Here is a 144,179-nt window from a genome sequence, read left to right as displayed (position 1 = left end):
GATGTTGTTCCAGAACTGTGAAGGCTTTTTTAGATGTTGTTTGGCAAACTCTAATCTGGCCTTCTTGTTTTTGAGGCTCACCAATGGTTTACATCTTGTGGTGAACCCTCTGTATTCACTCTGATGAAGTCTTCTCTTGATTGTTGATTTTTACACACATACACCTACCTCCTGCAGAGTGTTCTTGATTTGGCCAACTGTTGTGAAGGGTGTTTTCTTCACTAGGGAAAGAATTCTTCGGTCATCCACAACAGTTGTTTTCCGTGGTCTTCCGGGTCTTTTGGTGTTGCTGAGCTCACCGGTGCGTTCTTTCTTTTTAAGAATGTTCCAAACAGTTGATTTGGTCACACCTAATGTTTTTTCTATCTCTCTGATGGGTTTGTTTTGATTTTTCAGCCTAATGATGGCTTGCTTCACTGATAGTGACAGCTCTTTGGATCTCATATTGAGAGTTGACAGCAACAGAATCCAAATGCAAATAGCACAATGTCAATGAACTCTGGACCTTTTATATGCTCCTTGTTAATGGGATAATGAGGGAATAACACACACCTGGCCATGGAACAGCTGAGCAGCCAATTGTCCCATTACTTTTGGTCCCTTAAAAAGTGGGAGGCACATACGTATACAAACTGTTGTAATTCCTACACCGTTCACCTGATTTTGATGTAAATACCCTCAAATTAAAGCTGAAAGTCTGCAGTTAAAGCACATCTTGTTTGTTTCATTTCAAATCCATTGTGGTGGTGTATAGAGCCAAAAAGATTAGAATTGTGTCGATGTCCCAATATTTATGGACCTGACTGTATATTAACATACTTTTCAGAAGGTCGACATTTCTATATTATAAATTCTTTATTCTAATATTTTGAGATACTGGATTTTTGATTTCCATGAGCTGTAAATCATCAAGATTACAACAAAAAAAGGCTTGAAATATTTAACTTTATGTGTAATTAATCTAGAATATATGAAAGTTGTATGAAAAAGTATGAACAACAATTTCCTTCGAGAGAAGACAAAGTCTTTCTAGCAAGTCGGCCATCTTTGGAATGCTCTCGGGAGGCTATTTCCAGTTATGCCAGTGCAGCTCCTATCTAATTGAATGGGAAAAGATCAAAATCTCCAAAATGGTTGGTCAAGATTTCGATCAAAGGACATATTTTTAATCAGCAGTAAAATCTGACAACATGGTATCATAAATTGTGCTTCTTTATCTCAGATTACATTTAAAAAAATAAAAAATTCTTGTCTTGTTCTGTATTGCTAATGTGCATACACTTTGTCAAGTTTATTGACAGGCGATGTCTGAATTTAAAAGGCGATTGGCTCTTTTACCAGTAAGGTGGTACTTCATTTTTACATCCATTGATCGTTGGCTGCTATTGGACATTGGGCATTCCAATTTCCCCCATTCATTTTAATAGAAGTGGCCCATCTCTGCTAAATAATCTCTGGTGAAGCCTGATTAAATCGCACAACTGAATTACACATTCGGCGCCGTCTCAGTGCTCTGGCTCAGTGGATCTACCTCTGGAGCATGCTGGTGTGTGTACTGCAGTGGTTCACGCAAAACCACGTTTCATTTTCCCTGTGAAAATGCACATGTCAGATATGAGAAGCATATTTACTGCTTATAAAGAACTAAATGCAACACGAATACAATAAACTTTGCTTCGGCTGCAGCCACCCACCAAAGTGAATGGTATGAGTGATGGGGATACACGCCACTGTAGATTTCTACACGCATTTGGTGGGTGTTAATTTCAAGTCCTGCAGAAATTTAAGCTTAGTGGTAGTTCTGTCTGGAAGACTTTTAATATAATTACACCATTCATTCAATTCAGGTCATTCATTGCTTGTCATTTCATTACAGTCATGAGAGTTTGGGCACAAAAAAATTATTTGTTCCAAAAGTTTCATAAATATACATGTCTTTGTCTTTAGGTTTTGGGATATTTATTAGTTTTATGGTTTGGTTTCAGCAGCAAGTCACCATCTTTATTGAGTTCTTTTTTTATGCTCATTGTTTTCACTCTCTGGCATGTGAGTGGACCACACAATAATGTTACATGCTATGCCTTCACTTTTCAAGCAACAATCGCTTCATATTTGGATTATACTGGACATTGTTTGGTTTTACTCACCTTGATGTTCATGCTCAGCGGCAATGTTTCATTTGACATGAGTGCTCTATGTAAACAGATATTAGTGGTATATACACCAGTCTGGTTGTCTTCATTATGTTAAGATGATGCTTCTTGTGTTTTGCTAGGCTCCTATCGCACATAAATCACAAAGATTTTCTTGATTTACTTCATCTGTTGCTGTGTGCCTTCTGACACCTAGTGGTAGGCTATTGAGCAACAACATCAAATATGGTGACAAATAGAGCTGTTGGAAAAAATCATTTTTGATACACTGAGGTGTGGAGATGGTGAATCTGCAGGAGATTACGTATACAGATCAGCCATCAGCATGGACATGAATGGAGTTCCCTGGTCCTTCAGGTTATCCTTCAGAACCCCCACCCTGGTGATAAGTTGAAACAACTCCTTTGCATTGGCTTTAGAAGTCACTGCTTTGGGATATCGGGTGGCATAAACACCAGGATGTATTCATGACCCCGGGCAGACTTAGGCATCAGCCCTACGATGTCCATACCAATACGATCGAAAGGCACCTCGATGATGGGCAGGGGAACGAAGGGGTTTGGTGGCGGTCGTTGTGGTGTGATGCGTTTACAGGTTTCGCACCATTGGCTGTACCTCTTTATATCACCATAGAGCCCCTTGGCCAACGGAACCGGTCACTAATCCTCTGTACCTTGTTCAGTGCACCCAAGTGTCCCGCCATTGGGTGGGAGTATGTGTGGCAGCTCTATGATTTTACAGGGGGAGTGTAAACTGAACCACAGATTTACACCTCTAACATGCTCGACTACGCCACCCCAGAGGCAACATTACCAGAGAATCGCCTTTCAGAATGAGTTAAAGCACACAGGTTCGGTTACGGCTGAGTCAGGATCAGAAACAGAGGCGTAGTACAAAAAATATAATTTTATTAACAAATATTGAACAGCATGTACCAATAGTCAAGTAAAATTAGGGATATCACACACACACACACACACACACACACACACACACACACACACGCACACACACACACACAGCTACACCTGCTCCAGGGCTGGGAACCACTTGCCTATCCTCAAGAAACCACGGCAACCACACGTGCACTCACACTGCACCCCAAATGTGAACCACCGCATGCGGAAGAGGAGACCGCCACCAACAGAGAGGAAGGCTCGTCCACACACACACACACACACACTTAGATCTGGGTCCCCGACCCCCTGGAGAGAGAGCAAAAATACCAGTTAAACATACACACGTATTTTCCTAAAACTTGGTCCTCCAAAGAAAAAAACATGCAATCATAATTCACAACTAAGTAAATGCACAAACTGGGTCAAAGCTAAATTACTTAATGAACAATTTAAAATACTGGATCAGCAGTATTTACCCAGACACAAACAAACTCAAATAACCCACGAGACAATAATAATAACAACAATAACACGACCGTGTTGACAGAAGAAAAGACAAAAAAAAAGAAAAATACACATTCAAGGCCAACCAAACTCAGGATGTTAAATAGACAGGGTCACAGAAATTGGCTAGCACAAATAATAAAGAAAATAGATGCACAAGAATGAATCAACCATTTCAATTGTACCAGATTTCATTCATGGACATCATAAAGAACCAGAAATAAAGAAATAAAAGGACACATTAAAACACAAAAAGACTTTCCATCTTGACATTGGCTAGTGAATGGTCAAACTGTTTCGTGGATTTGTGGAGGAAAGAAAGTTAGGTTGCCGAATCTGCGACACACCAGGCGGCCACCCCAGCAGACGTTTAAAAGTGTCCAGCTTCGGAACTCGCACGTAATATCGGCAAACGCCACACCACAGCACGCGAGCACTGATCACAGGCAAGGCGCCGTCGATCTGACGATCTACAGCACCCTGCTGAGTGAGATTCAGCACGCTTCGAGCGTCGTCATGCGAGGATGCATCCGCCAAATCCCAGACAATCAGAACAGCAACAAAGAAAGCAGCACTAAAGACAGAGAGCAGCCACAATCAGAAAGCCCACTGCAACGTCTTGCACTCGGTTTAAACTTGCGGTACACCGATGATTCAACTCAGAACACTAAAACATCTTATTGCAATGCACGTCGCTATACTGTGTCACCGGAGTCCTCAGTCCACACTGACAAAACACTTCCGTAACACGCCGGCAATGGATAACGTCACTCGTGACGATGAGACGCACATCCCAAAGACGCTACCGCGCTGCTTTTATAGTCCAACTAAATCATGCGAAATAGACCCGCCCTGTCATTATGCCAACGGCAATTACTAACAACGGCTACAATCTACCCCCCTATTGTCGTCGTCGTCCCGACGAGGATCCAACCTCCCAAATGTACCATCTGATGACAAATCTAACACCAAGGCCTAAATACGGCTCCGATGGAGTTGGATGCTGATGCAAGAGGACTACTAGCTCTTACCTCCCTTCCTACCGCTTGCGGCAAGTGATGCACATTAGGATGTCGTCCTGCCCCCATTCGTCTTGTTCTACGCAGGGTTACCTCAGGCTGGTCATCTGGACCTCCTTCGGTAGGTCCAGGTACCGGAACAGGACTCGTGCCACCATCACTGACCTCAACCTCTGCTGAATCAACTGTACCGGGAACATCTACCGGCCTCAAAGGAGACCTACTCAAAGCAACCCCCTGATCTACTGTGGGAACTTCTGATACCACATAAACCAGGTCTCCCTCTATTGGCTCCTCCGCCTCGATTGCTACCGCAACTGGCGATTCAACCTGAACCTCAGGGAGGTCGAGTGCCACCTCTCCCTGGGCTCTGGGTTTCAAAGATGAACGATGGACGTGCCGTATCTTCTCCCGATCCTGCTCTGGAGCTATCGTATACACAGATCCACCCACCGGTGGAGCCTTAACAACCCGATATAAGGTGGAACTCCACAGATCATGTATCTTATGACGACCCCGGACCCCGTGATCACGCAGGTAAACCAACTGACCTTCATACAACGGCAGTTCCTTGACCCGCCGATCATGTGTAACCTTACGCCGGTTTGCGGCCACCTGCAGCCTCTCTCGTGCACCCTCAAAAGCAACCCTTAAACGTGCCTGATGCTCCTCAACCCACTGATGTACTCCACCTGCAACTGGCTCTTGTGCTCTACCGAGCAAAAAGTCAATGGGCAACCTGGGCTCTTGCCCAAACATGAGAAAATATGGGGACTCTCCCGTGGCCTGATGCGGAGTAGTATTATAACAAAACAGAACTTGCAGTAAACAAGATGCCCAATCTCTCTTTCTCTCAGGGGACAAAGTTCGCAGCAAGTTGTGTAATGTTCGAATGAACCTCTCACATTGACCGTTGCCGGCCGGATGGTAGGGAGTGCTGCGAGACTTACTCACCTGATATAGACTACACAACTGCTGTATTAACTGAGATTCAAAGTTGCGGCCCTGGTCGGAATGAATCCGGCCAGGGACCCCAAATCTGAAAAACCACTCATTTACCAAAACACGGGCCACGGTCTCGGCCTGCTGGTACTTAGTGGGCACAGCCACAGTAAATTTACTGAACACGTCAGTCATCACCATCACATTCTCCTGTCCCGAACGAGATGGCTCCAAGATGGTGAAATCAATAGCCACAATCTCGTTCGGGCGGGAAGCCAACAGATGCCCCATGTAACTCCTTGCAATCGGTGCCACATCCTTGGCCAGTTGACACCGCTCACACTCTTGCACCCAACGAGCTACATCGGCCGACATACCGGGCCAGTAGCACCGCTGCCGCACCAGCTCGAGGGTGCGTTCCGTCCCCTGATGACCATGGTGTTGGTGCAACTGAACCAGCACTTCTGATTGCAGTGCCACCGGCAACACCAATTGAAATATTACCTCTCCTCCATCTGGACGGAAGATTTTATGATGTAGTAGACCTTCCCGCTCACTCAGTCGGTCCCATTGTCGAAGCAGCATCATGACAGGTTTAGCCAACTGTCGCCACTCTCTAGGCTCTGGACGTTGCTCTTGCTGCCAGAACCTCCTCACTTCCCCTATAACCGGGTCTGCCGCCTGCAAAGCAATAAGATCGGATACGGAACGGCTAGGCCACGCCTGTATAGCCCCCTGCGTTGCGGCCCCTCCTGACTCTAAAACCGCAACTCGCCTTAACAGCTCTGGAACGTCAGACCCCAAGGAGTAGCTACCTTTTCCTTCTGATCCAACCCCACATAACCGAGAAAGAGCGTCGGCATTCTGATTGGTCTTACCTGACCGGTAGTGAATCTCGAAATCGAATGCTGCTAACTCAGCGGCCCACCTTTGCTCGGTGGCCCCAAGCTTAGCTGTCGCCAGGTGACTAAGCGGGTTGTTATCCGTACGTACCAGGCACTTATGGCCGAGCAAATACTCCCTGAACTTCTCACCCATAGCCCACTTGAGGGCCAAAAACTCCAAACGCATGGAACTGTAAGTAGCGGAATTACGCTCAGGTGGCCTGAGGCTTCGGCTCGCATAAGCGACGGGTCTAACTTTACCATCAAATTCCTGCGAAAGTACTGCTCCCAGTCCCACGTGACTGGCATCGACCTCTAAGATAAAGGGCCGGATAAAATCCGCATAAGCCAACACTGGCGCTGTAGTAAGAACCTGTTTCAAAGCTTAGAACGCTTCCTCGCACTGCTCTGACCACACCGCGGTTATTTTCTGACCTCGCTTACTAGACTTACCTCCCGTTAACATAGCCACCACTTGGTGTAACGGGGCTGCCAACTTGGCAAACCCCTCTACGAAACGCCTGTAATAGCTGACAAAACCCAAAAACGTTCGAAGCTCTAACACGGTCGTAGGACGAGGCCACTGGGCTACAGCTTCAATCTTCTTTGGGTCGGTTGCCACCCCCCGAGAAGAAATCACATGACCTAAGTAACTCACTTCCTCTTGGAAGAACGCACATTTCTCCAACTTTACCTTAAGTCCCTCTGCTTTCAACTGACCCAACACTACCCCGAGTCGCTGGAGATGTTGCTGCACGGATGATGAGAATACGATAATGTCGTCGAGATATAACAAAACCGACTGATGCCTTTGGTCCCCAAAAAGTCGTTCCATCAAACGCTGGAACGTACTGGGCGCATTACATAGGCCAAACGGCATCCGATTCCATTCAAAGAGCCCGAATGGTGTACAAAAGGCAGTCTTCGGACGATCAAGCTCGGACACTGGAACCTGGTTGTAACCGCTGGTCAGGTCTAACGTAGAAAACCAACGGGCACCGGCTAAGGAGTCCAACGTTTCTTCAATCCGAGGTAACGGGAAAGCATCTTTGCGGGTCTTGGCGTTGAGTTGGCGGTAGTCAACACACATACGGAGGCTGCCGTCCTTTTTCCTAACTAATACGATTGGAGAGGCGTAGGGGCTGCAACTCTCCCGAATAATCTGTGCGTCGAGCAACTGACTAATATGCGTTTTTACCAGCTCATATTCTGATGGTGGAATACGCCTATACCGCTGTCGGACCGGAATATCGTCGCTAAGAGGGATCTCATGTGACAAAAGATTAGTACAACCTACATCTCCTTCATGGGTGGAAAACACATCTTGAAACTCCCGAAGTAACGATCTGACCTGCTCTCGTTCCGCTGCGGTTAATGCACCCAACTCAACAGATTCAATCTGTTCTGGTATTACTGTGGCGGAGACACTACATGATGCTGCCTGGGTGCTCGCTATAGGAACCTCCGTTAACCCGTCGGGTAGGTCCACCAAATACACCTCTCGCAGTGTACCTACTATAGTAGCGGGGTAAAGCACTACATCAACAGTCCCCACATTCACCACCGGTACATAAAAGGTACCCCCAGTTACTCGCACCAGCGACGAAAAGGCCAATAAGCCTGCAGGCAAGCCTATCTCTGGAGGCTCAAAAAGTACTGTACTACCTGTATACTGGGTAGAACACGTAGCTGCTACAAATTTGATAGTGCCGGCTGTAATACGACATGTACCACGTCCTCGTACTCTCACCTTACTGCCCTGTTCAGCAGTACGAATGACCCGTTGGCATTCTTGGAAGGCATGGATAATCGTAGCATCCTGCTTTACTGACGGTAGGGTATATAACATCGACCCATAGTGTCCGAAAAGGCCCTGGTAACAACGACTGAGCACATTCATTCCTAGAATACCCGGGGTATCGGAGTTACCCCCGGGGGGATCTCGGACCACTAGCACGCCGCATCCCTGGACAAGATTACCGCAGAGTTCAATATCCACCTCCCAGTAGCCAATATAGGGAATCTCCAGCCCATTAGCTGCTCTGAGCTGCAGCCAATGGCACGACTGTAAACGATCCTGGCCCCATGGTTCAAACCTAAGCCGAAAACAGCTCTCGGTAATGGTTGACACCATGGACCCAGTATCGATCAGACAAGGCACAGGAATTCCCCAACCTTAACAACTAAGTGTGGACATGAGGACACCAAATGGGACACAAGTTGCTTATCATTAAAAACACGCAAGCCACGAGTTTCCCCTACCGGACTGTGGCTTCGCAGCCCGGTGGGAATTAGTTTTCCGGCGGTTGAGTGCTGGACGCTGGCCTAAATCCACCAGAATCGGAAGCAAATGCCGGTGGCAAAGGGCGAGGGGGCTGTCGTTCACCATCACAATTTCGGGCAATATGACCGGATCGTTGGCATCTCCTACAAATTACGGTATTTGAACGAGGAGAGCGATCGCGTACGTGCACATTTTGATTACGGGACACAGCTCGAGTGAGTTGATCAATCTGACGTTGCTGCTGATGCAGCAATTCCCGCAGTTCAGCAAACTCACCCGACCGAACCCCATGATCCAAATCGGACCCTCCCCGAACACCATATTGAATGCCACTTATTAACGGTACCGATTGACTCCTACCCCTCGTACCACCCGGCATTCCCTCCCGTTCCCAGCGAATGGCCTCGGATCGCATATCCAACAACGTTACAGTGGGCTGTCGACGAACCAATTGTTTCAGTTCCCGACGGAGTGTATTATCAGACACATATTCAACAAATTGATCACGTACGACGATATCAGCATTGGGAATGGCGTGTGGAGCTTGACTTTTCACTTTATCCAACAAGCTCATCAGACCCAGGGAGAACTCTAGTAATGTTTCTCCCTCACGTTGCCGGCGAGAAAAGAAAGCCTCCAGCAACGCAACGTATGAATCCGCACACCCATACACTTCGCGAAGAGCAGAAATGATCTTGTCAGGATCACTCCTGTCCGCAAGAGAACGATACTTAATTTCGTCACGGGCCTCTCCTTCCAAATTATCATATATGAAGAAGGCCCGTTCGGTACGTGACATACTACGAGTGCACATGCATGCTTGGACCTCTTCGACCCACTCATCGATGTTAACACCAGTCCTACCATTAAATCTTGGACAGCGTCGTTCTCTTGGAACAAACACGAATCGTTCTGATGCACCGTCACTCCTATCAGCCAACTGAGGCGTAACCGGTTGTGTCGCACTAGTAGAGGCAGCGGCAGGCTCACGGGAATCAATCGAAACTCGCTCCTGCCGCAGCCTCTCATTATCTGCCCGTAATTGAGCCACTAAATCTTGCATTTCCCGCAGCTCATCCTCCATGATGAAACACAAAAAAAGAAATCACTTACCCAAACGGAATGACCAATAAAACAGCCACCACTGTTCTAAAGAGAGAGGAAAGAAAAAAAGAAAAAGGGAGAAGAAAACACCAATGTCTCAATCTCCTAACTAACAGCCGTATCCTGCCGACTACGCCAGATTGTGGCAGCTCTATGATTTTACAGGGGGAGTGTAAACTGAACCACAGATTTACACCTCTAACATGCTCGACTATGCCACCCCAGAGGCAACATTACCAGAGAATCGCCTTTCAGAATGAGTTAAAGCACACAGGTTCGGTTACGGCTGAGTCAGGATCAGAAACAGAGGCGTAGTACAAAAAATATAATTTTATTAACAAATATTGAACAGCATGTACAAATAGTCAAGTAAAATTAGGGATATCACACACACACACACACACACACACACACACACACACGCACACACACACACACAGCTACACCTGCTCCAGGGCTGGGAACCACTTGCCTATCCTCAAGAAACCACGGCAACCACACGTGCACTCACACTGCACCCCAAATGTGAACCACTGCACGCGGAAGAGGAGACCGCCACCAACAGAGAGGAAGGCTCGTCCACACACACACACACACTTAGATCTGGGTCCCCGACCCCCTGGAGAGAGAGCAAAAATACCAGTTAAACATACACACGTAATTTCCTAAAACTTGGTCCTCCAAAGAAAAAAACATGCAATCATAATTCACAACTAAGTAAATGCACAAACTGGGTCAAAGCTAAATTACTTAATGAACAATTTAAAATACTGGATCAGCAGTATTTACCCAGACACAAACAAACTCAAATAACCCACGAGACAATAATAATAACAACAATAACACGACCGTGTTGACAGAAGAAAAGACAAAAAAAAGAAAAATACACATTCAAGGCCAACCAAACTCAGGATGTTAAATAGACAGGGTCACAGAAATTGGGTAGCACAAATAATAAAGAAAATAGATGCACAAGAATGAATCAACCATTTCAATTGTACCAGATTTCATTCATGGACATCATAAAGAACCAGAAATAAAGAAATAAAAGGAAACATTAAAACACAAAAAGACTTTCCATCTTGACATTGGCTAGTGAATGGTCAAACCGTTTCGTGGATTTGTGGAGGAAAGAAAGTTAGGTTGCCGAATCTGCGACACACCAGGCGGCCACCCCAGCAGACGTTTAAAAGTGTCCAGCTTCGGAACTCGCACGTAATATCGGCAAACGCCACACCACAGCACGCGAGCACTGATCACAGGCAAGGCGCCATCGATCTGACGATCTACAGCACCCTGCTGAGTGAGATTCAGCACGCTTCGAGTGTCGTCATGCGAGGATGCATCCGCCAAATCCCAGACAATCAGAACAGCAACAAAGAAAGCAGCACTAACGACAGAGAGCAGCCACAATCAGAAAGCCCACTGCAACGTCTTGCACTCGGTTTAAACTTGCGGTACACCGATGATTCAACTCAGAACACTAAAACATCTTATTGCAACGCACGTCGCTATACTGTGTCACCGGAGTCCTCAGTCCACACTGACAAAACACTTCCGTAACACGCCGGCAATGGATAACGTCACTCGTGACGATGAGACGCACATCCCAAAGACGCTACCGCGCTGCTTTTATAGTCCAACTAAATCATGCGAAATAGACCCGCCCTGTCATTATGCCAACGGCAATTACTAACAACGGCTACATATGCTAACGTGACAATAGCCTCCATTTTTGACCAACTGCTTTTTTTCACCCCACCTGTTGGCCACAGAGTATAACATTTCTTGGTTTATGATAAAATGCGGGGAAGGGAGGGGTCCGTATTGTTGTGGAATTCCGTTGATGACTTTCACTTGGGCCCAACAGTGTTTCAGTCGGTCATCCTCTTATTGTTCCTTTACAAAGGACCCACCAAGTTGTACCTGCTGAAACAGTTCAGAAAACACTGTTAGGAGTTGAAACTTACCTTCCCGCTCACTGTCTGTGGCCAGCATCATCGGCAATGCTCTTCATGGTCTTTTGCACTGTGTTCGGGCCACTGGGGTTGCTGTAGAGGCAAGCAGGCAGTCGAACCCTGGCTAGTCTCGACCCAGCAGCAGAGGGACCAGAAGGTCAGGAAGTAGCCCCAGCTCTATCGCCCAGGACCCTGGATCAGCAAAACAACAGCTTTGGTAGAAGGGACACATCAGGTGTCTCTGTGGACACATGTTACCGGAATCTTGCTAGCTTTTGTTGACAACACCAGGATGGGCTGGGCAAGACTGATCTTGTCAGAGTCTAATACCGCCTGTACTCACCTTCTGTCAAATATCACTTCCCATATTGGAGCGTTTCGGGGTTTAGAGCAGTGTAGAGCACATCTAGTCATCCAAGCACATTAAGCTGTAGGATTCAAGTCCATATGGGCGACGCTGACGTATGCATGGCTGAACAACCTAAGACCTACTAAGGCACAAATCTGATGGGACTCTTGAGCTAGCCTGGTGGCTTACTCTGTATTTTTTACACTGGAGACTCCATCAGCCTTTTAGAAATCTCTCAGAATTAATTATGAACCTAGGGGATGTAGATGCTCACATTCTCTCGTGAGATGCTTTAACCTATAGTTGGCACACCTAGTGTAGAAATGTACTTTCATGCAGAATGTTTGTGAGATTAAATCACCATTTTCCTTCCATAGAAAATGAAGGTAGTCTCTTTTGGCTTCATAAATGTGAAACTGATGCGACATCCTTTAGATATCACACACCAGGGAAACAGGGAGTTATCTGAACCATAAAATTACAACAGTCAATTTCAAATTTTAGATGCTGGAGCCTGACAATGACAAATGGTTTATTATCAGGAAGGCAAGGTATCTGCTTGAAGGAAAGGGGCATTTCCAAATGACCGCCCTGTTCTTTCTGATGCATTCTCATAATTTGTTCAAGAACACAATGTCCTCTTGAGATACCACCTTAGCACTTTCGCTAGCAACTTTGAAATCAGATTCTATTACCTTGATGACTTCTGCAGCTGTTACAGGATAGACCTCTTTAATAGTTACTCTGTGACACTTTTTAATACCACTTTGTGACTCTTGGTGTGTCAATGAGTGACCTACAGTGCTCTATTCAAGATCTGTACAAACAGCATAGGGTTTATTGTCTGACCCAAGGATCTTTTCTCTTGGTGTTTTACTCTTGAGTCTCAATCAGTACTATCATATCTTGATTATTCCCATGGGCAGCAGCCAAGTCTGGTAGCTTGCTGACAAGTTTTCACAGTAATTCAGAATTCAATCCCTTTCAAATAAAGCATGGCTTCCTTAAATGCAGTTCTTCAGCGTCTTTTGTTTGGTTTCTGGATCAAAGTTTTCATTTTAAATTGAGTCTTTCTCTGAAACCTCTCTGTATAGTGAATGGCTGGCCAAAAAGACATCAAGTCCTTTCCATATATCTTTGTAGGCTTCCTCATCATTTCTGTAAAAGATGACTTCAAGGGTCTTTCAAGCTGGACCACTGACATGCTACTTTAAATAAAGCAAATTATCTGCTGAAGAAATGTGCTTTCAGTCAATGAATGATTGGAATGAAGCTTTCATTCAATTAAATGAATGGGGTCACTATAGAAGGCTGCTGGCTCTGGCATTGGATGTCTGTTCAGTGCTATACTATCTTGAACAGCTTGGGTGAAGGACAAATCTGCTTGAGGAGGTGGAGACAGGTATGGTATGGGGTGAGCAAATGATGAGGGACTTTTTTTATGGTAAACTTTCCCTTTGTCAAGTTTATTTTAATGTCTACCTTGGCAAATAATAACACTATAGAACTGTAAGTGTACGTAAATATTTACAGACACGCAATTCAAATTGTCAGTGCTTTGAATTTTAGATAATTAACATGGTTACAGATCCAATGAAAACATGTGCAGCAATGAAATGCTCAGGAAGCAATGAAGGTTGAGTAATTACATATTGTATTTACATTATTACATGCAATTTACTGTAAGAAGTGCCATTTTTCCATTTGCAAATTATATAATCAGCATACTTGCATAGATTCTCGGGGGTTGAATGACATAACGGTGAATAACCGTTATCCTTGGCCATTGTTGTCCTCTGCCTTCGAACTTTTGCAGGGAGTGTCCGTCTTTACGAAGTTGGACCTACGCAATGCTTATCACCTGGTCCACCCAAGGAACCAGGTCTCTCTTCCCTCCATCAAAGACATTTACAAAAAACACTGTATCCGCAAAGCAACCAGCATTGTGGACGACCCCACACACCCCTCACACAAACTCTTTACCCTCCTCCCATCTGGCAAGAGGTACCGAAGCATTCGGGCCCTCACGGCCAGACTGTGTAACAGCTTCTTCCCCCAAGCCATCAGACTTCTCAATACTCAGAGACTGGTTTGACACACACGTGTCCTGAGTTGCACTTTAATAACTGTCACTTTATAACTGTCTGCTACCTCAATAACTGCTATGTGCATAGAACATTATCTCATAGTATGTTATGTTTACATTTTTAGAAACTGTCATCTTTTTGCACTACTGAGTACTGGTCGGCGCTGCACTGTCTACTGTCCTGTTCATTGTCAGTAATTTGTTGTACTGTCCTGTACTTTTTGCACATGTTTGCACGTGCACTTTGTATAGGTATATATAGGTAGTTTATATAGGTATTTTATTTCGTTGTGTAGTCTCATGTGGTCCTATGTTGGTCCTTTGTTGTTTTTATGTAGCACCATGGTCCTGGAGGAACGTTGTCTCGTTTTGCTGTGTACTGTACTAACTGTATATGGTTGAAACGACAATAAAAACCACTTGACTTGACCACTTGACTTGAATGAGTGGAAGATGGCCTTTATCACCCATAGGGGGCACTCTAAATTTTTGGTCATGCCTTATGGATTGGTCATTGCCCCCCGCCATATTCCAGGGGCTCATGAATGAGGTGCTTAGAGTCATGGTTGATCACTTTGTTTTTGTTTATCTTGACGATATTCTGATCTTATCCCAGAATATCCAGGACCATGTGCAACACGTCAGGCAGGTGCTTAAGAGACTGTTAGTGAATCGGCTGTTTATCAAAGTGGAGAAGTGCACTTTTCATGCAGTTGGTTCCGTTCTTGGAGTTCGACGTTTCGCCCGAGGGAATGCCTTTGGACACTGCCAAAGTAAAAGCTGTCTCCAAATGGCCAACCCCAGATTCTCACAAGGCATTGAAGAAGTTTATGGGGTTTGGCAACTTTATTCAGAGGTTCATTAGGAATTATAGCCAACTCACAATGCCCTTGACGGAACTCACCTCCACACGCACAGACTTTTGCTCTTCTCCGAGGGCTGAAGCTGTGTTTTTCTAACTGAAAGTCTAGTTTTCTACCTCATCCATTTTAATTAACCCGACCTTGCAAGTCAGTTTGTGGTGGAGGTAGATATGTCCGAGATCAGTGTCGGAGCGGTCCTCTCAATGTACTCTCTCCTGGATGGAAAGATGCATCAGTGTGCATTCTTTTCACACCGCTTAACACAGGCAGAACGGAATTATTATGTTGGTAATCGAGAATTGCTGGCTGTCCAGTTGGCCTTGGGTGAGTGTCGTCATTGGTTAGAGGGTTCGGGGATACCTTTCGTGGTTTGGACTGATCACACAAACCTAGAGTACATCCTTCGTGCAAAACGTCTTAACTCCAGACAGCCTCCATGGGCATTGTTTTTCACACGTTTTAATTTCACCCTTTCATATCGTCCAGACTCCAAAAACATCAAGCCCAACTCCTTATCTCGATGTTTAGAAATCGAGACCTCCACCACCCCTGTGGATACCATCTTCCCCACCCCTCGAGTGGTGGGCATGGCATCCTGGGAGGTGGAGGCTAAAGTTCGCACTGCGCTACGAAACATTGTACCTTGCCACAAGCCCAGTGGGCAAGTTATTTGTTCCGTGATCAGTTCGAACACACGTCCTACAGTGGGGTCACTCATCCAACGTCGCTTGCCACCCAGGGGTGACTTGCACCCAGATGCTCATTAGACAGCATTTCTGATGGCCATCATTTGCGAGGAATGTTCGGCAGTTCATCGTCACTTGTACAGTTTGTGCAATGAATAAGACCTCCTGTAATCCCCCAGCCGGGCTCCTCCAACCGCTGTCTGTTCCTTCGAGACCATGGTCGCACATTGCCACGGAATTTGTAAGTGGTCTCCACCTCCCATGGCAACACAGTTGTTTTGTTCTCGAAGGTGGCTCATTTCATTCCCCTCAGCGAGGGGGACAGCTGCAGTGGTCATTAATCAAGTCTTCTGCATTCATGGCCTCCCGGTCAACGTGGTTTCTGACAGAGGCCCCCAATTTGTGCCACGTTTTTGAGAAGAGTTCTGTAGATTGAGTTTATTCTCTGGGTTTCACCCCCAGACAAATGGGCAAGTGTACATAAGGTAAGACAAAACTCATGTACATAATATTCACAGCCTTTGCTCAATAATTTGTTGAAGCACGTTTTGCACCAATTACAGCCTCAAGTCTATTTGTGTATGATGCTACAAGCTTGGCACACCTATTTTTGGGCAGTTTCTCCCATTCTTCTTTGCTGGACATCTCAAGCTCCATCAGGCTGGATGGGGAGCATCAGTGCACAGCCATTTTCAGATCTCTCCAGAGATGTTCAATTGGGTTCAAGTCTGGGCTCTGGCTGGGCTACTCAAGGACATTCACAGAGTTGTCCTATAGCCACTCCTCTGTTATCTTGTCTGTGTGCTTATGGTCGTTGTCCTGTTGGAAGATGAACCTTCACCCCAGTCTGAGGTCCAGAGTGCTCTGAAGCAGGTTTTCATCAAGGATGTCTCTGTACATTGCAGGATTCATCTTTCAGCCAGGTGATGAGCGGTGCCTGGTTTCCTCCAGAGAATTTTGTTTCTCATGGTCTGAGAGTCCTTCAGCTGCCTTTTGGCAAACTCCAGGTGGGCTGTCATGTGCCTTTTACTGTGGAGTGGCTTCTGTCTGGCCAATCTACCATACAGGCCTGATTGGTGGATTGGTTGTTCTTCTGGAAGGTTCTCCTCTGACAGAGCTCCAGCATTTCTCTGTGGAAAGAGTGACCATCGGGTTCTTGGTCACCTCCCTGACTAAGGCCCTTCTCCCCTTATCACTCAGTTTGGCCGGGTGGCCAGCTCTAGGAAGAGTCCTGGTTGTTCCAAACTTCCATTTATGGATGATGGAGGCCACTGTGCTCATTGGGACCTTCAATGCTGCAGACATTTTTCTGTACCCTTCCCTAGATCTATGCCTTGATATAATCCTGTCCCCAGAGGTCTACAGAAAATTTCTTGGACTTCATGGCTTGGTTTGTGCTCTGACATGCACTGATAACTGTGATACCTTATATACATAGGTGTGTGCCTTTCCAAATCATGTCCAATCAACTGAATTTACCACAGGTGGACACTAATCAAGCTGTAGAAACATCTCAAGGATGATCAGTGGAAACAGGATGCACCTGAGCTCAATTTTGAGTGTCATGGCAAGTGCTGTGAATACTTTCACATGTCACAGTCTGTCTCCCTCATGTTTTATCTGGGACTCTTATTTTGAAGTTTTCTCCTGTACATCTTCCATAGTACACTGCCCTCATAACTTCCAGCTGTTCCTCATCATCCTCACATGTCTTCCTCATTAGTTCCTTTGTTTATAAATACCTTCAAGTTTTGTTCATTGATTGTCAGTCCTTGAAGTATTACGTTGTGTTGTGATTTTGTGATGTTAGCTATATATATTGTTCCACTCCTGCATTTGTTCCACTCCAGCGTTTACTATAAATATATATTGAAAAGTATCAACTCCTGTGTCTCCTCTCTTCCTCTCCAAGTACCCAACGTTACAGTACTCAAAAAATAGCATAACATTTTTAAACTACATAAAAGAAAAAATTCTGGGAATACGATTTAATTGCAGTAACATGAGTATTTGTCATTTGTTACTTTACACCCCTGCCCATAATTTTGTTGCCAATGTCTTATAACATCTACACTAACTTTTTTTGTTAAAAAATAAGAAAATGTTATTAAAGAGAGAGTGAAACAAAAATCCATCTTCCAAACTGTCTTGCGACCCAAATACACTTTGATAAACCTATAATATTTATTTATAATTTAGAGCTGTAGGGACAGATTTCACAAGAAATTGCATACATTCGTCATTCTCCCATGCGTGTTGTCATATCCGTACACAGATAAATGATGAAAAATGGCCTGGGGGAAGTTAGAAAAAAGAAGTTTTCTAGAAAACTAAAAATGGTTAGAAAATATATAGATGAAAAGTAAATTGGACATGGTTCCGAAGCTATGAGCAAAACTGTAAATGTGCTTATAACAGTGCCAATTAGGGGCAGGCACATATCATTTGGCTTGTTTAAAAAATGGGTGGAATTTGGGACCATGTGGTTTGAGATATCTGAACCTTACAGTTTCTGACGCCTAGATCCTTCTATGGAAGAAAAAAAAATTGTGTATAATATAAAAAAAAAACATTATATATACACAATAGGCTTCACTGCTTCTATCACTAATAAAGCTATCAAACTCAGTAGAAGTAGGCTAGATTGTGAAACTTTGTGATTGTGAAGCAAAAGTAAAAGCGGTTACCAAGATAAAGCATGTAGTTTCGGCTGGCCATAAAAAACATGGTGACCCCCAAAATGTAACTGCTTTTATTAGGCTTCTAATAGGATAAGATCTCAAAAGAACTAGCCGTTTAAATTAGAAAAAAAAAAATAATGCACTATTAAGGGTTAAAAACTAGCATGGCTGCAGTATCAAGAAAGTCTCATTTGACCGAAGAAATGGAGGAAAAATTAGTGGAACATTGGTAGGAGCACCAGTGCCTATTTGATGTTTCATCTGAACTGTAGCACAACCGGGTGGAGAAAGAGAAGAGTTGGAGAGAAATTGATAATTCTTTTGGACAGTCAGGTAAGGACTTTTTCATATTGTAGCCAATAAAATATATGATGCCTTTAGGCGATTTAAAACATGCACATCATATTCTGAAATGCATAACATATGATCATGCATTTGTTTTCGTATCTTGTATCACTTCTCACATGTACTCTGTTATGAAATGTAATTTGGAGTCTAGGCAGAGTCGTCTGGGATTCGTCAATAGTAAAAAGTTTTATAATGTGTTCACAATTTCTGTATGCAGCCAAATGAAGATGTTCCAAAGCAAACACAAAATGGTCTTCTTAAGTATTAAATGCTCATTTGTGGATCAAGTGACATGCATTCATTCACTGATGTCTATTTGTGTTGATTCTGTTTGATTCATTTGAATTTTGTGACTTTGTTTAGCTGAATGACACACAAACAACTACAAATGGATAGGCCCTAAATGTATTAATAAATGTGTACATATCTATCCATTAATTAAGAAATGTCTTAACAAATGTGTATTTCAACCCTCAAAAAAATGCATTTCAATTTGTATCTGTGAAATTGTATTAAATGTATTGGAATTTGTACAAATAGAGGCAGATTTGTGAATGAAAGTGTTCCTTTTTGTACAAACACATCACAATTTGTGTGTGCAACCAAAGGGAGATGTTCCAAATCAAACACAAAATGTTATTGTGAAGCATTGAATGTGCATTTGTGGAACAAGAGATACACACGCATTCATTGACATCGATTTGTGTGGATTCCCTTTGATTAATTTGAATTGTAAGATTTTTTTGTCTGCTGGTTTTGCCTTGCACGATCCAAACGTAGCTTTGTGTGAGCAAAGTAACCACCACTAGATGGCAGTCTCATTTTACAGAAATGCCAATAGGCGGAGCATAGTTTATTCAATGAGCATGCGCTCCGGACTTCCAGGAAACAGATATCAAACTGACATCAGAAGAAAGGACATAACCAAGGATAATATAATATTTTAAAAGGCAAAATATGCCTTTTGTATAAAACATTTTGTTTGTTCTGTTTGGTTCGAAATAATTTAATTAAAAAGTCAGCAGTGTGCCAGTATTTTTCTCCCATTTTTCTACTCGTTTATACACACAAAAAATGTAATAGAACATTATAGCTAAAGCTCTGTGGCATTTTGCTTTAGGTTACCCGTCCTCATTCTATGTTGTCATGTCAGTTGTCTGACTGGGACTGATAGATACTTGCCTCTAGCCAGAGGGAGAGCAATCTGGACGGATTTTAAATAATAACTACACAAAAACCTGTTTAAAATGTTACACAATGAAACAAGGTTGCTGCTATGAAGCTTTGCATGGGATGATGTAAGTGCAAAAACGTAAGAAAAAAGTTTAATTCATGAATATTTCAAATGTCATAATTGTTTGTGCATCATGTGTAAACCCAGTGCCCATCCTCCCTTTAGTATATGCAAACTACGAAGGTTGCGAAGGGCCCCCGATCTGCCAGGGGGCCCCCATGTTGTCAAAGATGTTTACAGAAGCCCAGGTAATGATGCATAATGTAGAAGTAGACATGGCTATGCCTTGAAGTGACTACCGTCTGTTGGTAGAAAAATGCCAGGAATGTTAAATGAGACAGGATGGAGGTAGGCCTAAGTTTTTGGAATGATTTCCAATGATGTTTTTAATTAAACTGTTCAACGAGTATTTTAAGACAGTACACACATTATAGGATAATTTTCTGTAAGTCTGCTTTTGAAATGTGTGTATTGTGAAAAACATTTCCTGTTCCACATGTAATCTTGAATCCCTGAGATGAAGGGAATGAGACATTTCTATGGGGAAATACTTTCCTCGACGCCCTAGTTGAAACCCTTGTTCAATAACTCGGACCGACACAAATTTTTGGAAGGACTATTCCTTTAATATATTTTGCCCATTAATATACAGTATTCCTCTCTTAAACTTGAGAACACAATGAACAGTAACACTCTTCGTGATCAGAGATAAAGACAAAAGGAATACAATTTAATTTCATTATCATAATAAAAAAGGCACAGACTGCTGAAATCTCATTTATTATTTCCTTGGAAATCAGCAATGATCAACACTTTGAACACAACATAATGCAATCATCCTAATTACAACAATAAACAAGCAAGGCATCAAAGCAAAAGCATAAGACATTATTTCAGGGGGAAATTAAAATATAAATAATCAGAACATTTTGAAATGATTATTTTATTATTAATTATTCCAGCCAAAATTGCCATGGTAATCATAATGACTACAGCAAACAAACAAATACAAAACAGAATATAATTTAAAAACGAAGTGCTAAGAATGACTGCAGCAGAGGCGTCGTCATGGTTTTGGTTGTATTGTAATCCCTGGTGTAGAGCAAGAGGGCAGACAGTGATGGCATGTCACTGGATGAAGACTACGTGTGGAGACTATACGTCGTCTATAGAAGCAAACAGCAGAGAATGAGAGAAATTAAAAACATTTAATTATCTCTGGTATGATTACCTCAGCACATGATTTCTTACCAGGGAAAACCCTCCTTGAATTCAGTGAACTTGTGGCGGACCATGAAGGTGGCTAGAGCATCAGCTACCTGCATAAAAAATGGAGGAAGCCAATGCAGCTGAAAGACTATAGCAGAAGACTTCCAAAGAAATGTTAATGAGGACTCAACAAAGGTGTCATACCCATTTTGATTTTTGAACCAAGTAAATCTTAAATGCCACTTCCAAAATCATTATTTGTTTTCAGTGAAAATTTGGTCAGTCCAATAGTCATGCCTTCCGCAGATAAGTTTGCCTGAACTTTGTCATTTCTGTGAACTCTCATTGCTCAAAACCTTTATGACTTCTTTCCTGAGGACCATAGAGTTAATACTAAAATGTCAAAGATGCTGTTTTCCATATAACAAAGTTACATGGTGATAACTGTCTGTCAAATTCAGCTGTAAATTTGCTTGATTTAAAGAAAAAAGTTGAAGTAATTGGTCAGGATTTAAAAATTAAGGTCTGCTTAATTGATTGCCAAAAATCTACCTCTAGACTAACAGGTCTTACACATACAGTATAATATAAACTACTACATTGTTAAGGACTGCCACTGGTGCCCCTCCAAAACATAGAGAATAATGCCTCTAGGACTGTAGTACAAATACTCAAAAGCTTGTTAAAAAACAGACATACTTTTTCCGGGGCATCTTCATGAACAGCATGGCCACATTGTGGAAGAACCTGCATCTGGAACTTTCCTATTACAAAGACCAGAGACATGAGGAACATACGGTCATAGGAATATAACTTTTTCTGTATTATCATTGCTAGCCTGAGGGTTAAGTAATAACCCAGGCCTTACCCTGCATTTGCCCAATGGTAAGATCTTTATCAAGCCTGTCAACACCTATGGGAGACACACAAATTAAAAAGGTCTTTGATCTGCCATTGAGCAAGTCTTGATTGTGACATGTGTAAATTCTGCGCCACTAGTGTCAACAAAAAGTATTATAACCCAAACAGGTTTTCCCACCCCAAACTCATGCCACTGGTTAAGCTAATGTTGTTATGTCGGGCCCAGGTGGGTCACTCAAACACGCAGATGCAGTTTTGTTTGGCGCCACTAGTGGAGACAATTGCATACTTCAGTTTAGATAAAAGCCAGGCCACTTACCAGCCAGCAGGAGGAGCTTTGGCACAGTGCAGGTGAGAAAGAGTGAAGACAGTCCTTTAAACCAGCCTTCCCAATACTTCTCTGTCTTTGAGAGCTCAATCCGCCAGGTGTACAGACTTTCTTTCTTTAACTGCATGTACAAAACAAAATGTGATGTTTCTGTCAAGGTTAACATTAGGAAAGTCACTGAAAACTGAATTGTGAGTAGACGTACAACAAATAAGGGACAATGTACAATTAGCCAGCCATTATAGCTCAATTAACCCTAAAAGGGTGATCAGTGGTTAAACAGACATTAACGAAAAATATCTGACCAAAGAATGTCTCGATTGGCCAATCAGAATCAAGTTTTCCAGAGTTGTGTAAAAAAAACAGGGATGTGCATGGTTACCATTTGTAATAATCAATTAACCGCAAGGTATATGCGCTCTGCCCAGGCAGGTTCACATTTCCGTGAGGCAGTGAATGGAAGCATTTTCAGATGAGTTAAAACAGGCATTACACTGCTGCGGTTAATTAGCCTCTTAGCAGAGCTTTGATTTTTTTTTTTTTTAATGGTTTAAAACAAACGCATGTTTGAACATTTAACAGTCTCTAACCAACCCTGTACTTGAAAAACTGATCCAAACCCAGCTGGAAAATGACAGCGTTTTATTTAAATGCAAGGTTTTTGTTCAAGTTGAAAAAAATAAAAATATATGTAGATTACTTCTTGGTCATCTTCTTTCTTCCTTTTGTGGTTGGATTCGCCTCCATCCTCCTCTTCTTCTTCTTCTTCTTCTTCTTCTTCAATAATTCCTTCACTGATGCCCTTGGAAACCCCTGGACTACTTAAGGGCTCCTCACATCTAAAATGTTAAACACCTCTGATCAATGGTATGCAATTGAACAATGCAAAATATATATTATATAATATTTATATATACTGTATATATGCATATACAGTATTTATAAATATTCAGACCCCTTCATTTTTTCACATTTTATTATGATGCAGCCTTATGCTAAAATAATTTTTGATAACTTTACAAATTAAAACGAAAACTCTGAAATATCACATTTACATATATATTCAGACTCTGAACTCAGTATTAAGTGGAGTCACCTTTGGCAGCGATTAAAGCCTAAAGTCTTTTTGGGTTTGATGCGACACGCTTTGTAAACCTGGATTTGGGGATTTTCAGCCATTCTTATCTACATATCCACTCAAGTTTTGTCAGGTCAGATGGTGACCATTGGTGGACAGCCATTTTCAGGTCTCTCCAGAGATGTTCGATTGGGTTCAAGTCCGGGCTCTGGCTGGGCTACTTAGGTACATAAACAGAGTTGTCCCATGCCACCCTTATGTTGTCTTAGCTGTGTGTTTAGGGTCATTGTCCTGTTGGAAGGTGAACCTTCAGCCCAGTCTGAGATCCTGAGTGCTCAGGACCAGGTTTTTATTAAGGATATCTCTGTATTTTGCTGAGGGTTCAGCTCTCCTTCAACCCTGTCCAGTCCCCCAGTCCCTGCCACTGAAAAGCAGCCCCACATCATGATGCTACCACCACCATGCTTCACCGTTGGGATGGTATTGCGCAGGTGATGAGCGGTGCCTGGTTTCCTCCAGATATGACACTTGGAATTGAGGCCAAACGTTTCATCAGACCATCTTGTTCTTGGTCACCTCTCTTATCAAGGCCCTTCTCCCTCTATTGCAAAGTTTGGCCTGGCAGACTGCTCTAGGAAGAGTCCTGTTTTTTCCAAACTTCTTCCATTTAAGGATTATGGAGGCCACTGTGCTCTTGGGAAACTTCAATGCAGCCAAAAAAAATTTGTAGCCTCGACACAATCCTGTCTCTGAGATCTGCAGACAGTTCCTTTGACCTCATGGCTTGGTTTTTGCTCTGAAATGGATTTTCAGCTGTGAGACCTTATATAGACAGGTTTCCAAATCATGTCCAGTCAATTGAATTTTCCACAGGTGGGCTCCACTCAAAGCGTAGAAACATCACAAAGATGATCAAGAAAAATGGAATGCACCGGAGCTAAATTTGTGTTAAAAAAGTGTCATGGCAAAGGATCTGAATACTTTAAAAAATTTTACAAATTTGCAAAGTTATAAAAAAATCTGGTTTTTGCCTTTTCATTATGGGGTATGGAGTGTAAACTGATGTGAAAAGAAATATTGAAAGCATTTTAGCATAAGGCTGCTACATAACAAATTGTGTAACAATTAAGGGGTCTGCATACTTTATGAATGCCCAGTGTATGCGTGTATATATATGTATATATAAAACGTCCTTCAGTTAATGTTCACATCAACCATCAGAATGGGGATAAAATGTGATCTCAGTGATATGGACCGTGGCATGATTGTTTGTGCTAGATTGGCTGGTTTGAGTATTTCTGTATACATCATGCCGGGGGCTCCTGAGAGAACGAGGGAGGAATGTGACAGGGCGGAGGGTGGGGCCGGGTCGTGATTCCACGCGCCCGGCCCCTAATCAGGCTAATCAAGCCTCAGAGAGGGATAAAGGCCGACTGGAAGCTGCCGTGCAACAGAGAGAGAGAGAGAGAGAGAGAGAGAGAGAGAGAGACAGCTGCCCGACACCTTTGTGTGTTTGTCTTTTTATTTTCTTCATTAGACTATTATTTATATCATCAAGCCGGTTCTCACCTCCTTTCCATTAATCCCTTTATAGAGTGATTTTGTAAATTATATTCAAAGCACTACAACTACATATTATATGATGTTTTTCCTTGTGAATTTTATAGTTTTATTTTTTAAATGTAGGTAATTTCAAAAAAGATGATTGCAACACGCTCAAAAAAGTTCAGACAATCGATTGTTTACAACTGTGAAACATCACAATTTTGTCTAATAACAACTTTTTGTTTTTATTAGCAATTTTCATACTGTCCCAACTTTTTTGAAACTTATATATGTATATATACACACACACACATTCAAACTGTATAAAAAAATAGCCTGTTTACCACAAAACACTAAAGAAGATGATGGATGGTCTGATGGATTTTTCTTTTCTGTTATTGTATACATATTAACATGTAGGACACTTAAGATACATTTTCCTTCAATTATCTAGTATGAACAACAATGTACAGTTTACTTGGTTTAAATATGCAAACCGAAGTGATAAAAGATACTAATTCTCTCTCTTTCTCTCATATATATATATATATATATATATATATATATAACACACACACACACACACACACACACACACACACACACACACACACACACACACACACACACACACACACACACACACACACACACACACAGAGAGAGAGAGAGAGAAAATGTACAGTATATAACAGAAAAATACTTTAAATTGCCTATATCCTAGGCCATTACTAGGAAAGACTTACTTTTTCACCTGTCCAACCATGGACACCCGTGCAGATTCAACATTCCTGATCTGTCCACTTTTCACACTGGTAATACACAAAACACAGTTATCAATTTTAAAGTAATAAAAGACATGTTGGCACCACTGATGCACAGTATATATTCTTTTGATTAAAGTCAGATTTACCTGCCAGTATCTATTTTGTTTTTATTATATATTTTTTCAACAAATACAAATATCTATCCATTCATCCATCCACCTATCTATTCCCTCTAAATAACTAAATGTGCTTGCTGATAATATTTTATTTTTAACAATATACTCATAACTGCATACCTCCATTCTATGGCACTCTCCACAGATTTAAAAGTTTTTGGTCGACTCCTCAGAAAGTTCTGCATGCTATTCAAGGCGTCCATGGCTGTACCTGAAGAATACAGCATTAATCAGAAAGCAAGAAAATTTGTGACAAAACATGCAGTACTGTGGTTTTATGACTTGTCAATAAAGCTTTTTTCTTGTGTGAACTATTTAACATTTCAACTTGTTTTTGCTGTGCTGAGCATGTTGCACTTACCTTCCACTACATCAATTACACAAAGACCGAGCAGTGATGGCACGTGATTGGCTGCAGTGGTGTGAACTGCTATTGCTCCGCCCATACTGTGACCAATAATCATGATAGGTGGTGGGTTTTCACTATAAAGTGCCTCCACCACTTTTCCAATATCCCTGGAGAGTAAGTAAAATCCGTAAATTAGATTATGCAAATATCTTATTTGTAAAGACCCTTTGATGAATATGTACTTACTTGGCCATTGTCTCAGCAGAGAGATCATCAGGGTTCTTGACTTTAGTGTCACCTACATTTTATTTTAAAAATTTGATATTTTAATACTGGTCATTTAAATAATATATTCTGTGTTACTCATTGGTATGTTAGTGACCTGTGTCTAAAAGAGAGAAAACATTAATGTTCATAGTTTGTTATCTGCTAATTAACACCGACACAAATTATGAAGTAGAAAGATTTTAATACTCTCACCATGTCCTCTAAGATCCATAGCTACAACCCGGCAGTTAATCCTGCTGCATATAACAGACTGAAAATACAAACATCAGACTATCATGAATCACATCATGAACACAATCAGTGCACAGAATAAACAACCGTTTAAGCATCCATCCTTTTCATGTATGTATCAAATTTAAACTATATACAATTGTGTTTACAGAACAAATGATCCTTTGCTAAGTCCCGCCTTAAGAGTTTCTGACCGGTCTTAGTAACTATTGCCATCTGCCATTTCTCTGACATGTGGTTTTCCAATGAGAGCCTATGTGAGTAATGTGTGTTTGAGTAGTTTTAAACAGAATTTTATCGGAATGATCCCAAAAAAAATAAAACAAAGTTTGTTGCTGGTTCACTTGAAATAGTGATAGAAGGAACTCTGAGAGGATACACACAGTGTTTTTCTTTATTTTATTTTGTTTTAATCTTCAGAAGAGCACTACACAATGATGACTAAGACTTTACAGATATTATAGTTTCCTTTTCTGTAAAGCTGCTTTGAAAAGATGCATGTTGTGAAAAGCATTATACAAATAAAAATGACATGACTTGACATGCTATGGATTAAACTGTGTCAGCCCTCATTCCAAAATGAACATGTATAACATCAGTGAGGACACCTACATTTAGAGGACAATTTAAAGGTGCTTTCTATTTTCAAGTGACTGTTATAATCGTTTGCCTCAATTCTGATGAACAGTCTCCACAATTTTCAATCAAATTACTGTATAATTTAACAATTTATTTTACAAAAATATCAGATAAATATGCCTTGCAGTGTCACTCTGCATCAAGTCCAGGTAAAAATATTATCCATTATTATCCACATTTAGGATAATATTTTGCTAAAAAATCATGCTGTTCACAGCAATCTCCCATTCATTCCTATGGGGAGTTCAGTAGAGCTTGTCAGAGCGAGCAACCGTAACCAAGGAGGGTGGAGCTTAGCAAAGGGTCAATATGATTTCCAATTGTTTTTCATTTAAATCTGGAAATAAAGAGAAAGCTCAAGTGCAGCTCTCGTTAAAGCCCAAGAGGGAAATATACTCACTGAGCACTTTATTAAGAACAACATACAAATACTGGGTAAGGCCTCCATTTGCTCACAAAACAGCCTCAATTCATCATGGCATGGATTACACAAGATGTTGGAACATTGCTTTGAGATTCTGGTCCATGTTGTCATGATTGCATCATGCAATTTCTGCAGATTTGTTAGCTGCACATTCATGCTGCAAATCTCCTGTTCTACCACATCTCAAAAGTGTTCTATTGGATTCAGATCCAGTGACTGGGATGGCCACTGAAGATCAAAAAAACAAATTGTCATGTTCATGAAACCAGTTTGAGACAACTTTTGCTTTGCGACATAGTGCATTATCAAGCTGGAGATGGGTAAATTGTGACCATGAACGGATACAAATGGTCACCAACAATACTCAAACAGGCTGTGGCATTCAAGTGATGAATAATGGGCAAAAGTGTGCCAACAAAACATTCCCCATAGTATTAAACCACCGCCACCAGCCTGGACTGTTAACACACGGCAGGTTGGGTCCATGGATTCATGCTCTTGATGCCAAATTGCAACACTGCAGCCTCAGCTTTCTGTTCTTGGCTGGCAAAAGTGGGACCTGACATGGTCTTCTGCTATTGTGGCCCATTCACCTCAAGGTTCAACGTGTTGTGCATTCTGAGATGTTATTCTGCTCGTTACAATGGTACAGAGTTATCAGAGTTACCGTAGCCTTTCTGTTAGCTCAAACCAGACAGGCCATTCTCTGTTGACCTCTCTTATCAACAAGGTGTTTCCGTCCACAGAACTGCCACTCACTGGATGTTTTTTGTTCTGGGCACAATTCTGAGTAAATTCTAGAGACTGTTTTGTGTGAAAATCCCAGGAGATCAGCAGTTACAGAAATAGTCAAAACAGCCTGTCTGGCACCAACACTCATCCCACAGTCGAAATCACTGGCATCACATTTATCTCCATTTTGGTGGTTGACGTGAACATTAACTAAAGCTCCTGACCAATATCTACATGATTTATGCACTGGGCACCATTCTGCAATACTGCCACAAGATTGGCTGATTAGATAATAGCATGAATAAGTACATGTACACGTGTTGCTAATAAAGTGCTCAGTGAGTGTATCTAACAACAAGAAATTCCTGTGATCCTTCCTAAATTACACTTCTTTTTTTTTTCCTGATGATATAATTCAGTATTAGAAAAGAATGAAACATAAACAATTTTCACCAGTGTTCTCCCCACTTTTGGATTTTGGACCCCACTGTATGGCCAATCATTAAAGCAAGCTGTAATGTTGCCTCCATTCATAGCTGGATTGATTACTTTATAATCATTTGATCTTTGCAGAGATGCCAAATTTCAAAGAGAAATATTAAGTCCAAAGTTGTGAAGGGACGCAGTGGGGTATCATTATTATAGATATATGACACTCACAGTAAAAACTGCCCAAGAAAGTGCAGAGTGACCTCCTCCATGAAGCAGCAGCAGGACAGGACCATGAGAGCCACAGCTGTAAATTCTGAATGTGTACAGGGGAGTAAAGGAACATCTTACAGAATCAATCTACTGTATGTTTTAGTTGATTTTCTATTTATGAAAAAATGCAGTATTGTACAATGGCCCTAAAAAGTATTTGGACACTTAATTCACATCTATTTAATAAATTTAGAAATGTGTGAATGTGTGTCAAGCCACCTGACATTTATTTATAAGAAAATAGCACTAACACTCTTTTCAAACAATAATAATATTAAAAACAGAAGTTTGTTAGGTAAGACAAATGTATCTGGACACTTTTAGTCAAATGTTAGTGGAATATATCCATAGTTAAAGGGATAGTTCACCCAAAACAAAAACAATCTCTCATCATTTACTCACCCTCATTTCATCCCAGATGTGTATGACTATCTTCTGCTGAACACAAAGATTTTTAGAAACACATCTCAGCTCTTTTGGTCCATACAATGCAAGTGAATGATGAACAAAACTGTGAAGCTCCAAAAAGCACATAAAGCCAGCATAACCAGTACAAAGTGGTTTAATCCATGTCTTCTGATGATATCCAATTGATTTTGGGTGAGAACAGTATATAACTCCTTTTTCACTATAAATCTTGAGAGCAGTCTCCTTAGCGATCATGATTTCAAGCTCAATTACACATTCTAGTAACATTTAGTGCTCTGCACATGCGTCAAGCAGTAGGAAGTGTAATAGAGCTTGAAATCATAACTTCAATGGGAAGAAGTACAGTGAAAAAAAGGGTTATATTTTGATCTGTTCTCACCCAAAACAATTGGATCGCCTCAGAATACATGGATCAAACCACTGGTGTTATTCATATAACTTTTTTGCAACCTTTATATGCATTTTGGAGCTTCAAAGTTGTGGTCACCATTCACTTCCATTGTATGGACCAACAAAAGCTGCTCTTCTTAAAATCTTTGTTTGTATTCTGCAGAAGAAAATAAGTCATACACATCTGGGATCGCATGAGGGTGACTAAATGATGAGAGATTTTTTTTGTTTTGGGTGAACTATTCCTTTAATGTGATGAACAATACTAGTGGTTACTCTGCTAGGAAATTTGTGTGAACTTGAGGGAAACTGACTTCATACATTTACTAAAACAACCTTGGGACCAGCAGGTTAAAATTAATCGTAAAATTGGTTTGAAGCGTTTCTGAAGTTGAAGTTTTTCTAAGAAAAGCTCTTGGATAATTTGTTTGCAGATACCACTTGGTTTTATATATTTTGTCTATGCAAGGAAAGTAAAACATATGTGAATTGAGTGTCAAAAAATTATTTTCCAATCGTCTGCATAAGACACAAAAAAAGGATATGTCTTTGCTCTTGTCATTTTCTACCTCCACATCCTCCATAGTTTCAAAGTACTGACTCCAGAGCAGAGGGGTAAAATCTCGTTTTCTTCCTGGTCTGCACAGAGAGAACAAAATTCAGTGAACTTTTGTGTGTGTGTGTGTGTGTGTGTGTGTGTGTGTGTATTGTCCACCATTGTTGTAGTCTTCAGAATCAAGGACTAAAAATGTATATTTTCATTTCAGTTCTTTGAGCAGAAACAGTATATTTTTGTTCCGGCTCCAGTGTTCCACATCCTACTTTCCAAATTGTAATCGGTTAGAACAAAATCAAAGACTGGTTAATAGCATTCTTTTTAAAATTACAGTACCCTGTGATAAGGGTGGTGATATACAGTTGAAGACAGAAGTTTACATACTCTTAGTTTCACTTAAAGTCATTAAAACTAATTTTTTAACCAATCCACAGATTTAATATTAGCAAACTATAGTTTTGACAAGTCATTTAGGACATCTACTTTGTGTATGATATGAGTAATTTTTTCAACAATTGTTTACAGACAGATTGTTTCACTTTTAATTGACTATATTCCAATACCAGTAGGTCATAAGTTTACACACACCAAGTTAGTGCCTTTATGCAGCTTGTAAAATTCCAGAAAATGATGTCAAGCCTTTAGACAATTAGCCAATTATGTTCTGATAGGTGTACTGAATTGGAGGTGTCCCTGTGGATGTATTGAAGGCCTACCTTCAAACTCATTGCCTCTTTGCTTGACATCAAGGGAAAATTAAAAGAAATCAGCATAGACATCAGAAAAAAAAAATAGTGGACCTCCACAAGTCTGGTTCATCCTTGGGAGCAATTTCCAAATGCCAGAAGGTACCACGTTCATCTGTACAAACAATAGTACACAAGTATAAATACCATGGGACCACGCAGCCATCATACCACTCAGGAAGCAGACGCATTCTGTCTCCTAGAGATTAATGTAGTTTGGGGCGAAAAGTGCAAATCAATCCCAGAACAACAGCAAAGGACCTTGTGAAGATGCTGGAGGAAACAGGTACACAAGTATCTATAGGAATAATTTTACTGTGGATATATCGACATAACCTGAAAGGTTGCTCAGCATGGAAGAAGACACTGCTCCAAAACCACAATAAAAAAAAGCCAGACTACATTTTGTAAGTGCACATTGGGACACAGATCTTACTTTTTGGAGAAATGTCCTCTGGTCTAATGAAACAAAAACTGAACTGTTTGGCCATAATGACCATTGTTATGTTTGGAGGAAAACGGGTGAGGCTTGCAAGCAAAGGAACACAATCCCAACCGTGAAGCGTGGGAGTGGCAGCATCATGTTGTGGGGGTGCTTGGCTTCAGGAGGGACTGGTGCACTTCACAAAACATATGGCATCATGAGGAAGGAAAATGATGTGGATATATTGAAGCAACATCTCAAGACATCAGCCAGGAAGTTAAAGCTTTGTCACAAATGGGTCTTCCAAATGGACAATGACCCCAAGCATACCTCCAAATTTGTGGCAAAATGGCTTAAGGACAACAAAATCAAGGTATTGGAGTGGCCATCACAAAGCCCTGACCTCAATCCCATAGATAATTTGTTGGCAGAACTGAAAAAGTGTGTGTGAGCAAGGAGGCCTAAAATCCTGACTCAGTTACACCAGTTCTGTCTGGAGGAATGGGCCAAAATTCCAGCAACTTATTGTGAGATGTTTGCGGAAGGCTACCCAAAACTTTTGACCCAAGTTAAACAATTTCTATGCAATGCTGCCAAATACTAACAAAGTATGTAAATTTCTGACACACTGGGAATGTGATGAAAGAAATAAAAGCTGAAATAAATTATTCTTAAAATAAAGTAGTGACCCTAACGGACCGAAGACAGGGAATGTTTTCTACGATTAAAATGTCAGGAATTGTGAAAAACTGAATTTAAATATATTTGGCTAGGTGTAAACTTCTGACTTCAACTTTACCAATTGCAATGTTTCCTGATTTCCTGAAAACATGGCACCTGATTTGTGGAAAACAAGGGACTTGCATTATTAGCAAAATAAGCAATTAAATGTTTTCATAGCCATTAAAAAGAAGAACGAAGATACAGTTAAGTTCAGTCACACACACACAGTTTTCCGGACAGCATCACAACAATCTGTATGGATGTTTATCTGTTATCAGTTTGGCGAAGATGTTTACTTGCTATAATGCTAGGATATGTTGTCTGGTAGGGTTGTTGAAGCTAATATTGCTTGTCATGCATGATTTTATGCCCTGCTGCCACACGACTGATTAGATAATCGCATTGATGATTGCTGTTGCCAGATGGGCTGGTTTGAGTATTTCTGTAACTGCTGATCTCCTGGGATTTTCACACAATAATCTCTAGAATATACTCATAATGGTGCCAAAAACATCCAGTGAGCGGAAGTTCTGTCAATGGAAATGCCTTGTTGATGAGCGAGGTCAACAGGGAATGGCCGAATGGTTCGAACTGACAAAGTCTAAGGTAACTTAGATAACCGCTCTGTACAATTGTGGTGAGAAGAATATAATCTCTGATTGCTATTCTGAGATGCGGGTTGGCGATGTTATGGCGGCACGAAGGGGACCTACACAATATTAGGAAGGTGGTTTTAATATTGTGGCTGATCAATGTACAGTGCATCCTCAAAATTCTAGAAACAATACCCCATAATGACAACGTGAAAGAAGTTTGTTTGAAATCTTTGCAAATTTATTAAAAATAAAAAATGATCACATGTCCATAAAAATCACATGTACATAAGTATTCACAGCCTTTGCCATGACACTCAAAATTGAGTTCCGGTGCATCCTGTTTCCACTGATCATCCTTGAGATGTTTCTACAACTTGATTGGAGTCCACCTGTGGTAAATTCAGTTGATTGGACATGATTTGGAAAAGCACACACCTGTCTATATAAGGTCCCACAGTTAACAGTGCATGTCAGAGCACAAACCAAGCCATGAAGTCCAAGGAATTGTCTATAGATCTCCGAGACAGGATTGTATCGAGGCACAGAAAAATGTCTGCAGCATTGAAGGTCCCAATGAGCACAGTGGCCTCCATCATAAATGGAAATTTGAGCACCAGGACCCTTCCTAAAGCTGTCCGCCCGGCCAAACTGAGCAATAGGGGGAGAAGGGCCTTAGCCAGGGAGGTGACCAAGAATCCGATGGTCACTCTGACAGAGCTCAAGCGTTTCTCTGTGGAGAGAGGAGAACCTTCCAGAAGAACAACCATCTCTGCAGCACTCCACCAATCAGGCCTGTATGGTAGAGTGGCCAGACAGAAGCCACTCCTCAGTAAAAGGCACATGACAGCCCACCTGGAGTTTGCCAAAAGGCACCTAAAGGACTCTCGGACCATGAGAAACAAAATTCTCTGGTCTGATGAAACTAAAACATTGAACTCCTTGGCCTGAATGGCAAGAGTCATGTCTGGAGGAAACCAGGCACCACTCATCACTTGGCCAATACCATCCCTACAGTGAAGCATGGTGGTGGCAACATCATGCTGTGGGGAAGTTTTTAAGCAGCAGGAACTGGGAGACTAGTCAGTATTGAGGTAAAGATGAATGCAGCAATGTACAGAGACCTCCTTGATGAAAGACTTGAGGCTGTAATTGGTGCCAAAGGTGCTTCAACAAAGTATTGAGCAAAGGCTGTTAATGCTAATGTACATGTGATTTTTTTTTTTTTTGTATTTGCAAAGATTTCAAACAAACACCTTCCACGTTGTCATTATGGGGTATTGTTTGTAGAATTTTGAGGAAAATAATTAATTGAATCCATTTTTGAATAAGGCTGTAACATAACAAAATGTGGAAAAAGTGAAGCGCTGTAAATCAGAGGTTTAAAGTGCCAAATGATCCTAGGGGTCACTGTTTAATGGGCTGTCTGACCAAAGGTATCTCTAGAGCTCAGGTAACGTGTGTAATGTTTATTGAGAAGACATGCCTGCTCACGTCTTAATTGCGGTGGCTGCTGGATTAAACACAGGAGTGGACATCCATGGAGTATGAGACAGTTGGATCAGAGACGTTTACCAACGCTACCTAGGCAGGTTTGAAATTGTGAATTGCTTTAAACACGACAGAGACAGTTTTAATTCCGTGCAACATCACTATAAAGTCCAAGAAATACATGATGACAAACAGAGATCCCTGACTCTTCAATTCACGAATTTACATAGTGACAACAATCACCCACAGGACTGTTAAAATATCTTGAGTGCACTTAACTCCTTTTGATATTTCGAGGTTGCTAACACACATATACGATTAAAGTGTAAACTCACCCCATTCTTATTTTAGATCCCGACTGCTGCAAACCTGCCATTGGGGGTTTGGAGGCTAGCAGATTCAAATGCAACTGTTTCTCCATGGGAAGCAAAATCCTTTCAGTACGTAAAGCGTCTAGTACTCTTTTCACCATACGAGTCCTTGTCTATAAAGACAAAACTGTGCAGTTGTACACTTATCACATAAACGAGATCTCCGACTAGTTCGGCAGACAGGTACAAAAACCTATGATCACACAAGTTGTCTCCGCCCACCAAAGTTTCTTGACCAGAGTGCATTATGGGGCTTGAAGTCACGTCACTGATTTTTAATACTGACGCTCACGGCACTGCATATGAAAAGAACTACAACTAACAGAAAACACCAGTTTCGTTTCCTCATGCACGTAAACCAGCCTGAAAAACATGACGTAATGCATTTCAATACTATTTCTTATCAACATTTTATACCTACAAGTGCGAATTCTCAAAGATATATATATATATATTCCTCTTGGTTTGTTTTGTTCTGCTGTAAATGTTTTAAATGTTTTGTGTTGTTGAATAGAATATACACTACCGGTCAAAAGTTTTGAAACGCATATATATATATATATATACAATAATCACTTTTTGGAATAATAGTTAAGTCTTCAAAACTATGGAATAACAAATTAAACTATGGGAATTATGTTTTGACTAAACAAAATCCAAAATATATCAAAACTGTGTTATATTTTAGCATCTTCAAAGTAGTCACACTTTGCCTAGAATTTGTACTCTTGACATTTTCTCAACCAACTTCTTGAAGTATCACACTGGGATGCTTTTTAAACAGAACTGAAGGAGTTCCCATCTAAGTTGGGCACTTAATGGCTGCTTTTCTTTATTATTTGGTCGAAGTCATCAATTTCAAAAACTTTTATTTTTATTAAATTCTAGTTTTTTTAATGAAATATATGAATATTGTGGCACAATTATATTTTGTCTACAAAACTAATTTCAAACATTTAAGCACACACCTTCAGATCAAAACATTTTTAAGATCATGAGAAACCTTTCAGTCAAGTGTTTTAAAACTTTTGACCGGTAGTATATATATATATATATATACACACACACACTTACTACCGGTCAAAAGTTTTATAGAGAGACAGAATGAATTATCTTTTATCACTTTGGTTTGTATATTTAAACCATGTAAACTGTACATTGTTGTTCATTCTAGATACATATTAACACACCAATGACAGCAGAGCTGCCGTGCAAGGTGCTAGACTGACATTGGGAGCAACTTGGCATTCAGTGTCTTGCCCAAGGACACTTCGGCATGTGGAGTCGTGTGGACCGGAAATCGAACCACCTGCGATTAGTGGTCGACCAGCTCTACCACCTGAGCTGCCCCAATACGATTAAATTCAACCATATTTGAAAGACAAGCAGAAGAGAATGAACAAGATCTATGGAATCAATTCCATGCCACATATATTTGCAAAAATATAAAGTATTGCAAAATAAAATTAAGTTTTGCAAAAGAAAAAAAGTATTGAGCAAACAAAAAAATTGTTTTTAAACAAAAATTAAGTATCACAAACGTAAAATAAAGTATCCAGAGAAAAAAATAAAGTTTTACAAACAAAAATAAAGAATTGCAAAATATAAATAAAATATAGCAAAAACCAAGATATAATTAATTGCAAAAATCAATGACTGTTGTAAAAGAAACTAAAGAACTTTTATCCTTTTTTATCTCTGCAACAGGTTTTTAGGCATCAATGATTTTGCCACACATCATTTTTTTTACAATGCCTACTAATTATTTTGCAATGCTCCTTTTAATCTGCATTTCCATCACGTGTGAGCTCGTGATACCGTTTTGCCTTTGCGCTTCACTTTTCTGTGCGTTTCACTTTATGGTACTGTTTTGACGTGGGGGTGGAGTCAGGGGATTGGGGCGTGTACAACGGGCTCGGTGATGCCTCCCTAGAAGTTACGTCATTAGCTTGAGACACTGATCAAACATCATGGCTGAGCACAGGAATGCAGGTGGATCTCAGGTATATAAAGTTGATTGTTTAAGGAAACTCATTTTAAAATATTCAATGGGGTATACCCGTCAAGTGAATTTTTAAGACAACGGTTTAATTTTGAAGAAAATGCCTGTACTTTTTGTCAAATTGACAGAGACAACTGATCATCTTTTTTTTTCTTGTTTTTCTTCAAAGACTTTTTGGGAAAATATGTCTTATTGGTTGGAATCAAAGATTCACTCACTGCCCACTTTTGCTAAACAGGTTATGTTTGGAATGCTGTTGGACGAGAAAAGAAATGAATATCTTATTAATGTAATGTTGATACTGGGCAAATTTTTCATTCATAAGTCCAAATGTATGAAGACGAAACCTTATTTTTCTGTATTTAAAAGATAATTGATTTGTAATTTCTTTCCAGCGTTGGAATGTATGTAAAGTAAAAAGGCACAGAAATTGCCTGGAATAATAAGAGACCTTGAGCTCTTAAAAGAGGAATAAAGAGACACCTCTGTATTTGTATTTTATATATTTAATTTATTTATTTTATTTTTAACTGATATGTGCCTTGCTTAATACTCATTTACCTGTACTTACCAATGCCATTGTAGATGTACATTCTGTTTTTTGTTCTGTTCTTGGTGTTCAATAAAAAAAAACTAAAAAAAACACGTTTGCTTCAGATAAAGTAGTTAGAGATCAGTTAAAGCGGTGGATTTATTAGCCATACTCGCTAACGCGACTGAAATAGCCAGCATCTGCAGTTTTTTCTCTCTCAATTGATTGGACTATTGATTGATTCTTATGTTTACTTTATAGATTATAATTGTCTATACCATAGTATGTTGTCTTCTAAAAAAAAATGTAAACTCCATATTTAAAAATATATAAATAGATGTTACATTATCACTGTTAAAGGAGACAATAAATAGATTACAAATAAAAAGTTAAAGGGTAACTAAACCCTAAACCAACTTTTTTTAGTTAATGATCTGTAAGCATGGGGCTTTATTAGTACTGGTCATTGATTCAAGTAATTTTTTTGACATTTGTGTATGTGTTTTAATTCTACAATATATGGTGTAAAAACGTCTGAGTGCTGCCCTCTTCAGGTTGAACGGTGGCTACTGCAGTTGAATTTTCCTATTGGCTGTTTGCGGTACTTCGTGACGTAAGCGGTGACAGCTGACGTAAGCAGGTTCCAGCTCACCACGCCAGATTCATGTACATGTCGTCTTGCGACCGTTTGAGGAATAATTACATAGAGTCTGACAGCAGCTGTCAATTAATCCGTCACTACGAGTCTCAGGTGCCCCCCTCCGCACTCGGTTCGTTCCCTCTATCCCCGCCGGGGTCTGCCCACTTTTCCAGCATTTTCAAATATTTCTAGTGGGTGGAGTCAGACTCTGAGGAGGTGTTTAGTTACCCTTTAAACGATCGTAACAAATAAGCATCCCAGGAAACGATCTACAAACAATAAAAGAATATCACTTATAATGTTAATTGTGCAAAAGCAAAACAAATTTAACAGATTGATTCTTAAGAGTAGGTGCTGATAACCTGGATATATCCTGCTCTACACGAGGCAGAGAAACAGCAGGAGAAAGCTGCTGCTGTTGCTGCTGCTGACCCTGAGCTGCCTGAATAGTATATTCAGCTAATATATATATATATATATTAATCTGTAGTATTAAAGTTGTATTGTTAAAAAATAAAATAAAAAAATAAAAAAACTCATTTGGACGCTCAGGCGCCCCAAGGGGTGGGCGGCGCCCCTAGTATTTGCCTATTCCGCCTATGCCACGGGCCGGCCCTGTTTGTTACGATCGTTTAACTTTTTATTTGTAATCCATTTATTGTAACATTATCACTGTTAAAGGAGACATCTAAATATGGAGTTTACTTTTTTTTTTTTTTAGAAGACAACATACTATGGTATAGACAATTATAATCTATGAAGTAAACATAAGAATCAATCAATTGAGAGAGAAAAAACTGAAGATGCTGGCTATGTTAGCGAGTATGGCTAATAAATCCACCGCTTTAACTGATCTCTAACTTCTTTATCTGAAGCAAACGCAGTTAAAGCACATTTAATGCTAATTAAATAAAAAGAAACAATCAACTTTATATACCTGAGATCCACCTGCATGCCTGTGCTCAGCCATGATGTTTGATCAGTGTCTCAAGCTAATGACGTAACTTCCAGGGAGGCATCACCGAGCCCGTTGTACACGCCCCAATCCCCTGACTCCACCCCCACGTCAAAACAGTACCATAAAGTGAAACGCACAGAAAAGTGAAGCGCAAAGGCAAAACGGTATCACGAGCTCACACGTGATGGAAATGCAGATTAAAAGGAGCATTGCAAAATAATTAGTAGGCATTGCAAAGAAAAAGATGTGGCAAAAGCATTTCTGCCTAAAAATCTGTTGCAGAGATAAAAAAGGATAAAAGTTCTTTAGTTTCTTTTACAACAGTCATTGATTTTTGCAATTAATCATATCTTGGTTTTTGCTATATTTTATTTATATTTTGCAATTCTTTAATTTTGTTTGCAAAACTTTCTTTTTTTTTCTATCGATACTTTATTTTACGTTTGTGATACTTAATTTGTGTTTTTTAAAAAAAAAAAAGTTTTTTTGCTCAATACTTTTTTCTTTTGCAAAACTTTATTTGATTTTGCAATACTTTATATTTTTGCAAATATATGTGGCATGTAATTGATCCCAATCCACATTATAAAACTATATTTCAGGGTTTACATGGTCATAGTGCTCAGAACAAATCACTTTTTAAAATTGTAACTGTATAAAAAAAATAGGCTGTTTACCACAAAATACTAAAGATGATGATGATTTTCTGTTATTATATACATATTAACATTTAGGACACTAAGAGACATTTTCCATACATACAGTGCATCCGGAAAGTGTTCACAGCGCTTCACTTTTTCCACATTGTGTTACTTTAATGCCTTATTCCAAAATGGATTCAATTAATTATTTTCCCCAAAATCCTACAAACAATAACTCATAATGAAAATGTGAAAGAAGTTTGTTTCAAATCTTTGCAAATGTATTAAAAATTAAAAAAAAAGTCTCATGTACATAAGTATTCACAGCCTTTGCTCAATACTTTGTTGAAGCACCTTTGGCAACAATTACAGCCTCAAGTCTTTTTGTATATGATGCTACAGCTTGGCACATCTATTTTTGTGCAGTTTCTCCCATTCTTCTTTGCAGGACCTCTCAAGCTCCATCAGGTTGGATGGGGAGTGTCAGTGCACAGCCATTTTCAGATCTCTCCAGAGATGTTCAATCGGGTTCAAGTCTGGGCTCTGGCTGGGCCACTCAAGGACATTCACAGAGTTGTCCCGTAGCCACTCCTTTGTTATCTTGGCTGTGTGCTTAGGGTCGTTGTCCTGTTGGAAGATGAACCTTCGCCTCAGTCTGAGGTCAAGAGCGCTCTGGAGCAGGTTTTCATCAAGGATGTCTCTTTACATTGCTGAATTCATCTTTCCCTCGATCCTGACTAGTCTCCCAGTTCTTGCCAATGAAAAACATCCCCACAGCATGAAGCTGCCACCACCATGCTTCACTGTAGGGATGGTATTGGCCAGGTGATGAGTGGTGCCTGGTTTCCTCCAGACATGACGCTTGCCATTCAGGTCTTTTCAGTTCAATCTTTGTTTCGTCAGATCAGAGAATTTTGTTCTCATGATCTGAGAGTCCTTCAGGTGCCTTTTGGCAAACTCCAGGTGGGCTGTCATGTGCCTTTTACTGAGGAGTGGTTTCTGTCTGGCCATACCATACAGGCCTGATTGGTGGAGTGCTCCAGAGATGGTTGTTCTTCTGGAAGGATCTCCTCTCTCCACAGAGAAACGCTTGAGCTCTGTCAGAGTGACCATCGAGTTCTTGGTCACCTCCCTGACTAAGGCCCTTCTCCCCCGATCACTCAGTTTGGGCAGGTGGCCAGCTCTAGGAAGATTCCTGGTGGTTTCACACTTCCTCCATTTATGGATGATTGAGGTCACTGTGCTCACTGGGACCTTCAATGCTACAGAAATGTTCCTGTACCCTTCCCTAGATCTGTGCCTCGATACAATCCTGTCTCGGAGTTCTGCAGACAATTCCTTGGACTTCATGGCTTGGTTTGTGCTCTGACATGCACTGTTAACTGTGGGACCTTATATAGAGAGGTGTGTGCCTTTCCAAATCTTGTCCAATCAACAGAATTTACCACAGATGGACTCCAATCAAGTTGTAGAAACATCTCAAGGATGATCAGTGGAAACAGGAGCTCAATTTTGAGTGTCATGGCAAAGGCTGTGAATACTTATGTACATGTGATTTTATTTAATTTTTAATACATTTGCAAAGATTTCAAACAACCTTCTTTCACGGTGTCATTATGGGGTATTGTTTGTAGAATTTTGAGGAAAATAATAAATTGAATCAATTTTGGAACAAGGCTCTAACATAACAAAATGTGGAAAAAGTGAAGCACTCTGAATACTTTCTGCATGCACTGTAATTAAAGGAAAATATATCTTAGTGTCCTACATGTTAATATGTATATAATAACAGAAAATCATCATCATCTTTAGTATTTTGTGGTAAACAGCCTATTATTTTATACATTTAAAATTTTAAAAAGTGATTTGTTCTGAGCACTATGACCATGTAACCTGAAAGGTGTTGGCATGCTTAATGGCAGTTCCAAGTGTGATTGAAAATCATAAAGTAAATAAGTGTCCATTCTTATTGCTGTGCAATTCTTCTTTTGTTTTGACATTAAAAGAAGTCTGAGTAAAAAAAAATTATTTAGCATATACAATTTCACTTTACACACTGCACAATAATTGTGCATATGTTAACTCAAAGGTGTTGCTCTTCACTGGTTCAGAGAGGAGACAAAAAATGAGACTTGGTATTTTTTTTCCCTCAACTGCTTTAATAGATAATTATCACTCTCATTAACAGAAGTTGTTTTTCAGGGCAGGACCATAGGTAATATAATCACTGGTGAAATAAAATCAAATAAATAATTTAAATGAATCACCACTGTAATGATAAAAGTCATGAACCTAAGGGGCCTACATTCAGTCACTAGAAAAAAATGTCAACGCAAAAACAACATGAAGTAGGGAAACCTACTCTGAACCTAGTTTGTGCTAATCATAAAAAAATTAAACATTCAGTTAAAAAAAAACAACAAAAAAAAAAAAAAAACAATGAAAATTGCCACAGCAGGAACATTTTTCCCTTTTAAGACATATTTAGCTTCTGCTTCATTAGAAGAAGAGACCATCTGGTGCAATCCCAGAATGCAACACTGCCTTTAAAATCCCCATGAAGGACCATGAATCAGATCACACTCAAGCCACAAAAGAATGCAAAAACTTCAAACACAAAAGGCAAATAAAAATAAAAATAGAAGAATTAGTGGAACTACAGTAAAACAAAGAGCATTGTAAAATCAGAATCAAAAGAGCTATTGGTCTCTGCTGTTCTGTGTGACTCAAAAAAAGCAACAGCCCATCCTCAAAGGAAGGAGTCAGAACTAAGTAAGCCCTGATGCTTCACCACCCTCCAGGCCTTCAGTAACATCAGCAGTGTCCACTCACACACTGCACTAAAGCGCACCCTGGGGGCCCCATGCAAACTACATCAAACCACCACTGGCAAACAAACTAACGAAAATATGATCTCAGTGTAATTGCAAACACAAAAAGCAAATAGCCATGTCAAAAAAATGGGAAGTCTGTTAATTTTTGGACGTAAAGGGACAGTAGAAACAGTGCTTGGAGAGATATGTGCTTGTCCCCCCTCAGTGCATCAGAGGATGAGGGAGAAGTCTTCACATTCCGGCAGGACTTGGGAGGAGAGAGTGAAAGAGGAAGAGACATTACTTCTTCCATATGGTGTAAAACACCCACCTGATTCAGCATGTTAAAGAACAGTCCACTCATGTGAGAGATGCTATGTTGTGTTTATTGGATAAAACCCCTCAAAATTGTAATGGACAGGAGAAAAATTATTTAAAACAAAAGTTTACCCAAAAATGAAAAACCTCTCATAATTTACTCACCCTCATGCCATCCCAGATGTTTATGACTTTCTTTCTATTGCAGGACACAAACAAATATTTTTAAAGAATATTTCAGCTCTGCAGGTCCATTAAATTCAAGTCAACAGGGTCCAAAACTTTGAAGCTCAAAATCACATAAAATCAGCATTAAAGTAATCCATATAACTTCAGTGGTTAAATTCTTGTCGAGAAGTGATATGATAAATGAGGGTGAGAAACCGATACTTTGTTTAAGTCCTTTTTTACTATAAATTATCCTCCCTGTCCAGTAGGAAGCAATGTGTATGAAGAATGCAAATCGCCAAATGCAAAAGAACTCTTAGGACAGAAGAAAGAGCTTAGGTGGTTGAAAGTGGGGAGTTATTGTAAAAAAAAAAAAAAAAAAAAAAAGGGACTTAAATATTGATGTTTCTCATCCACACCCATCATATAGCTTTTGAAGATATGGATTTAACCAACAGAGTTGTATAGATTGATTTTATGCTACTTTAATGTACTTTTACAGCTTCAAAGTTTTGGAAACTGTTTACTTTCATTTTATGGACCTACAGAGCTGAGATATTCTTCTAAAAATCTTCATTTGAGTTCAGCAGATGAATGGAAGTCATACACATCTAGTATGGCATGATAGTGTGTAAATTATGAGAGAATTTTCACTTTTTGGGTGAACTATCCATTTAAAGTAAAATTTATGCATTGCTAAATGTGACCAAAATGATTCAAAGCACAGTAAATCATTTCTAAACAATGACAGTTTTTACCTTGTATTCCATCCATGATAGTTAGGTGTCGGTATAAGTCTGCATACATCTTGGACTTATACTGACATCTATCGGCTTAGATGAAATACCGGGAAAGAAATAGACTGGTGGCATTCAACTGATCACAATGTATAGTCAGGACATTAATAACGTGAATTGCTATTACAATTTTTTTTTTCAACTTAAAACTACTTCAAAGAGCAAAACAATTCTCCACATGCAGCAATGACAGCTTTGCAGATCCTTGGCATTCTAGCAGTCAGTTTATCCAGATACTCAGGTGACATTTCACCCCACGCTTCCTGCAGCACTTGCCATAGATGTGGCTGTCTTGTCAGGCACTTCTCACGCACCTTACAGTCTAACTGATCCCACAAAAGCTCAATGGGGTTATGATTCATAACACTCTTTTGCAATTATCTGTTGTCCAAAGTCTGTGTTTCTTTGCCCACTCTTTTCTTTTTCCATTTCAAAAGTGGCTTTTCTGTGCCATTCTTCTAATAAGGCCTGCACCCCTGAGTCTTCTCTTTACTGTTGTACATGAAACTGGTGTTGAGCAGGTAGAATTCAATGAAGCTGTCAGTTGAGGACATGTGAGGCATCTAATTCTCAAACTAGAGAATCTGATGTACTTATCCTCTTGATTTGTTGTACATCTGACCTTCCACATCTCCTCTGTCCTTGCACATCTCTTTAGTTGTCCTTTGTCTTTGAAGACTGTAGTGTACACCTTTGGAAAAAATCTTGGGAATTTTATTGCTTTCATTCCTCAAAACAATGATTGACTGATGAGTTTCTAGAGAAAACGGTTTCTTTTTTGCCATTTTTGGCCTTAAGACATGCCAGTCTATTGCATACTGTGTCAACTCAAAGACAAACAAAAGACAATGTTAAGCTTCATTTAACAAACCAAACAGCTTTCAACTGTGTTTGATATAATGGCGAGTGATTATCTAGAACCACAATAGAAATTTGGCATGATTACTCAAGGATAAGGTGTTGGAGTGATGGCTGCTGGAAATGGGGCTGGTCTAGATTTGATAAAAAATGACTTTCTTCAAATAGTAATGGTGCTGTTTTTTTACATCAGTAATGTCCTGACTAGACTTTGTGATCAGTTGAATGCCACTTTGGTGAATTAAAGTACCAATTTCCTTAAACAGTAAAATATGTACATTATTCCAAACTTGGCCGCCAGTGTAAACTTCTAATACAGGGGTGCCCACACTATTTTGTGTGATGATCTACTTTTAAATGACCAACTCAATAAGATCTACCAACTAAAAAAAACACAGTTTCATTTAAAAAAAGAAAATGCTTGTTGGGACTACTGCATGTATCCCTAAATGGAATTCATCTTCTAATTAATAAAAAAATATAACAATGTTCAATGTTGATATCATTCAGTTTTAAAACTAAACCCAAAACACCTACAGCACAATAGATTACAATAGCCAGGGCATTTACCTTATTCTGATGACGAGTAAATATTGACCAGGCGAGGTTTTGTTTATTCAGTTGCCATGACAACTAGGTTTGCGCATACGCGCCTTCCAAGGACTTCTGAGAACAGAGCGCGAAATTGCGATACTACTGCCCTGATTAGGCAAAACTGTCTGATTCCATTCAGTTTTGCCTAATCCGGGCAGGAGTATCATAAAAGCAGTATCAGTAGTGCAAGTCAGATAGAAACTAAAAGAAGGAAAGACATTATATTTATTTTTATAAAAATTTAACGAAAGTACATTTAAATTTTGTGGGATCTACCAGCATTGCCTTTGCGATCGATTGGTAGATCGCGATCGACGTATTGGGCACCCCTGTTCTAAGAGTTAATGCTAAACATAATAAACAATTGAAACAAACATCCCAAGACCAAATAATACATTCAACAAATTATGATTATAAACAGACATTGTTTGCTGGCACTTTAAGACCCCAGACAGAACTCTTTTAATGAGATCAGGTCCTGAAATTGATTGGCACATAAACAATTGCAGCTAACTTAATTTGAAAAGGATACAGCTCCATATATGAGGGCACACACACCACCTCTTTGGAAAAGTCCACTTTGCATGAAAGTCTCCCCAAAAGCTTCTCATATTCACTGAGTGCATCAGTCAGATTCACACAATTACCCTACAGGCAGAAAATAAATCATGATAACATATTCGTATTTAGAAAGAATGAAAACCAGGAAAACTTCAGAGCAACTTTCACTACAAGTCCCTCTCACCTGTGTGAAGTACTTCCCACCAGGTCGCAGAACTCTGATAGAAAGGTCAAGAATGAGCCTCAAGAATTCCCATGTTGAGTCTAAAGGAGAATTAAGATTGAATACATTTGATGTCATTTTTTTAAAAGTTGGGTCAAGGATCAGGTAGAAAGGTTTGAGCTGCATTCACTAACCCTCCTCAGGTGCTGTGGAAATAGGGACAGCGGTCAAGTCATTGATCACGTAATCAAACGTCCTCCCTTGTTCAGAAAACTTTTTAAGTACTGGAACACAGTCCTGTACCAAAATCTGAAGAAACAAAAGTGAATTTTTTGCTTCATCGTGAGAAACAGATATTAATTGTTAGCAATGCAATAATATCAGTTGCCCAGAGTTTTGAGTAATCTCCCCCAACTGATTACTTGGGACTTGTTTCAGAAGCAGGAAAAGGGGCCTCTTTGTCATTTCAGCATAAATAGAAATATGTTAAGCAACTGATAAACAGTTCTGACAGAGAGCAAAGACAGAACAAGTAAACATGAATTTGCATTCTAGTCTAAACTGGAGTGAAACTGACAAAACTTAAATAAAAGCTTGGCTTTTATGTTTAGGAACCAGGACTGACATTAACATGTGCTTTAACTGATCAAATGTCATGGAAAAGCCAATCAAATCCTTACCTCGTAACAATCTCCCTTCAAGTTATCTAAAACGTTCCCACATGTCTTCCTCATGTATTTCTGACATCCGTCAATCACCAGCTTGTCAATGTAAATGCTTAATAAAGGAACGCAACATTTTTTAATCACACTTAATTACAGCTGAATGAGAGGCACAAGGGAATACATATTAATTCATTTTGGTAACCAGTTGAGGTTACCACAAGACAGTTAAGTGATAGGGTTACAAAATAATGAGTTCTCATGTAAAGAAGATGAGCTCTCTAGGGTGAACTGACCCTTGGTTTACCCATTTAATGTTAATACTTAACATTAATCTTAATCTTGTATTTGGTCAAAATGCCTTTAGATACTTGACAATAATAAATAAATGCATTTTATGGTACTTGTATGAGACTTGTACTTGTAATGTCAGAGCATTTTGGGTGGTTACTAAAGCCCAAAGTATACATTGGTCAGACACGAGCACTGAGCGTCTGCGCAAAGGACATGTGACACAAATTTGTAATCAGCAGAGTGCTCAATCACGGAGCGCATAATCTGAATGCGCATGGAAATATTTGCACTAATTAGTGAGTACACAAGGTGGCAACACTCACCACTTAGCTGTTGCTGTCAAGAAGCAGCACTTGAAGATGATGTAATCACCACTAAAACAATAGAAGACGGAGGAGGAAATAACAACTGTGGATGTGTGTGAGGAGGTCAGGAGATACCTGCATTTGTATAACTCGAGTCTGAAGGAATATAAAGACATAACTATGGGTCTAAACTCCTGTAGACAAATAGTCCAGTATCTCAAAGCAATTGTGGCATGCATACGCCAACTGCCTGTGTATGCACGCACTGCTGTCAAATGAAGTATACTTTAAAAGGCTGGTGTTCAACTGTACGCATACGTAAGTGTTCACATCAAAACCGAAGGATTCTTTGGGCTTAAGGTATTGCTAGGTTATTACTAAATGGTTGCTTACTGACCCAAGTCAAAATTATATCACATTTTCACTACAAACGAAGGGTTTATTATATTTCAAATGTAAAAATAGTACCACCACTGACATCTGGGTGACACCAGAGAAAGTTTAGTAGAGACGGAGCACTGGTATTAAAAATGACTGGGGGAAATTTGGCATCAAGGCATGTAGAAAAGGAAGTCTCATCTTACAGGTAAAAGAGACAATACATTTTTAGAAACGGACATTGCCTGTCAAAATTTATGATAGCGCTGTTGTCAGATTTTAAAGCTGATTTTACAGTTTTTCTCAATCGCTTTGGCACAATCGTCGAATGACTATTAAACTTTGTCAAACTATATGACAAACTATATGAACATTAGGTAATTTGTTCACATGACTATAGTCATTTATAATTGCTTTGGCACAAAATGCATTGAGTAAGCCTTGCAGATCAAAACAGTTTGCATTAATTTGCTATTGAATGATATTACCCTCAAATGCAATTATACACGTTCAATGTATAAATCCCTAAATGCAAAATAGAACAACCAAAAATCACAATAACCTGTCACACACATATATTAGATACATAATAGTTATGTGGTATTGTTGTAATAGTTGTCAGATGGATAGACTTAGGCTAGATGGGGAACAATTCAATTTTCTCATAATTTAGACAACCAAAAGCAAATGCTGTCCAATTTAACTGACAGGTGAAACTCATAACCTATCAGTTCTCAAATACATTTAAACTGCAAGGTTAAGACTGAATTTTACAACTGTGGAATATGTAGCAGGCAGAAGACAGACAGGGGCAAGAGCCTGCTCTTGCAAGAGGAAGGGGCATTAGAGTGTGGGGTGGTATGGTGAGGGGGAGAGGAAAAGGGAGAGGGGGGCACAGAGAATGAGGAAGAGACAGATAAAGGCAAAGGCACAGAGAAATCTCAAACGAGATATGGGCAACAATTATAGACCATGTCATCAACCATGGCCTAAGTATGACAGAGGCTGGTCAGAGAGTGTAACCTAATCGGGGCCGGTCCACAGTGTCATCTATAGTCAAGACATTCAGGAGAGAAAACAGGTGTGTAATCAAATAATGTACTGCAATATTCCTTCACACTGGTATTCCAGTAAACTTAGCCAATGCATGTCTCAGAATTTATGTAGAATACATTGACTTTACTGTGCTGTATTTTCTGTCTATGATTGAGCGTATGCCACCACCACTGCTCAACAAGAACTTGAAATTTGCAATATGGTTGTAGCAAACAATGCTATTAAGACAAATAATATTCAAAGTGCAGTCATACAAGATGAAGGCATCTTTCAAAATGTCAACACCATCAGCATCTCCATAATTGATAGAGTGCTGAAGAGAAATCAGATTGCAATGAAGCAACTCTACTAGGTACCTTTTGAGAGGAATGGTGAGCGTGAAGGAGCTGAGGTACCAGAATGTACAGGTAAGAATTCATCATTTTACACTACACAGTGCAGTAATCTCCTTGTCTTTCAGTATTGACAAGTACAACCTTGTATATGCAGAATATGTTACACAATGTCAGATATGTTTAGCTGTATGATATACAATCTCTACTGTAAATTATTTCCTAAATTGCTTTACTATCTTGTATAGAGTGATGGAGCTGGAGGCTGATGAATCCCCACACATTTTTGTGTATGTTGATGAGGCAGGACTCAACTTAACCTTAATATTATTGGTCACCGAGCCACTGTTGATGTGCCAGGCCAGTGTGGAAGGAACATTCTAATGTGTGCTGCCATATGTGGGAATGGTGTACTCCACCACATTCCAATCATTGGGCCCTATAACACTTAACATCTCCTCAATTTCCTGGGAACTCTTTACAGGGATCGCATTCATGAGAATAAGAGGGGGTATATATATAACGTATGTTATAGTTTGGGATAACGTAAGTTTCCATTGTCCATATACAGTCAGAGAATGTTTTGTTGCCCACCCACGTTTTTTGATGGAATTTCTCCCACCATACTCCCCATTCCTAAATCCCATTGATGAGTTTTTCTTCATGGAAATTGAAGGTCTATGATCACCGTCCTCACAACCAGTTGTCCTTACTGGGTGCAATGGATGGTGGTTGTGAGAATATCACAGCAGATTGTTGTAGTGGTGGCTACATCATGCCAAAAGATTATTCTCTCGTTGCATTGCAATGACGATATCAGGTGTGATGTAGATGAAATGTTGTGGCCAGACAGAGGTTGATGAACTTGCAGTATATTTTATTTTTTCTTGCACATATTGTAGTTCCTGACAATTTGTTAAATGCTGTTGTGTGTGTGTGTGTGTGTGTGTGTATATATATAGATATATATATATTATTTTATTTTTTTCTGTAAAAGCTTTCTTTACGTATTTTCGGTTGGCTGTAAAGTGTGCACATATAATGAAACGTGTTTAAATAAATGTTAGTGTGTGTATGTGCCATGACATTTTGACATCAATACTATTCAGCTGCCTACATTTACAATGTTAGCAATTGGAAAATATTATATAGTGGGTAACTATCACACTTTCAGAATACACTGTCATTTGACAAGATGTCTTTGCATTTTGACTGTCTTTGTCTAAGCAAAAATAAAAGGAACCTTTTGTTTTGATGACAATGATATATTCATTGATGAATTTATTTACATTTGAAACATGAGTTAATTCTTCTGATTGAGTTGTCACCTTTTGCAGGTCACAGAGTAGTGTGCTGAATGTACCGTGTGATGTGAGAATTGTACATAGAGTTTTGACAATTGTACGTTTGTATCAGTAAATGTGCCAAATCGATTTAGAAAAACTGTAAAAATATTCTTAGATCGTAATCTTGACCAACCATTTCGAAGATTGAGGTCCTTCCCCATTCAGGAGCTGTACATATATGCCATTTGCTTACACTGAAAATAGCTGCTCAGCCTGCCCTTGAGCATTCCATAGATGGCCGCCGAGTGGACTGACTTGCCTTGAAAGGTCTTTGGTGGGGCTCTTTTCAGTTGAAATCCTACTATAAAAGCTTGTGTTCTGAGTAATAAACCTATGTCAAAGTTCATGTTTATAATCAAAAGGAAGACGGTGTATATTTACTGTTTTCTACCGGTCTTTTTTGACCCATCTGTTTCTCCAAAAACAAAGGATTAATGTGGGACTTAAACCTATTGAATCATGGTTAATAAGCTAGTTGCAGTCAAGTGTTAGCGTAAAGGATATCTCAACCATGGTGATCATCTTTGGTTTGAGCTTCACTGCTTCATGGAGAATTCCACCATCTCCTCCTCCCAGAATAAGTACCTCCTTCCCAGCATAGTGCTCTTTGCCACTGCCCATAATGGCCTGAGTGTAGGGCAAATCACTCTCTGCCAGATCTGACATGTGATCACACTAAATTATGACACACTCACAAAAAAAAACTTACTTCAGCATCAGAAAATAAAATGTAAGGACATAATAAAATGTGACCCTTTTAACTTACTGACATCCCCATTAAGGATGAGCATATTGCCAAACTGCTGTGAGTGCAAGATTTTGATGTTCTGGTAATCAGAATCCTTCTCGTACACAACTTCATCAATGTCATACTCCATGAGCCTGCCATCAGCAGTGGGCCAGTATCTGTCCACATCACTGCCTCGAATCAGCGCAGGGAGTCTGAGAGGATGCATTTATATACAGTAGTTAAATGTTTAATATCAAAGATGACAAGTGATTCAAAATTAAAATAATACTAGTTATGTTTTACCTCTTGATCCTTTGGACATTTCCATTCAGGAGAGCCTTGAATTTCTTCTCCAGTGCATTCAGTAGCTACAAAGTGAGCAAATAAATGACTGTCTTAATTTTATTGCCTTTTTTAATGGTGAAGAGTGAAACATTATGACTGTTTTCATCTCGCCATATTAAGCTGGACCAGGATAAATTACTTAACATTAAAACACACTTTTAATGAGAAAGCAAGCAAATTCTGAAACGTTTGAATCACACTTTATCTCCTGGTGTTTGTGTGGTTAGCACGTTGTGGTAGAATGGGTACCATCCATGGTGTCCAGACAAACGTTATTAAATGTAAATTTCATGCAAGCGCTAAAATCCATAAGGAGCACAGGATCATCAAGTTGCATATAGCAACTGAACACTACTCCCTTTTGATAATCAGAATTCAGACTTTTGGGTAATGAACTCTATGTTTCCAGCTTATCCTTGAAGAAAGTTGAAACAAAATGAGCTCATTACATAAGTATCTCTAACAATCCTGACAAAACCTACATTCTGTTAACTCACATTTTCCACTTGCGCTACATCATCCCCTTCCAGACACTGCAGGTCAAAGGTCACCAGACCATGAGTGTGCATTCGTAGTATGGCAAACCTAAAGCAAGGAAAAAACAGAAGTGCAATTAAAACCTCAAAACATCATCCAATTCACTGAAATCACACAAAAAAGATAAAACTGCAGTGAGATCTTTACAACAAAAATGCTGAGTTTTACAATGTAAAGTACAACCCCTTTTTTGTCCAACATTCATTAGTGCTTAAAGTTATATGAATTAGTGATAGACCTATATTTGGGCCAGGCTAATTAATCAGACAATATTTTGGCCATTATGAAATTACTGTCATTGGCCGAAAACTATCTATGTCTAGGTAGTTTACTATATATTAGTGCCTATTAACTACCTATTAACCAAGTTGGTCATTCTACCAAGTTTCCATTCCAAAAATCTACAAACAGAATTGTCAATGGATAGTGCAATTTTCATTAAATTAAAAAAATCCATATTGGTCTACCACTACTATGAATGACTTTAAGATCTCCAGGACTTTAAAGGGGACTACAGTTTAGACAGTCCAAGACAATGGACAATGGCACCTCCTCACGTTCCACTAAGTTGTGCTGGAACTGCAGGCTCCACTGGGACATGCGTTGTTGGTAGGCAGGCCGGAGCAAAAAAGTGGTTAAAAGCAGAGACTTTACTGAAAAGAGATACACTGTGTCCAGGTCAGCTTCATCCCAGCTTAAGCCTAAACAAAGACCTACCAGCTGTGTTTACAGCACGCCACACACAAAACAGGAAGTGAGGGCCAAAGCCTATAGATCAGATACACAAAGCCACTAAACTGACCCTGCGCTCATCTAAATGCCCCATTGTTGGACAGAGGATGAACTTAACTGGCCAATCAATGGTCAATCTAAAAAGCGTCTGAACACAGGAGCACACCTGGCGTTTTCAGTTGGGGGAACCGGGGGGTACGTTTGTGTGGTCAGGGATGGATGCAGTCATCAATATTGTATAACTCTAGTCAGAAAAATTCAACATTGTCCTTAACTGTTACAGGACAAAAATGAAAACACTCCATGGAACGTAACAATGGAATTGAAACCTCTCTTTTTTCCTCACTCATGAATAAATCACAAACAAATCCTATATAATCAACAGGGCAACTATGGTCACTCCTCCCTAAAACTTTTTTTTTAAATCCTGAATTTCCACATACTGTGGCATGTTGTAAAATCTTCCTGACAAGTCTCTGATCTTCTAACTACAATGACAGTGATTGTGTTTACATGCACAGAAATATTCCTTTATTAACCAGGTCAAGCTCTGATTATTTCTGTGTCATATAAACTCGATGAAACCAATATTCTGTTTTCTACTGTTCTAAAACCAAAAAAAAAAATGCAATCCAGACTGCTGGAGGAGAGAGAGAGAGGGAGAGGGAGAGGGAGAGAGAGAGAGAGAGAGAGAGAGAGAGAGAGAGAGAGAGAGAGAGAGAGAGACGCATGCAGCAGCGTTGATGTGTGTTATGTGTTATGCTGAAAAGCAAAGCTTTATGTGATGCTGAAAAGTGTGTTAATAAAAGACTTTGCCTCATCCTTCATGATGAGAACTAGAGACGTATCATAACACATCTGAATATTCCCTGTACTGGAATGCATTTATATCTGCAGGTGTAAACCAAAGCAATTCTCATAGCTTCATAAGACATGCAGTTAGGTCTGGGCGATATGGCCAAAATTGTTATCGCGATAATCTTTTTCATATTGTTCGATATCGATATTAATCACGATATACATTTACACATTGCACTTTCTTTTTTTTATTTCAAAGTTGATGGAAGAATAGAAGAAAAAATAAATTCTAAACAGTCAAAATAATCTCTACAAAACTGCACAGGGGGTCCAGAGACTTTTACAATCTTTTACTGTTTATCAATTGAAAATGAATGTTAAAAGATCATCTTTTTGTTCTGAAGCATAGTGACAGCAGTCCAGTATTTGTTGAAATATTTTTCCATTATAAATGAAATATTTTTTATATTTCTTTAGATTCAGATACACAAGTATGGGGTATAGAAGCCCTTGTGACTGTGGAATGATGCTGAATGTGGGTTCAGGGGTGTCCCGAGAGAAAATTTAGAAAACGTTTTTTTTTTTTAAATGTAAAAAACATTTGTATATTTTCATTAAAGTGAGAGACTAGTCTACCAACTAGTAATTTTAGTCTTTCCTTATCCATTCCAGACATCTAATTAATTTTCTCAAATTTAGAACAGAAATCGATTTGTTTATTCAATTTGTTTATTATTAAAGGCTCGTAACATGCTGATTATTAAAGATAAATTTAGAAGGGAAAAACGTTATTGTCTAAAATGTGCTTTGAAACCACTTTAACTCATACGGCACTTCATGTCTACACACATGCAAGGAAAAGAGGCAATGCGTGCGGAGCAGGACAGGGCAGAAATGATGCATGTTTAGTGCTAGAGAACAATATTCAAGATTACAGCGCAGAAAGATCAGAGCTGTTGTCCACATCACATTTGTTCTGTCGCGCTCTTCACTAGAGATGATGATCAGGCACAACCGTTGTCATGAAGTCTTGCTGTGCGGATGGAATCAATCCGGTGTCCAACGTAACCTAATTGTTAGCAAGGCAGCTAGCATTAGCAAGTTCATCCAGTCTGACCCTACGTTACCATTGGCGCGTTGTGTGTGAAGCTGAGAGCATTTTCAATTCATTCCTATGAAAGCCGAGTGTCATGCGGAGCAAGCTCTGGAGCAAGGTGTGGAGCAAGCTCTCTCCTAGCGCTGTGAGCGGCTTTGAGCGGATTTCGTCCACCCCAGTGGAAACACAGCCTGAGAAAGCCGAACTGCATGCGTTTTAGCGACTCGCAGTAAATATCTAACGGTAGATAGAATTCTTCACAAACTTTAAAAGAAATTAACATAATGTATCAATATACACTATTGCTTGTGTTCTGTTGTCAAGTACATGAATGAGAATTAATCTGTAGGTTTAATTTCTGTGAAGCATAACAAAAATACAGCTAAATAAATTGCCAGAGTCAATTCCGATAACTAAGGTGTTGGAAAAGTCAAGTAATTTTTATTTGTATAGTGCTTTTCACAACCCACATCGTTTAAAAGCAGCTTTACAGGAAATCATGTATTAACAAAAAAAGCCTTAAGAGTGATCATTGTATAGTTTGATTAAATATGATTGGAAATTTTGTATACAAATTTAATTAAATAATAATTGTATTTAGAACCCCAGTGTGCAAGCTGAATGCGACTGTGGCAAGGAACACAAAACTCCACAAGATGTTGGTTATTGGAGAAAAACAACCTTGGAAGAAACCAGAATCACTGTGGGGGCCAGTTCCCCTCTGGCTAACCAGCATGAATATAATGCCAATATTAATTATTTGTGTGCAGTGCAAGTCATGGTTTTAAATGTGTAAACTAAGTGTTAAAAAGGCCAGAAAAGGCTGATAACCAAAAAGTTGTAAGGCCAAACTTTTTTTAAATCGATATAAAGAATGTAAAGAAAAATTACAAACACAGAGGGTTCAAATAGTCTGAAAAGAATAATTGTGCAACCAAAATCCCACTAAAAACAGAACAACTAACATTTGGTGCATAATGCATGACTTTTAACTATAAGCAAGCCTGAAATGTACTTACTTATTTTGGGAATCTTATTTTTAAATATGAAGACTTGGCTCAGTTACAATGATCTATATATAAGTATTTACCAAATTAAGCTTTTTATAGCCTATATATTCACCAGATTAAAGATTTTTATACACTACCATTCAAAAGATTGGGTCACTAGCGTGAAATGTTTCTCATGATCTTAAAAACCTTTTGATTTGAAGGTGTATGCTTAAAAGTTTAAAATTAGTTTTGTAGACAAAAATATAAGTGCCACCATATTAATTTATTTAATTACAAAACAAAAATGTTGTAAAACATTATATAAAAAAATAAAATGGATGACTTGGACCGAATAATAAAGAAAAGCAGCCATTAAGTGCCCAACATACAGATGGGAACTTCAATACTGTTTAAAAAGCATCCCAGAGTGATTCCTCAAGAAGTTGGTTGTAAAAATGTCAAGACCAAATTCTAGGCAAAGTGTGGCCACTTTGAAGATGCTAAAATATAAGTTTTGATTTATTTTGGATTTTTTTTTAGTCACAACCTAATTCCCATATTTCCATTTCTATTATCCCATAGTTGTGATGACTACAATTATTCTAAAATGGGAAAAATAAATAAAAAAATTAAGAATGAATGAGTAAGTGTCCCTAAACTTTTGAACTGTAGTGTATATTTATACATACTGTTTTTTTAACCAGATTTTTTTTAACCAGATTTATTATTATTCACAAGATATGAAGTTAGAGACACAATGTACATGCTGTTGGGACATGTTTCCGTCTAGTCACATTTTTCTTTGCATGTCCTCGCTTTAATTTAAACAATTATCTAATCAAAATAATAAAATATGCATTGAAGTTAAGTTATAAATATGGATGAATGCTATCTATGATGATAGATTTAAGGCGTCTTTACACAGCCAAGTTAATCCTGCTCAGTGCCTGTTTGAAATTCTTAATTTCGTAAAGACGAAATGCAGCATAAAAGCCAGTCTAAATTAAGCCTGCTCTAACCCACCTCAGAGCAGCCTTAAACTGTTTTTTGTCATGATTGTGCTTACCTTTCATAATTTATTTACATATTTAAGGTATGATATAATATTTTCATTAATTTAATATTTCTCCATTTAAAATTTTCTATTTAAAACATTCATCTCATATAATGTATGCAATTGTAATTTCTGTGTAAATGCATTTAATATATACTATATTATATATATTATATACTGCTCTGAGCAGTATTAAACAGTCTGTGTAAATGCATCTAAATGCCAGTTTAAATGCAGCTTCTGTTCCACCTTGGCAGTGTAAAGATGGCTTTAGATATAGCAAATCCCCACAAGGTGTCTATAACTACGTTTCCATCCAAGGATTTTTTGCGAAAAGTTTTAGCGCATCAAAATAAAGCTGATGGAAACGCACATTATCGCTAAAATGTCACAACTGTCGACATAATATTTTTCTGTTTAACTCAAGCACATAAACTCTATGTCGATACATCAAATGTTGCGGAAACAGTTTTTGTCGATTGGCATTAATGCAAAAATGTAGTGTCACATGACAGAGTTTGCCCCAATCGTTAGCCTGTGTTAATCATGACGACAGTATTGAAAGCCAATTTATTGTATGTGATTATGGATTGATCTTTACAGCATATAGATCCGATCTGCAAACGTGACACTTCCAGGAGTGCCAACACAAATATCTCGTGCACGTTGAACAACGAATGGCCACTGTTTGCGATTAATTTAATCGCCGTATTCATCCGGTTATTTATTAAAGTTAATTTTCCACACCATTCAAAATAATAGACAGCAGTCACGGAATTAGCCAACGAAACATAAAACATTTAATTTCTGTGCACAAATATGTTTTAAATTAAGAATAAATACACAGTACTCAGTGAAAAGCTTGAGGTTTTTTTTTATTTTTATTATTATTGTTTAGTCTACTTTTGAAATAATGCCAGCAAAATCCCCTGTATTTAACTAAATAAATTGCCAAATGAAAAAAGCATTAAATAAAAAAATAAAAAAATTATTACCAAACGAAAAAATCATTTAATAAAAAAATATATATTTACCAAACTAAAAAAAAAATTATTAGACCTATATATGCCTTTTCTTTTCTCAAACTTAAATTAGCTTTACCCTGTTCTGTAGATGAATTAAAGTTGGATGAATGATGTTCTCAGAATGTTATGCACTTTTTTCAAGACTATAAACTATTAGAACAATTTTTCCAATGCTGAGTTCATTTTCAGAAAACGAGCTTTTGAACATTTTAAAACGTTTAAATATTTTAAATCTAACCCTCTTTACCTCAGATCGCATTTACTGCTGCTTCATAAAATATACATTTTTGAAGTTAAACTATATTTGAGATGATAATCAAGTTCAGTTGGTCGTTAAAAGTTGCTGGAGAAATATGCAAGACATAATGCATTTGTGATGGTGATGCTTTTGATTAGATGATTGTTCAAAATATTGAATATCAAGAATGTATCATATTTAAAACCTGATTGTGGAGTGGAGGGGGGCGGGGCCGGGCTAGAATGTCGCACGCCCGGTCCCGCCCCCCTCTGCTCCACACTGATATAACACCACATCATTTTTTTTCTTTAATAGCTGTGCACACCGCATATACGCATCAATTGATGGTCCTTATACTGAGACCGAAATTTTCCGCCTCTACTTGGTGCAGGTTGCCAGTTTGAACAGGGCCATGATGATCCACTTTCGGGTCGGAACCAGTGCCAACCTGCGATAGGTGCAACATCAGGACCAATATTACAGTCCCATCAGAAGGTCAACTGCTCCCTTTTAATTGCAATTCCTCATCTTCTGGTTGCTTTTATTTGTTAATTAAAATGACAGTAAACTGGCTAATTTTAATTAATTGTCTCAATACTTTCCCCAATTTACCAAAACTTTGGAGGAAAAATATTAGGGACATCTGGGAGGCGAATTAGCGATAAACACACATTTCTGAATGGAAACGGCTTCAGGGCAGATTTCTTTTGTGCTAAACCAAAACTTATGCGACAAAGTGTTTTTTTTTAGGCATGATTTCATCACGCACACCATTTTTATTGATAAAAGGCCATTTGAATGGAAACAAGCAGAAGGCGGAAAAGTCGCAATTTTATTTTCCACATTTTTACTTTAGCGCAAAAGGTGGATGAAACTAAGCTTATGACTGCTTTTATTTCACATCTTGAGGCCACTGTTATAATGTAGAAAAGAAGCCATTCCAATTGTAGAATCCTCCAGAGGAACAATAATAAAGAGTAAAACTATCGGCGTACATGTTTGCCAGTAACATATAATTCTAAAAAGCAACTATCAACACCGATTAATCGGTAAAACCGATACATCCGTCTACCTCTAATCTTCAGTACTTTTAGTAGAGAATACCAGGAAAATAACATCCAATAACATCCAATAACATCCTTAGTTTAATTGGAATATGCTGAGCAAATACTATGTTTACAAGTACATCTCAATAGCTGTAAAGCATGTAAACTACTTTATTTGTGTAATAAAAGGCTTAACTAGGATAGAAATCGATCAGAAAATAATGTGCACGTAAATGTGGGACACGAGGCAAAGGTGCTTACCTGCCATTCTTGCCAATGAAGGTGGCCAAATATCCATGTCCCTCCGATTCATGGACAGTCTCTGTCATTTCCTGCTCTTGAAATATAGACTGCAGGCCACACACAGTCACAGAAACATCAGCTAAACAGAGAGAGTGAAAACAGATGCATAAATCCTCAGCTTCAAAGGCCCCTAAAGAAGATTTCCCCTGGGAGACAGAATAAGTGTAGTCTGGGAGTGAAGGCAATCCCAACATCTGATTTTACTGCATACATCCCTGCTGGCTTGCAGGGTTAACTAAGTTACACTTTCTTGCTGTTTTCTATTCTCCTTAATCTAAACAATCAAGGGGTGAGTTGCATGCAACATGCCAATCTGCAGCAGTATGTATAACTATCTAATCTAAATCTAAAAGCAAGCACTTGAGCACAATTGCACACCATGACACTTTGCACCTGTCACATTGCTCACAAAACAGACACAGAATATCCAAGTATGATCGCTGCATGGGAGACTCATCGGCTTGCGATATTCTTAGCCAGCGAAAACAGAGGCACCACCGACCTTCCTTCCTCTATGGGTGTCAAGAGCATGAAAACATGCAGAAAAACACCTCTCTTACAAAATCGGTGGAATATGTGCATAGGACCATCTTAGTTACTAATAAGTACAACGGCTTTACGCGCTGCTCATTATTCCGCAGCCAGGTCTTTATTCACCTGCTGTCTAATTGTTTGTTTAGTGCAACCAGGGAACACAAGACAAAATGAGCTGAGACTCAGCGGCTAGTTCTTTACTAGTGCAATATGTGGCCAGAGCTTTATTCAAATACATGATAAAGAGCCGCCGCGAGCTCCAGAGAACAACCCACATTAGCCTCTGCTAACACCGCTATGCTACCCGACTGGAAGGTCATGTATCACAGCAAACGTCAGAAAGGGATCCACAAAACAAAGACGCTTTACGCTTGATTGCAATGACAGATGCATGCATGTCTCCTCTGCAACTTTCAGCAATGCAACACTGGGACTGCAGCCTCGGTGCTACCAGAGGGACGATAAATCGCTTACAGAGCAAATGCGAGGAGGCCCGTACAGTGTCTGCAATGCAACACGACCCCCCCCCCATTCATTTCAACGATATTTACCTGGCGCGCGGAGCTTGAAGTCAAGGGTATAATGAAGCACTGCCATGATGGGGTAAAGCCGTCTGCCATGCCTGGATGAGGCAGCCGGTGGTGAAACGGTGGAGAGTCTACGGTGACAGTGTGAGAGAGATCGGTCAAACTTGTGGTGGGAGGGAGGTGTGTTCTGTGCTCTCAGTCTGTCTGTCTCTCTGAAGCTCGGAAGTGGGTGGAGTGGCCCTGCAGCACCCGGCGGTCAGGTCCAACCCGGTAAAAGGAATGTTCCGAGTTCTAAACAAGTTAAGCTCAGTCGACAATATTCTTGAATCATATTTTATTGACCATGAAATAATTTCGAATCGTCCATCTTTTATTAAAAAACCCAGTGAGGCACTTAGGGTGCAATGGAAGTGAATGGGGCCAGTCCATAAATGTTAAAATATACAGTTTCAAAAGTATAGTCACATGAGACCTAAACATTATACACGTTAACATGATTTTAGTGTGATAAACACATATTATGTGATTAACACATACTTTTTATGTCTTGCAGTTATGCTTTTGAAACCGTGTGTATTTTAACATTTCTAGACTGGCCCCATTCGCTTCCATTGTATGTGCCTTTAAGTACCTTTGATTTTTGCCTCTTGTATCTTTTTGTTAAACAAGGGACAAGTCGAAACTATTTTCTTTGGTAATCAACCCTAGTCATTTATAGATGTAATGGGTGGGACATGTCCTCACCACTTTTTGCCTTTGGCAATTTGGTCTCCACCACTTTTTGAAATACAATGCTTCAGATATGTGTCAAATGCAAAGGAAACATCTCTAGTTCTTCAGCACAAGTGTCTATTTTGTGTGTGTGTGTTAAAACTAGTGGCAATCCTGCACTGGAATGTGCTCGTTGTGGCTCTTATCTATTCTTTCTATTCTATCTATTTATCTATCGATTTTATTGAGATTTAAATGAACAAAACCTACCTCTCTACCCTAAACCTTAACCTAACTGATAGTGCCATAAAAAGCAAATGTGACATGAAAAACACAATTTCTGAAGCAACCACTTCATTTTGTGCCGCTTCTGTGACGACTCACTTGCTCTTCAGGACTCGTAACCTAGTTCTTTGTATCACGAAACAAGTTTATGTAATGCAAGGTTTTGTAATGAAAATGTTAAAATTAGTCATCTGCTATAGTAAAAGTGTTTATATATGTCATAATATTGCATTGTGTGAGGAACAGGGTGAATAGTAAGTGTTTATGAACTGGGGATCTGCTGTTTTACTCGTGATTTGTGTGAAAGGGGATAAAAGGAATTGTTGTAGAGGCTCTAGTGTTCATTTCAGGAAATTGCTGTGTTATGTACAACAGGCCACATAAAATTAATTTAGCAAAAATGTAGTTATTGTAAAATTATTCTTTAACCAGGTTGCGAATGTCACTGGGGGAGAAATATGAGTCGTCTGAGACAGTAAAAAGGCGACTAACAAACCAATCAAATTGAACAACATCCTCTCTCACACAATCTCCCCTCTTGATTTCATTCAACTAGAAAAAAAGTAACTTTTTACTTTTTTATTTTTGGGCTAGATATTTGGACTTTTAATTGAGTAAAAATGTTTACTTAGTATGTATACTTTCACTTAAGTATAATTTCTGAGTACATTTTACACCCCTGCTTTGGAGTACCAATAACATGGTACATAAAGATGGTAGTCATTCAGTATCATATGGTTTTTACATAGTACGCCAAGGTGTGACATGCAGGTATTGACATGGACATATTCATCAATTTCAGGTATAAATATAGTACTATATCCAAAAAACCATGGTAGTACCATGGTACTTTTTGTAAAATATTTGTTAGTGGTTGATATTTACACGTGGTCCTTTCATTGCAAAACATTAGGGACCAATAATGGTCTTCTTTTTTTTTTTTATCCAGGGAAAGACTCCATTAAAAATAAATCACATTGCACTCAGACTCTAATTTATGGTACATTTTTGTTAGTGATTGACATTTACAAGTAGTATTTTTACTATAGATATTTACAAGTGATATTTTCATGTGGTCCTTTAATTGGGGGCAATAAGGGACCAATAATAATCTTTTTTTTCTTCTTTTTATCCAGGGGAAGACTAAATAAAATGTTGTGAAAAAAACTCAGACTCAATCCAAGCTTTTTAATTGCCAGCTGAACAAGACTAGATTCCTTATTTAGCACATTTGTGGGCATGTGCATTGTCTGTGCGATGTACAGTGCCAGAGCACAAGTGAGATCTAACGAATCACTGAATAAATGTAGGTCAAGAACAGCTTAGCTGTCATCATCCACATCTGTACATTAAGTACTGTTGTTCATCTGAAATAGCTTTAGGAATACTGAATATCAGACAGCTACAGATCAGAATATTGTGCAGTGATTCAAGATGCTACATAAATTTCTTCTAGAATATTAGATGCCTTTTGCTTTCACTTTAAAATCTTTTATATTATGTATTCTCATAAAATTCCATCAAATGGAATTGTGTCCTGTTTTACCAAATTAAATTAATAAAACATAAAAAATATATAGTTTTTATTTTGTTTAAGATTACTCCAATTTTATGGAATGTTGTTATGAAATTGTGTACATCTTAAAATAAGTTTATAAGTCATACTCATGATAAGATAGAATTATTTAGATATTTTAAAAGAATGTCAAAACATCACACAATTTATTGATAAAATTACTTTTTGAAGATACTAGAACACTGGTGCTTTCACATGAAAGTTTCAATTTGTTAAAGATCTTTTGGGAACACATTAAAAGGGTTTTACACTTCCAGTTATCTTAAGATAACAGAATTCAGCATACAAAACAATGTGCAAACATATCAATAAATATCATGCTTACAAAAATAGAAAGTGTTTAACTAATTAATTATTTTAGTTCAATATTATAGCAAGTACCTTGCTGCTCAACATAGAATTTTTCAAGAACTAGGGTGCAAACGGTCAGAATATTACAACATACATTATATACAACAAACCTATGATTTCAACATGCACCCACACACAGACACACAATCTGTCCTTCTCTCTGTCATAGTAACATTTACCATTGAAAAATGTTAGTTTCAATGAAGTTGAATTTAACACTCTCAGTTAAGACCATTAAAACATACATCACATACAGGAAATCTATTAACCAGACAATGGCCATGCAAATTATATAATAACAAAATAATGTCTAGATCAGTAGTTCTAATCTTTCCCTGTATTTTTTTTTTAAGTCATGAGACACTACATAGGCTAGAGTTCTTTAGAGTTCATTGGAAGTGCAGTTAATTGGCCCAGATGGAGGGCAAATTCAAGTCAGTAAGTCATTATTACAAACACAAATGTTTCAGCAGTTCAAAAAAGAATCTGTATGTATAAAATAATGCCAATATTAGCATGTGCAAGAACATAAATATAAGAGAGGGAAAATACAACAGACAGAAGTAAAGTGAGTGCAACCGGAGGAAAATCATGAATGTTGGAGCAAAAGAGAGAGAAGTATCCTTTATGAAAGAAGTGAAAGTTTGGTAAAAAGAGTTGTGTAACAGTTAATCTTTTTAGCAGATATGACTGAAAAAGCTGGTGCTGTGCTCTGCTGTGTTCTTTTGTAACTCTGGCTACACATCGCGATGAATGATCTTTGTCTCTGCCTCTTGAAGTGGGATGTCCTGTCAAAACATAACATGATGATTAATGATGTGTATTTAATTATGCAGCACGTCTATGATCATAAGACATCAATGACGCATCTCATCCACCCACACAAAGACAAGTTATTTGGTGTTCTATTTGTGTTTCCAACAACAACAACAACAAAAATGCTGGAAGAAATGAAAAGAAATACTTGAAAACTGCACCTTGAATGAGCTTTGTAGGATCCGCAGGCGGTGCAGTTTCTCATTCAATAATGGATCATTGCAGCGACGGACGAATGATCGCTTGTACTCTAAACGAGAAGAGGACCTGTGCTCATTGACTGGTGATAGACTAGTCCTCTCCAGAGCCCTGTACAAATCTACCAATGAGTCAGCCTGGTGCCTGCGCTCCAGCTCTGGACCTGTAGAGGGCATTGAAAAGTTATAAACAATGACACTGATTTGAAATCTGTGATTATCAAATACTATACAACTCAACAGACAAGAAATTAATCTGTCAACAGAGGAAACTAATCTGAACATAATCACGTCTTTTGAAAAATCCTTGCGGTATGAGAAAGTTTTAATTGATGTGAGAGCCTTAATGTCTATTTTTTTTTTTTTTTTTCATACGATGAAAGTAAATGGTGACTACCATTCTATCTAACATCTCCTTTTTTTTGTTCCACATGCCACTGAATGAAAGTCATGCCAGTTTGGAACAAAATGAGGATTAGTAAATTATGACAAAATGTGAAAATTTTTAATTGATCAAGATAAAAATGTTAAAAGCTGTAGAATACTGAATATTATGCAATTCCTCTAGCTGATCTCATTTCTTCAAACCATACTGAACCTGTCATAGGATAAAATTAGCAGGCACTGTACACTGATGTAATTACAGCATTAATGACCAGTAATAATATGCTTATGTATTGACCCCATTAGCTGTTTGCATGAAGGAGATAGCTTTAACTATACACTGGCAAGACTAACAGGAATCCCAAGCTGGAAGGAAGAAAGAAAGGAGGAAGACAGCGAGAGAGAATGGCCCTGAAGCCATATTCATCTTACTATATCCATGAGATGACATTTACATGGACTGAAGGGACTCCTTCTTGTGTGCTTTGGGTTAGTTTCTGAGAATTGGTAAATGTGTGTGTGTGTGTGGGGGGGGGAACAAAAAGGAGGGACGGAACAGGATCGACAGGGTAGAGAGCTGTCACAATAGATTATAAGGACTGCACCTAATATGAGACTGCTGAAGGTCTTAAGGGAGATGAGTATTCTGCAGAGATTTCCAACTACAGTGCATCTCAATCAACCAGAAACACATTCATCATTTGAGGCCACAATACAAACAGCTGGAGCGTTGAAGGAAAACACAGCATCCTCTCAGAGACATTTTGCAAAAATTAAATTCACTCATGATACCAACTGAAGCATAATACAATGGTGAACATACATAGATTTTGCCAGTTGGCTAACAAGCTGTCAAGCCATACTAAAAACTACATAAGCACAGGATGGTGATTCTCATTGTCATTCATTAGCTTCTGAAAGTTAGCCCCTGCAGGTAGATGCCATAGCTATTCTGCTAAAAAATGCATCTTTCTCATAGGCCTCAAAAGTTCAGTGTCAAATGTGCACTCGGTAACTTTTTGTTCATGTCATCTTGGGCTTACAATGCACCTAGTGGTGTGGATGCAGCATTATTAAAAATCAATAGTTTTCAGTTACAGATGCCACTGTAAAAATTCATTATTCATAATCAGCCATGATGAAATTAATCCAAAAGTGAAACTGTCCAATAAGAAGCCAGTTACTGAGATTAAGCGAGTAGTATTCAGATGGTCATGTGATTCTAAAATCCCCATGCAGAATAAAACAGCTTTTATAAGGTTACTGATATGACTAGAGTCCTCATCTCATGTGTGTGGTCATGATTTTATGCAATGTTTCACAGTTACAATTAATTTCTTTAAGAGTAAAACATTTTTAATGTGGGGAAAATACTGAGTGCACCTTTAAGGAAACAACTTTGAAACTATAGCTAACCAAGCTACAAGCTAGTCATATCTTAAAGTAGGTAAACAACGGTCAAGCTACTCTTTACAAAAAGTAGTTAGCCACACTACAAGCTACTTACAAGTAATTGCTAGATTTTTTTTTTTAAATAGATTATGTTATTTAGATTTAGATTAGATCTATAGATTATAGATTATGCAATCAGAGCAGACAGACATCTGGCACAAAAACAATGAACATATCATTTAGGGTGACATTAAACAATTAGAGAGGTGACATTAGATTGAACAAATATACAACATACATTTATACTAAATATAATATTTATACATTTAACAATGTTTACTAAATAAAACACTAAACATATATAAATTCTTACAAAATATAACTAATAAAACAAGCAAACAGCCTATTTTACATAGCTACGTCGAAAACATGGTGATAAACACGAGAGTGCGTTTTCTTGGCTGAATTGCTGCATATGTGTGCAGTAATGTGTAAAAAATGAGTTACACTGGTGCTTGTTAGAAAAAGTAGTTTGCTACTGGAAAATCTATGCTATTTTGAAAACAGCTGAGCTACTGTCAAGCTACTGAAAATGTAGTTAAGTTAGTAGCATGCTAACTTAAGTTAGTTACTCCTCAGCACTGCAAAAGTATCTGTCTATTCTGGCCAAATAAACATTTTGCAAGCAACAAATACAGTAAATAACAAATATTTCTTTATTTTAAAGATAATGTAATGGATTTCTATTTTCCCCTGTCTGCTGCCTTAAGGCGGGGGCACACTGTACAATTTATAATAGTCCTTTACGATTGTTGCTTGTCAGACTGTATGATCTGAATGCATTGATATCGCCATGGAGCACTGTGCGACATTATGTCAGACTGCACAATATACATTGTAGCCTACTGTGGTCCCAATCGATCAGTGAACGTGACTCACGTTACGGGAGTGTTGCGGAATAGAAACGAAATGGCGAAATTTGCCCACCACGGAAGAGCATATTTTTTCTCTCTCAGAAAGTCGGGACATCAGCATTTCCATTGCTCCAATACAACATTGATTTTGTGAAATAGGCCTATAAAAGACAGCTTGATCACAAATACAGAAAATTACAGATGGCGAGAATAAATGTGAGTGTGGGAGGTAGCCTAATAATGAGCTGCCACAAGCAAATATTCATTGTGGAAATAAAAAGACGAAAAATTACAAACTTATCCGTTCACATTGGAGGAAACAAAAAAGGTGGGTTACAGTTCGTCTTTCTCCTCTTTTAGATTAGTAACCTATAGGCCATGCAAAATTTTGAAAATTCATAAAAGCTGATAATATATCACGCTATCAAATTCCCTATGGATGATGCACAAAAATGACGTAGATTTCTATAATTGTATCGAACTGTATTTGCTGATTTGGATTAAAACGTCCCATAAATACTTCCCAGTATAAATTGTTCAATCTTTCTATTTTATTGTATTTATTTATTTATAAATAAAATCAGAGTGGTGTGATTCTTAACTAAAGACGTTTACAGATGTTTAAAATAAATTTATTAAAATTAAAATAGTAATTATAATAACTTTGTAAAGAAAATGCATGATAAATGTAAAGAAAAATAATGAGAAAATGCAATCATTTATTTATTTTTGTTTTGTAAGCTATTTATTTCATTCAGAGAATAATGCTTTCATATTGCTGACATGTTACACTTTTCTCCAAGTATTTTCTCATTTATTTATTAAAACATTTTATATAAAATGAAAAGAAGAAAAAGCATTGAAAGTGCTTGAGTAGAGTGATAACTGGGCACAAATGTTGCGATGGTGCAAACGCAGGGGAGGTTTCTTTCGGGTGCGAGAGAGGAGCAGCATATCTCATCCTGTCGTAATAGCAGTCACACTGTACAGCTACAATGCTAAATTTCAGACACTGCCAGTACTTCGTCGGAGGCTGGAGATCATCGCAAATGCTATTAATCGGCCGTCTGTGAACATGTCACACTGAACGTTGTAAGAGAGAGAAATCCTTTAGGATTCCCGAAATTTGTCTCAGACAGCAGAATCGTGGCCAAAATCGTACAGTGTGCACCCGCTTTTAGATGTCACAGTTCGGGATTGAAGCTAGTGAAGGGTTTGGGACAGCGCATGTTCTTGTGGTGGCATCAGCCAATCAGTGCTGACATGACATAATTTTCCTGCTGCAGTCACATGACAAATGTTTCTGGAACTAAGTGCCCATTAGCAAAGATGGCCGAGTACTTCTGGGGCAGCATGCACCAGCTGAGCAACTGCCATTGAGATGAATGGATAGTCCTCTTCAGTATTTATATAACTCCTTGAAAATGATTACTTTGAAATTATTAGCACATGCACAAATTAATTAAAAACATATATAAAATGATAAAAAATATTATGAAAAAAAAAACAAAAACATGCAATTCTATATGGACTTAACTTGCCTTTATCCACACTTTTGCCAACTTGTCCACAAACTTGCCGTTGCCTTCATATGAAACTCTACCCTCTTATGCATTATCAGTGCACTAACCTGTGTCTCTGGCATGAGCCCATCCCAGTTGGTAGCGCTGGGCATCTCCGTGTTCAGCTGCACTGGTGGCAGCCAGGATGGCATGAAGACCACTATCACGGGGCAAGGTAAAGCTGCGATGCTTGCTTCCTCCTCCAAGTCCCCGCCTCCTCCTCCTCCTCCTCCTCCTCCTCTTCCTACTCCTTCTCCTCCTCCTCCAGCTGTTATGGGCTTCTGGCTGGGTTGGGTGGGTGTGGAGGGAGGGACATAGTGTTCTGGTGGCAGCCCGTGCTGGGCAGGGAGAGTGGCCTGGCGCCGGAGCTCTACAGGCACAGCTCGATTGGAATCAATGAACACAGCATCGTCCAGTGGCAGTGTCTGCAGGAAATGGAGGCCAGAGCTGGTGAGGGGCGTCTCAATGAGGTCTTGCCACGAACGGCGTTGACTGGCAGACCTACGGCCCGGAGAGCTGGCACTGCTCACACTGCCCCCTTGTGTCTCAGAGTGGAATGCCTCCTGGGCAGAACGAGACTGGATGGTCTCTGTGGAGGAGGGGCGGATATGTTTGGACTCCTGGAATGGACTGGCCTGTAATATAAGTATAGGACCACATGTTATGCCCTGTTTACACAAAGGAAATGTATTGCTGGAAGTCAGTGTACTGTTGGCCACTAGTAGGCATTCCTACTGCTGAATGTACTAACTTTTTGGTGGGTTATGCAACTGGCGATAAATAACTGACCACTGAAATATGATCACAAATGACAAGCAATCAGTTAAGCAATCAGTTCTTGCAATGTAAGAGAAAATGTAAACTCAGTTGATATTGACCGGCTGACAGTAGATTATTCCACTTATCACACAGCTTCTTAAAAAACAATATAATTAAATTGACATGAAATATTGTTTTGAGTCCAAACAATGTCATTATGTGAGACGTAAGAGATAGCAGAGTCTCCAGAAACCATTTGTTTGTGTTAAAATTCTGCAAGGTATTTATACTGCAATCTGACTGCTCTATATCCTGCTTATTACTACATAAGTACTCACTAAATAAATAAATGGATATGAAATATTTATTTGAAGTTATTTTATAAGCATTCTTTATTTTTCTTTATTTTTTTCTCCCCAATTTGGAATGCCCAATTCCCAAAGCACTCTAAGACCTCGTGGTGGCATAGTGACCCACCCCAATCCGGATGGTGGAGGACAAATCTCAGTCGTCTCTGCGTCTGAGTCCGTCAATCCTTGCATCTTATCACATGGCTTGTTGAGCGTGTTACTGCAGAGACATAGTATGCGTGGAGGCTTCATGCTATTCTCCATGGCAACCATGCACAACTCACCATGCACCCCACCGAGAGCAAGAGCCACACATTATAGCGACCACGAGGAGGTTACCCCATGTGACTCTACTTTCCCCAGCAACCCGGCCAATTTGGTTGCTTTGGAGACCTGGCTGGAGTCACTCAGCATGCCCTGGATTTGAACTCACGACTCCAGGGGTGGTAGCCAGCGTCAATACTCGCTGAGCTACCCAGGCCCCCACTAGCTTACTTGATATTGAATTATTGTGGCAGATGAGTAGAGCATTGATTAGACTATACAAAAAGTGGCTGAGCTATTGTGAGGCTTGTTGAGGTGCACTGAATGCCCCTGCTAACGTGGCTCGAAAAAACAATTACATATTTCAAGCTGGAATTGCTCAGGAGGCATGATTAATTGGGTTATTTTTTACATTATTAATTGCACTAAATTAATGCTTTACATCGACAGGCCTAATGATTGTCAGTGCATTCCTGAAAAATCCTGACACGGTTCTCCACACATATTTTTTTTTAAATGATATTCCTGCATGTGGACACAGAGACAAATAATATAAAACAGTGAAATCGCTCACAGTTACATACAATTTTTCTCCATCTTCCCTAAGCTTTACTATAGTATCTCACAGGAGACTGATGATGGGTGCTCTTATGTTTTCACCCCAAATGTTAGACGTTGCATTGTGTCGCTGCTCATTCGCATGAGGTAAACTTTGCTTAACTTTGTCTCATTGCTGAACACGCCTACATCGCAACAGTCGCTGTCACTCAGTTTATTGGAAATCATCAACTCTCATTAAAAACGAATGGCTATGGTTGCTTTGTTGCAGCAGATCAGTGTACTGTATGTGTGAATGGCCCTTTTGATCTCTTTAGTAATTTTGCAATCAAGGAACCCAATTACAAAGAGAGACAGATAGGCAAAATGACAGATAAGACTTACAGAGGTAGCATGAGGATAAGTGTCATAGGGAGGTGGAGGGCTATCCTGTTTAGACATGTGATCAGCATCCTCATGGTCACTTTCGCTCCAGTAGTCTGAGGAAAAGACAGCAAATATGCATTTAACAGATGACGAGTCCAAGAATTCTGAAATTTGAAGGCCGCACACAAAATCAATTTGATGCTAGTGTGACGTGTAACCATAATGTGACCTCTTACTGTACTGAAGTAATTTTTTTGATTCTTGCTTACCAGCTTAATATGTATAGACAGCTATGTATATGTAAGCAATTTGTAGGTTGAATTCCCCGAATTGTAAACACTGTGGCTCTGTGGTTTGTTTGAGCATCCTGACCAGCCCAAAACAGCAACACTGACTCTACCATTGGTGTCTTTTTAGGCAGAACTATCTCATTGTCCAACCAATAACAGACAGAGGAGTATTCAGGAAACTTGTTTGAAACAATTATTATTTTTGCAGTGACACTGTTGACATTTCAGCTTTAAAGAGTCACACAAAAATAAAAAAGTCTGTCATCATATACTGACCATAATCTTGTTCCAAACCCATATGACTTTCTTCTGTGGAACACAAAATGAGATTTTAGGCAGAATGTTAGCCTCAGTCAACATTTACTTTCATAGTATGGAAAATGGAGCTGAATAGTGACTGAAACATTCTGCCTAACATCTAAATGGCACTTATATAGCGCCTTTCTTAACCTTAGAAGTTACCAAAGCGCTTTACACTGTGTCCCACTCACCCATTCACACACACATTCACTCTCACATTCACACACCATGCAAGGTGCTAGCCTGCCATTGGGAGATACTTGGGGTTCAGTGTCTTGCCCAAGGATACTTCGGCATGTTGGTGTGGTGTGGGCCGGGAATCGAACCGCCAACCCTGCGATTAGCAGCCGACAAACTGTACCACCTGAGTCACAGCTGCCCCTTTTACTTTTACTCATCTACTTTTATATTACATGGAAGAAGGAAAGTCATACAAGTTTGGAACAACATGAGGGTGAATAACTGAATAAGTGACAGAATTTTTGGGTGAACTATACAGATAAAATTACATGGCGAAAGCTGATCGGTTCTGTCAACTTGTTATCAGTTAGCGAATTGGCTCTCTCACATGTGATGTGTTAAGCCAATCGGCTTGCATGATGACAGCTGATAGGGCCTTTGTCATATAATCAGTTAGTCAATCAGCTTTCATACTCTCTCATAGTCTAACATTTCAATTGTTCAGTTTTGCAGATAAGCTGGTTTCATTGCAATGCTTGCACAGTATGGTCAGCTTTGGCCATGACACATATAAGGTTTTTTTTTTTTAACAAGGTAAGCCTTCGCCATCTTAGGTCATTAGTTTAAATGTATCCACACATAGCAAGGCTAAGTCACAAGTTAAATAAAGTGGCCATGCTGGCTCAGGCACACAGAGATTTATGTCAGTAGCGTTATGCCATTCTTCCAAGCTGGCCCAGCCACATGTAGCTAGCTAGTACACACTTAGTGTGCATGGCCCTTCAGAGCAGCAGCAGTACACAAGCCTTCAAGGTAGATCTCCATTGCTGTGGGGTTTGTGTTTTGTGTTATGCATTTGTGCAGATTCCCATCTTTGTAGTGGAATTGTATACATGTCTAATTAAGCAGCAGCATGTCCTACATGCTCGATGCAGCATGTCTTACATGCTCGATGCAGCATGTCTTACATGCTCGATGCAGCATGTCTTGTGTTTGTCTAATTGAACAGCAACAGCAGCATGTCCACTTTTTAACACAGTATGTCTATGTATGTTCTAGTAGTAGCACGTTTCCATACTTGTTCTGCAGAAGTAGAAAATCTAGTTTGCCAAGACAAAATCCTACAATTTTGTCATACCCATATTAACATGCTAAATCATTCCGACAGTTGCCATGACTGAAATTCTATTAATTTATACAATTTATTGCATGTTCTTGTCACAAGAACACTTTCAATTTGAACGGCCAACACACGCATCTAACATGTTTTACTTCATATACATATCTTTATAGGACTCGCCAGACCAGACCAGACCACACAACATCAGAGTGTGAGAATAACTGATCAGACAGGCTTAGCCAAGCATGAAGGCATCTCACCATGATCCTGTCGAATCCTCTTCTGCTCCGAGTGAGCTGTTGCCGCCATGTTCATTCGGCTGAGCCACCTGCAAGCATACATAGAAAAACAGCAGTTACCTGGGAAGCTCTTAAGACTACTGTAATGCCACATAAATTTGAAAGCGCCATTTGGGATGTTGCTGAAATTAGAACATTTGATTGGCACAGGTAACATTAAATGAGATTCAGGAGCATTGTGCTTGTATAATTTTTGAAGTACTGATAATGCTTGAGATTACACTATGAATCATGTTTTAATGGCAATTAAATAAAGGCATGTTTACATTTTTATAAAACATCATTAACATTTTTATTTTTGTCTTACCTATTCATATCATCCACGTTGTCTGCAGCAAAGTAGAAGCTCTTTATTTTAGGATGGCAAGCCTTAAAAGCACTGAAAACAAACAAAAGATGCAAACTGTGTCAAAATATGGTAACCTTGCATCTCTAAGCTACAAAAAAGGCAAACAAACCTTTGTAAATGGATTTCTAAATATTAGACTCAAAGTATTTTTTGCTGCTTGTTCAGTATAATTAATTAGAAGTAGCTAAGGCAACACCATTTTTAACTAGATACACAGAAATCCAGATAAATGGCTAATTTCCGTGAGAGTGCTAATTCTAGGCGCAATTTTCGTGCCAACACAAAGTGCAAATGGGCATTGGTGGTAGTGTTTGCGCTGTCTGTGGGTGTATATGCGCAAATTGTGGGTGTATTGTATGATAATGCTATTTTTCCGAGAAATAGGTCACTGCGCCAAGACGTTTAAATACCATGTCTGTTTTCAGCACAACGTCTAAATTCAGTTCCTACATTTGCAGTTTGGAGATTCCACCAGTAGGTGGTAATGAAGTTCAAGCCCAAACTCTGAAAATATTGTGGAACATTAAATTAAGTCCCTTACAATCACAGTCGTAGCCATTTTATGAAACTCTCTATAGGTCATGGTGTATTTTTCAATTATCAATATTGTTATGTTTATATTTACAATTGTATTTATTATCTAATGTGTATTGGTATGTTATTACCTGTTGTAAAATGTGCCAGTGAAAAAAGTTGTAGAGGATAAAAGGTTTGGATTTGATGTGATTTGTTTCTTATTTTGATTATACTTTGGTTTATACTAATTCATTGCATACAGTCCATTTACACTACCTACTTCTTATGAATGTGCTGTCTTTTTTATATCGCTGGTGCTTGACAGGAAATAAAATATATAATAAGATGCAGACAGTTCAATACCGGAGAAGAACCTCTGAATGAAATAGCACTTAACCCAGCCCATTAGCATGTTGCACAAGCGATTTAACCAAACCCACTTGTGCCTAGACTTAGCTCATGCTTGCATAAAAATAACAAAACTTAATGGCCATTCGCACTAACTTTGCAATTATGACTTATGGAATAGTGCTGTACTAACACTAGCACTCTTAAAATAGGGCCCAAAGACACACAGAAATATTGGAAATTCAATCAAGCATTTGTTTAAATCATCCACCCATATAGTGTATTTAATCAAGATAAGTTTCCATTTTTATTGTATCTACCATAGTAAGAACAAATAAAATAATTTAAATATATATAACAAGATTAGAAAATATCCACAATTATTTAAATAGTTGACATTTTTTTATTTAACATTAAATTGCATGGAAACATTATATTCAATAATTTAATTGGACAAATAGTTTTTTGAGTGTACTCACAACTTTTTGCGACATTCATTGGCTTGATCAATGTTGAACTCAGGCAGGCTGACAAAACCCTCTGCCTTCTCATCCTGAGAAAGAACAGTGGATTGGAAAACTGAGAAAGACTGATGTATTATGGGTAGGCAGGGTGTAAGCAACCAAATGGACCATTCTGTTTAAAGTGCTGCATACAGAAGAATGACCTCATTCCCTCACCTCTTCATTGGTGTACCAGTATAAGCAGGCATCTTTCAGCACAACCCAGTACTTCTTCCATTTCTGGGAGAAATAGCTTTTTGCATCCTTCTTCTTCCAAAGCCAGCCTTCACAATCACCATGGCCCAGGTCCCTGCAGGAGATCCGCCGCTTGCTGATGGAGGGCAGGGACCCAGCTGAAAAAAGAGAGAGAGAGAAAGAACCAGAGATGTCAGCATGGGTATTATAAATGAAAGGATAGGGGCAATAATAGCATCAAATCAGTGAAGAATGTTTTATTTACAGCCATATAATGACTGAAATGTCTGACATATTTTTTATTCTGTGCACAATTATAGTGGGGTCCAATGGAGACCACTTGTGAAAATGCTTCTATTTTGCATTCTTTTCTAATTAAATCCAAAGATTCTTAGTGAAATGCTGAATGAAATGTTTAATAAAAAAATTTGTATTTGGTATGTCAGCTGTTTAACAGTTTAAAAAAAAATAACTGTGAAGCACTTAAATGCACATAATTACCACGTCGAAGGAAAAACTTGTTATATAATCTTTATAAAAATGTTTTCTAGCAATATTTAATAGTTAACATCTCACCTCTTAACTTAACTTTCTTTGACCGGGAGTGCATTGATGATCGATCAAATGTCTGAAAGAGAATAAATAAATAATACATTTATTTGATTATTAATGATAAATAAAAGTTGGAAATAAATGTAATTTCATGCAGTCCCATAGTCCATACTTTTGACTGATTTATACATTGAGTTCTCCTCAGTAGACACAGTACACTCACAAGATAGACAGTAGAGGTTTCTGATGTGGGCGTGGCCAGGGACTCCTGTTGCAGCATATCCATCTGCAGGGCAGGGACAAGGGCATAGTGGGCGGGGCTACTACCTTTCTCACTCTTCCTTCTGCTACGCCTACTGCTGCGACTTCCTATGTGATACTCCTCTGGCCCCGCCTTTTCTTCACTCACATATCGCAGCAGGGAATTTTCTGTTAACAAAAGTGTGGTATTATAAAACTATGCATGTTAGAATATGGGACACAGCACATCTTCAATGTGTTTTCTTCAAAATTCTTGTTAAACAAAGGTTCAGATTTGATACTGCTTTCCTGAATAATGTAATGGTTAAAGTTGAAATCAAAGGGTTTATGATCAAAGAACAGGGCTGAAACATGTTGGGTTGTGTGACTAAAGAAAGCATTCTCTCTGCTCCCACTCCTTCAGCAACCAAGCCTGGTCTTAGCCAATCAGAACCCAGCATCTTGGCAAAACCTCTATGTTGGCGTTACCATGGCAATGGAAAACCAAAAAATCCCAAAATCTTAAACAAAGAGCCATGAAGATACTGCAGACAGATCTAAGCACAAACTGAGGTAAATATAATAGGGGATATGTGGGATCAACTAAGATCAGTGGCCAAAGATTTTAAAAATATGCCAATTAAGAGGTCAAGGCAAAAGTGATGAAATATGGTGATGAAGGGATGGTTCCAAATAGCCTATGGAAGAGAGATAAAAAAAAAAAACAACAGCCCCCTCTCTCTCTCTCCCACACACACAAACACGCACCTCTCCTGAGCTCTTTTTTCAGCTTGGCTGGGTCTTCATAGTCTCCAACCCAATTATACTCCACAGGCATGGAAATAGGCCTTAGCCGTCCTAGTACACAAACAGAGATATCTAATAAAAATCGAATTTCATATTACAGCAGTGTTTAATGCTTAACGGGTCATTGACAAATAAGGTTGTCCGAGGTGTTAGAAATCTTTTAAAAATCTATTTTAAAACACTTGCCTCAAGTTCTTAGAAATGTAATCTTTTGTGTCCAATTTGATTTCATGAATTTCTTAAAAACCTTTTTAGCATTTTCTAAATGCATTCTCTGCTGGCGTAACATGCCTAATAAATACATATTTTTCATCCTTTCATTCTCATTGACCTTTTTGCCTATGTATTTGCAATTGCTTTCCACTCATAATTAATCTACAAATGAATAGCAAAAAAACTAAAAGTTTATCCAATCAGAATTTATTCCTCGATGCTTACAAGCAAAGAGTGACAAATGTTTCACAAATCGCATGCCAGCACATGAGTCTGTGCTCCACCCTCTCAGGCCTTCAGAATTTCCACAGAATCCCTCAAGAGTGAAAATGAATGGCCAACTAAAGTCCGATTGTCAGATTCATCAGCCAATCAGATTGATTTATTTGTTCTTGGTGGGTGTGGTCTTTAGGATATGTCCCAGTAGAGGCCTTCTAGATGGCCTTGAGTAATGCAAGCAAGCGTTAAGTGATGTACGTAATTTGAAAGCGAAGAGCGCAAGATCTAGCTGACGAGTTGGCTGTCATTTCTTCGGCTATTGCCATTGAGAAAGAGATACTTATGGATTTAAAAACAAGAGATGTTCTGCATGATCATGCCACTGATTAATTAAACAGGAAAGGAGGACTGATTTTCACTTCAAGCAAATTGGTAAGTGCTTTTTGCATTGTTAAGTGTAAATTAGGCTGCTTGAGCATTCAGTGTCAGATAACGTTTTGAAAAGTAACCATGTACCCTGACGAAACAACATTTATTGCAAGCAAATTTAAATTGCAAATATTATTAGAGAGCTTTTTCCTGGTATTAGACCTCATTGGTTCTGGCTTTCGTGCATGGACGTGTTGTTAAAATGTCAGTTGGTATTATTTGTTGACTGCTCTGTATGATAGGCATACGGTGTCTTTTCCATTGTGAAACAGTGTTTCTTAATGGCATGAATCACACTGAAGGCCTAGACTTAAAATGCATTGGCCACAGAAAAAAAATTCAAACACATTTTTCAAGGTATTTTAAAAATATATATATATTTTAAAAAATACCTTGAAAAATGTGTTTGAATTTTTTTTAAATTAACAGTTAAGTTGTTTATGCTGTTTATGTATTTAAGGTGCAAGGAAAGTATTATAATACTTTTTACATATATATAATGCATATAATGCATTTTTACATATATATATATATATATATATATATATATATATATATATAATATATTAAGACATAAATGTCAATAAGGTTTCTCAGGGTTACACCACATGACCTGAACAAAATGTGCCCTTTTCATAAAAATGCCAAAATAAATATAAGATTTTTTTGAGATCTTCACTCTCAGTCTTGAGGGACTAAAGGTGCCCGCTCTGTTTTATGGGTTTTAACATAGGTTCAACATAAACAAGAAAATAGTTACCTATGGTTACACCACATGACTTTGATTTGGTGGACAAAAGTCTTTAAAAATATTAATCATATTTTAAAACTCAATTGTTTCACTGTTTATTTAAAAAACAAACAAACAAAAAAAACAATAAAAGATTATTCTGCACTAGTCATGCCAACACTGATTTGTTTCTAGAATTTCAGCTTTTAATGATTATTTGTTTTTTGTTTTTTACTGTCTCTGGACACCACGACATATTTTACTTTGAGCCTCAGACGCTATGCGTCAGGTTGTTCTTCGCCTCCATGTCGTGCATTTAAAATAATTTAATGCACACCTAGCCATGAATTATCCCACTTATACCATGGTCATCTGCCAGCACTGATTAGTTACAGCTGTCATAGATTTTTTTGCAGCACTAATAATAACTGGAAGAATAATAAAATAAAGGTAAAATTTATCTAAGGGCTGTTCAATCTAAAGCTCTGCCTGTTCTAAATCAGACACAGAAAAAAAGTTGTGTGACCACACACTTGGTCAAAACTGTGAATTTACATGCACAATCCACAAATAATAATATCCACAGAATGTAGAGAGGTTGACACTTCAGAGGAAATGTATTATTTAACGACGTTACAAACATGGTATTACTGTACGATAAGGGGAAAACCATTAAAAACTCTATGGAACCTGCAGATTTAGACTTCTTAGATATCGGTATGGTATTAAGCATGGCTGCATGATTGACTCTAATTCGCAACCACCTGCTGGCGATGCCAATCAGAAGATGGGGACACAACCCATGTTTTGTGGTGGTGTGTTAAGATCCAAGATTTTTGGTTGAGGGTTCAGAGTTTTATGTTTGATGTATTGGACACTCAAATTTCATTTTCCTCAGACTTTTAGGCAATGGGCGGTCATTAATATATGGAATAAATACATAAAATGTCGGCTGAAGCACCCTCATTTCAGAAGTGGTGCATAGAGATGGTCAGGGTAGCGGCATTCAAAGAAATGTCATATAGAAGGCAAGGAAACTTGAAGTTATTTAATAAAAAATGGGGCAGCTATTTGGTATATTTGGAAGGCTATATATATATATATATATATATATATATATATATATATATATATATAAAAATAAACAAAAATAAAAATACATTATATATATACATTATTATAATTTGTTTTTGTTTTTTTGTGTATTATCAAGTTGGACCACATGGATATTTTTTGAGGGTCAGGTTGGGTTGGGTTGGGGATTGGGAAGGCGAAAGGGAATAATGGGGGTTAAAAGTTGATTCTATGTATACATGTTTTCTTTTCTGAATCAATAAAAATGAATGAATTCACAGTTTGTCCTTGCATGGTTGCGCTTCACCGCAAAATGCTGCCTGCATTTTGTAAACAAACAGTGCTTCTCCTTCAGCATTTGAGTCAGAGATGTGTGAGCACGGGGGACTTTAGTGGCTATAGGTGGCACTTCAGCAGAGCAGCATATCATACACAACACATTACAGTATAAACAGACTTGCATCGCCTTGCCGGAAAGGGAAAGACACATTTAATAGGTCCTGATATCTTTCTCTCTCCCTCTGTGCAAATCAAACTGAATTCCATTATATTAGCTATGCTGGTGAAAGTGGTTAGGAAATGTTTTCAATTGCTATTGCTCACTCTGCTTTCTTTGTAATGTTTTGTTGCTATGGTTACAAACAGTGCATTCATATCGGTGATAAAAAACTGACATTCAACGGTTTGAACCGCACACATTCCACCAAATCAGAATTGAGTATTCGAACAGACCTTGGTATGATCAGAAAATATTCAAGTGTATCCATGGTGTAATGTTTTTCAAGTAAATGTTTTGTGTGAATTGCATTTATTATTTTTTTTTTTATATATAACTTAATAGTTCTGGACAAAATAAAATAAAAAACAATGTGCATCACTTCATTGACCCTTAGTGGTCATAAAATGCACCTGTTATCTCTGTTATTGTGTTTTGATTAATTTTGTGAAAAGAACCCACGCAAATCGTGAAAAGGGTTTTTCTATATATTGTTCGCTCACTGTCACACACATTTTTCTACTCAAATAACCAAAGTTTGGGCTGTTTCTATGAAGTATGCGTAATCAGTGCTATAAAAAAGTTGTTAAACTACACAAACATTTTTTATGAATGAAACCCTGAAAATTGTTCATGTTGTATCTGTACACTTTAGCAATATCTTACCTTCTGTTCTCTTTTTTTAAAGAAAGACAAAAGATTTCCTTTAACTGTTCTCTTGGCCATTTTTGAAAGTCTGCAAAATTGTAGAAAAAGTTTCATGTGAACACTAGAAAGGACAAGTCAATCCATCGCTAAACTCTGACATACCTGTTTGCCGCCATTTTCATAACCGGCGTCTTTTCGAAGTGGAGAGAGAGCTTGCGTGCTCAAGGTTGCAAGATTGCACAAATAAAATCCTAGACTGGCAGAATATTTATAAACTGTGCAAGTGTAAAGATCTGATTGGGGTATTTCACCACTTGAAATCTGGCAACCCCACACATGTCAAAATCTATTTTGTCTAGTTATTTAAAGTCTGTTATTCATCAAATGTAGAGAATTTGACATTTTACTTGCATGAATATTTCTAAGTAACACATGACACAGTTGATCTAAAGGGGATGGTAAGGAGGGATGTTGGCTTTACAACAGGTATGGTTTTTGGTCTTTCTTGCTACAAGGCATCCCCTCACATCCCCCCTCAAATCGAGCCCTGACTAAATCTCAATTTAACTTTTCTAAACTGCTTAACTGACCTAACTTCACTTTCATTATACGTACATTAGAGTTGTGTGGGGGTATGGTTTATGAAGCTCAATCTGCTTTCACTTCACAAATGAGATGCATTGTGGGATATGGAGCTGCCTGAAGCATACATCTGTGTAGACTCGCTCTCTCAATCAAAATCGAGAGGTTGAGTGTCTGTCAACAGAATTTCCCTCACTCACTTAACGAAGTGGAATGGATTCCCCCGAAGGGAAGTACTTAGGGGAGTTAGCCAGTGAATGCTAAAAGTGAAGTGAAAAGCAGCCTTTGTCTTTACACCTTTTGAGTAGGGCTGTCAATCGATTAAAAATATTAATTTTCGCGATTAATCACGTATACAAATATTTGCTGAGAAAGCCCCTCATAAAACAAGAATTCAATATATAATGATGAAAAATCATATATATATATATATATATATATATATATATATATATATATATATATATATATATATATATATATATAAAATACAAAAATATTCAGATAATTAAAATGCATTACATTCTTGTAGCAGAAGAGTTAATCATTGATAAGACCATTAAAAATATCGGCTTTAGAATACAATGTATTGTTTACTACCATATTATTGATCATAAGTCAATCATTGGCATACAGTTCACAGCAATCCATTTCACAAGTGAATTTGTCAATCAGTTCAAGATTTATTATGAGGGCTTGTTTAAGAACCCGTCAATGTACACCTGCGTCAGACTTTCTTTTTTTTTTTAGAAACAAGCCAAGGGTATACATAGTACACAATACTACAGATATATTTTACAATAATGCCAAGACATTATATTCATTACATAGTGCAATGCTTTTCAATGCTTTGGAGTTGTTGGAGGTACAAAGAGTATTTAAATAATATTTCAAGTCTTTACAAAAAAGTGTAAATAGGGGCTTTATAGACATAAATTTACACTTATGTATAAAAAAACTTGGCTAGAAAAATAAACAGATTAATCAGAAAATATTAACTTAAGTTATCAAAACTGTGAAAACCAAATAAAACGTCTTTATAAAGCAAAGAAAAACTAGTTAAAATAGAGCTACGTACAAACAAACAAAATTTTCTCAAAAATACTACAGCGTGGGTACATTCCCAAAAAAGGTGAGGGGTAGATTCATCTACAGCATTACAGAAGGAGCAAAGTTGATCTATTTCAGAGAGCATGTTTCTTAAATAAAGATTGACTGGGTAAAAACGGTGGAACAGTTTAAAGGACACCTCTGTAACCTTGTTGGTAATTAAATATTTGTGAGGTAAAGACCGTACGACCTGCGTCAGACATGCTTGTGTTACGTCTCGGGTGTGTTGCATCATAAAATGTTTAGGTCACTGTGTCAAGTTAAATATAGTTTAATACTCAATCTTTAAACACATTTTGAGATCTCTTAGTTCGCATTTGCACTCCTTCAGGTGTTTTGAACGCAAGAACGTAACGCATGTTTGTGTTGTGTGTCCACTGAAGGGTTGTGTGTTGCTCACACAGCTGAAATTTCACTTACTGCCCTCTGGAGTAAACAGGTGGTACTACAAGCTTGCATTTCTGAGGAAAGCTTTGAGATTAATTGAATTAATATTTTTAACGCGTTATTTTTTGTAAAATTAATCGCACGTTATTATTGCGTTACATCCACAGCCCTACTTTTGAGTCAGTTCTACAAATCAGATTATACTGTGCTCCATGCCTAAACACGTACCATACCTCACTTTACACTGAAGTCTGCCTGTAAAGTCCAAACATCATCATGTAAGATGTCCTTAAAAGCATGTACCATAAGTGGGAGTGCTGTCCCTGCGTACAGGTGGGGGGCCTTGATTCTGATCATACTCATAACAGTACAGGACCGCATCCTCGTCCAGCTGAGGGAAATGCCTCCGGCACTCCTGATCCAGGAAGGAGTTGGGTGACTCAGAACCCTTGGCGGCATACTGGCCATTGCCGGTCAAACTCCCCATGTCCTCTCTGCAATGGTAAAAGCAATCTTTTATTATCTCCTTCTACAACCTATAAAAGGACCAATAAATCTATTCTGGAGAGCTAAAGACTGTCTTAAAGATTAATTGGATTACAATGTATTATTAAGAAAGTAATCTCTAGTATTATGATGGAGATCAATGAACATGCTTTTTCATAATCAAGAAAGAGCAATAAACCACATACATTGTTTACTGAATGAAATTTTATTTAACGACTATGCATTTCTGTAAACCTACATCTTTTGGCACTTATATTGAATCCTAAAGTGATTTAACACTGATACACTATTTATTTGAGAAAGTGGTGTTAAAAATAGTAAGTGCATTGTTCTTATTTTGCGATTTATATATGTATGTATTACTGATCCTAATAAATTTATTGGACACTGGAGAGGAACCAGATTTTATTTACTCTTCAAAGCCAATTCTGTTTTTGTATTTGGCACATGGGGATCTATTTTCATGAGCATGCAAAGCAGAGCGCTACTCACTACGACCATGAGCAACGTCTTATCCGATTTTTGTGAGAGCATTATTCTAATTGCAATTTTTGTGCCAGCGCAAAGTGCAAGTGGGCGTGATTGTTTGTGCTATTGTGGGTGGATGTACAGTATGTTAATGAATTGGCTCAAAGCAAAATTTGCTATTTTCCTGAGAAATAGGTCATTGCGCTAAGACGTTTGAAAAACAACTATGTATAATTAATACATCTACATGCACAGCTAATCCAGGTACAAGAAAAACATTATTAGAGGTGAAAAGTAAATGTCTCAGTTGTTTCCAAGTCTTCACTGAATAATGTTTTAGATATGATGGATTAATACAGATATGATGCTGCTGGGTTTTGACAGATCTGTAATTAAATTTATACTTTTAGTTAATTAACTGGAAGCTTGTTATGATTTCTATGATGATAAATCAACCACACAGGAAAAAAGTTAATTGCTTACTTTCACTTATATAAGTGGATTTTTTTTCCAGAACAGGTTTCTTGAGATCTGGCAACACTGCAACTGGTATTTCACCCACCCCTTAGCGCAGATTACAGTCATTTTAAAAAGAACGTTAATAACCGTTCTTTTATTTTGTTCTAACTAGTAACCTTTTGGAAAGGAGGCTGCGGAAATTCTGAACTGGAATGAAAATATACAGCTTTAGCTCAGAACGAACCGAAATTAAATACATTTAGTCCCTTCTGCAGATACAACACTAACAGTTTGCTGCACAAATGACATGACAAACATCCCTCCAAAGTCCAATGTAATGGCCAAAATCTACATTGTAGAATTGTAAATGCAGTGTGTGTCTGTGGACACACTTGGTGTGTCCTCTTGCTTCAGTGATTGTTGTTTGTGTTTTTAGGTGTGTCTGTACCTGGGTGTGTATGGCTCGTCTGGGGGAGGGGGGATGAAGAGGTCCTGCAAAGCGCAGCTGTCCCGTCTGGATGGGGTGCTGAGGGTGCTGGAGGGCGTGGCCACACTGCTACTCGGGCTGAGGGGGATGATGGGCTAAAAGCGGAGGTGCAATTAGCCCACAAATATCAGTTGCACCTTGATAGGCAATTCTCAAAATGTGCCTTGGCAAAAGGGGTGGAAGTTATTCACTGTTCACTTTCATTAAGGCTAACACTCTGCATTCAGCAGATGTTTTAACAATGTTTAAAATTTAAAGTGAATGGGTATCTGCTCCCTTTAAAATGTTTATTTGATGTCTTTAAACAAAAATTATGGTTAAAATAAAATATGATGCTTTCCAGATATCTCTGCAATGTATGCATTCTTACTGGATTGTGAATAAATTCCAAAACTAAACATGCCTATAGTGTTGAACACATTCATTCTGACATGTTGAACTGTGGCGCTCACTTGAGTTCAAGGCTGACTTATGACATTTATAAATCCTGTTCACCCCTTTTCTGACCATCATCTCTTTTCATTGCTATACTATCATACAATTAAAATGGCAATATTTACAGTGTGTATATATATATATATATATATATATATATATATATATATATACATATATTAAATATATATATATATATTAAAATGTATTTTTTAAGCATCTAAAATGACATTCCACATTTTCCACCCAGTTCAAGTAAAGCTTCCAGATGTGCCTGGGCTTCCGTGGAGAAAGAGCGAAGATTGGGAAAGAAGGATAAGCGCCAGATTAGAGGTAAGAAAGATGAAAGAGAAAAAGGGAGGTTGGTGGGAGGGGAAAGAGAGGAGCAAAGATTTGTCATGCAATCTAATTGGTCAAAGCCCTGAGGTGGGGAAGAGAGCTCTTAATGCTACTAAAAAAAGACCATACACAGATTGGGGGACTCGGTGTATCATCAATTCACACAAGCCACTTAATCCTCCCATCAGTACCTGCAGGGCCAGGGGCTTCCATCTCATATTCTTGAGTAAGGCAGGGGCTGATGTGAGAGTGCTTTGGGGTCGTTTCTTCAGCATGAGGGTTACACCTGCAGGATTGCTACGTAAAGAGTTCACCAAGTTCTTCAACTGCCAGCCCACCTACAAAAGTCATGTGGACCATGTTCACCTCACTATAATAGTATTAGACATAATATCAAAGCATACAGGATTCCTTGTAGAGGAAGCTTATTAGTCATAATGCAAGCAATGTTCGCAGCTAGTGTTTAAAATTAGTGGGTGCAATGGATATAAACTCACCACTGTCTGATGATTGACTTGTATGACCTCATCACCGGCATGGATTTTCTTACAGCGGTCAGCTAGGGACTGAGAGAGAGAGAGAGAGACAGAGAGACAGAAAGAGTTATCCACTGCAGTACACGTGCCTAAACAAACACATACTCATTTCCTAAGATTACATGTACTACCAATGTCAAACCGCCGGCTGAATTGCCCATGTGTGCCGGACACTGTATTCAGATTGTATTGAAATATTGAAAATGACCACTCACTCCCTCTGTAGTGCCCGTAATGACATGTAGGCCATCATATGTCGACTTGATGTACATACCCTAGGGCAAGGAGAGAGATACTTTAGAGCCATTTCCTGAAAATATTGGACACACACAGAGAAAACACTGAAAGAAGCTTGCAGGCAGACGTGAGCACAAATCCTCATTGACACATAAAGAAGAGATAAGAGGGAAAAAATAGAGGAAGCGTGTGCAGTGTTTATTTTTATCTATCTCTTTATTCAGGCTATATTGAGTGTATACTGTGTATATACAGTATGTATACTTGGTAATATTCCTATGGTAGTTCTCATATGAATAGAACTACCAGAATTTATGATTAAATACAGATGGGATGAATTTGGCGAGACCGACAGACAGACAGATGTAATATGTACATGTAATAACATATATAATGTATATACAGTATAGTTGACTCAATGTACATTGCTCATGATCTTATGGACCTCTTGATCTAAAGGCACATGCCTAAATGCTTGAAATTACATTTGTAATATAAATTGTGCCTATGTTTGTATTACAAAGCTTACAAAATATCTATATTTTAAATTGGTTGAGTTGGATAACAGATGTGATGAGAAATCCAGGTTCCAGATACCCACCAGTCCATCGGTGGACCTAATATTGTCCAGCTGCACAACTTCCAGATGGGCAGCCTGGGACACCATGGGGTCCGAAGAGAGAGAAATGATGTGGTCACACACCCCTGATAGTGTCTTACACTACAGACAGAGAGAAAGTGGTAAACCCAGTGAGAGAATATTAGCAGCACAGCACACTGTTGTTCTTTAATATACTTTCATTTAAATCAATGCTCATACTGTTAGATGAGTACCTGTATTAAATGTATTAAAATGCAGATGTGCAAGTTTCACACAATCCACATTTATTTATTCAGAAGATTTTTCCATATCCAAAGCCAATTATCTGCGTTACTGCATACAGCATACTGAATCTGCATTTATTTACTGGCTTTTTCCAAATGCTTTTAATTGGACGGTTAGGTGCACATAACTGGCAATGTTTAAAAGCCTTGTTTTAGCACGGTTGAAGATTGACAACTGAGTAGGTGGTCCTTCACTGTTGTTTGAATCAGGACAGTTTAGCGTTTACACTGCAAATGCAATGTGGTCATGTGCATTATTGACTACCTCTGAATGTGGTTTAAGTGACCACTTGTCCATGTCCAATTGTTATAAATCACCTACACTGAAAAACAAATTGTCAGATAGCCAATTTTTTATTTTTTTTATCTGCTAAATTAACTGGTTTTATTCAAGACAAAATGTTCTATAATTAACTTGAAAGGTTAGGTTATTCCAGCAAAATAATTTTTTGGGGTTTAAAATAAATGGTTACCAATTATTTTAGTGTGAGATGAATGTTAATGCCATCTGTAAATGTCAGAGTCAAAGTAGAATGGAGCACTTTTATGTATGTATTAAAATGAATGGGAGAAATTGGAACACCCAATATGGCGGACGTAGAAAAGGAAGTCCCACCTTTCAAATTGTCACAGTCTGACCTGTCTATGCCTCTCCTGACTGTCTGTCTGTCTCATCTGAGTGTCGCATTTCTTGTGTTGGTTTTGTCTCTCACTACCTCTTGTGTCTTGCAGGTGCCACATGGAGAACACCAGCTCTGTTACCCAGACAACAGCTCATTCTCCAATTTTGGCACCTGCTCCCTATCAAATTAATCTGACAGATTGCAACCAGCCACTCAGGTTTTGTGCTGAGGAGCCGAGACAAGGTCCCGGCCATTTCAGTGGGTAGTTTAGTGTTGTGGCAGGAGGGACACAACATCTTGTTCCCTCCATCAGGGAACGGAGGTTATGAAAGTAACCAAGACGTTCCCTATCTGTCACTCACTTGATGTTGTGTCGATGTAGTGACACTAGGGGTCCCTATACGAAACACCACAACTAGCCGAACTGTGTTATGTGGACTGCCGGTGCAAGACGGGCAAGCTGTTGTGTTCCTCATAGCCAGCACACCTGGCTGTCACGTAACCTCCCCCGATGCACCTACTAGCGTCATACAGTCCCCGCACCTCTGGGACAAGTCATCTGCCCAAAAAATGGGGACAGGCTGCCCCAGCCCTGGTCTCTTCTTTTTTCTCCCCTCCAAAAAAATGGAAATCATTCAGCTGGGGGCCATAAGTGTCTTCGTCAGGGAGGTGTCCCTTCCCAAGTGGAAGACACCGCGGAGACCACACCTTACCAGAGGGGGAGGTAATTATGTGGAAATATGTTACATGGTCTTATTGAGTTTTGTCGGCAGTGTCGCATGTGGAGAAGATCCCATGGTATGTCCTATCCAGAGGGGAGGAGATCTACAAACATGCCGTCTGGTGACAGAGGGAACTTTGCCCAAGGAAGACACAGGTTTATCAACGGGGAAACCGTCTTGCAGATTACATATTACACAGGGTTGCATATAGGCAACCAGTGCATGTGGAGTACCTAACCCAGTACAGGGCCTATTTAGCACACGTTCTGGGCTGGCATTGAGCTTCTCCGTCAACTCACGTGCGGCTGGGAGGTAAAACGTGCACGTCTCCGCCTCCAGGAGGGGGAATGAGCCATACGCAAGTGGTACCGGGTGTTGTCAGTTGTCCCGCAAACTTACCTGTTTGTAACTGACAACACACTGGGCGAAACCGGTTCAACCCGGAGATTTTAGAACCTCACAAAGGCGTTGGGCCGCCACACTCCTTTAGAGTTTACTCATAGTCCCAAGGGGGGCAGCACACCCTGGGCGTTATATGCCAAAGTGATGGCGTCAATGACCCAGTGGGCAATCCTCTGTTTGGAGACAGCTCCCTTTCCGCTGTCCTCCAAAGCAGGCAAAGAGCTGCTCAGAGTGTCTAAAGCTCTGTGTGCGATCCAAATAGATACGTAAAGCACGCACCAGACACAGAACGTGAGGTCTGGGTGGGCCTGTGGGGTGCTACTAGGTCAACCTGCTCCTCGTCCTCCCTGACATGGTCTGTGCAAGTAGGCTCACTGGGGGGAAAGCATACTTGTGTAGCCCCCGGTGCCAGCTGTGTGCCAGCACATGTGTGCTGAGGGGAGCCTCGGTCAGGGTGTACCAGAGTGGGCAGTGAAGGGATTCCCGGGAAGCGAACAGGTCTACCTGCGCTTGACCGAATTTACTCCAAATCTGCTGGACCACCTGGGGGTGTTGTCACCTAGGATGTGAGTGGCTGGCAATGACTTGAGATGGCGGGGAGTTGCGGCATGCGACACGAGCGCACAGCACCTTGGCAGATGATGTATGCTACTGTTGTCGTGTTGTCCGTCCGGACCAACACGTGCTTGTCCTGGATCAATGGCTGAAGCCTTCGCAGGGTGAGCAATACTGCCAGTAACTCGAGGAGATCGGTCACCGAGCGCAGCTCCTGCATCAATCCCAGGTCAGAACTACCCTTGCGCAGTTCTCTCAGTGCCCTGGCTTGATGCACTTGCAGGAGAGCCATGGCGTGCCTTGGACAGGAGTCTTGGACGGTTCCGCCAAGTGGTGGCACCTCCTATCTTATCCACCTGGGGATTTGCCGAGTACCCTCTGGCAGACCCATCCTCGAGGATAGTGAGAGTGGAGGAGCTCAGAGATCGGGTCCGGGCAGTAAAAGGTGCAGCCAAGCCTTCGTGAGCTCCTCATGCACCTCCGGGAAGAAAGGGACTGGGGGCGGGGCACGGCTGTGAAACCAATCATCAAGCCACAAGGGTTCAGGACATGGCGGAGGGTTCTACTCCAGCCCGACACTCGCAGCCACCCGGGCAAGTGGTTGCGAGCCAGCACCTTTTATACCCGTATGTCCGGGGGTGTGGCGTGCAAATTCCACTCGCCAATTCCCATTGGCCTTTTGGCTCCCAAGATTGACCCTTAGTGTCACTTCATTCACATAACGTCGAGTGAGTGACAGATAGGGAACTTCTGATTTTATAAGAAATATTTACCGACCATTTTGGAGAATTCAGTCCTTCCCCATTTACATAAACAGGAGCAGAACTTTTATACCACTCATATGAAATACAGTAGCTGCCTGGGAGTGTTTCCAAGATGGTCACCAATTGGACTAACTTGCCTTGAAAGGGACCAGGTATAAATAGGGTCTAAGAGAGGCTCAGAGAGAGTTCAGAAAAGATTTGGGGCATGTCTCCATGCAGTAGCCACCGGGCTACAATATGCGAATCATGTCATTGCATGATCAATGTGACGATTCGTAAACCCCATCTGCGCTGAGACTGAGACTCGCCAGGACGTGCCATATTATGATGTAATCATGTGACCAGCATACTCTTTTAACATAATTCACAATGATACTGCTGTCTTCTGTGAATTGATCCATCAATCACGATTTTCTCTCAATCTGACTTTCTGGTGCTTATGACTAATTAGTGAAGGTAGTGTCTCTCTTTCTCCCTCTCTCTCACTGTCAATCTCACACCCTATACTGGTAATTATAGCAGAAAGCTAGCTGTGCCCTGACTGACACTGCAACATGGGAAAGATGAATTGAGGCTCCATAAATCAAAAGCAAGTGGTCTTTATTTCTCTCTCAATCTCTCGCTCTGTCTCACACATACACACACACTTTATCACTTTAATACAGATTCTATTTTTAAACAGAGGAGCTAAATAATGTAAGGAGTGTCATGTAAATGAATCAAGATGTTGTGTAAGAATATAAATGTAACTCTTACCACATGCAGTATCTTATTTTCGGTCTCATACACTGTGCCATCCTAAAACACAACATTAAATGAAAAAATTATATCCTAACAATTGTATTCTAATCCCAAAATCCTCTAATCACAACAACAATTTCATTACTACAAAATTACAGATAGCAAATGTAATTAATAAGAAGATATTATTGTGTTATACAATTCAGCAAAACCACATGAGCAAGAGTGCTGTTGATTCAGTCATGCTGATTAATAATAATATATTGTTTAATAGTAAATAATTAGACTAATCATATTGTTTTATACAACAGTTCTACCTGTACACCCAGCAGAAAGAAAAATCACAAATCTCTTTAATATCTCAAATGTTTCTCCAAGACAGAAATGAGGTTAGATTAACTTTTGCTTAAGTCTCCAGCTTCTCACATTTCTCTCCAGGGAAAACACTCTAACACTCTCACATTTGTCTCTAAAGTTTCAGGAGAGATCTCAACAACATCACACACTGTGCTTAGATTTTTAACCTTAGATAAAGACTCTGGTGCTTTTACATCACATTGTGATTGTTCCTGTAATAAGAGACTGCACCTGCTACATGACTTCTGACTTATTTCCTAGAACAAATTATCTGCCCTATGGACATAAACGGTATTGCTCTATTTTCTTACTCTATTTCAACAATAAAGCATAACTCTAGCCCTAATTCCTCATCCTTTCACTCTTTATATAGACATAAACTCTGAATTTGAGTGGTGGTGGCATAGAGGGCTAAAGCATAGAACTGGTAAGCAGAAGGTTGCCGGTTCGATTCCCACAGCCACCACCATTGTGTCCTTGAGCAAGGCACTTAACCCCAGTAGGTCTGGGCGGTTTTTCCAATTAATTTGAATTTGCGTTTTGACATGATTTATTATTAGTTTAAATCGAGAAATAGATTTAAATATATAAAATATATTGCAAACGCTAAAGTTAAATATATTGTAAACCTACCAAAGGATGAGTAAGGAAGAGATAGATAATTCATAGTGCTTGTCTTAATGCCCCTCCTGATCTGATCAGCTGCATGTGTGTGGCACACTCCAAATGAACGTGGCAGGTTAACAACACGGAAACGGATATAAAAGACAGCTGAATATTCCCAGTACGATTGAACACAGTGTGATTGCAGCTCAGCTTCGTCCATCATGCAGGTATACACCGGCTTTAGACCATAACTGGCCTCGGCATGCACGTTTATGACTGGTCTCCTTTCTTTTCTTTTTACCCATAAAAAAGCATTAGTCACGTGACAGTTATGGGCTCTTCATTTCAAATCATTGAGAGGCTACAGTATATATGGGAGAATCAATCATCCATTGCTCCTTTTGCCAAGATGATCCAGATAGATCGCTAATTATTACTTTGTTCACTGACGTGTTTCAAGTCTACTGCATCTATAGCCAACATTTGGCAAGCAATCATTTTGACTAACTGTACGAGTTGAGATATAATGCTAAATTATTTCATATTGCTGCGCTGCTCAACGTGAACGAGGGCATGTCTCTATCTGCAGGGGTTTATGAATATTGTTACGTTCCTGTGATTTCTGCCCCATGTTTTCTGTTTCACTCGTCACTGCTCACGTTCCATGTCACGTTTTCCTTGTTGTCCGGCCCGTGTTTCACTGTCTTTGTGTCAAAACTACATTTCCCATCTTTCCCGGCTCTCACTGCCAGCACAGTGTTATTGTCCGCACCTGTTCGTGATTTTGTTATCACCGTGTCCTGTCTATTTTAACCAGCTTGTTTTGTCGTTTGTTGAATGTTGATATGTTGTTCATGTTCGCTGCTCCTGCATCTTCTTGTTCGCTCGAGGTTCCCTTTTCTTTGTGGATGTTTTTGCCCCTCTATGTTCTCCCGTGTTTTCAGTTTCCTTTTCCCATTGTGGACCCCTTTATTTTGTTCCTGAGTTTGTATGGTTATTATTTGTTTGTTAATAAAAACAATATTATATTGCCGCGATTGGATCCGCACCTCCCATCTGCCTTCTCCTCCTTCCCACACAATCCGTAACAAATATATACACAAATTGTTTTTATATACAATGAGTACTTTCAATGTAAACTTGATCATTTCTAGATATTGATTTCTTGATAACTTTCTAGATAGACTTGGTTTAGATCAAATTAATTCCTACACTGGATAAGAATTATTTTGCAGTTTTCTTGTTCTATTATTTCTGAACATCTGGGTTTATTACATTTTAATTTATTTTACATTTACACTGTGTTGACAACTTCCCCCCTGTGGTGCATTTGTAAATTTTTCTTGCATACAGTTGTTTCCTATAATTAAAAGACCTTGGATTTCTCTAACCAGGTTGCCTTGCATTCTAATAGAAAACATATAATTTGAATCATGTTGGGGTACATTTAAAAGTTGAAAAAATAAATAAATAAATCGAATCATGAATGTGATAAAAATCGAGATTTAGTTTTTGTGCCATGTGGCCCAGCCCTAAACTCCAGGTTGCCCCGGGGGATTGCCCCTATTATAAGTGTACTGTAAGTCGCTTTGGATAAAACATCTGCCAAATGCCTAAATGTACATTTCTTGAAAGAGATTACAACAAGACAAAAAATAGATCTCCCATGTTTCTCACACCACATTCTAAGTTTTGACTAATTTTCTCTCAGAACTTTCTCATGCCTCATTAGTGTCCGCTTTTATTTCTCCTACAGAATTTTAGGAGAAACATCAGAGACACTGTTGATAATAAAATGAGAGATATCTGAGAACCACCACAAAGTCTCCTGAGCTAAGGAAAAGCAACCTCTGAGCAATGTATTTTTCCTCTGGGCAAGGAAGAAATTAATATTGAGTATATTACATTTTAGACACAATATGGCCAGTTGTTTTTCATATTCTTTCTCCGCCAACAAAAAAAGTAAAAAAGAGCTCAAATACGGATCAATTGTTGTGTGTTGCAGAGCAACATTACAGTGCTGTTATACTAAATATCAGCACTCTTGGCACCCTGTTTTTCCAGTCTAGCATTTGTAGCTTATTTACATTCCAATGCAATGTTTTGATTTTGATTCACATATATTCACATAAATTAAAATGTGAAAGTACCTGAACTTGCTCTGAAAATCATGTGAAGCATTATATAATGTTTGTTAATGACATAATAATGTAAGTTATTATTAAGTAGGCCCAGATACAAGATATAAGCACATTAGATATTTTCTTCTCTAATGGGTAAACAAGTTTTCATCATATCTCAGCTGGGAAGATGAGCTTTGCTTGTAGGATATGTGAAAAGCAGATTTGTTAGCTGACACAGAGTGTTGAGAGTTGAAACAGCTGAGGAGGAGATGAGTCATCCTCCCACCCTTAACCCGCTGCAAAGCTATTCCTCTTCCTCCTCTCATCTGCTCATTTCCTCCTCTCTCCATCATTCTGCTTAACTGTAGTCTGATTTACAGCCTGTGGGTGAGAAAGCTCAGGGAGCTTGACTGGCCACATCTATGATTAATATGAAACATATTGGGAATCTCCCTCAACGCTACACAACCTACACATCACGGCCTGACTCAAAGTACAGAGTCAATAAAACTTCAGCAAATACAGTACTGTTTGATTAAGAAAGTTTAACTTTAAACATAACTATTAGAACTATTATTAACCATTGCTTAAATCCACAAATTCTAGGAGTGGGGCCACACCACCCTCACCCAATGAGTATATAACAATAGATGATCAGAGGTTCTGTATTTATGACTTAATAGTACTGGGTTGCAAATTGTCATTCTTACCTAGATGCAGTATGAAATTAGCAAGCTTTGGCATTAAGACCTAATTCTACAGGTGTTTCTAATTCTTAGTTTCAAATGTTCTGAAACATTGGTTTCCAACACTTTTCTTCCATCAAGACAGTCTGTCCTCACCCTCAATGGCCCATGCAAGAGCAGCACTATTTCAATCCAGGACAGAAAATTGAGAAGGAGAAAAAACATCCATGGCCTCCTTCTAGAGAACCTTCTGGCCTAGAAACATTACCCTGCTTTCCAAGAACATCCTCGAAAAAGATACTTCAGTGACATCAGTGTGGGTACAACATACTGTGGAACGTAGAATAAGTCAAAGAGAACACTGGAACATTGCATCTAATATGTTGGAAATGTGATTTATCCAACATTTAGTTCCAACAAGTCCTCTAATCTGACAAGACAAATTGTGTTCCAAGAGTGCTGACATTTATTTAGAATAAAAGCACTGGACCGTTTCACTGTTTGTATCATGCTGCTTGTCTGTGTTCACGGCATTTCAGACAGGATGTCAGTCTGCGTGTTGCTCGGTGACACTCAATGGTTGATTCTGATTTGGCTTCATTTGGAACTATTCTCATTCGCAGAGCAAAAATATTCAAAATAACATGCCATGTTGTGTCCAAAATGTATGTTACCAAATATTTTCTTAAATGCAATAATGTTTGCTTATGTTAAGAATAAAATACATTACAAAGTGCTACTCACATCTGGATATTCTGTTCAGTTTTCATTCAGTACAACAGCACGATTGCAAGAGTGAGATTACTTAATTAAAAAACTGAGTGTAGTATGTAAAAGCTTTAGTGTTTGAGTGCATACCTGCTGAACTATTGTGGTTAACTCTAGACACAGCTGTATCACATTATTCCTGGTCATTGAGTAGTCTGCTACGGCAGCGAACGGAGACCTGATAAAGAAGTAACACCTGCCATTAACCATTAGATCACCTCTAAACACAACCACCTTTTGTGTCATACCCCTCTGCTGCAGGTGAACCGTGTCTAATTCAGGAAAAGGGAAGCATTCATGGTTAGGTATGAGAGCAAGAAGGAGGTGACCCAAGAAGGATGTGCAAAAGGAGGGAGGAGGAGAGTAACAAAAGCGGATAGAGATAATCAGAGCTGAAAGCGAGAGAAGAGAGCTGAGGAGAGAGAGGACTTTTTGGTTGGATGAACTAATTTACTGAGGCTCACGTGCACATGATAAAGCATGCAAAGATCACTGTATCTCTTTATTATCATGAGAATCCATTGTCTGTAATTTAGCTCAGCTACTGCATACTGTATGTGTTCATAAGAAATCAGTGTTTTTTAACAACCTCTCTTGGCAAATGAACCCCCACAGCCCCCTTAGCAAGGCAAGTAACTCATATTATGATGGATATCATTTAGCATTTTCATTTTCATAACCAAATAAAGCCTTACGAATAAACTACACTATTTTAAATTGACAAAATTTAGACAAAGAGTCTGTTTAGTTTTATACCTTTAAAAGAAAATGTATGTGTTAATTTGTTAAACATACAAAATTCATGACATTACTAATGATTATTACCAAATATTCTGTTAATAATTGTAAAATCTAATAACCAATTGATAGCCCTACTATTTTTAAATTAAAAGGTCTGTTTTATATGTATCGATACAGATTTTCTTTTTCTAGTCATTTCCTATTTCAATTCAATTTCATTTGATTGTAATTAATTGGGTATATTTCAGTTATAATGTATAAGATCAATTCTCTCCCAGCTAATGCTGTAAATTATACATGAATTCTTGGTACTTTTCAAAATAATAATTATAAAAATAATGAACAGGGTCCAAACTAACTAAACTTTAAAGTTAAAATACAGGATTGATCATGGGATTTTAAGAGTCAGTATACGGATTGTATACGGAAATGAAGATCGTGATTAGTCGAAAAATCACTATTTTAACCAAGCCCTTTTTATACGTTTAATAAAGCTAAATCTAAATCTTTCCAAGTGCCTCTTGGAACATGCTGAAGCACTGCATTTTTGCAGACTTTATAAATACCAACCTTGTCTTATAGAATGAATGTTACTCTATACACATTTTTGCAAACTGACTTTTACATGCTGCGAGTGGCGGCCCATGCATTTTAAGGTTTGGCCATCAGTGTGATTCATGCCATTAAGAAAACACTGTTTCAGAATGAATAAGACACTCTATGCCAATGGACATCATACATTATATTGCAGCCAAATAATAATCCCAATTGACATTTTTAAAACACGTCCACGCACGAAAACCAAAACCAAGAAGGTCTAATACCAGGAAAAACCTCTCTTAGAATATCTGCAATTTAAATTAGCTTGCAATAAATTTTGTTTCGTCAGGGTAAAAAGTTACTTTTCAAAACTTAAACTAACACTGAATGATCCAGCCAACCTAATTGACACTTAGAAAACTCCTGATGTTCCTATAACAATACAAAAAGCACTTACCAATTTACTTGTAGTGAAAATCAGCCCTCCTTTCCAGTTTACATCTCAGGTTTTTAAATCCATAAAGATTTCTTTCTCAATGGTGATGTGGCAGTGACAGGCGGCTCGTAAACATCTCGCACTCTTTGCTTTCAAATTACGTACATCACATAAAGCGTGATTGTGTCACTCAAGGCCAGGTAGAAGGCCTGGACTTGGACATATCCTAAAGACTACACCCAACAAGAACAAATAAATGAATCGGATTGGCTGATGAATCTGACAATCTACCAATTCACTGCACCGTTGAGGGATTCTGTAGAAATTATGAAGGCTTAACGGGGTGGTGCTCAGACTCACGCGTTGCTTCAGAAGCGCTCAGCTTTGGGCATGCGGTTTGTGAACCAGTCGTCACGCTTCGCTTTTAAGCATCAAGAAATAAATTCTGATTGGATAAACTATTCGTTGTTTGCTATTCGTTTTTAGATATATTTGGAGTGGAAAGTGATTTAAAATAAATGGGCAAAAAGGTGAATGACAAAGAAAGGATTAAAAAGATTTATTTATTCGAAATGTGAGGCTAGCAGAGAAGGCTTTGCTGGCCCTGAGAATTCACCACTGCATGCCGCTTTCTATGTTTCTCTGCAGTTTCCACTAGACACTAGAGGAGTGTTGGACCTTTAACTGGACGACCATCCAAAGATGCACAAAAGTTAGTGGCACTGAAGTGACACAAAATGATGTGGATGATTCAGTTAATATGTGTTTTCTTTTTTTTTCTTTTTTTGTATTTTAAAACACTGTCAATTAGGGTTAGCCATTGGTTAAGGGTAAGGATATCTATTTTGTTAAACTCTCATTTATTTTTTCAGACACTCTTGGTTAGATTTAGGGTAAAGTTCTAGGTTAGGGGGTAAGTTATATTTATTAAAACCTCCTTAAAACCTTATTAAAATTTACCTTAAAAAACCTTGTCTGATTACAACCTCATTTCGCTTAATTTTGGCGCCCCTTGCAGGACATTTCACTTGAAAACTGCAGCCAAACGTGTAATAAAAACGCTGCAATGCTCACGTAAATATCATGAGACCAGGCTGATAAATACATATATAGAGTATATATTCTATATTTCTTACACAGAAATCCTTTCATCTCTACTCAAGAAGGCATATGGGATCATTTATCATATTGAGTGTACTGAGGGCAAATATTTGCTTTGCCTTACTCCTGGCTCCCTATCTTACACTTTATAATGAGACTGTAAAAAATGTTGGCCGACCACACTTCTGCAGTCATCCTGTCTAGGGAGATTCTATGAAGGATAACCACTGGCCAGGATTAATCTATGGACACAGTGCAGCAGATTAATTGCTTGCTGGAATTATGACTTTGTGCAGTTAGGCAGGAGATTTAGCATACTGCACTAACGAGGAGGTGTGGCCGAGCACAAACTTCAGCAGATGGAGGAACACACTTAAGAGATAAATATTAAGTAGGCATGCTGGACACTTTCAGGGCCAACTCCTCAGAAACAAAAGAGACTTACGTAAACTCTTTACTCATCTTTTGTTTGTCAACTGATTGCTCATTAGTGTTACATAAGGGAATCGGCATGATCCTGTCATCTGTGGCCTCTCGTGTGACCTTACAGATGAGTTTTACACAATTGAGCCTTTTTAACATGAGACGTCATGTGATCGTACACATAAAGGAGTGGGATTACTGAGGCTGCTTTGATTGACCTGTGCATCATTGTAAATAGAGCTGTGGTAGTAAATATTAAGGATGGAAACCAGCAGGGACCTGGCAATACAATATTGTATTGATATCTGTGTCACGATACGATAATATTGCAATTCTTCATGTAGAATGTATTGTGATTCAAAACTGCAATCTTCATTGAACATTGGTGCTTTGTGCAAATAGTGTGAACTTCCTGCTTATTTATGGAGACGTAGACATAGCAAAGAGCAGTGATTCCCATCCGAGGGAACAGGTACAAAGGTATACAAAGAATGGGATTTTGATTTGTTGACCTTGTAAAACAAAATATATGAATTAACAGGGATTAGGGCTGGGTAAATATATAGATTTTTCAATAAACACGATTGATCTTTTAAAAGATTAAGTTAAGCAGTTTGGGTTGACTCATCCATCTAATATGTTCAAAGACAAGATCCACACAATCCATTTGTCATTGATAATGTCACTTAATATCCTTTCAGTTTTTTTATAGTCAGTTTTTTATCAAACATAACAAAGAGAAACATTTAATTGTAATAAAGAAGCCGCATGACTCTAGTTAATATACGTTCAACCATAACAAAATGTGGAACTGCCACTGATACAAATCAGAGGGAATTTCTGGTTTTTAGCATTTGTTCTACATATTAGTTTAAAGAGTATAAATTGTGCAAGGAAACAATTGACATGCAGGCCTAACAATATAAATATATGTTTATTGAGTTACATATAGTTAATATAGTGTCTACCAAAAGGATGAAAAACTATTGATTAAATAAAATTGGTAAAATTAATATTTTCCAATGTATCAAGTTAGAAGATTCCCTGCCCTGTACAATTAACAGCATTAGTCTGTTCTAATTGTGAATTTTATTGATAATTTGGCCATTTATTAAAAAAAAAAAAATGTATTTACGTATAAATAAAACTTTTTATCATATATATAATAAATATATATATATATATATTTATTAGGGCTGTCAATCGATTAAAAATGTTATTCAAATTAATTACATGATTAATTAATACTTAGAACTCCATCAAGTGTTTTGAACACAAGAATGTCACGAATGTCTGTTTTGTGCTGTCTGGTTGTTTTCTTCACTGTATAAACTGCGCATTGCCACACGGCTGAAATTTCAATTACTGCCCTCTGGAGTAAACATGTGGTACTACAAGCTTGCATTTCTCAGGAATCTTCCTTATTACAATCCGGGGCATGCGATTAATTGCGCTAATTTTTTGAACGCGTTATTTTTAATAAAACTAATCGCACTGAATTAACGTCTTAAAACGACAGCCCTAATATATAATATATATATATATATATATACACACACATTAAATGAAATTTAGCCTTTGGCACACATCTTTGGTTTTGTGTTGATGAAGGGGTACTTGAGCCTTACTGATGGTGCTGTGAGGAAACTTGTGGCAATAAGAGGTTAGGAAACACTGGCATAGAGCATATAGGCTTCTCATGTAGGTTAAAATGTGTATTAAGGAATAGAGTACCTCAGATTCAGTGTGTTTATCATAGAACAAAAACACATACAAGTAGTACTCTAGACACAAGCTTTATATTCTTAGCTTGTTCTGAGTTTACATTTTGGACGAATAGACATAATCACCTTTTCACTTGCTCTAAATCTCTTTAAGTAATCTCTTTTTTTTTTCCACAAAAATTTGTGACAAATGCATATGTGCACTGTATGCATATGTGTTTGTTACTCTTTGCAGGACTCACCTATCCAACCACGCCAGCAGGCTCTTGGCAGCCGCAATGAGGTCCACTACAGAGGTCAGGAAGTCATTAGGAAGTTTTCGTGTGGCTCTGCCATCATAGTGACCACCCCTCCGCCGACCCGTTATGAAGTTCTGCAGGTTCTTGGCTGATGCGTTCAGCTTATGGGTGAGCGTCTTCAGGTTCTCTGTCTCTAGTCCATAGTTCTGAATGATAAAGCAAAATAAAGGCCTGTTTCACGCATCTTGCTGTCACATTGACAACTTATCTCTTGTGTAACAGAGCTGTACCTCAATACAGAAAATACATTGATTTCTAAGTTACTAGATTGAGCATTTCCTTTCATAACCTCCAATAAATGGTTATCGGGAGTGGGCCATGGAGAATAATCACAAGTATGGATTACATTTATTTAGAAATCCAATTTACATGAGGATTGCATGGTGATTTAAACTAGAAAGTGCTTTTTGTGCACCTGTGGAACTTGCATCAAGCCAGACAGACACCTTTTTCAAACAATGGGAGTAGTTTAAAACTTTATTTTATGTTACTTCATAAAAGCATATATTGCAAAAGATTGTGTTGATGAATGCTTACTGTATATAGTGCTCAGGGGTGTAGTAAAGTAAGCAATTACAAATACTCACATAACTGTAATTAAAGCTCCACTATGTAAGATTTTTTGGTTAAAGATTAACACATTTCCATTGTTGATTAAGTACATAAACAATCAGTGTTCAAAACAATGTGCTTATCATATGCCGATTCAGTACGGTACGCCTAGAAAAATCATTTTTATTTTGAGCTGACTTCAATGATTTGTGTCGTTCCTCTTTGTGTCATGACGTCATGTCCGTAAACACAGAAAAGATGTACCAGATGTCACGTGTTCTGGCTGAGGACGCTGTTTATTTCCGTCAGTCCCAATCACACAGTTCAGGATGGCATCACTGCAGTCTGGATGGATGTTAATCTGTTTTCTGTTTTGCAAAGTTGTTTACCTGCTATAATGCTTGGAGTATGTTGTCTGGTATGGTTGTCATGCGTTTATGAATCGAACATTACCCATGTCAGTGGGGCCTGCAGCTGTATGACCGTACACAATGTTCATACCATGAGTACTCCAACAGACCTGAGAAATATTTACTCCCAGAATATTTAATCAATCATGAAGTGTGTCTCGTATTTCTGTTGGCTGTCTAAAAGAACTAGCAATGCCAAATTTGCGAATTAATAGTTCTTTTCAGTGAACGTTTTAAAGCGTTTAATTTTGCCAGTGTTTGCACGTTCAACTCAAGCAGCTCATGCGGAGAAAAGCCCAAAACACTGGATTAAATCTAATGGTTAATATATTGCAGTATAATTTTTTATCCTCAAATTTTTGTCAACAGTATGCTTTAACATAATCATTTAATAATCTTCATGACACACCTTTTTCGTCTCGTCTTCGTTAACGTTGACGAAATAAAAAAAACTTTTTGTCAACAGGAGGTTTCATAATTGATTTCATGAAGAGATTATTAATGTAAAAATAATCAGCAGTATCACAAGTTTCACCTCTTAAATTGATAATGCAATACAATACAAACATTAATAGCCAATAATTATGAATTATCATATTAAAATATACTGGTAACCAGTGTTGGATTAGGAGAGTCCTCTGTTCTCTATGTAAAAGCACATTGAGTGTAGAGTCAGAAAAAATAATTCATTCAAAATATGTAGAGTGTTGTTTAACTTCATCAAAGCAAGTAATATTTTATTTTTAAATGTTTTATTGTTTAACATAATAATATCAACATGAAATTAGCCCGTTATAATCAATAGACTCCGGCTCTGAATATCTCCCAGTCATATTCACACACAAGCAATGTCCAATCCCATGTACAGTATCACTAAAAAAGCTGAACAAATTCTGGATTCCAGGATTGGTTTTAGTTTGACAAAACTCATCAAACCCAATCAGGCTTCATTAGGGTTAAGTGGTATCAAGATGCTTTTTACCAACTTTCTTTATCTTTATTCAGAGGCTGTGTCTCATTTGGAAGGCTGCATGCTAGGTAGGACACATCCTTTGAAGGCTGCAGTATACTGCGCATCCTCCTTTAAACAAGCCTTGTTTAAACGAGTCGACCTTCATAGGACAAACGGAAATGGAACGTAACATGGTTGCTATGACAGCACCCCACTCTTAAACAAGCGCTTTGAGTGAGAAGGGAACAAAGTCCCTTTAGAAGGGAATGTATGAGGTACATTTGAGTTATAATGACGTAAAGAGAAAAGAAAATAGATTTTACAAGTGTACTTTTAGTCTAATATTTTTATTTTAATTATATATTAATATAATTATACATAATATATACTCCGCACCCATCTACTGAAGTACTTCAACTTGGGAATTAACATTCCTTGCGTTTGAACATTATATTTACAGGCAAATTGGCTTCATTTCTTTTAGGCATTTCCGTTGAAGCAAAGAATTGTGGATTGCGAGTGCCCACGAAGGATACACCTCATGCATCCTCCAAATTCCCGTGAAAGAAGATCTCATTCAAAGGCTGCATTTGAAGTGTCCTACTCGCTTTTATGAAACGAGACAGCCTTGATGACGTATGCGGCCGAAAAATGTGACCTCCATTCACATTTTTTTTGTGACCACCAACAAATGTAGGACGCAGCATTCCAAAGGAGACACAGCCAGAGTTTGATCCCGAATGAATGAAGTGAACAGCCAATAATGTGCAAGACAGCGCGAGTCACGTCTTGCGAGAGAGTCAGCGAGATCTAGTCGAGTGATTACATTTTTAAATTTTAAAGTCATTCGATTATTATTGATATTGTATTCATATCTTTGTCATGTCTAGATGTGTTTTTGTTCATGTTTTGTTTTCATGTCTTTTATTTTGAAATTCTAGTTCCTGTTTCATGTCATGTGGTTCCCTTGTCATGGGATTTTTAGTTTCCCTCCATGTTCACGTGTCTTGTTTTCATTGGTTTATAGTCTTATCAGTTCTAGTTTGTCATTGGTTTAAGGTTATTTGTCTTGTTATCTTGTTTATATTTCTGTCTGTTTATTGGTTTTCTTGTTATTGTTTTACCCAATGTCTGTGTATTTAAGCCCTCATGTTTGCCATTGTCTCTTGTCAAGTATTGTTAATGTAACCTTGTTTGTTTGTGAAGCCATAGTCAAGTTCATGTTCATGATTATGTTTATATTTCATGTTTGCAGTCAGGGTTTTTGGGATTCCACATTTGAAAAATAAAACTGCACTTGGGTTCTCACTACGTCATCATTTTCGTCATTATCAGCACCAGCGCTTCATTACAATCTTACTTAAAATTATATAATTATTTATGGTTTATTTAATCATACAGTACATATTTAATGGCCAGTGTGGGAAAATAATTGGGAACTAAAGTGTCTTTAAGCAAATGCAAGACTGACAAAATATATTTCTTGCAATAAATAATTATCATAAAAAGTGAATTTTGTTAATGTATAAAATTGTCTTGTTGAAGTGCACTTTAAATTGGAGTGAGAGATACTAGGGAAGTGACTGTCACTTTGCTCACAGCTGATTGGTCCAGAATCTGGATGAGATCTCTGATCGGGAACATAACCTACCCTGGTGCAGGTTAGATGATTAGTGTATGCTACTATGGCGAGGAACCACGATGAAAGCCTATCAACTTTACTGGTTTTGCGAATTCATAGTTAAACTAAGCTTAAACTTATCTAATTAGCTGCTTAATCCTGCTTTGTGACATAGGCCACATGGGTGTTCATTACATCGATCACGATAGCAAAACAACCACTGGTTGGATGATATAGATAAAATATAAAAGACTGACTTTTAATTTCCTGCCATCTTTAGCTGCGCGCTGTTTGATTGACAGGCAGCCATAATAACAGATTAGAGCATTCACATCGGAAGCGTCAGCAGCGTGTCAGAGTGTGAGCTACAGTGCAGCGGGGGTTTCGGCTCAGAGTCTATTTTTGCAGGATCGCTCGCGCTCAGTGCACTGTTGTGCACTGTTGATGGATAAAATGTATGTGATTTGACACAAAAAAAGTACCCAATGCACAGAATAAGCATATATTAGTAGTCTAGTGTGTACTGTACTGTATGAATTAGAACACATCTCAAAAACAAATGAAAAGAATAAAAGAAATCCCTGGAATTGTAACCATTTAAACCCATTATTAAACCTAATATTATAATTACAGATCTTAATCAGACGTATTGTTTTATCATTTAAAACTACAGTAAACTACAACATATGAGCCTGAAAATATGGGACAAAATAAATGTCTTTTATGTACTATTAACCATAGAACAGGTCTATAGGCTTCAGCAATACGCAATCATAGCCAAGTTTGCTTTCACTTGTAAACACATGAAGGTGACAGGCCATGACGTCAACAAATTCAGAACTTATCTCATTCATGTTCAACAATGGATGATACCAGACTTGATTGTGGAGGTGGAGAAACACAAAGTGCTCTATTGTTTACCTTTTAGAAGCAAATGTGGTCCTCCTCCTCATGTAAATAAGATTTCATGACGATCAAGTTTGTAATACAATGACCCACTCCTGATAACCATTTGATAAATTATGGTCTTTATTCAAATAAATACTCACCGAAGTAACATAGAAATCACATATTTTACTGAAACAACCATATTTTTCTGTGTAGAGCCACTGTTGTGATGCAAAAAAAAAAAACGCTTCCAGTGTGAAAGCCCTGTCGAGTCTGCAGCTGCAGTTCTGCTGTAGTTAAGCTGACCCTATGTTCACGTCTCGCTCAAGCTTGCAATGTGAAATGCCGATATGTTTGTGCGCTGTGCTTTACATGCGCATGTGTTCCATAAAAAGGCTATTAATCAAATAACAAGGAAACGAGAAAACCTCTCACTACAACTGAATAACTTAGCTTTAAAAGTATTTATTTAATATAATAAAACAGAGACATTTTTAATCATATTTTTTATTACTGTATATGGTTAGTTTTTTAATAATACCGACCCTGATGTAGAGAGTGTGTTAATTTGCATAATAAATTACCAGGAAAGTAGAAATTATAAAATAATTTATAATTATGCTTAGCCTTTATCAAGTTTTTTCTAATGCTTGATACAAAATATACATGTATCTACAGTAACTTTTTAGAGCAATACTTCAGGCAGATTAGTCCCACCAGTCACAAATACACTTGAGAAAATTGTGCATCATACATTATTGCAAACTAATTCTGGGCTTAAAAGATACAAGAACAAAATCAATTCGGAACACTGTATCTCAAAAGGGATTGTTCAACAAAAAATTTAAATGTTCTCATAATTTACTTGCCATTCCAGATGTGTATGACATTCTTTCTTAATCAGAACACAAATGAAGATATTTAGAAAATATTTCAGCTCTGTAGGTCCTCACAATGCAAGTGAATGGGTGTCAAAATTGACATGCTACAAAAAGCAAATAAAAGTAATTCATATGATTCCAGTGGATAAATCCATGACTTCAGAAGTGATATGATAGATGTGGGTGAGAAACAGATCAATATTGAAGTCAATTTTTGCTGAGCAAACTGAGCAAGAAGGAGAATTTATAGTAAAAATGGACTTAAATATTGATCACCCACACCAGCATATCACTTCTGCAGTAATGGATTTAACGCTGGAGTCACATGGATTAGGCTACTTGCTGACTTATGTGATTTCTGGAGTTTCCAAATTTTGGCACCCATTCACTTGCATTGTATGGACCAAAAGAGCTGAGAAATTCTTCTAAACATCTTTGTGTTCAGCAGATAAGAGAAAGACATACACATCCAGGATGGTAAATGATGAGAGAATTTTTATTTTTGGGTGAAATATTCCTTTAAAACCCATCGTAATTGCGATTTTAAATGGTGATCAGTGTATTAAAAATAACTTTTTAATCTTTTTATTTCTGTAATCACGTCACCCTTTAATTTTACTTTTTTGGAATCAGATTAATGTAGTGTTTATCACAGATAAGTGATGTATTTGAAAAGTTGGCAGTCAAAAATACCTATAAAATACCTATATTTTTTATTCTTTTTGGCAAACAAGGGAATGTAAATTATGGTATTTGAGCTACATTTTGAAATTGCATCATAAAGTGTTTATTGTAATGGGGCATAGCTTTTGCAACTCAGTACTCAATACTCACTACTCATGAGTACTTTTAAATGAGCTACTCTTTTACTCTTACTTGAGTAGTTTTTAGGACAGTTACTTTTACTCTTCTCACACAAATTTTTTTTGGGAAGTAACAGTACTTTTACTTGAGTTGATTTTTTCAGTACTCTTAAAAAGGAAAGGTCAGCGACATGTTTCCCTGACACAAAACTCAAAGTCTTTATGCCTTATAGCATTCCAAATAGAGCACTCACTTTTTCAGCTGTCTTGGTTCTAGAAATATTTTTCCCATTAATTTCATCATTAGGAGTTTTAGAAAATCCTTCTTAAAATAATTCAAAACCAAACCAACAAGCTTCGAGGTGAATCACAACATTAGAAACTTGAATTTGAATCAAAAGAGTAGAAAATCACACAAAAATACAAAGGTACAAGATCTTTCTTGAGGTAATTAAATTCAATTGATTTCTAAATCATGATTTCTAAAAAATTAAATAATAATTTCTCAAATATAAAAAAAAAAAAAAACTAAAAAAAGTTTAAATAACACAGACTGATGGCTTAAACAGAATCATATACCATCAATTAAAAACCTTGATACAGTATGTTATCGTTATAAATCAATTCTCCTATGGAAATAATTGAATGGGATTTTTACTTCCGGATACAGAATGTTGCACTCTATTGGACACTCAAAAGGTTCTATAATGGTTAGGATGCTGCCTAAGAAGGCAGGTGCCTCATTAGGCTGTAGGTAGCTCACAAGGGTTTGTAGCAAATGTATCTTCCTCAGTTCAGACAGTAGAAGACAAAAAATTCACATTTGAAAAAAAATTAATAATAAAAATAAAGCAAAATATGTCTTGATATATTGATATGTCAAACTGGGTGAAAATGGCACATGGGTAACCACCACAACTAAGACCACTTACAATATGCACAGCTCAGGGCTGGTATTGACTAGTTAGAGAGAGAAAAAAAAACATGGGGTTTCCTGCCTGCATTGATTACCAAAGCTAGTGTCAGAAACGCTTAAATTCAGTAAAGGCATCCATCAGATTATCCCCCTATCTCCCCTCTACCCCATTCCCCAGAGCAGTCATACCACACCACGGCTCTCCCAGAATGCTTTGCTGCACATAAAAAGCCAGAGGGGGTCTGTCATATAAGAGGAACAGCATGAGGGACAGATAAGTAATCATATTTAATGCAGCAGGACTCCATGTTGGACAAACCCAGAGAAGCATTGTGTGAGAGGCTTTCCGGCCCTAGCTGGGCTTAAGCACATGACATAACAAATTGTGGGAACAAAGAAGATGACTAAGGGGGGCTGGTTTGCAAGCGCACTGGCTAATGTTCTGTACAATCCCCCATTCACCCTCCTTTTCCTGCCCCTCTGTCATCCTCTCACAGCTACTTTGTTCATTCTCTCACACTTTTCCTTGCACTCCCTCGGCGCCTTTTTTCTCCTGTTTTAATTTGCTATCTTTCTCTCACCCGACTGCTGCCAGTTTTCTACCCACACATTCTTACACTGTCGCTCCACCTCTCTTTGCCTCCTTCTGCATCATCGTCCTTATTTCTCTGTCCCCCTATAGAACAGCCTGGAAACTGTGTGCAGGATGACAGTGGGGAAAATCCATAGGATTTTCAAGGATTTTAAATGTTTGTTTTGGATAAAATTAATTGCACATGATGCAGTTACAATAAACATACAGGCAGCATGGGAAAAACAAGTTAGGTACTTTGGGAATAAAGGTAATTTCTAGTAGTTGACAGACACAGGTTTTTGGTGGACAATGTCAATGCCAAAATCTAGAGAGGAGAATGGTACAATGCCAAAATCTAGAGAGGAGAATGGTACAATGGCCAATATAATGCCAATATCTTCATAACACAATTTTATTATGACAAATGAGATCAGCACAAAACTGCTGAAATCAATTTCACTTACAATATTTGACAAAAAAAAACATTCAAAATCTAAAATTGTGCAAAAATGGCCCATTAAAATGGCCGGAGCCTCATTTCCCAAACGCACTGTAAGCCTAAATAGATCGTAGAATCCATTTTACGATTCATCTTAGTTTTGTGGCCCGTTTCCCAAAAGCATCATAACTTAAGTAGTACTTGAAAACGCTTGTAGATTAACGAGTACTCTGGAGAACTCGTACAGCGCTAAGAGCATCGGAAGCACATAGACTTATGCAGACACCTGCAGGACAAACACGAAATTACACCTGATACAATTTAAATACCTACCTACACATCAAATATCTACACTTTATGCTAAAACTTTAATATCAGGATACCTATGTTTTATTTATTTTTATTTTAACAGACAAGTCTAATAATAATAATAATAATAATAATAATGAAATGGATAAAATAGATAGTCTATATAAATGGATGAATAGATTAATAAGTAAAAAAATAAGTTATTTGTGTGGACTAGTTGGACAAGTTGGTAGCAGCAAAGAGGTGACATGATTGATGCAGACAACTGTATAAATTAAAAAAAGAGAGAAGAAAAAAGTAAATAACTGCATGAAAATCGTCACTTTATTTTGGCTTATCATCCTTACCTCCACTTGCTATTTGACACCCAAAGGAGCTTTCGCCAGGACTACAAGTTGTGTCACACTGCACATGCAGCACTGCTGTACCGTTATCAATTTTGGGAGTAAAGAGAAGACCTCTGCTTTAATAATGAATGTCCCTAAAGCGCATCTTCTAAACGTCACCTTATTTTGCGCTGCGTGATAGCACGGTGAACCTCGTAATATTCAATGAAAGCTTGTAATTTAGCAGGATCATACACGGGGCCTCCGCTGTCTTCACTAATCCTGAAAGCTTTCATATCAAGAGAAATCTGAGAAAAAAATTAAATATTATACATGCACACCTGATTATGAAAGCAGATTGTGTAAAATAAATTTATCTTTAAACAATATGTAAATATGTAGTTCATTAGGTTGAATATTTAAGAACATATTTTTAAACAAATATTAGCAAGGTAATTTGCAAATTATTGTAAAGTTACACACAAATATAATAAAGTTACAATGACGAGCAGCACTATACATTCAAATTTCAGCACTGTTGCATGGACAGTGACTCTCTTAAGTAGAACTTAAAGTGCGTCCTCGCTCATTCGTGCTTAGTGCATTTTTGGGAAACGCACGTAAAAAAAGATCAAATGTTCGTAGAATCGCTCGTAGAAAATGCTCATAACCACTAAGAATAATTGTTATTGGGAAATGAGGCCCTGGCTGATTTAGAAAGACATCTATAATATGAGTGGCAGGTGGATGTAAGATGCAATGAACAAGAGAATGGATGCAATCAAAGACATGATCATTTGAACATACACACACAAAAAAGTGGTAACCTGCAATTGTTACCTCAAGGATCTATTTTTACTTGATTTAACCCATAAAAATACCGTTCAATGGTATGACATATTTTGTTAGGTTGATTTACTGATTAAATAACAATTTTGACTTGAGTAAAGCCAGTTAATTAGAAGCACATTTTAGGTTACCTGAGAAAATTGTAAAGAGCAAAAAGCTTAAAATGTGTCAATTTTAATTGTTAATATATCATTTAAATTATTATCAGTTATAAAAATATCTGCTATAAATGTCTGAAATTATGTTATTGAAAGCAAAGATACTCCCCAACAAGCTACTGAATAACTCACTCACCCAGTTAAGCAGTTATAATTTGTGTTTGGTGAGAACACGATGCACCTCTCTCTGTCTGTGTGTGTGTGTGTGTGTGTGTGTGTGTGTGTGTGTGTGTGTGTGTGTGTGTGTGTGTGTGTGTGTGTGTGTGTGTGTGTGCGTGCGTGTGGGTGGGTGGGATTGGGTGGATTACAAGGAAAATGTTTAGGTTACAAACTGGTAATTACAAGGGTATTATGCTATAAATATTTTTATGAGGACATTTCTAGTGTTCCCATAATTCAAATCGCTTAAAATACATACTAAACTATGTTTTTGTTTCATGTAAAAATGCAGAATGTTTTTTGTAAGGGTTAGGGGTAGGGTTAGTGTTAGTTTTAGGGGACATAATCTATATATTATGTCTATGGAGTGTCCTCATAAGGATAGCCGCACCAACGTGTGTGTGTGTGTGTGTGTGTGTGTGTGTGTGTGTGTGTGTGTGTGTGTGTGTGTGTGTGTGTGTGTGTGTGTCCATAATGTGCTCACCAATGCACAAAGCAAGTCCACTGCCTCCAGAATGAGTTCCTGGTGGCCAATTCGAGATACTCCCAGGTCCTCAAGCTCCTGATGGGTGATTCTCAACAGCTGTTCCCCACCCACCTTTTCCTGCTCAAAGTTCTTAATGTACTGCTGCAGACAGTCGTCCAAACCTTGAAAAGAGCATAACAAAACAGCAAACATGAAAACATTATTCAAGCCACTTAAGAATCTCCTTAATCCATTCTGGATCCTATGTTTTCATTTACAGCATGATTTTGGTCTGTGAGTTATAATCTGATTAAATATGACTAGACAAACAAAAAGCAGAGATTATGAGAAATAGAGTCCTGACATGGGAAATTGGGAGCTGTGACTGTGTGTTTTATGTGGCATCCATCAAAAGTGTGTGTGTGTACATATCCACACATGAATACAATACGCGCCCTTAGACAGTAGTGAGAGACTGTGAAAGTCTTGGCGCACAGATGTTTAAACAGGCCTCATTGTGTAAACAAGAAGAGACCCAGACACACATTCTTACACACACACACACTACTTTGAACAACTTCGAAATGCTTTACTGTCATGAACACACGTCAGCGGACTTCAAGCACTATTGTCACCAATAAGGGAAGAAGACCTGTTTTGGCAGGAGCTAGCCGTTGTCTGGGAAACATATGCCCCCTTCGTGTCCCCTACCCTTTATCTATACTGATCCTTTAAAACGTTGTTTTCTCCCACAGACTCAGCAAACACAAAAACATAATATTATACACTTTTAGAACAGACACAGCATGCTTAACTAAACCATTAGAAAAATATCTATTAAATTAATAAATAAATTCACTAATGCTGATAGGAAAGAAAATTGTGAACCTGTGGCCAGTCGATAACAAACATATAGTAGGAATCTAGGATTCAAAATCTGTATTTTAAACTTTTCTAAACAAAAATATGGAAAAAATTACAACAATGTTATAATATAAAATTAATAAGTTAGAATTTTAGACTCTTCATTTTGTCAATCAAATTTTATACAAAAGGTCATATTTTGTACAAGATCTTCAGGGTTCGCACAAACTTCCATGCCAGCTTCAGAGCATGCATATGAAATACTAAGAAATTCTGAAATTAATGTTAGTAATTGTTTTGTTTTTTTTACTTTTTACTGAAATGGTTACGCTGATAATATAATTTGTAATGGAAAAAAGGTATTAAATGAAAGAAATTTCATTAGTGGAATTTTGAATCCCAATGTATCTTTTCCTCTATCTATTCCTATAATTTTTCATTCTTCTCCACTTCCCTTAAACTCACAAACAGCACTTTCTTCCCCATGGGCTTTTGAACTGTGTTGTTCGCTTATCTGTGAACATTTCACAACAACAGACAAGGTTGTAGAGCATGTAAAATACCCTTTTTTCAAAATCTCTGATATTCATCTTCTTCTGTATCTAGCCGTTGTATAAATTTAATGGATCACGAAAAGAAAGTTAAGATACCAGCAAAATTCTAAATTGCTGAAAGCGAGCATTTCATGGCTTTGCATACAATATTGGGACTTAACAAATCCGCCTCTTTACTAGGCTGATGTAAACCCGTTCCAAATGAAGGAATCATCACGGTTTGTCACTCTATGTTGCTATAGAGATGGGCAGAGCATTTGAAGTAGAACCTCATTACCAAGACCAAAATAGCAGTGAATTGAGAAGATTATAAATGAGATTTACTGTATGTTCAAATAAACAAATAAATAAGTAAACAAACAAACAAACAACTAGCAATACAGCATACTTGTATCAATGGATTATTTACATGCCTTTGTGTGGCATTTGTACTGTAATGCAAATGCAAATGAAACATGGAATATTATTATTACAATTCTAAAGACTGTGGTTCAGAGCCCTGAGTAACAGTGGTTTGAGAACTGAATAGAAATATTTTACCTGAGACAAATTCACCAAGTTACCGGCAAAATGAAAATTCTGTCTTTATTTACTCAAACCCGTATGACTTTCTGTGGAACATGAAAGGAGATGTTAGGCAGAATGCCTCAGTCACTATTCGGTTTCATTGTATGGAGAAGTGGTAGCATTCTTCAAAATTGTTGTGAGAATTTGCATCATTTGTTGAACTAACCCTTTAAACTATTGGATAGTTTACTCAGAAAGGTCAGGCATGTGTTCAGAAACACTTACACAATAATTAGAGTTTGCAACATAAAACTAAGTGTCTGTCTAATAGTTAAACTAATCCCTGTAGTGAGCAGTGCTCTTCCTGCGGCTGACAGAGACAGACCAGCTCACACAGCGCCAGTATACACAAACAGTAAACTCATTGATAGGAGGACATTAATCTGCTGTTAATTGCAGCCACTGTGGCTAAGTTGTGTTAAATGCTACAAAGAAGAGCACAGAACATTCATCTGGGACCATTCATCTCTGTCAAGCAAGGCAGGTGGTCAGCCAACAGCTACAAAAAAGAAAGATGTAGAAAGGGGAAATGTGTTTAGGAAAGAGTGAGTGATGAGTGAAAGTTGTACCGAAGAAGAAAATCTGATCTTATCTTTACAGTGAGTCAACTAAAGCAGCTTAGAGGCTGGAACATTTCAGATGTGTCCTCAAATCTAAACTGTCTTGAATCTATGAATTGCCAACTGGTTTGCACTAGAAGAAAGAGGGATTGGCACTTCAGAAATCTCTAAGCAATGAATTTGTGCTTGAGGTTCATAGGTTATGAACATGTCACAGATAAAACTAACAACACTTTATTGATGCTCAAGAAATAGTTCACACAAAATGACAATTCTGGCTGTGTTGTTCCAAACCTGTGTGCTGTCATCTTTTTTGTGGAGCACAACAGAAAGTAAACATGTTGCTACTTAATGTCCTAGTACCCTGACATTGACCCCATTTTTTTATTTCTTTAATACATTTTTGTCCTTTTGTAGGCTTTTAATGACAGAGTTAATGGAGAGGAGACAGGAAATGGCAGGGGAGAAGAGTGAGAATGGAATCAGGAAAGGACCTCACAAGCCAGGATTCGAACTCGGGTCACCCGCGATGCATTAACACCACATGTCATGAGCACAGCCAGCTAGGCTACGGCTCTGACGACATTGACCCCATTTTGTGTTACTGACAAGTGGCATCTCCTATCAGACATTTCTGCATAAGTTCTTTTGCATTGTTTTACCTTTTCCTGTGGCACGACTTACTTTATAGCATGTTGCGTCAGCAGCATAACAGACCCGGGTTCTCATCCTGTGTTGAAACCAGGAAGCATTTACATTCACATAATCAATGACAAATCAAAGGTTCAGTTTTTCCCTCTCAGATCAGCCTGATTTCACAATGAAATCAGAAAGAGTCGGTTTGATTTTTTGGTTTAATCTTTTTTACGAAAATCTGTATATGCTTACCAAATGTAAAACATTGCCCCAAGTGGCCAAAGCGGTAAGTGTTGTAGGGCATATAGGCTTGTTTAAGCTCAATTTAAGACCAGGGGAGGTCGCCAAAAGCTAGTTGTGAAGCAAATTCCTTTCAGCTGTACAGGATGCAATACTGTTACGATCCCTGGTTGTCTGCCCCGTGTTTTCCGTGTCACCGTCACCACGTTTCCCGGTCTTCATCACTATGTCATTGTTCGAACCTGTTTGTCATTTGTATAATCATGTGTCTGTGTATTTAAGCCCTGTTTGTTCCTCCATTACCCTGTCGTACGTTGTTCCCACTGTTTTGATGTTCCCATGTTCCGATGGTTGCTCTGCTGCCTGTCTTGCCCTGTTTATCGTGGCGTGTTATTCCAGTCCGTGTTCCTTCGTTGTTTTCATGTTTTAGTTTCAGTTTGCCCATCGTGGTTGTTTAATTTGTGCATGTCTGTTTATTTCCACCGTTGTTCAATTAAAACCTCCTTGTCTGCCTCCTCCTGCAATCATTACAGAACGAACGACAGCCCACCATGGATCTAGCGGTTCTACGAGCCAACTGTCAGCTGCTCAGTTTAATGCAGGAAAACCGTCAGGTAGAGGACCACGTTCACGATTTCCTGGAACTAGCGAGTGCCACAGACTTTCCGGACTCCTGCTTGGTGGGTTTCTTCCGGGCCAATCTGAATAGTGCGCTCAAGGAGCAGTTGCCACCGGCGACGCACGGCTGGACGCTCCACGATTACATTGAGGAGACTCTGCTGGCATGTGCCTCGCCGTTCACTGTGGGCATCGTCGAGGAGAACCCTGCCTCTCCTCCCACAGTGGTAACCCTCCATTCGCCCATGGTTTGTCCCTTCACGCCTGCCTTGGTCAAAGAGCCAGTGCTGCCAGCTTCGCCCGCCCAGAGGAGGAGGAGAAGAAAGGCTTTCGCTCCCCAGTTCACGCCTGCCACGGTCAGCAAGCCAGCGCCTACGCCTGCTACGGTCAGCGAGCCAGTGCCTGCAGCCTCGACCGTCCGCGAGCCAGCGCCTGCAGCCTCGACCGTCCCTGAGCCTGAGCCTGAGCCAGCGCCTGTAGCCTCGTACGTCAGTGAGCCAGCGCCTGTAGCCTCGACCGTCCCAGAGCCAGCGCCTGTAGCCTCGACCGTCCCAGAGCCAGCGCCTGTAGCCCCGACCGTCCCAGAGCCAGCGCCTGCAGCCTCGACTGTCCCAGAGCCAGCGCCTGTAGCCTCGACTGTCCCAGAGCCAGCACCTGTAGCCTCGACTGTCCCAGAGCCAGCGCCAGCAGCCATGACCGTCCAAGAGCCAGCGTATCCCGAGCCTCCCAGGGCTCCGCCACTCGAGCCTCCCAGGGCTCCGCCACTCGAGCCTCCCAGGGCTCCGCCTCTCGAGCCTCCCAGGGCTCCGCCTCTCGAGCCTCCCAGGGCTCCGCCTCTCGAGCCTTCCACGGCTCCGCTTCTAGAGCCTCCTACGGCGCCACCTCCCTCGGCTCTGCCTCCAGAGCCTTCCAGGCCTCCGCCTCTAGAGCCTCCTACGGAGCCACCTCCCTCGGCTCCGCCTCCAGAGCCTTCCAGGCCTTCGCCTCTAGAACCTCCTATGGCGCCACCTCCATCGGCTCCGCCTCCAGAGCCTTCCAGGTCTCCGCCTCTAGAGCCTCCTACGGCGCCACCTCCCTCGGCTCCACCTCCAGAACCTTCCAGGCCTCTGCCTCCAGAGCCTCCCTCAGCTCCGCCTCTTGAGCCTCCCATGGCTGTCCTGTGGCCGCTTCCCAGGACTCCTGAACCTGTCCCTGTCCCTTGGACTGCCTTCTTGCCCTCTGTGCCCCCTTGGACTGCCGTCTGCCCTCTGTGCCCCCTTGGACTGCCTGGTTTCCCTGTGTGTTCTCCGTGGTCTGCCAGTCCCCCCCTCATTCCTTGGACGATTTTGGTTTAGTTTTTTTGTGTATGTTTTGTTTTGGTGAGGATCGTCTGGAATCCGATCCTTTGAGGGGGGGTTATGTTACGATCCCTGGTTGTCTGCCCCGTGTTTTCCATGTCACCGTCACCACGTTTCCTGGTCTTCATCACTATGTCATTGTTCGCACCTGTTTGTCATTTGTATAATCATGTGTCTGTGTATTTAAGCTCTGTTTGTTCCTCCATTACCCTGTCGTTCGTTGTTCCCACTGTTTTGATGTTCCCATGTTCCGATGTTTGCTCTGCTGTCTGTCTTGCCCTGTTTATCGTGCCGTGTTAATCCAGTCCGTGTTCCTTCATTGTTTTCATATTTGAGTTTCAGTTTGCCCATCGTGGTTGTTTCATTTGTGCATGTCTGTTTATTTCCACCATTGTTCAATTAAAACCCGCACGTAGATCCATACTCCTCGTCTGCCTCCTCCTGCAATCATTACAAATACAGTGAAGAGGAATGCATATTTTATGGACTCTAAACCCCAAACTAAACCTTACAATTAGTGGAGTAAAGATAACCGTGATTATTGTGCACAATACCAATTACATTTTGATGCCCAAATGAGGGAATTTTTTGTGAATATATAAATGCCATCAAAGGAGCGTTCATTCAGTTGAACTCCGAGTGTCACTGAGCCACATTGCAGATGTCAACCAGAGCAGCTCCAGTCTGGAAGATGCTCTAATGCACACGCCAACGAGCACAATTTTGCAATGCTCAACATAATGGAAATGCTTCAAATGGCACAGTGTACAGTAACCTGATTTAAAAAAGAAAACATAAGTGATAAATAAGTAAAATGATTATCGACGATACACCGCTATTATAATTTATGTTATTTGTATGTGGCATTTTGTAGGAATTCTAATATCTGCCTGATGTTTGAACACTGCTGCTCACAGCTACTGTGTTATTATTATAGTTATTTTTGTAGTGTCTGTCAACAATCTGCGCTACAGACTGTGCCTGGTCAATATGTGTGAAATCCTCTCTAACTGTTCAGCTTTATAACAATAAAAATAGATTTTCAAAACATCCATTTAATTAAGGCTATATATTATTTTCTTTTTGTGCAGTTTTGTTGGATTTATTGCTATTTTTCTACTGAATGCTCATGGCACCACTCAGAGGGGGGCTTCGGAGTCACAGTTAGCATTGGGGGCTGGGGGTGGACATGAAGCATTGAGGGAAGGTCACAAGATTTTTCTGCGATGGAGGGCTGCTGTATGGCCCTCAGAGGCATCACCTGGGGGCATCATCACCACTGAGCTGTATGCTAATGTTAGAGCTGCAACATGGTAATCATGTATATGATAATGCTATAAAAATGTGATTGTGGGAACAAAAAACATCATGTGTTTATACAGCTTTACTAAAAAATATTAGAAATTGGAATAGTGACCAAGAAATCATGGTGCATAGTTTCACATCTAGACAGCAACTTGACTGCCCCAATCTCATTCTGCCTCTCTTTCCACAATGATTTCCCATAATGTCTTTACTAGGCACTACCGCCAAAAAATGGCAGAACCCAAAAATAAACAATATATAGTTTTTCCTGACTTATAATAATTTTATCAAATAGTTACAACACTGTAATGTGCATTTGACTAATCATACTCACCTTTTGTACATTTTGATCTTTTCCTGCTAGAATATTGGCAAGTATAAGAATGGTTGTAGGGGTGCAGTGACTTAAAACAGAGTTTTTTTTTTTTTTCTTAGCACACTGTAAACCCTATCTTTGTCCCCTTTGGTCAAGTTCAACACTGTTAACTTTATTTCAATTCACCCTGTGCATGTGCAACTGAAGTACAGATGTATTTGCATTACAGTGTCATAGACATAGGCATAGAATCTGTTGTAATCTTTTTTAACTGAGATGTGTTATTATGTGACCTATATGATGATTTTTGTCCATTCAATTAAACATATTAAGTAGAAACAACAACATTCAAATTTTATTTAAGCATACTTCTAGATACATTAACTTAATTCTTATCTTAACTTATAAGTTAATTCTATATTAAGTGAAGTTTTGGAGATGTCATTACTCAATTCAATTGTGGGAACAAGTTTATTCAATCAATTGAGAACAGTCAACTTAATAGGGTTTTCAGTGCATATGCATGACTCTGGTATGTTTGGCAGGGCAGGGTGGCACTAACAGTTGCTGCTGACCACATTTCTCTCATACCCTTAACAGCATCCATCTATAATCTAAAATAAAAACCTAGCCCTCAGCAACACTCTTTCCATGCACTTTGTACCTTGAGAACACACTCAGACGAGCTAAAGGATGTCAAACATGCAACCCACACCAAAGAAACAAAGCAAAATACCTTTTTCCTACCCACTAGTAGGCATGGCTGAAATGCCAGGACATGTACATTTTGGCTGCAACTTGGTCTAATGAAAATTACTGTGGGGTAATTTTGTGCAAAATTATTACACATATCATGGCAATTCCAAATCGAAATGTCCACTGTGTGGAATTAAAAGCTCCCAAACAGAAGAGGTTTTAAGGTTAATGCTCTATTGAGTTTTAAATCAACAAATTTTACCCTAAAACTTACAACTAAAACCTAACTGATAGTGTCAGTGGGGTGAAAGATGGAAAGAATCTAGGGGCCCACAAGTCAAATCATTTTTAGCGCCTTTCACAACACACATTGTTTCAAAGCAGCTGTACAGAAAATCATGCATTAACAGAAAATGAAACTGTAATATCAATAATGTCATAGATTCATCATTGACAACAAATTTTATACTGTATTTTTTAATAGGAAAGGGGCCCAGAGCAATATAGAGTCAGGGGGTCTGAATAACTTGCTATGGTCCTGGTCATAAGAGCAAATGAGGGATGAAAAACAAAAATAGCTTAAGCAACCATGTCATTTTACTGGTGTTTCTATGACACTTTCAACTCCCATGATGACGACTCGCATGCTCTTCAGGACTCAAACCCCAGCAAGTGCATGCAACATTCTATCGGTTGAGATAACGCGCAACATAATCACACTTGAATATGCTTGTAAATTTAAATGTATCGCCTTAAAGGTCATACACAATAGTAAATGTGTTTTGACATCATAAGATAGCATTGTGTGAGGAACAGGGTGAAAAGAATGTGTTTATGAACTGATAATCTGCCGTTTTACTTGTGATTTGTGTCAATGAAAGTGAATGAAAGTCATTGTAGTAGCGCCTCTAGTGTTCATTTCACCAGGAAAGTGTCACAATACATACAACAAGCCACGTAAAAAATATATTTTCTAAAATGTTGGTATATAACAACATGATTCTATGCTGCTGACAGAAGTAAACATAATGCAGAATTAAATCTAGAGAACATTTAAAGGGTGTTCTGGGGAGATTTTTATATTTCAAGTGCATAATCCTGAGAAACACATAAGCAGTCCAAGTCAAAATATATGTGCCATTTTGTGTGGCTCAGTGTGGGTACGGGAAGCATCTATGCAGGCTGCCCATATACTGTGTACATGCTGAGTAAATCTGAAAAAATTGCTATAAACTGTTCTATAATTACACAATGATTGTGTACTTGAACGTGAAGTACATTATTACATGCCAAAGATCAGCCTTACTCTAATACACATACACATTAACACATGTTATCTTCTGTTCTTCAGTGTGTTTGAGCAGCTGACGGAGCAGCTTGCAGAGTTTTTTCCCCACACCTAACAGACAGATGTCGATAAAATTCCCCAGCTTCTTAGAGCCAGAGCTTTAGCCATGTCAAGAAAATGACTGTCTACATAACACTCAAATTGTTCTATGCCCCTTATTAGAGGTTAACTTAAAGAGTAAACAACATACTATATACTTGTGATCATGCTTTTACCCATGAATGTGAAAACAACGTACTGTAAGAAACCCTCTCTGGCATTCCCTTGAGGAGAAACACTGACTCGCTAACATTAATATCCTTTATGATTTTCTGCCGTTTTTCCTGCAAGTCTTCCGACACTGCCTTTTCTTGTTCCATCTCGCTTACCCTTTAGATTTCATCAAATAAGGTTGTTTAAGCAAATTTAAACAGTTAAATTAATTCACCTCTCTAGGTAAATGCCAACATGTGTAAATATATATATAGTGTGACTGTAAATCTCTAGGCATAATGCACATCAGCCATGTGCCTGCATATAAGCAACAGAGGCATGAATAAATGAATAACGCATTAAAGCGCACAGCCAGTTTGTTATCCACCTTATTTATCCACTCAGACACATCACACGCCTCTGACACAAACAAAACTCAAGCCAAGACATCCACAAGACAGGATAACACGTGCAGTTCACATTGTTGTAAATTTAATGAAGCTGATTTCTGTAGAAATGCACACCTGCACTTATTTTCTCACACAAGTAGGTTTCACATTGAATAAAGAAAACAAATAAATGTATTTTAACAGGGAGGAATGAGATGCTGATCTGCCTTTTTGGAAAACATGATTACTTAAAGGGATAGTTTACCCAAAAATGAAAATTCTCTCAGTAGGTTCTAAAAATGCAAGTGCATGGATATTTCTCTTTTGAAGCTCCAAAAATCACAGACTGTCAGCATAAATGTCATCCATACAACACCAGCAGTTAAATGAATGTCAGTGACACGATGACTTTTGGTGAGAAAAAGATAAACATATAAGTACTTTTTTAATCTGTAAATCATGCTTCCGGTCAGAAGCGTGTTACATAATGCGAGAACTGAGGCACGTGCGTCACAGCCGGTAGATCAGTGCTGTGTACAAATGAAGAGGAGGTACGCTGTACAGTAGCTTGGTTGGTTTTGGTTTAGATCTGTATTTATCTGTTTCTTTACTCATAATGGTGTGTTTGTGTGCTCATCCTGGATGTCTCAACCGAGTGGAGAATGTGAGATTACCTCTGTATCATGGCAACTATATGATATAGTTATATATTACTATAATTTATTAAACTATATTATAGTTAAAAAGTACTTAAATATTGATCTTTTTTGCACCAAAAGCGATCGTTGGTGTTGTATGGATGACATTTATGCTGACTGTCTGTGATTTTTGGAGCTTCAAAAGAGAAATCTCCATTCAATGCATTTTAAGGACCTACTGAGCAAAGTCAGTTTTCTATTTTTCTTTAAATATGTTCTGGTGAAGAAAGAAACACATACACACCTGGGACATCACAAGGGTGAGTAAATAATCAAAATAACCAACTGGGAAAAAAATAAATAAATCGGTTACCAAATTGAACCCTTGTCCTTTTTAAATTACAAATGACTGTCCCCTCTTCTCCCAGAACTCAAAACCAGAACTCAGAAATCAGCCAATTCAATTCTAAAAATCCTTCTCAAAGAGGGTTCACTTCATCTTATGCCAAATTGTTTCATTGATTAGAATAATGCCTAAAGTAACTGATCCCTAATAAGTCAGTTACCTCCTAATACCCCCTTAAAAAAATCAATGGACAGTATTACAATGTCTAATAATATATAGATTAATTCTAGTGAAGAAGAGACCATTGAGCCCTTTGATTGCCAGAGGCATGCCAGCTGATCACTTAGCCTCCACGTGACCCGTCACTATGCATTGTGTTTGATGAGATGACGTGATTCCTCAACCAACTTCTATCATTAATATAAATTTGAAATGCATTCCGATATCTTAATAATTTTAGTCATTGCTTTAAGCACAGCATATTATAGACTACATCATAATTGCTTGACAGCTTGATTGCGCGCTCGCAAACAAAATACATACGAATGTAAAATGCATATATACCTTTCATCCAATCAACCACCTGCCTTGTTGTCCACCTGCTTACTGGTTCCATAACCAGAGCCATTGTGGAAGTTTTAGCAGTCGGTGCCAAACAAAGATGCCAAAGAAGCGCGCTTTAGCACACTCCAATATCAGCTGTTGGATCCAAGCTCAGACAAATTTCTGCCTATTTTTCATCCGCTACATGTTTACCCTGCAATCTGAACTGGTTCTTTTAAACGAAGCGTTGGTGGTCCAAGTTCAAAGCATTGCTCCTTTATGATTGCATTCCTTCGCAATAGTCTTTGTGATAGGGCTTCCAGATTTATCTAGTGCGACACATTATGCATTATCTTCTTTTCCATCAAATGTATTTACGTCGCGATATCTTTACCGTTTCCTCATCCCATCACATTTAGCCACAGCGAGAAAAACAACGGCGAATTCATGCAGCTGTGTGTCTCGTCTGAAGCTATTACCAGAAAACAGCACGCGCGCCCCTCGCGCACACTCGTATGACTCGCGCCTCGTTCATTCTCCGCCGTCGTTGGCTCTGGCAAATGAGCCGTCATGAGGGCCAAGCAGCGGAAACATCTCCATAATTGAGCTGTGCGCAAACGAACATGTTGTATACCGGAGACGGAGAGAGTATCAAATATACGCTTACAAATACTGAAAGACTGGGGCTGGAAAACTCTGTATTTCATTACTGAGCATGCAAATCACTGTTCACATTGCCGTATTAATCCCAACGCATATAGATTGGTGCAGAATTAATCCAGCATTAGACAAAGCACCTGACTCGCCCAATCATTTCTTAATAATTTATTATTATTATTATTATTATTATTATTATTGTTGTTATCATTAATGTTATTATTATTAATAATAACAATAGTCTTTTCATCTATTCAAAAATGTATCATGTGAATTGTGAATGGTTCCTTTGCTGAGAAAGATATTTAACCAAAATAAGCATGATTTTATATATATATATAAACTTTAGGGTTTAGAGAGTAACAGTAATTTAATTACTACTAGTAAGATTAGAAAATAATTAAGCTTAAGTTGAGTAAACCATTTTTCCCCATTTGAGATAACCATTAGTATTTACAGAATATTTTAGTCCATAAATATATATAGAATTTATTAATTTCATGCATACATCTATCCTACATCACAAGAGAATTAGTGGCCATTATGAGCAAAAAACTAAAACAAAACCCACTCTGTCACACACAAACACACACGCAACCCTGTCACATTTCTTCAATGTAACACTGTGACGTGGTTGAGTTATTCACTTATGAATATTGTAACAAAATTATTACAAATTCTACATATTTGAGTGAAACATTGTGTTAAAAATATGTGGGTGCAAGTGGCCTGTTGGGAGAGTTCAGAGTTATGGGGTTGAGAGGAGTGTGACAATATTGGATAATTAAAATGGAAACACATTTTTTTTTTGTATTGTTTGCTGACCATAGTTGGGGTTTTAGTTACAAATCTGAATTTAATGTAGCTCAGTGAGTATTGACGCTGATTACCACCCATGGAGTCACGAGTTTGAATCCAGGGTGTGCTGAGTGACTCCAGCCAGGTCTCTTAAGCAAACAAATTGGCCCGGTTGCTAGGGAGGGTGGAGTCGCATGGGGTAACCTCCTCGTGGTCGTGATTAGTGGTTCTCGCTCTCAATGGGGGTGTGGTAAGTTGTGCATGGATCGTGGAGAGTAGCATGAGCCTCCACATGCTGGGAGTCTCCGCGGTGTCATGCACAACAAGCCACGTGATAAGATGCACAGAATTACTGTCTCAGAAGCGGAGGCATCTGAGTCTTGTCCTCCGCCACCCAGATTGAGGTGAGTAACTGCACCACCTAGTAGTAGTGGGAATTGGGCATGCCAAAATAGGGAGAAAAGGGAATAAAATTTAAAAATATATATAATTCTTTTTTGTTTTTTTACACAAATAATGAGACACAATCTGCCTATTTTTATCACGTAAAAACGAAAAACATTCATAAATGTTATATTTGTAGACATTTAATTGGTATGAGGGACACATGAGCAGTGAATATATATTTATTTTTATAATAAGTATATGAGGAATAATTTTCAAATCACTTCACTTATGTCCGTGACAGGGTTGAGAACACAATTTGTCCAAATCGAGTTTAATATTCACCTAATTTTGTGTTTGCCTTTAATCGAATGTAGTTTAAGAAAAAAAGAATTCCAAGTTAAAATATGACCAAATTCCAAGAAAAACCTTTGAATAAATCCAAAGTCTTTTTAGCAAGTCTGTTAACTTGGTTGCCATCTTTGGAACGCTCCCGCGGAGCTATTTTTCTATGTAAACAAGCAGCATTCAAGTGCAGCTCATATTTACTTGAATGGGGAAAGACTGAAATTTCATAAAACGGTTGGTCAAGATTACAATCAAAGACCATATTTAAAATCAAAAGTAAAATCTGACTACATTGGTATAATAAATTGTGCTTCTTTACCTCAGATTATGCTAAAAAAAACAACAACAACAACAAAAACGCTATTTTCACGGCTTGTCTTGCTAATGCATATGCACATTCTTGTGTTCACTGGCAGGCGATGTCTATGTATCTAAAAGGTGATTGGCTCTATTATCTTGGCTCTGCAAGGGACTTCCTTTTCTACATACATTGGCCATTCCTATTTCTCCCATTCATTTTAATAGAAGTGGCCTGTCTCTGCTAAATACTCTCTGATAAATCAGAATTAGAATGAGCTTTATTGCCAAGTATGCTTACACATAGAAGGAATTTGTCTTGGTGACAGAACCTTCCACTGCACAAACAATACAACAAGACAAAGATAATAAAAATAAAAAATAGAATAAAAATAAAAAGCGAATAGAAAATATAAGCATATATAGAAATACACAATAAGACTATATACATTTAAGCAATATCACACGAGCAAGAGTACGATATGGCCCTACATCAGCACTGCTGTGATTCGGGCACAGACTGAGTGCCACAGGTAATCACAGCATTGCTGATTTAGGGCCATATAGCACAACTGCGAGTAAATTGGAAAAAATAAGGAAAAACTGATTACGGTCATAAAAAATGCATTTGTGCATGGAAATGCTTTCTTATGCTACAGATAAGAATCTACCATTGCTGGTTCAAACCAAATGATGCATCCAAGCCTCCATTAGTAATTACAAAATTTCACTTCAGAAATAGTATCAAGGCTTGTGCTGTTTTGAACAAGTTATTGGATAAACAAGGATGGATGTGTGTGTGTGTGTGTGTGTGTGTGTGTGTGTGTGTGTGTGTGTGTGTGTGTGTGTGTGTGAGCGTGTATTTATCACTTTGTGGGGACCAAATGTCCCCATAAGGATAGTAAAACCCGAAATTTTTGACCTTGTGGGGACATTTTGTCGGTCCCCATGAGGAAAACAGCTTATAAATCATACTAAATTATGTTTTTTGAAAATGTAAAAATGCAGAATGTTTTCTGTGAGGGTTAGGTTTAGGGGTAGGGTTAGGTTTAGGGGATAGAATATAAAGTTTGTACAGTATAAAAACCATTATGTCTATGGAAAGTCCTCATAAAACATGGAAACACAACATGTGTGTGTGTGTGTGTGTGTGTGTGTGTGTGTGTGTGTGTGTGTGTGTGTGTGTGTGTGTGTGTGTGAGAGAGAGAGATGGAGAGTGTGGATCACCCGTAGCCATACCCAAGCAGAGATGCTGTCAGCTTTCTGAAGATCAGCTTTCTCAGTGAAAAAGCAGCTGTAAACAGCAAAAATGGTGCAATGTCCTCTCCAATGTGGAAAATCTGGTAAGAGGTAAGCGCCTTGTGTTCTGTAATTATTCAGTCTGTTGCTTCTCAGCTGTGATGAGCCCTAATGCTGAAGTTGTTTGTTTAAAGCTATTTCCTAGCTTTAGTAGTGTTGTAGTAATACGAGCAATCACGGAGCGCTGTTGTATGTAAACACTGGCTGATGTGGATTCACTTCACGTCACCTAACTGGCTCATATTACACACAAAAATTATCTTTTGCCACTACCTGCTGGCTAACATGGCTTTGTTAAAAGAAATAGATGTAAAAAGAGACACAGTAGCTCTAAACACATATGCGCTGCTCTCACACTTTAGTTTAGAATGGCACAAACACATGCGGAGTGTTACACACACAATGAAGCATCCAAGTGCTGACGGTGTGAGACCATCAGAGGACCGAACTAACTGTTGTATATATATATATATATATATATATATATATATATATATATATATATATATATATATATACACACGTATGTACAAATACAAATCTGTTATATACAAATGCAAGGGAAAGTATGGCAGAAGAGGTAGGATATGTTAGATAAACATAAATAGACTAAGCTGTGTATTTGTATACACATAATTATTGCTCAATGGGGCAGTTTTAACTGTTCCTGTGACTGACAGTTCTGGTGCTCAGTGCGCTCAACAGTTCAAAAAGGTAGTGGGCTGGGTTAGTGGGGTCCAGAGTGATTTTACCAGCCCTTTTCCTCACTCTGGAAGTATAAAGATCTTGAAGGGTGTGTAGGGGGCAACCAATAATCCGCTCAGCAGTCCAAACTCTTCTTTGTAGTCTTCTGATGTCTGATTTCGTTGCTGAACCAAACCAGTTACTGAAGTGCAGAGGACAGACTCAATGACTGCTGAGTAGAACTGTATCAACAGCACCCGTGGCAGGTTTAACGTCCTCAACTTGTGAAGGTATTACAACCTCTGCTAGGCCTTTTTCCACAATGGAGTCAATGTGTGTCACCCACTTCAGGTCCTGTGAGATGGTAGTGCCCAGGAACTTGATTGACACTGCTGCCACAGTGCAGTTCAGAATGGTGAGCGGGGTTAATATTGGGGTGTTCCTCCTAAATTCTATTATCAACTCCACTGTTTTGAGTGTGTTCAGCTCCAGGTTGTTTTGATTGCACCATACAGCCAGCTGCTCAACCTCCCTTCTTTATGCAGACTCATCATCATGAGGCTGTTGACAGTAGTGTTGTCTGCAAATTTCAGGAGCTTGACAGACTGGTCCTTGGCAGAGCAGTAATTTGAATCCCACCTAATTTACATATCTGGGTACATTTTGTCCCGCAGTTACCTGTACTGTATGCAATTACATGTAGGCAATATTAAATATCGTGTTCGCATATATATTTAGACATTCAAATGCATATATATTTAGAAAGAGACTAAATAACATGCTGTCATTTTAGAAGATGCTTTTATCCAGTGTTTTTAAAGTATACTTATATAGTCATTACATCGACAGTCCTGCTCGAGCAATCAGAAGTTAGGTGCACACACACACACACACACACACACACACACACACACACACACACACACACACACACACACACACTATCATTATCATATCTCTATCATATTACACAATTACTCATAATTTCTTCAATTGAAATAATCAGAAAATGTAAATTAATAATAATTTGTATAAACATTTCAGAGAAGGTCTTTTAAATGCAGTCTGCATGTGCTCAGAATTAAAATGACCTATAGTCAGGGCTTTGTGCATGATCATTCAAGGGGAAACATGCAATGCCGACGGCTGACTTTCATGCCACTAGCCTGTCCCATTTAAGCCTCTTTCTTTACAGAAACACTGTGCCCAACATAGAAAAACCCCCTTGACCTGCACACAAGTCAACTTTATTTGTGAACATTCCTTAGCAATATTTTGTTGGCAACATGAAGCCTAGATTGCAGATATAGATCTGTCTTGTGATCATATTGAAAAAGGTTTTTGCAGCACCAATTTAACTAAATTTACTGAGATACTAAATATATAGGCATGGATAAGTCTGACTAAATGAATCATGGCCAAACGAAAGAACAGGGATATATGTTTGATTTCAGATCTTGTACGGGGAGTGTGCATTGCTGACAGATGTTCTGGTTCCTTGCAGCCTGCAGGGGCATTCAGGAGAGGCTTTTAAGGGACAAGAGGGGGAGAGGGGATCAGGGTTCAAGGGTTGCACCATTAAGTCCTGTACCATCTGCGGCTAAACGTGGGGGCTTAAACAACTATGACATATCTATGGCATACTGTACGAGATCATTGACTTTTAACAGCAGACCTTTTAAATACAGATACAAAATGGAGATCAACTCTTTATATTTACAATCTCAGTATAGAGCAGGAACCTTCACAGTAAAGGCAGTCAGTTATAGGTGTTTTTTTTTTTTAACATGGGCCAAGATTATATAGGAAATAAAACAGAAAGGACAAATTATTAATTGCAACACTGTGACATGTAAATATATTACAAACATATTATGGGGGAGTCCAGCAATTTATTGTTTCTCCACTAGATGGCTTTAAACTTAAATAAATCATATTGTTGGAACCTACTCTGATCGCTACACTGTAAAAAATGTCTGTAATTTTAACAGTAAAATACTGTAAATTTATTAAAGAATATTAACTGTAAAATATACAGTACATTTGTAAAATATATTTTAAAAGACAATACAGTAGTTTTTACAATAAAATGCAGTAAAAAAATACATTTTATAGATGTATAATTAATGGATGTATAATTCCTGTATAATTAATGGTAAAAAATGTCATTGTTTAACTAGAGAGTACATGTACTTTTTACAGTAGATCATTGTTAAAATTACAGTAAAAAAAGTAATCAGGCATTCCCAGAATTCCTTGCGTGACCCCATTACATTTCATTATATTTTATGGGAATAGTAATGTTACCTTGTAAAATGTGGAAGTATAATCAATATATAAAACCACAAAATGAACCATATTATTATATGGTTACTATTACTAAAATCAAGTTACAATATGGATACAACAGTAATGCTGTAGTAAAACCATGGTTAATTGTATCAAAACCTTGGTTACTAACACAAAAAAAAAAAATAAAAAAAAAAAAAACATGCTTGGTAATTTGGTTTATAGCCTACAATATTACTACAGTAAATCCATGTTTTCATAAGGGTATCATTTATTAACGATGATTAAAGATCATTATCAATGTTTTAACAACTCTGAATTTAAATAAACCAGTAAAAATGGTCACACAAACCCATTATAATACATGTCATGTCTAGAATTGCCATTACTTAATGTGAATAATCCAGATGATGTTTTTCTGTCATTACAGGAAAATACTGCTCTCTCTTTGAACGAGCACTACACTCCAAAACACGTTGGGTTATTTATTTTAACCAATAGCTGGATTAAACATATTGGGTCGTTCTGTTGGGTTATTCCTAACGTTTATTGGTAAAAGTTGTTTCTATAATAACGCACCCAGTTGGGTTAAAACCGGTCTTGCGAGGACATTTTAAATTTCAACGGTCGGCCAGTGCCACTGCCAACAGAAGATACAGAGGTGATTTAATATCACGTTATATGAACGCTTTTCGTTTCTTTATCAACATACAATAATAGCTGATTAATTAAATAATTTCCCCTTAATTTTGTATTGCATCTCACTTGGCTACCGACATAACACTTGCTATAAAGCCAGCCTATTTTAAACTGTGGCGTAGAAACTATCAATTGGGATTCTCCCCCTCATTTTCTGTGTTCGTCCCGACACTTTGTTTTGGAAATCATACATAATAATTCATATGTTTGGCCGACGCGCAAAGAAATTGTAAGACGCCTCGGCTTTAAGACTGTAACACGCACAAGAAGAGATAGTCACAATGTCGGGTAAAACTGCTTTATTGGCAGAATGGCAAAAGTACAAAGGGGCAAATCCAGAGAAGCGTAGTCAAGGGGAGCGTAAGGTCGAAGCCGGGAGATCAGAATATAGCAAAGGGGCAAATCCGAAGAAGCGTAGTAAAGGGGAGCGTATGGTCGAAGCCGGGGAATCAGAATACACAGAGACAAGACAAGCGAGTAGTTTAAACAGGGGAAGCTAGCGAAACACTAGAGCTGGCAAGGCGAAGGGGAAACTAAACAATAACCAACAACTGTGGGGAGAAAGGGCAGAGTATAAATAGGGGAATAGAACAGTGCAGGTGAAACTAATATTCCGGTGATTGGGAGCGAGTGTGAGAGCTAGAGGGGGCGGGGTGAACTTGGGGATTGGCCTTCGTTACAAAGACTCATTATCCGGTGTTCCAGACACGGCAGTTTTTCATCAACTGAAAGAAAATAATTTGGTCATTTTTACAGTGTAACATTAAAATACTTCAAAGCTGAAATATGAAATTTTATCTAGAAAGTCATATCTGCAAGGCACTAAATTATATAATACACAAATTGGACAACAAGATATTACACCAGGGATCGGCAACCTCTTTGACATGGAGTGCGTCAAAAAGCGAAAAGAAACAAATGAAACACGGAATGTAGGCTGTCATCAGCGCAGTCTGACCGAAGCAAAGCGGGCGCATTTACTCGCGTGATTAATCGAAAGAGAAGTGCTGCTGGCTCGCGATGTGCGAATGGCTTGCACGCGCAGCGCGAGTCTCATCACAATTTAATAGTGTTTAGCCATTTAGCTGATCAAGTCAAGTCAAGTGGTTTTTATTGTCGTTTCAACCATATACAGTTAGTACAGTACACAGCAAAACGAGACAACGTTCCTCCAGGACCATGGTGCTACATAAAAACAACAAAGGACCAACACAGGACCACATGAGACAACACAACGAAATAAAATACCTATATAAAAAACCTATATATACCTATATAAAGTGCACATGCAAACATGTGCAAAAAGTACGGGACAGTACAACAAATTTCTGACAATGAACAGGACAATAGACAGTACAGCACCGACCAGTACTCAGTAGTGCAAAAAGATGACAGTTTCTAAAAATGTAAACATAACATACTATGAGATAGTGTTCTATGCACATAGCAGTTATTGAGGTAGCAGACAGTTATAAAGTGACAGTAATTAAAGTGCAACTCAGGACACGTGTGTGTGTCAAACCAGTCTCTGAGTATTGAGGAGTCTGATGGCTTGGGGGAAGAAGCTGTTACACAGTCTGGCCGTGAGGGCCCGAATGCTTCGGTACCTCTTGCCAGACGGCAGGAGGGTGAAGAGTGTGTGTGAGGGGTGTGTGGGGTCGTCCACAATGCTGGTTGCTTTGCGGATACAGTGTTTTTTGTAAATGTCTTTGATGGAGGGAAGAGAGACCCCAATGATCTTCTCAGCTGTCCTCACTATCCTCTGCAGGGCTTTGCGGTCCGAAACGGTGCAAGTCCCAAATCAGGCAGTGATGCAGCTGCTCAGGATGCTCTCAATAGTCCCTCTATAGAATGTAGTGAGGATGGGGGTTGGGAGATGTGCTTTCCTCAGCCTTCGAAGAAAGTAGAGACGCTGCTGGGCTTTCTTGGTGATAGAGCTGGTGTTGAGGGACCAGGTTGAGGGACCATGCTGCGTAATCATGAGGAAGAATTACATCAAGATGTAGATTGGAATGCAGGTGCGGAATCTATATATAGTCTACTCCTCTCTTGCCTTTGCTGGCGTGCCAATGATTACTCTTCCGCGTGCCAATGCTGGCATGTGTGCCATAGGTTGTCGACCCCTGTATTACACAATAGCCAGCATCTACATGACATTGGGTGATAGCCAGAGGCGTTTCCAGCATTGAAGGACATCCGGGGCTTAGCCCAGACAATTTTATTTTCACACTAGCAACCACTTCTCTGTAGTCCAAAGCAGGTGAGAAGGTATTCTTTGAGTTTTGCTCTTGCTGGGCCTGTTTCTACAGTTCCTAAATCTTCCACTCTACTATCCTCGACTAACTCATCCTCTCCTCCCTGAATCATCTGTGATGCAAAAGAACAGATACAGCACATAACTTATTGCAAATCAACTAATTCATCAAGTGCTACATATTTCAAATTGTAGACCAATACATTGAAGAAAATGTATTGGGAAGAGCAGATCAGTGGGATTGGCCTAAGATCTATCATGATTCTTGAATTTTCATGTACATTACCATAAAGTCATCATAAAAGAGTTATATTATAGTGAGTAAAGTGAGGTAAAAAAATATTGAATATAAATAATTTCTATTTTTTGACATAAATAGTCAAAATGATGTATAAGATCCTAAGTTAAAGCAATACATGAATAACTTCAGTCTAAGTTCATTGACACACCATGGCATCGAACTCTATATAATTTTCATATCTCTATGAGAATAATTCATCTGTCAAAATCCTTTCATTAGGATCATTGAGATAAACAATGTTTAACTTTTAACGTTCTCTAAAGTAAAGTGACTGATTAATTGTTACCAGTTTCCATGCCTGATTCTGGCACAGCTGCTCCTCAGTCTGTAGCTCATCTTTGCTACGCTCTACAAAACCATTAATCAAATCAAAGTGTATATTTACTACAAACTAATATCACAAAACAAGTCACACATACATTTTATGCTAATGCTTATTGGTTATCCTTAGCGAAAACAACACCTGATAAACAAGAAAAGTAAACTCCGAACGGAACTCGAACCACAGTCTCCGGCGTGAGAGGCGAATGCACTAACAAGGAGGCTATAGCTACAACATGTAATGACAGTCGGTAGTGGACCTCTTGAGGTTTAGCCTACTGTGGGTGAAAGCCAGCCAGATGATGATCTTCAGACTTTTAAGGACAAAAACAAATGTGAATTCTTACCCACTGACTTCTTTCGGAAAAATCCCCAAAGCCTCATTTGCTTCATTTTTGCTGTCTTTCCTGCTAATTGCCGTTAACTCGCCACTAAGTAACGTTAGTTGATGTCAACGACTGTGCAAGCTCCTTCCCTACCTGCTGCATATTCAACAGAGAGGAAGAAACGGAGTCGCCCATAGGCTACCGACAGCAAAGGAACTTATTCTATAGGCTAGATTATGCCTATGTCTATTTTTACAGGCTGTATGCAGTATGTGCAAAGCCAAAGCACAATGAAATAAGGCAACTTATGATTTCGGGGGTTTACATAGGCTTTTGTCCGGTTTCATATTTGTCAGTCAACTTTTCAAAATACATTCGGGGCTACACTCAAAACATTCGGGGCTGAAGCCCCGGCAAAATCGGCTGCCGCCGCCTCTGGTGATAGCCTAATCAGAAGCCACTTTTCAGATAGTTCTGTGCCCCAGAATTCATGACGGTTATGACTTTGTTCACATCGTGACATTTATCACTTTTATTGTGACTTTTTAATGCCAAAAAGCAGCAACATTTTGATGGTGTTCTTTTACCATTGCAGGAGGGTTTCTGGCTCGTTTTGTGATCTCCTCGTTATTGAAGCCTATTGCTTAAAATTGAAATTACAAGTTGTTAATTCACTTTATATGAACTATTTTTTTTTTAGATAGGATGTGATGGATTCATATGTGAGGGAAACACTTCAGAAGTGGAACCTTGAAACATTAATAAAAAAAAAAAAAAGGTCCAGGCCTTGTCACTGCCACGCCAGAGTCAGCTCCATGCCATGTAACAGCCAGTCCTCCTCAGCTTGCTCCATGCCATGTAACAGCCACTCCTCCTCCTGCTTCATGCCATGTCACAGCCAAGCTCCAGACTGCTCCATGCCAGGTTTCAGTCGAACCCCAGACTGTTCCGTGCCATGTCACAAGCAAACCTCTGCTTCGCGGTCCAGGCCCACCTCTGCGCCACAATCCAGGCCGCCTCTGCTCCATGGTCCAGGCCCACCTCTGTACCACAGTCCAGACCGCCTCTGCTCCACGGTCCAGGCCCACCTCCATCCATACGACTCCACCTTGTCTCCGCCCCTAACTGATTTTAGTGAGGACTGAAAGGATGAGCGCTGTCTGTCTGTTGGTGTATTTTCACATTTCTGTGCATCAAGATGAACAGAAAAAAAAATTGTTCCGGTGCAATTCGCTAATATATATATTTTTTTCCACTTCGAAGCTTATGAGATGCATTTAAATTCATGTAATCTAAATAACAAGATCACTAGTTAAAAATAAAAACCTTCACAATCAATATTTTGATGTGAGGATCGATATTTTTGTTACTACATCAGTATCGGAAGTATCGATACTTTGGTATCCGCCCATCCCTTATTACAACCATTTTAAAATGTACAATTTACAGGTTGTTCTATAAAGTTGTTTACATTTTTACTGTATTTTTTAAATAATTATTCTGGCAACCACAGCTGCCAGTTTTTTTTATTTTATTTTATTAATTTATTTTTAAAAAACAACTTTTTTTACAGTGTACCTCAACATTTGACACAGAGAAATATAACTTTTACATTATTTTAGAACTATTTCATATTCATCAAAAACAGCACATTATATAACAAATCTGACCAGTTGCCTTATGCTACTATGTTTTAACATAGTATGAGAAGTAACCTTAATGATAGTTACTTACTTCTATTATTAATCTAAATTTTACTTAATTATACTATGCATTTAATAACTATATTATGTTTCATGCAAAAGTCATTGCATAAACACACAGTACAATAAAATAACCTTATGTAAATCATCCAGTGAAACAAGGGTAGTGAAAATAAACAGAGTGCCCCTGTATTAACTCAAAAGTACACAAAACATCAAAACAAAACCTTGACATGTTCTGTTTCCAGAAACACATATAGGAATAGTTCATCCAAAAATGAAAATTCCCTATAAATTCTCCTCCCTGCCCAATATACAGTATACCTACAGGTGGTGATATGTACAAAGAACTGCAGGAAGAAAAATAATAATTTAAAAGTGAAAATGGAAATTTATAGTAAAAAATGACTGATATATAAATGTTCTTTGCTCACATCTGGCATGTTGCTTCTAAAGACATGGAGTTAACCACACGGCAAAAAATGATTTTCTAGACAAGTATTTTTGTCTTGTATTCCTGTCAAAATATCTAAACTTTCTTAAAACACGATTTATTTACTTGTCAAGCAAAATGGGATAAGATATTAAGTCTTGTTTTAAGATAAATCTGACTAAATTTAGTGAACTTTAGACTCAAAACAAGAAAAAAAATCTGCCAATGGGATAAGCAAAATAAACTTGTATTAAGTTTAAAAAGGAATACTTTTTACCAGGGCCGTTTCTAGGACTTGAAGAGGTTCGGGGCTTAGCTGCAGTAGGCAACTTTGAAATAAATTGAATTGTGAGAAACAGCACCCCCAATTCTTTCCCATATACATGATGCTCTTCACCCCCAGCCAGGGTTTAATTGACAGAGTCAAGGCCTGCCTCGCCAAAAGCAATTGGCTACAATTAGCTGGATATACACTACCCGACCCACAATTTCCACTCAGAGCTAGAGTCTGTGGTGCTAACTAATCTCTCTTAGGGCCTCGTTTAACTTCCTCATCTGGGGTTTGACATCTCTTAAAATATTTTTGTATCCTCATTCTGAAAAGCAGGGTAAAAACTAGGGATGTCAGTTTCAGCTTTCTATCTTTTAAAGTTACCTCAGACTGCTAACGATAGCTAGCTAGTGAAGCCATATAAAGTTATGCCAATTAACCTAGTAACAGGTTGATCATGATTGTAACTTCGGCAATAATATTATCTGTTTGCTCTTGTACGCTGATGATGATAAATTGTGTGTGGGGTTGTGTATAAATCCAGTGGATACATTTAATGTTAGTTAACGTTAATTACCTCAAAGATTACCTCCTCAACCAAATAATGTTAGACGGATTCAAGAATACTACAGTGCATCTGCGAGTATGTGTGAGAGCGTGAAAACACACCCTTTTATTTTATGTTATGAGACTGAGAAGAGCAAAAATATTTTAGATGAGAAGTGCAAAACATTTTTTTGGTTCATTATGAGACCATGGCGGTGCAAATAAGGAAATACTGACGCTGTTCATTGGAAATTTCAACGTGTACCTCAAAAAATAAAATTGCCTGATTTATCATTAAACAGTAAAACAATTTATTTTAGTGTAACATTAGTTTACTCTAATATGAACATCTAAGTCAGTCAGTTGCTGATTAGCCTACTAGCATAAGTGGACTAGCACACCCAATGCAGACCATTTATAACAGAGTTCAAAACAGTGCTACTATGAATGCAATCTTTAATACAGTGAAAAAGCATAACATCTATTAGCATAACATAAATATATGTATAAATAAATATAATTGTCCAACATTCTTTTGAATGTCCATGTACTAAAATAACATATTTGATGCCATGTGTGTACCTTCATTTACTATTACTGTTATTTTGAATGGCCATGGAAAACGAAGCAATGTGATAACAATTTTACCTCGTCACAAAAAGTAGTCCGTTAATTTACCTGATTAACTTTCACCTTTTGCTGACTCTTTATGCATCGCAGAGCTAATATGTGCTTCTAAATCACTTGCACCTTTATTAGCAACTGACACATAAGTGCCAGCTTTACATGCCATACATTCTACTTCCAGGGCCGGCCCGTGGCATAGGCGGAATAGGCAAATGCTAGGGGCGCCGCCCACCCCTTGGGGCACCTGAGCGTCCAAAGGAGTTTTTTTTTTTTTTTTTTTTAACAATACAACTTTAATACTACAGATTAAAAAAAAAAAAAAAGAAATATATATATATATATATATATATATATATATATATATATATATATATATATATATATATTTAAAAAGCGATCATCCCACAAAAACATAACTACATTGCTTTCCCGATCCACCCCGGTCCGAGTGACGTATCAATCTTTGAAATAGCTTATCATGACATTTAGTTGAACTTTTGCACTATTTTATGGTATTTTTATTTGAATTGGCTAAATTAGTAATGTGTAGTTAGTAGGACATTGCTACCATCTAACTGTTACTGGAAAACAAACACTTTCAAAATAATTTTTTTGAAAATGTAACTACTGTATGTATGCTAGAGAAGTGCTCAATACAGTTTTGTGCATGAATACCAGATGTAATTATTCTTGCTGTTTGTGTGTTTAATTGTAGTATTTAGTATTTGATTTGAATTCAGCCTGTAATAAATGCATAAAAAGAGCACATATGTGCGTTATAGCTCGCAACCACATCACAAATCGAGAATCCATAATATCTTTCTTTATATTTAAAACATTTTCAGACCTTTTTTTCCTCATAAAATTGAATTGGTGTTATCTTTTGAACTCTTGGCATGAAAACAAACATGAGGTTTCAAATGATATATATAGTTTGTCAATATTACTTTAGGTTTTTATTAAGATATTATTGTTGTTAAATTTGGAGTGCTCCTTAACTTTCCCAACATGTCCAAAGAAGAGTTGGTAGAGCACTGTCAGACACTGAGCACAGCTTTAAGTCATGATGGACAGCCAGATATTGATGGCAGGGAACTTGTTTTGGAAATGCAAAACTTTCCACATCTGCCATCAAAAAACATGACAAACATTGAGCTCCTGACTTTCCTGCAGAAGAAGAAGCTGACGGAAATTTACCCCAATATGTGGGTCGCTCTGAGAATCTCTGCCACTCTACCTGTTACCGTCGCTGCTGCTGAAAGGAGCTTCTCTAAGCTCAAACTGATTAAAAACTACCTGAGATCTACAATGGCTCGAGAACGACTCAGTGGACTTTCAGTCATTAGCATAAATCATGTGGTTTCCCAACAGCTGTCTTATGATATCATAGATGACTTTGCTGCTAGAAAGGCAAGGAGAGTAAGGCTGTAGAACATTTGCTACATTTTGCATTCCAGTTTGTGTATAGTTATTTATTTTTTTGTGTATCTTTTTGTTTCTGTATTTTTTTTTCCGCAATAATCTTATAATATAAATGTATTTATATTATATTTATAATTTAGTTGTGTGTGTGTGTGTGTTTGTTTCCAAAATATTTTCAAAATAAAGAAACACAAGACAAAGCTGCGCAGTTTGTTTCTGTGTGAGTGTATGAACACAATGATCAGTGGTGGAATTGTCTGTGATTCCAGGGGCACCAGGTGAAATCTTGCCTAGGGCAGCAAATTGGCCAGGGCCGGCCCTGTCTACTTCCCACGGATCACGACCTGGACGAAAGCATGGGAATTATTTGTGTAAATCTTCTTTAAATTTGCACTTTCGTTTGGGCATCGTTTTCACTCAGCTGTCATTTGCTGCTACTGTCAGTGTCAAAAAACTGTTTGATGCCGAACACTACAGCGCTTTGCAGAGAGATTGACATGCAGGAATTTGGCCAATAGTTGCTGCAAGCCTCTTATAATCGACCAATTGGTGTGCGAGAAGGCGGGACTTACAAAGAGGGGTTAAAGCAATGCAAATATGCGCGCACACACACAATGAAATATTAGTCCAGATGCACATCATAATGCAACTAAAGCCGAATCCCGGACATTTTCGCAAATGTAGAAATCCCGGCTGGACGCTTTTTAAGGCCACTATTCACTTGCATTGTATAGACCTACAAAGCTGAGATATTCTTCTAAAAATCTTTATTATAAATTCTTTGTGTTCTGCAGAAGAAAGTCATACACATTTGGGGTAGCATGAAGGAGAGTAAATGTTGAGAGAATTACTTATTTTTTTTGGTGAACTGTCCCTTTAACCCCTGAAGGACAGCATAGCTAAATTACATGCGTATACTGTGAAACGGATGATTACACGCTAGACCTCTACTGGCAACAAATTGTTATGCAAGTCACACAATAATCTTACTGCTGTCTCTTTAAGGAAATAAGGAAGTTCTCAAGTAGCATACTTAAAACAGAATGTCATTTTGATCTGTCAAGCTTTTGGGACAATTGGTCCAATTAATACTGCATGAGCACGGAGCTGTAGAAGCACCCTGGCCTATTATCATCAACAGAAGAAAACACTGAAACGATGTATTTTTTTTTTTTTTTAAAGATTTGTCTGAAAGTTAAACCAACTGTTTTTGGTGTGTTTGTTTCATCTCCCGGAACTTCTGTATGGCGAGAGGACTGCTTGGTAAATTGGTAAGCTTTTATCCTTCCTTTTAATGTCTCTTTTAAATGCATATACCACTGTGAAGAGGTTCCATTAAAGTGACACAGTACTACACTGAAGTTTTAAGTTTCGTGTCTCTTGTAGTCAACGACCATGAAACAGGGTGACCAAATAGTGATTCTTCTCGAAAACGTGATTACTTTGTCCTTGTTGCAACAAAAGGGGCTGTTCAGACAGAACGCCAGCGCAACGCGTATCAGAACGCAACGCAGGTTCGCGATAAACGTTTTCGGTGTGAACGTCCCCCTAATGCAACCATTCTACAAAATGAGGAACGAGATGTTTACATATGGTGTTACGGTTCACAAGAAAGTAAATTAACTTTGTAATATTTGTGCAACGCTTTTTAGGGTGTAAAGTTTAAGCTTTCTCTGACAAACGTGAAAAACGTTGCAAGTCCGAGATGGATGATGACGCAGTGGACATGGCGTCAGACAACAGTCTGCCACTTGGAATCGGGGCTTCCGCCTTCGGGAGTGAACATGGAGATGAAGAGGAGGACGTTATTCCTCAAAGAACACTTCCATTTAACCTCGGATACTCCGAGCCTTTGGGGTAAGATAGTCTTTCGGTAATCTGAGGTTTCGGGTTATAAAAAACGGTAGTGGAGCTCCATGTTTGATGTGTATTTTAGATGCATATGCTGCTTGTCACTTGTGCAAATGCGACACCTTCCGGTCAGATCAGCAACACGCTGTGTCCGCCGTATCCAAAAACTATATTTTTGTTCAATGTTAATTACACCAGTGTGTCTCTTTCATTTTTTTTTTTTTTTTACCACTTATAATATAGGATATAAATACATATTAAGTGTAAGGGAATGGGGAAGCAAATGTAAATATAATAGAATTGGCTATGAAAGACCCATATTGGTTTACCTTTAAATCAAAGATATAAAATGCCAATGTCTGTGGTGGTTGCGGTCCTGCTAACATTATCATTCTGACCAGACAACACGTGGAGAGGGCAGAGTCCCCTGCTTCCAGCTATGCCTCCATGCACAGTGACCTCTGTGCAGAAACATGGGAAGACCAGGAAGTGCCTGACACGCTGTGAGTTTGCTTTGCACACCTGATTTCGCCTGCAAGGCCCACACACAGTTTTTTTTAACTGGTTTGACATAAGACATAGTTAATTTATTTCTTGCTTGCAGAGTTAATACTTTTCTCAGAGAGTTAAATATAAGTAGTAGTGTTTCCCACAGGATATTGTGAGACTATGGGGGGTTCGCCAAAAGCGGCTAAAATGTAATCTGGGGTTTGACGTCTCTTAAAATATTTGTATATGCTCATTCTGAAAAACAGGGTACGAACTAGGGATGTCAGTTTCAGCTTTTTATCTTTTAAAGTTACCTCAGACTGCTAATGATAGCTAGTTAGTGAAGCCGAAAGCAGTGTAACGTTATGCCAATTAACCTAGTAATACTAAAGTTAATTTACGTTAATCATTATGATTGTAACTTCGGCAATAATGTTATCTGTTTGCTCTTGTACACTGATGATGATAAATTGTGTGTGGAGTTGTATAAATGCAGTGGATACATTTAATGTTAGTTAACGTCACTTACCTCAAAGGTTTGTCCTCCTCTTCAACCAAATAACGTTAGATGGATCCAGGAATACTCCAGTGCATATCTGCGAGTGTGTGTGAGTGCATGAGTTTACAGCAGCAGGTGAGGAGCTGACTGAATTGCCTGGAGCTGACTTGCGTGCGAGAGAGTGCGCAAAACACAACCTTTTATTTGATGTTATTATGAGACTGAGAAGTGTAAAAATATTTCGGTTCATTATGAGACAGTGGCGGGTCAAATTAGACTGTGGCAGGCTGCCAGAGTCTAGTCAATTAATAGTAAGTATTAGTAAGTTATGCCGTGTGCATGAGAGTAAAGTGTACAGAAAGTGGGCGATTTAAAATGTGCAAAGTCTTTGCATTCTTGTTACTTAGCTTGTCAGTCTTGTAAATCTGTTTTCCAGGGATAATATATCTACTTTTCACAGGGTTAAGTTGGTCAGACGGGACTCGTCTGCCTCTAGCAGTAATTCCTTTAACAGTGATGAGGACTTTGAGGGCAATGCTGAAGAAAGGTGAGTGAAAGTCACATAGTGCATCTATTAAACTCCCTCTATCCAAAGGTCAATTATGAGCTTTGCCAATTTCCCATACACTGCCAGTCAAATGTTTGGACACACCTTCTCATTCTTTATTAAAACTACTTTCCACATTGAGAATAATAGTAAACTCATCACATCTATGAAATAACACAAATTAAAGTACGGTAGGGTTTTTCCTCGGTAAAAAATGGTCTTCGGTGGTGGCTTATGAGCGGTCATCCACATGCTCAAAGTTGGCTCGTATAGTAGCAATTCATTAATATATAACATGATTACTTCATTGCCATTTCATGTTTGCATTGGAAATTAGTTATTTTTCATCATCTAAGCATCTGGAACTTTTTGAAATCAAAATATTTTTTTGTGCTTTGGCTACTATGTGAATTTCAAAAATCATTCAAACTTAATGTTTATTACATAGGAAAAAAAGGTTTGTACATAATTTGTCCATAAGTCTTGGGGTCTTAAAGCCATTTATGTACTTGCCTTTTTATTTACAAGACTATAGATAGCTCCTCACTAAAGTGCTTACATCAATGTAGCTAGTCTTTCTAAAATAACAATAATATATTATTGTATTTGTTATGAAAAATTAGTAGCCTAAACACATTCAGAAAATGTAACTGCAGTACATCTGCCACAGTAATAAAAATGAAATCGAATAGATTTCACCTAATAGATATTTGTATGATCCCAACCCCCAAGGCAGTGGTCGTCTTGGAGGTGTGTTTGGGGTCATTATCAGGCTGGAATACTGCCCTGCGGCCCAGTCTCTGAAGGGAGGGGATCATACTCTGCTTCAGTATGTCACAGTACATGTTGGTATTCATGGTTCCCTCAATGAACTGTAGCTCCCCAGTGTTGGCAGCACTCATGCAGCCCCAGACCATGACACTCCCACCACCATGCTTGACTGTAAGCAAGACACACTTGTCTTTGTACTCCTCACCTGGTTTCCACCACACACGCTTGACACCATCTGAACCAAATAAGTTTATCTTGGTCTCATCAGACCACAGGACATGGTTCCAGTAATCCATGTCCTTAGTCTGCTTGTCTTCAGCAAACTGTTTGTGGGCTTTCTTGTGCATCATCTTTAGAAGAGGCTTCCTTCTGGGATGACAGCCATGCAGACCAATTTGATGCAGTGTGAGGCGTATGGTCTGAGCACTGACAGGCTGACCACCAGCCCCTTCAACCTCTGCAGCAATGCTGGTAGCACTCATTCGTCTATTTCCCAAAGACAACCTCTGGATATGATGCTGAGCACATGCAGTCAACTTCTTTGGTTGACCATGGCGAGGCCTGTTCTGAGTGGAACCTGTCCTGTTAAACCGCTGTATGGTCTTGGCCACTGTGCTGCAGCTCAGTGTCAGGGTCTTGGCAATCTTCTTATAGCCTAGGCCATCTTTATGTAGAGCAACAATTCTTTTTTTCAGATCCTCAGATTTTTTTGCCATGAGGTGCCATGTTGAACTTCCAGTGACCAGTATAAGGGAGTGTGAGAGTGATGACACCACATTTAACACACCTGCTCCCATTCACACCTGAGACCTTGTAACTCTAACGAATCACATGACACCGGGGAGGGAAAATGGCTAATTGGGCCCAATTTGGACATTTTCACTTAGGGGTGTACTCACTTTTGTTGCTTTTGTGTGTTGAGTTATTTTGAGGGGACAGCAAATGTACACTGTTATACAAGCTGTACACTCAATACTTTACATTGTAGCAAAGTGTCATTTCTTCAGTGTTGTCACATGAAAATATATAATCAAATATTTACAAAAATGTGAGGGGTTCTCACTTTTGTGAAATACTGTAGGTGAGAAGATCGATGGCAAATGCCAAGTAGATTGTACTTTAGTGTTACAGCTTGTCGAATTTGCCAAACAATGGTGCTGCAGTACATCAATTATGTCCTTTTATTTATGCCAACAGCACAAATCGGTGGATGACAAGCATGATATGAACAGCAACGCTCATAAGTTATGAGTCATACTATCAAAAAACGAAAACATAAGAAACCTGCGATTACAAAATACTTCTAATTATCTGCTTTTAACTTAGAAATGTAAACAGTTTTGAGAACAACAAATTCTCATATTATGCGCTCATAATATAAGCCAGTAATACCGTCGGTAATATTTACATGCAAATTTAAATGGGGAAGAGGGCAAAAAAATTAAGTGTGCTGATCGTTTTTTGCTCAAGCTGTTAAATAACATTGGATTATGTCCATATAACCAGAGGTCAGGTTCCGCTTGAGTTTTTTTTTTTCAACACTAAATAACATTGAAAGGAGTTTTTTCCTTGCTACAGTCACTTCAGTTCTATCAAGAAGTCTCGCAGACTTCAGTGAAATTTAAGATGACATTTATCTGTTGAATATAATACAGAAAAGTAATGTCTCTCTTTGGCGTATGCCCCGTCTGGCGGTCCAAAGAAGTTGTACTCGGAACCATCATATCCTGCCAGAGATAGGAGGCAGTGGTGAGGAGCCTACCCCCTTACAGGGTGGGACTCAACATGTGGTGCTGGAGGTTGCCTTGTTAACACATCAATGTGATAGATTGTGAGCAGACTTATGAAGCAATTGCTTACATGTGATTGGCTAGGAATTACCCAGCTAATGGCGTGATTTACAGCTGCTAGTCTTCCCACTAGAACTATGCTGCGCTTACATTTCTTGTTCAGTCACTTGTTCTGTGAACATTGAAATTATATGTATTGTAAAAAGTGCTATACAAATATAAATGAGAAAATTGTGATTTCATATTAGTTTTTCTCAACAATCAAACTAAATAAATACAGTGCTATTGTTAAGTTATATTGAGCTCTGCTTTTTGTTGCAAATATCTGACACTTTTGAGGAATTTATTATTTAAAAGACATATACGTCGAATCCTTGAATAAGTTTGAGCGAACAATTTGTGGGTCCTTGTATCTTATTGTATCGGGAGGCTATGCATCGTATCGTATCGTGTCATTTGTGTATTGTTACCTGCCTAATATACAGTGCATATACACACACACACACACACATACATATATATATATATATATATATATATATATACACATGCGTACACTGTAGGTCTACAAAAAAAAAATTAGGAGAAGAAAGAAATTATTATGATTATATCATAAGAAAGAAATTCTGTTGAGTGAGTCCAAATTTTTGACTGTGTAGTAGTG

The 144,179-nt window shown here is 38.6% G+C and overlaps 4 protein-coding genes across 7 annotated transcripts in view; 1 reads left to right on the top strand and 3 right to left on the bottom strand.

Annotated features, from left to right (window-relative positions):
• Positions 1-20,622: 20,622 nt before the first annotated feature.
• LOC127625171 (protein phosphatase methylesterase 1-like) lies at positions 20,623-35,267 on the bottom strand. 3 transcript variants are annotated; one of them, XM_052100274.1, is made up of 15 exons: positions 35,011-35,152; positions 31,415-31,559; positions 30,690-30,781; positions 29,282-29,376; positions 26,788-26,845; positions 26,554-26,605; positions 26,320-26,474; positions 26,079-26,169; positions 25,762-25,827; positions 23,093-23,231; positions 22,384-22,513; positions 22,072-22,116; positions 21,903-21,967; positions 21,246-21,313; positions 20,623-21,160 (listed from the first exon to the last, which is right to left on the bottom strand). In XM_052100274.1, coding segments are annotated over exons 3-15 (1,002 nt in total). In that variant the 5' UTR covers positions 30,727-30,781; positions 31,415-31,559; positions 35,011-35,152; the 3' UTR covers positions 20,623-21,159. The 3 variants fall into 3 exon arrangements, with proteins under 3 accessions (XP_051956234.1, XP_051956235.1, XP_051956233.1); XM_052100275.1 differs by lacking the exon at positions 31,415-31,559 and having other exon boundaries at positions 29,282-29,366; positions 30,712-30,781; positions 35,011-35,057; XM_052100273.1 differs by lacking the exon at positions 31,415-31,559 and having other exon boundaries at positions 20,624-21,160; positions 35,011-35,267.
• A 6,703-nt stretch (positions 35,268-41,970) lies between these two features.
• Positions 41,971-60,614, bottom strand: LOC127624551 (spermine synthase-like). Its single transcript, XM_052099322.1, has 11 exons — positions 60,446-60,614; positions 59,319-59,439; positions 52,037-52,124; positions 51,498-51,562; positions 51,231-51,406; positions 50,969-51,123; positions 46,772-46,861; positions 46,286-46,400; positions 46,113-46,192; positions 45,900-46,015; positions 41,971-42,963 (listed from the first exon to the last, which is right to left on the bottom strand). Exons 1-11 carry the CDS (start codon positions 60,489-60,491, stop codon positions 42,933-42,935), a joined length of 1,083 nt encoding a protein of 360 aa, XP_051955282.1. The 5' UTR covers positions 60,492-60,614; the 3' UTR covers positions 41,971-42,932.
• Positions 60,615-63,182: 2,568 nt separating this feature from the next.
• LOC127625174 (connector enhancer of kinase suppressor of ras 2-like) lies at positions 63,183-122,433 on the bottom strand. Its single transcript, XM_052100278.1, has 23 exons — positions 121,931-122,433; positions 110,779-110,942; positions 100,401-100,603; positions 95,284-95,371; positions 90,669-90,710; positions 86,563-86,682; positions 85,940-85,999; positions 85,686-85,754; positions 85,380-85,526; positions 84,376-84,509; positions 82,797-82,987; positions 76,567-76,656; positions 75,782-75,987; positions 75,583-75,634; positions 74,989-75,164; positions 74,788-74,861; positions 73,403-73,474; positions 73,057-73,124; positions 70,925-71,019; positions 68,872-69,244; positions 68,678-68,803; positions 64,322-64,521; positions 63,183-64,132 (listed from the first exon to the last, which is right to left on the bottom strand). Exons 1-23 carry the CDS (start codon positions 121,992-121,994, stop codon positions 64,082-64,084), a joined length of 2,865 nt encoding a protein of 954 aa, XP_051956238.1. The 5' UTR covers positions 121,995-122,433; the 3' UTR covers positions 63,183-64,081.
• A 16,133-nt stretch (positions 122,434-138,566) lies between these two features.
• LOC127625169 (NLR family CARD domain-containing protein 3-like) overlaps positions 138,567-144,179 on the top strand; it is an 8,943-nt gene continuing 3,330 nt past the window's right edge. For both annotated transcript variants that reach the window (XM_052100270.1, XM_052100269.1), the window contains exons 1-4: positions 138,567-138,839; positions 139,221-139,425; positions 139,821-139,922; positions 140,868-140,954. In XM_052100270.1, coding sequence (XP_051956230.1) covers positions 139,274-139,425; positions 139,821-139,922; positions 140,868-140,954 — 341 coding nt within the window. In that variant the 5' untranslated portion in view covers positions 138,567-138,839; positions 139,221-139,273. The remainder of the gene's footprint in view (positions 138,840-139,220; positions 139,426-139,820; positions 139,923-140,867; positions 140,955-144,179) is intronic.

This window comes from Xyrauchen texanus, chromosome 31 (genome assembly GCF_025860055.1).
Source record: "Xyrauchen texanus isolate HMW12.3.18 chromosome 31, RBS_HiC_50CHRs, whole genome shotgun sequence".
Classification (NCBI taxonomy): Eukaryota; Metazoa; Chordata; class Actinopteri; order Cypriniformes; family Catostomidae; genus Xyrauchen; species Xyrauchen texanus.
Note: the sequence above shows the minus strand (reverse complement) of the source record. Positions and strands in the feature narration are given on the sequence as shown.

Bases quoted from the DNA above. Each gene is read 5' to 3' on its own strand.
- LOC127625174 (XM_052100278.1), bottom strand. From the start codon at position 121,994: ATGGCTCTGGTTATGGAACCAGTAAGCAGGTGGACAACAAGGCAGGTG. The intron at 75,165-75,582 runs GTGAGATGTTAA...CTCTTTTTTCAG, and splicing joins AAAGAAAGTTAAGTTAAGAG to CTGGGTCCCTGCCCTCCATC. The intron at 64,522-68,677 runs GTTAGTGCACTG...TGCCCTCTACAG, and splicing joins GGCTCATGCCAGAGACACAG to GTCCAGAGCTGGAGCGCAGG.
- LOC127625171 (XM_052100273.1), bottom strand. From the start codon at position 35,147: ATGGTGAAAAGAGTACTAGACGCTTTACGTACTGAAAGGATTTTGCTT. The intron at 25,828-26,078 runs GTATGCAGTTAT...GTGTATTACCAG, and splicing joins GAGAGTGCCATAGAATGGAG to TGTGAAAAGTGGACAGATCA. The intron at 21,314-21,902 runs GTATGTCTGTTT...TTTTTTATGCAG, and splicing joins ATGAAGATGCCCCGGAAAAA to GTAGCTGATGCTCTAGCCAC.
- LOC127624551 (XM_052099322.1), bottom strand. From the start codon at position 60,491: ATGGCAGTGCTTCATTATACCCTTGACTTCAAGCTCCGCGCGCCAG. The intron at 46,862-50,968 runs ATATCCTTTACG...TTAAGCATTTAC, and splicing joins AGATGATCACCATGGTTGAG to ATTGACAAGCTGGTGATTGA. The intron at 46,193-46,285 runs GTTAGTGAATGC...ATTCTCCTTTAG, and splicing joins TTCCACAGCACCTGAGGAGG to ACTCAACATGGGAATTCTTG.